The sequence below is a fragment of the Centropristis striata genome, chromosome 14 (assembly GCF_030273125.1).
Source record: "Centropristis striata isolate RG_2023a ecotype Rhode Island chromosome 14, C.striata_1.0, whole genome shotgun sequence".
In the NCBI taxonomy this organism is placed as follows: Eukaryota; Metazoa; Chordata; class Actinopteri; order Perciformes; family Serranidae; genus Centropristis; species Centropristis striata.
In genome coordinates, this window is record NC_081530.1 from 9,666,201 (window position 1) to 9,810,379 (window position 144,179).

Below are 144,179 nucleotides of genomic sequence, written 5' to 3' on the forward strand. Positions count from 1 at the left end.
TTTTAGAGGTTTTTAAAGGCTTTATTGTGTAAATGGAACCATTATTTACTGCTGCTGCATTGAAGAAGAATTGAAACAAATGATGAGACCATAAACTCATTAGGAAAATGTTTATCGAGATAATAGATCAAATGAGAGGAAGTTTTCAAGGTTCTTCTTGCGAATAGTTGAGTCTCCCTCTGCTGGCCATTAGGGAGAATGCAGTTTTAAAACTGACATGTTTAATACAGGCTTGACGCATGATTTCTCTTTGTTGGAAAGATGTCAGAGCCCTTCTGTTGGTCGCTGGCTGACAGAACTGTCAGTATGTCTTGTCCTTGAAAAGTTTACATCGAAAAAGAAATCTGCCAAATTCAAAGAGATTTGGAATCCCTTTCTTGCATTCTTGGAGAACTGTGAAATGAAAGGGAAACTGACCTGAAGGTGATATGTCCCTTATGGTTCATATCTTAACCATGTGATGCTAAGATGCGTATGAATACCCACTTCTTCTTTTTTTAGGGGGGGGTCTGAGCATATTTTCCCTTTATATACCACATAATATTAACTATACCCATGTTTGGTATTTGGTGTTTTCTCAGCACAACTTCTCTGACGATTATTTTTTCAGTTTAACCCACTATTTGACCTGAAAAATGAACATATAAAAGTAAAATTCAAATATTATAAAACTATACATTAAAAAATGACTATAAAAACATGTTTAGTGTAGGAACAGTGTTAGATGATTAGAGCCCTTTTTTCATTTTTACAAAAAATCACGTCTGCCTCGTCCCATCCTACTTTTACACTTGAATAAATATTTTTGTACTATCAAATTAAAACGATCATATCTTTGGTTTTACGTGACCTCGGAACGTCAAACAAAAAACTGGACACAGGACACTTCAAATCTGGTAAATATTCCAACATCTTTCAAACTCCAAGCTTTTTGGCTGTTGCTTGAACTTTTCTGTTCTGTGAAATAACCCTGATGACATCATCAGGGCTATTTTCTCAGTCAAAGATTGTCCAGGGCCAAGGAATTATTCATTATAGTAGTTCTATGTTAAGTTGAATGTGTAAAGTTGGTACAGTTCTCCTTTAAGGCTTTTTTTTTCCTTCTTCAGAATAAAGTTTAACAAAGAGAACACTTAATAATCTAAGAAGTTTTGTATTTTTGGCTTCTGGTGAACAAAATATCTATACACTCTAACTTCTGTCACTCTGTGTTTCTCACACTCTCTCTCTCACACACACACACACACACACACACACACATACTTACACACTCAGCCCCTTCCCTTACAATTTCCCACAGGCACTGGGAACAGAGTGTAAATCAAGGCAAAATTCCTCCAGTTCGACAATTCATTTGTCCACAGGCTTGTTAGGCAGGAAGAAGGAGGAGAGGGAGCGCGTGTCAATAAATCATCTGACGCCTGGCTATATTTATGCCCAAAGCAATGAGTTTAACAAGGAGAGCAGTCCTTGAAGCAATATCCTAAGTGGCACTTCATCCCTGTCTCCTTCTTCTACACCCCCCTCCCTCCATCCTTCCCCCTCATCCCACCCCCTCCTCCTCATCCCTCAGGAGGCTTCTGATTGTGAAGTGGCAGAAGATGCTTCAGCTATAGCGCGCAGACAGAGAGAAGACGGACCCGAGACACCCGCTGCCGTCTCTCGGCTAAAATTATCCCATGAGCCAGAGATTTGGAGGACTTCATTTCCTTGTTCATAATTAAACTCCTCAACCTTAATCTGACCCAGTCATTCTCCTGCTGGAGCCGAGCTGGGGCTTCCTGCAGCGCTTATTGAGCCCTACTTATTACAGGGATCAGAATCCATCCTCCACTTCAGCTGCCAAGTGTGGGTCACCCTATTCAATTATTTTTGCCATTCATAGTGTAAGGGGATGATAGATCCTGGAGATCCTGCCAGTCGCTGTTTTCACATACGAGTGATGCGTGAGAACCGGGGTCAGGAGAGGTGACTGGGAGTTCTGTTTCAACCATGCACAATATCCATTGCATACTCTAACTACAGTCAAGCCATAAAACAAAGCACTTTGCATTTCTTACTCTGCATTATGCTTGTCACACCACTAGGTGGCAATCCTGAACCAGCCCTCTTCCACCCTATGCTTCTTTCCCACACTCATCCACCCACTGCTGGTTTAATTACTGGCATGAAAGAGAGAGCTGTTTGTTCTGTTTGCTCTTCATAGACCATCATCATTCCTCTGATTGAGATAGACACTCTTGTTTTGTTGTCAAAGCCATTTCCAAATCAAGAACCGCTCGTGTAAATCATTTAAAAATTTAGCTTTTTGCAGTAAACCAACACTGAAAATAGCAGCTGCCCCTTTTCTCCCGACCTTCTTTGCCAATTATCTTTTCCTTCAAAGTTATATTATCATGGAGAATGGAAGAAAATGAAGAAATCAAACATATCGCTGCTGGTTTTCCCATTTGAACAGGGGCGGACTCAGGCTGTCAGAGGGGCAGGGATGAAAAAAATAAAAAGGGCACCAGCTGCATGCTGTGGGGCACCACTGTGCAGAAAGTTTTCTTGCATGTAGGGCATGCATTTTCTTAATTTTAAGGCCACTCTAGAGGGCACTTCATATAATTTTCTCTACTGGAAGGGCACCCTAGAGGCCACTTCATCATGTTTTATTCAATTACGAGCACCCTAAAGAGCACCTCATTACATTTTCTTCACTAGGGGGCACTTCATCACATTTTCTACTTTTTATTGGCACCCTAAATGACGTAAAATGCGTCATATTCCCCCACTGGAAAGGCACCATAGAGAGAACCTCATTGCATTTTCTCCACTGGACTGTCGCCCTCTTGCAGCGCATCATGTGTTTTTTCCACTGGAAGGGCAATCTAGATTGCAGTGCATCAAGTTTCCTGTAGTTGGAGGGCACTCTAGAAAGCACTTGATCAAGTTTTCTCTATCAAAGGCCACCCTAGAGTGCACTTTATCATGTTTTCTCTATGTACAGGCAGTGCATCATGCTATCTCCACTGGAAGGGCACCCTAGTTTGCAGTGGATCATGCTTTCTCCATGTAAGGCCATCCCAGAGGGCACTTTATCATGTTTTCTCCATTTTCAAGCATTCTAGATGGCAGTGCATCATGCTTTCACCACTGGAAGGGCACACTAGTTTACAACAAATCATATCTTCGCTAATGGTAGGGTATCCTAGAGGGCAAATCATCAAGTTTTTTTTCCACTAGAAGGGGACCTTTGATTGCAATTCATCAAATTTGCTTTACTGGACCCTAGATGACACTTTTTCATGTCTTTAGGGTATCCAAGAGGGCACTTTTGCAACACTTTTTTCAAACACAGGGGCACCAAGTCCACGAGTCAACCAGTGCATTTGAATACAACAGATCTCCATTTGCTCAGTATCCGCTCGAAGAGTAGGGCACAGCCTTGTTATTAATTTTGCAGGTAAACCAAAGGTGTCATAATCACCAGGCAGCATCGGCTGCTACTACCGCTACACCTTCTGACCTGCACGAGCACTAGACAACATCTGAGACGAAAGGGAGCATGTAGGTTATCAGACACTTTTACCAGCTGTGACAGAGAGATAGCCTGGAAGTGTGTCTGACACTGTGGTAGTATTAGTAGATTTGTCAGTGTCAACCCCGCATCCTCAGCATTGGTTTAATACCATGGGCGGGGAAAAAGCATGATCCATGAAAGTTAACCCTACAACTGTGTGGGAAGGGAAACAACAGGAGCCAGATGATCAGCTCCTTTCCCATTGTGGCTGCCCCCTTTATGAAGCTGATTTAGTGTGAGCCCAGAAGTGTGTCTTCTTGTGCTCGGCTACATGATTTGAGCCGGGGTGGAGAATGGGATACAAGCACGGTTCCATACAAAAGCCCCGTGCTTGGGTCGCAGTGGTGAGCCTCTGACCTCTCCCTGTCAATGGGTATTGTGTGGCCCCGTGGATTGGAGGGTAAAACAATCCATATAGGTTTAACAGGCATGAAGCAGGACGGATAAAGCTGAAGGAGAGGTTGTCGTCCGAGCCAAAGGGCCTTGCCCTCAGTGTGCCGCGGGTCAAGGGCAGCAGGGTAATCTGCTGGGGAAAAGGTCACTGACATGGAGACAGGAGCTGGCTGAAGACCACTCATCTGAATCCTCTTTGAGCTACAATCATATGTGCCTTTTAGCCTTAGCTCTAATTGATCATATTCCTTTAAATGTCCTGTAATCTATCTCACTTTTATAGAGTCTTCTGGTTCTATATGAATAGCGAGGAATGGCCAACATTCAATGGATACAGCCCAGACAAGAGGATTAGTATGCTATGACCTGCTTTACAGCACAAACAATGGCTTCTCCTTTGTTTTTCATTTGTGATCTCAAAGTTTCATGCATCCCTCTTTTGTTTCAGTGTGTCTTTTGTAACATACGAGTCCAGTGAAGATGGGACCAACTCTCAGTGCGCATTCGTATTGCCATCACCACTGTGGTCTTTGATGTAACCTACTTTCTTCTGTCATTCTGGTCCAAAAAAATCAATCTACAGCTGAATTCCAGGATTAGCCCCTGTGTCAAATTAATTCAGTTTTACCGGGCTATGGAACAGATGGCTGTTTCATTCAGGACTCAGGGTAGTTTTGTTGCCTGGCAATCTCCAGCCAAACCAAATCAAAGACCATAAACTGTCACTTAGGGGCAGTGGAATCTGGTTTTGCACGCAATCTGACTGCGAAAGCATCAGTCATCATACAGCCACATCACGCCACTCACAACCTGGTCAGAAATTAATTGATGGTTAAGATGCAGATCCGATAAAGAGCTGCTTCTTTTGGACAGCTCCCAAGAAAAACCACAAAAGTAAGTCACAAAGCAGCAAAACTCGCTATAAACCCCATGTTATGGGAATATTATAGTGACACAGGAGATCAAATATAAGACAAAGGCACTGCAGACCCACATTTGAGTGGCAAGGATGCATTTTTAAAGGCCCTACAGGAGCATGATAGGGATTTTACAGTGTCTTTTCATCTGAGAGCCTTTTTTACATAGCTTTCGTGCTATATAAAGGGTGTAGTTAGCTAAATGTATCAAACTAATCAAAATAAAATTATTTAAACAGAAAACACCTTCAGTTTATGCTTAAATGTCAGTTGAAGGACATGTTGACTTTGTAAAAAATCACTATAAAAATATATTATATTCAATTCTCACTATATTACATTATGTCTTAACATTCTATGGGTATGTAAAAGTTACATTAACATGATAATAAAGAAGCATTTGGTGTATACATGCTTCAATATGCAGTGGGTGCTCCTGTGTTGTCTGATAGCATTTAATGTAGTGGACAATGAGTGCAGAATAATACGTTATGCAGGCTATTTGTTGAGTAAATTGATATTTCTCCACTCTGATATGTGTGAGTCATTATTTTATTATGTTATTACTGTGTTCATTATGCCCAGCAAACTTGATGCGTGCTCTAAAATGGAATATGAACTCCAGTGTGGGTGCTGTGGGCCTGCTTGTTTTATAGGGCTTTTCCACTCTCTCTCTCTCTCCGTGCTGTCTCTGTGTCTCTCTGCCTCTCTCGCTCATTGAGTCAAGGCGGGAGTTTACAGGAACAGCAGGCAGGCAGGGCCTTGTCACACCGCGGAACAACACAGGAATGTATTGTATGCGTTAGAAAGACAGGACAGCTGGGGCAAAATAGTGCACCAAGTTCCCTAAACCTGGCCTGCAGGTGTTGAAACGCGTTATATTAACTAACCCGTGAAAAGACAATCAAAATGAAGTATTACGGGTTGCTTTGCGTGCCGTTACGTGGTGCGTTATGTGTCGTTTTGTGCTGTAAAACAAGAGTCACATACACGCACACACAAGTGAGCCGCGGAGGAATCCTTAAGGTTGCCAGTGAGTGCTGCGGCGCTGAAAGCACACACAGTAAATTGAGGCTCCGGCTTCACGGAAAACCCGGACTGGAGTTTGATTTTAATCTGAAGCAAAAACACATTTTAAAAGTAGAAAACGTGAAGAATAAAGTATTAAAATGTTTTATCTTCCTAACAAGCATGTTATACGAAAGTGTGAGTGTAAAATATGTCATATTGCAACACATTTTGACCGTTTTTAGCCTCTGTGTGCTAATGAACTGCTTGTGTGTTGGAGGGAGCGGTTTCTGTACTATGACCTCTATCTAGACTTGACAATCTCTGGCTCCACTGTGAGAGCCCAGACAGCACAGAGTGGAACTGGTTATACTGGTGGACGGTTAACTGGGACAGCAAGAATAGCCCGAAGGTCAGTTAGATGCCCACAAGACGTCCTACAGAAATAAAATGGGAAAGGTTTGAGAGGTCTGAATGAAGCAGTCCATACAGCTCTGGAGCCTCTGCAGCAGCAGCAGGGCAGACATGTTGTAATGTTGTGGAAAAGTTAGCACGACGTTAGCCTCCTTGCAGTCTTAAGGCTAATTTCTTATAAATGTATTATTATTAGGGCTGCAACTAACTATTATTTCCATTATCGATGATCTGTTGATTATTTAAACGATTAATCGATTAGTTGTTTGGTCAATAAAATGTTGAAAAATATCAATCAGTGTTTCCCAAACCACAAGATGACGTCCTCAAATATCTTGTTTTGTCCACAAACCAAAGAGATATTCAGTTTATTGTCATGAAGGAACAAAGAAACCAGAAATATTCACATTGAAGAAGCTGAATTCCAGAATTTGGAATCATTATATGCTATTTAAACACATATAATGAAGTGAATGCCCCCTACAACAGAACTTGTTAATGAAGAAAGCATTTATGTATTCCTTTATGCTAATGTGGTGCTTCACATTTCAATACCAAACTGCTTTTTTTTTTAAAAAGCCAGAATTTACATTGCACTTAATTGTCTTTGTAATAAATGGGTAAAGCCTTGCAAAAACATTTCTATAGTGTTTGAAGTATAAACCATCATTATTCGTAATGATAAAATACCCTTTATTGTTAATTTAAATAACTTCTTTTCAAGTTGTTTTTTCACTTTACACTAACTTACCACTTGTTACTGTTATTAATGTGTTTCAATATTCACCTTTGCCCTTCATTTGAATTATCGTATTTTTACTCCATTGTGCTGCTGCAGCAGTGTACTTTCATATCAAGGATTTTATGGACAAACAGAATCGTTGGTCATTAATTTTGCATCATGTAAACAAGTTCATATGCACGCTGAGCTGCTGAGGCAGGCACGTAACAAAACCGGAGCCAGTTTGGCTAAAGAGCATGTTGAAGGCCAGGTTCCTGTGACCACAGACATGTTTAGATCTACCGTATCTAGACGGCGGCCCTCATCCTGTACAATCACTCCAGTCTGCCTGCCCTGGAATGCCGCCACTGACTGCGATTCTTCTCTGGAACAACAGGGAATTATTTGGAAAGGGTGGCAAAATCAACACACCGTCTGTCGATTATCCCCCTGCTATTCTGGGTCCTTTGGCTCTGCTGTGTGTTCGGAGCATCAAAGGCCCGTCGGAGATGTCGGCCTAAAGGGAGGCGATGCACAGTTTAATCAAACATTCGGGTGCCTCTGTGTTCAGTGTCATGTGCCACCGTTTCAAAGAAGTGACACATTAAGAAAAACCATAGGGAGAAATCACCCCCTTTGGAGCAAGGAGACTTCAAACCACATGTGCCCAATCCCACTTTTTTCTTGTACAAGACACAGGAATCTGCATTGAGTTGCAATTGGTTGAAATGCAACCAAGAACATTTTTGGGCGCACTTAAAAGCGATAAAATCCTGTTATGTATTCCTGCATCATAAAGAGCTATAATTACAGTTACCCCTGGGATCAATGTGTTTCCCAGCCAAGAAAATACATATTTTTTGTTTACATTCTCTAGTATTACAGGCTACTGATAGCCCACCACTTGCCACACAATTGCAGCATGTTACATGACATTTGATAAAGGATCTAGAGGAAATGTTAGTGTCGTGGCTGCTGTTTTGATTTAGACTCCCATCACTCAGTGCGTCTGTTATTGGGACTGTGGGCCTCTGCCTGGCCTGATAATACCCTTTCTCTACCCAGGCCTTTTCTTGACTGTCACGTCTGGTTGACACAAAGTGCTGCCACACGGATGGGGGTTCACCCATCCCTTGAAAGCCCAGCTGTCAGTGGTTACATAATAGGAGAGCCTTGTTGGGCTCGCCGGACGGCTTTGTGCGCCTGTCACTGAATGTGATTGTGGGTAAGATTAAGCGGCGGGTGAGAAGCCACAGTTAAGGGGTTCCTACCTGGTCTCCAGCAGAGACGACAGAACAAACAGTATCAGAGGTTTTGGAGTGCGCTTTAATGTGGCACTGCAAGAATCATATCCCCTTTTCACATCGCACATTGTGTCGGTGAACAGCGCTTCTTGCTTACATGCTTGATGTTTTATGCATTGCCTATAAAGACCTCCAAGGGAGAAGATCAGCTGCATGGGCAGCAGATGAACTGATCAAACCAGAAGTTCAACATTTGAATAAATGGAAAATACTGTCTTCTATACTTGGATTTGAAGCTGTCATACAATTCCTCTGGAATGGATTCAAAAACTAAAGGAGGGATTTCTGTAGCCAGCAGCTACAATCAATAACTGCTTATGAAATATCATGTAATGTAATGAATTCAACCAAATGGAAAAAAAAGGCACATTTGAAATCAACCCCACAGTTATACAGCAAAGACAAGGACGTCATTCCAGTAAACATGATTTAATAATAACTGTGTTACTGAGCTTGAAACCATAAAAATCATGGATAGTGGGTGGTGATATAGAGGAGGGGGGATGCCAATTTATTGTAGAGAGACCTGATTTCCCCAGGGCTCGTGTTGTTAATTCAGTATATTATAGCACTGTTTATCCAAAGAGGGGGCAGGAGCTGCTTCAATAGGGGTACGCTGTCTTTGAGGAGTCTCTCCCAGAGAGAGGGTCCGGTCGGCCCAGTGCCAGTGATTTCTAGCAGACTGAATCCCATCAGAAGCTCCTCTGAGTGCTCTCTGACAGGCGTCCCTTAGGTCGCTTGATGAGACTCTGCTTCCTCCTCCTTTACTCTCCGTCTCCCTCTTCCTGCCAGTCCAGACCAGCTTTTTCCTCTCTCCACTGCTTATAACAGAGAGCCAAGCCTTACATTAAATCTGTGTTTCTGCATAACCGGCCTTGTATGTTTTTTTTCTCTCAGTCTGCTGGGCCCTCTCCTGTCTCTCTCCTCTTTCTCTTTGCAGTGGAAACAGCGCAAGCCGAGCCTCCCAGTGCCTCGCTATCAGCAGCGCTTTCTGCACAACCTGAATTCTTCCAACACAACAGCAAATAAACAGCGCTACAAAAAGCAGGGGAGGGGAGGGGGTACTGTGTATAGCACGACGGTGCCATTTAAAACTGTGGCTATGGAAACCCCTCTGTCTTCCCCCTTAATATGTGTTTACGTTGCCTGGTTTGACTGACAGATAAAGGCACACTGGGGGAAGAGCCTCTTTTAAAATGCATTGTTTTCAGCACCTCCTCCCTCCCTTTTTTATTTCTCTTAAAATAGGCCTCTCTGGCAGGTTAAAATGAGGCAGAATAAATTACTTTAGCTATATTTTGCCCTTCTTCCCCCCTGTCTTGATTTGTACAGTTACAGGACAGAAATTGCTCTCCTTGGTGCCTGAAATTAAACATTGCTGTTGTCCCTGACTATGTTTCAGGGGGCCTTTTTATTGTAACAGCCTCATTGAGGATTGCGTATGTGGCGCCGGCTGCTATCAAACAAGGGATATCAAAATCTCTTGGAGAGGCATTCAGCCAAATCTCTCAGTGAGAAGGTTCATGGTAAAGACAGTGTCTCACAGGGTTTATAAATGAGGAGATATTTTGTGTTTCATTTTGCTGTTCTAGTCAGTATCAAGGTAAATAGAATATATACCAGGGACACCTATTTTAGTAAATCCATATGATAAATACCGTGTTTCATGAATGGGTTTGTATGATTTCCCACAAAAAGCAATGCAATGTAAAGGGGGATTCATATGGTATCCTACAAAGTATGATATCATCAATTTTGTTGTTTGGTTTAAGAACCAAAACTACTTGGTTCAGGTCCGGAAAGAGAACATGATTAAGGTTATAAAAACTATTTCATTACATAACTGTTAACTAGACAAAAACACAGGTTTCCTGGTTAAAAGTGGTGAGTATCAATGTGAATAAACACCTTACTAGGGACACTTATTTTTTATGATCCATATGATAAAAGCTGTTCCTCCGCATCCAAGTAATGCACAGCAATTTATATGATATACCACAAAAAAAGGACTGATGCTGTAAATGTTATGTAACAGATCTATTTCATTAGGTTAAGGCACCCAAGTTATTTGATTACAGTTAAGAAAAAGAGGACAGAATTAGGGTTTTAAAAAACTACAGTTCTTCAATGATTTTATCCAAAGCGACGTACATTTGAGAGTTCATAAATCACATGCAAAGATAAACACAGTCGCCCATAAAGTTTTTTTTCTCCATGAAATGATTGTGACAATGTGATTTATTCTTCACAGATAAAGTGTATATCTTCTCAAAACGTTATTAATCAATCTCTTACAAACATATCACATTGAAAATTAAACCACAAGTAACAGGAAATTGTGTGTGAAAACAAAATTATGTCATCTTCACTGTAAAAACAAACAAACCTGTTTTTACGGTAAAAAAAAATGGCAGCTGTGGTTGCCAGAACTTTACCTTAATAAATATGGTAGAACTTTTTTTAATATTATGGTAAAAAGATATTGGCACTGTTGATTTCACGTTTAAGATTGCCATTTTATTCAATTTTTTACTGTATAAATAAGTTTTTCCATCAAAAGAAACGCTGTTCTGCCATATAATTGACAAGAAAATACTTTATAAATGCTGCATAAATAAGATTTTCCATTTAAAAAGGTTTTACCATTAAATATTACAGCATATTTTTGTTAGAGATATGGTGTTTAGTACATTTAACAGTGAGAAAAAGTATGTTTTTTTATAAAAGATAAATGCAAAAATTACAGTGGTGGCTTGTATATATATCACATTTAATACATATCACAGTGTATTTTACAGTGGAGAAAAATATTTTTCAAAAATAAAACTGTAAAAAATGCTGTTTTGGCTGATATATACATTTACAGTGTTTCATTGTTACTGAAACTGAATTAACCCATTTATCATGTCATGTCATGGTTTAGCAGTTTTTCCACCGTAAAATCTACAGACATTTTTTACAGTGTTTATGGGTGATTGTGTAGTTCAGGGATGGGCAACTGGAGGCCCGGGGGCCGCAGACGGCCCGCACCCTCACTTGAAGTGGCCCTCAGTACAACTACATGCATTTGAGAATGAAATCTCAAAAGTGCAGTGTAAAAATGCACCAAATTACTTCTTGCAATTAATGTTGGTTTGCTGTTCTTGCACTGAAAAGGAAAGAAATCACAGTAAGTGGTTATTTTTTATTTGCTTCAAACCTTTTGTATTCATATTTATACTGTTAAATATGCATTTGAGTATGAAATATGTTAAGTTACTGCACTGTAAACATATTTAAAATTTCAGTTTCATCATATCTAGTGAAGTGCACGGTCCTATATGTGGCCCTGTGGTGGTGTCCATGAAAAATTGTGGCCCCCTGCGGCATTTAAGTTGCCCGTCCCTGGTGTAGTTAGAAGACAACACATGATTAAGTGCCATGGGTTCAGTTTGAGTCCATGAGGATGTAGGTGCTATCAGGCAGTGCATAAGGACAGTACAAATAGTGCTTTTTTCTCCATAATTGTAGATTATGTGTGATGTTGTTCAGTAAAGCTGGGTCTTCAGTCTCTTCTTAAAGATTGGGAGGGACTCAAGATGATCTAGTGTTCCCAAACAACACATAAGAGAAGCGCTCTGTAGCTCAAGTCCTCTGTGCATAATTTCCAGTGGGATATGATTGCTGGTTGAAAGTAGGGGCTTGTTTGATAACTGGACAAAATTTTGTGGGAAAGCTACAAACTTTCAGTGCATTACTTTTTGTAGGGAATCATACGAACTGATCATGAGAACAGCGTGAACAGACAGCTGAGGATAAAGGAGGCTTCAACCAATATGGAATACGTCCCAAATTTTGTGCACCTTTTCAGTATGTTTTTAACTTTCATTCTTGCGCCTCTCATCTCACGCAGAGACTGAGAGCTTTTTAATGAATCACTTTCAGTTTGTAATGCTTCTGTAACCTAATGCTAAGTTGTGTTTGGGCCAGTTGTCTGGAGGAGACAAGCCATACTACAGAGACACATGCCAAACAAAACCCTTGGTTGGCACTATGATGTGGGCATCATGCCTTTGCCAGCCTTCACTCTGTAGGGCCTGTGCCAACCTTTTATAAATGCCCTATTTGGCAAGAGCTGTGCCCAGCAGTGTCTCTTAAGGTTCTGGTTCAAATACCCTCTTCAAATGTGAACCTGATCCAAATCCTAAATGATCCAAATGATGCGTTCCAAATTGTAAGCTCTCATATCATATTCAGAGGAAACCGTGGATTATGTTTTATCAACTCGACTGGCAACAGATGGAGAAAAACTGGAAAGTCATATGCACAGCCTCGTTTTACTTTATTGTCACACATTATAGTAGATTTTGTTCGTTAATCTCAGCATCCTCCTGCCTCCCCATGCATGGAGGAAAAGGTGGCAGCTGCAGCACATCAGTGTTCATGGTTTGTTTTCTTCATATTCAGCTTGGAGGTGTTTCACCCAGAATTGCAGCAAAAGAGCAATTACAGCTGAATGTCCTCTCTTTCATCAGCATTTCAATGCAAAGATGTGAGATCCGACCCCCAGCCAGTTCCTCCCTTATCTTCACCCTTGTCCCTGCAGCCCTCAGGCCAACAATCAGCCCCAAAGAATAGTTTCTACCCTCAAAAGACTTGTAGTCCCCTATCTACAGCCTCCCCACGGAGTCAAGATAAAGTTTTGTTTTCACAGTTGACTGGTGGGTGGTGCTGGACCCCCTTCACCCCCCCACCTGCTGTCCTAGCAAAGCTGCAAAAGGTCATTCCTAAAGTGTGCCGTCCCACATGGAGGCAATTCCCATCACAACAGAGGGGCCCTTGGGTCGTCATCATGGATATATAGGTGCCTTCGTTTGGAGGCCCAGCCTGCCCATAAAGCAGCCCGCTCTCTTAAAAATTACATTCCCATGCAACTATAATTTTAACGCAAACCAAGATCTTTGACAAAACCTAAAAAAATATTTTTGTTGCCTAAACCTATTTATTTTAACCCAAACCATGATCCATCAATACTGCACTACAAAGTCTAACTGCAGTAACTACGCAAAGAGTAAAACTGAGAAAAACTGCTTTAACTCTATGGAGTGTTGGACTATTTTGTCCATTTGTGAATCCTTTTCATGTCTTTTCATGTCTTTTTTGGTCATTTTGTGTCTCTTGTGTCTTTTTTTTTTGTTTTTTTGGTCATTTTGTGTATGTTGTTGTGTCTTTTCTTTGTCATTTTGTGTATTTTTTGGTAATTTTGTGTTTGTTGTTGTGTCTTTTTTTTGGTAATTTTGTCTCTTTTTTGTCATTTTGTGTCTTCTATGTCTTTTATGGTCAATTTGTGTCTTTTTTTCTAGTCATTTTGTGTCATTTTTGTGTCTTTTTTTGACGTCTCTACGTGTATTGATGATGTAGTTTTTATGCTAAAAAAATCATGATTTATTTGACCTTTGACCCCAAAAATGTAGTTACTGCACTCAGAATTTGCACTGATACAAAAGGTTCTAATAGTAATGATAAACAGAGTGAGTAAATATAATGTTTTCTTCTTTCAGCTTTTATATTTTGTTTTTTCAGTGAATAAATGTTTTCAAATTGATTTTGTTGTGTAGTGTATGTAGTGAAGTATATTTAAAAGTGTTTAACAACTCTATTCAAAGATGTGTGTGTTTTAGACACAATATTATAAAGTAATGTTATATTTTAGTCTTAATTTAATTTAATCTCAGTTTTTCCCCTATACACTAATATTCAAATTAAATAAATTTAAAAAATAACATATAACATTTTAACATATGAATAACATAAATAACATTTTTTTAATTTTTTTAATGTAACATGTTGAAATGAGCATGTTTTTTTATTTATTTAACCATGTTAATTTAACTTGCATACCTTGTCTTTTGGTTTCCAAGGGACACAAACTGGATGTCCACTGTTTGTTTGACCACCTTTCACTTTAATTAAAAACAGATTTGTGAGAAAACAATGTAATCTGGAAGAAAATATGTTTCTCTCTAAACTTAATTGACAATGCTTTATGGGAATGGAATATTAAGGAGAGCAGTCTGTCTCATCCAGCCCATTCTACCCTGATGTAGTCACCTGCCATTTCCTGGCTGAAAGTTCTGCATTCGTTTGACCAATCCATCTACCTCATCCTCCTCAGTTCGGGCAATCTGGAATTTGATTAAAAAGCATATGCATGATACATCAACAACAAGTTTAATATGAAAGAAAATGAGTTTACCCATAAGCAATGCAGTTTTGTATTATAGGAACATTACTTTTTAGGAGACTGGGCTGTTTCATCAAACCCATTCTATCTTGATGTTGTCACCTGCCAAAGATTATGTTTTATATGCCAAAGTTTAGCCTCCTTCAAACAGAATTCTCTTGCAGTTTCAACGACTCCACCACCTATCTCATATCAAACTGCCATGCTAATGTATTCCAATTTCTCTTCATCGTTGCCCTTTGTAAGTTAAGGCACTCATGCTTGAAACAGCACAAACATCAGCCTCCATAAGAGGGAAGAGTTCAGGCACAACAAAAGGCGCATCTGTAAACAATAGGCTAAAAGAGTGGGACAAGAAAATGATTCAGCTGGTAACAGCTGAAATACATCCAATTTCAATATATGAAAAGATTGGTCTCTTGAGCATCTCAGGGGCCCAGGGAGTGAATTACATCTGCCGTTTTTCAATATAATGCCTTGTATCAACATACTGATATTACACATAGAAAATGGTTTCTCCATAAAATGCTCCTTTGGTTTCTACACGGACTCTATTTTCCGTGCTGGATAAGTACAGCTGCTTGCTATTCTTTTTTTTTTTTCACATTCATTCATTCGCGTCCAATTCATCTTCTCAGCCTGCCACAGTTCATATTGATATATGCTCAGGGGCTGTTCTGTAACAGGTAACTTAATCACTCCGTCTTCAACATGTCAATTTCGTCCATCTCTCTGCCAGCCCGCTCTGCTGTTCATCATGTCTGCATTACAGTTAGCTATTTCACCTCAAAACAAGCCCAGGTCCCCTGACTGCCACCATTGATTGCAAACCTATGGCTTCTGAATCACTAATTCAAACACGCGTATTTGGTTCAATTATCGTTTTAAATATTCATAGCCTAGTCTATCTTTCTATCTTGCATGTACTGCATGAGCAGAATCTAAAGGCCCAATCTATCATCCACACATGGAGGGCAGCACCATAAACATCAAACTTATTTGCACCTCATCATTCTGAAAAAATGAATGCATTCTCTAATGACTAGGGATGTGCAGCCACAAAAGTTTAAAAACAACCTTCTGAAGCTACAAAATGCTTCTCATATTTTTACATAAATAGATGCAATATAAATTAACAAATATAGACAAATGCAACCATCACCAAATTTGAAAAGAATCCAATCCAGTTTTTTAAAATAATGTAATGTTTTTGCAGATCATATTTTAAGTCCATTGCACCGATTTTTATTTCAATATGTCCTTTCTCTAATGTTTTTTCCTTCACAAGGCCAATTTCCCCAAATATTTTAGGCTTAATAGTGCTTTCCTACACTGTAACAAGTCTGTGTGCATGAAGCACTAACCCAATAAACAGCCAGCTAGTTAGCTTGCTAATTCAAAGATGGTTCCACAAATTTGGAACTATGTGCACACCATCTGATGATGAAATTTATGCCACACTGAGTCTAATGGACACTAGCATACTTGTGGATGTGGAAAGTATGACTTTGGCTTAAACAGCACAACACAGGGACAAAGTGGCCTGGAGATCTGTGACTGACTAGTGCTAGCATGTTAGCTTGCAGCTAGCATCATTCTTTGCATAGATGTGACCTGCCAAAAACATTAAGTCTTTTTGTGATTGGCCCAAAAGATTTCTACAGGAATACAATGTTGCAGGGCTGTGTCCTTAAACATGGAAATGAGTTGGGATCTTTTCTCCTCCTGGTTGCCTCATCTTAAAATCAGTTGGGGTTTTTAACCCTTTGATGCACAACATATTGACACTCCTTCTAATGCACAACATGGGTCAAAGACCCGCATTCATTTTGCATGTTATTTAATGCTTGCTGTGTGTTTCTGTGCTCTGTCTTTTAATATCAACTTATTTTATGATTGAATATTCCAAGATTTCTTTAAATATCTTGTTTTTGATAACAGCAGATCATTATTTCCATTTTGCCCCTCATACTGTATGAAGAAAAAAAGTTTCTGTATTATTACATAGTTAACTACTTGGCTAAGTAGCTTGCTAAGCTAACTACTTAGCCAAGAAGTTAGCTTAGCAAGCTACTTAGCCAAGAAGTTAGCTTAGTAGTTAGCTTAGAAAGCTACTTAGCTAAATACTTAGCCAAGAAGTTAGCTTAGTAGTTAGCTTAGCAAGCTACTTAGCTAAAAATGGATATGGTTCATTTTTGACCCATGTTGTGCATTGGAGGAGTAGTGACACAAAAAGGGATTTCATTAAAAAATGAATAAAAGAAAACATAAAATTAGGAAAAAAAAACAAAAACAAACTAATTGAGGAAAACCTGGAATACTGAATGATGAAAATAATTTATTGCAAAGATATTGAACATAAAAACTACATATCGGGTCACTTTAGACCCATGTTGTGCATCAAAGGGTTAAATTGGTTTTGAGGTTCGAGTCCTGAATTAATCTCTATGGTTAACACAAGCTTAGGTAATTTTCAGGTTTGGTTCCACAATATAAAACAAGTCAGAAAATACCACACTAGTGAAGATTTTATGCGTCTTAAAAACGGTTGTTGCTAATGAGTGGCTAAATGAGGCTACAGAAGTTGTCATGGACACAAGTATGTTGGCCTAATGTTAGCTTGTTACTTCTGGCAATAGCATGTATGCTTCATAAAGTGCTGTTCATTTGTGAAGCTTATTTTGCTGAACAAAACATGCAAGTATCATAAACTTTTGTTTACCACCAAGATTATTTTCTGCAATTATTTAAACTCAAATGGAAAAATCCCATTGGCTTGTTGCCGGACTGGCCTACAAAAATATGTCATCCCTGCAGTACTTTATGATAAGAATATATGACTTATAGCACTGTAATGTAATAATTCTAGTTGTGAAGATGGAGGGTACATTTATTCATGAGGAGCCCTGGTTCTATTTTCTCCTGTAAGACCACTGAACAGTCTATTTCTCCTCTTTATTTTGGGCCTAGCTCGCAGCTGAAATGCTGACAAGATGCTCTGTGTGATTTTCAGGAATGGGACCGTTTTTCAGCTGAGGAGGAGCTCACATACTGGGCTCTGTGACCCACAACGGAACAGTTCCCAGTATGCTCGTAGTGATGAGTTCCCTTACCACAGATATGATTCCCCACACGGTTTCTTTTCATCCCCACTGAAAAGAGAGTGAGCACTTCTCTGTCCTTGCAGGGTGGACACCATAATTTTGACTGCTCTTAACCTTGCCTGGCTTTGTTGAGATCGGGGGTCCTTCCTTCACTTCACTTCAACACACTGTGAGAAAATAGAGTGTTTAGAATTCAGAGCTGGTGCCTGTGTGACTGTGTGACTGTGTGGACTTCATGAAGTCAGAGACTTTCAGAAAAAATGCCCCCTAGCAAATTATCACCCCACACAAAAAAAGGTAGATAAAAGTGTTCTAGTGTAACCTGAATATGTCCTATCAGCTTTGATTTGAAAGCCTGTCGTGGGGCATGGAGGTCCCCCAGTCTATTTTCACCTGAGGAGCAGAGAGGATTTCTCTGCTTGGGTGAGAATAATACAAGGAGAGAGGAACAGCTGATTGAATGTCTGCTAAGCAGTTCAGGGTGAGCGCTGGCTCTTAAAAAGTTTGATCCCATTTGATCAAATCAGGTAAGAACAATGGCTGAAAGATTAATCTGAAATATGACCTTATAAGTCAGAGGAATAATTCCACAAGTGCTTTTTAATATCCTTTCATCTATCAGAGCTGTATGTTTGGATTAAACGTATACTTCGGCCCTGACTGTGATGAGAGACTGTGGTTTTTTAAAGCCAATATCAAACTGATTGTCCACATTTATTAAGGAGCCGTGGAGGAAACCATGTGGGGCTTTTTATTGCACATTCCTTATCCCTGCACTGTTTACAAAGCAGTGGGTGTGTGTTTGTCAGGTGTAAGTTTAAACGGCCGCTTCCACACACGCACACACAGCGTCTGGGAACGAGCCGGATGCCCATTGCACTTCGCAAAGTGGCACTTCCTTCCTCTACACACTCCAGACTATGCGTTGAACTGCTGCCTGGCAACCATCTGGACAAGACCCAACTGTTGTGATTGTGTGGGCCTTGTGTGTGTGTGTGTGTGTGTGTGTATACACGTGTGTGCCAGGACAACGTCACTGCGGGATTACCACTGATGTTTGGCACAAGAATGCATTCATGACGGCCTCTTGATGGCCATAAATTCTCACTGTGTACAGTATTGTCAGGTATGAGCTGCGCTTTGGCGGTGCACACGTGGGTGTGTAGCCTACCATGAATCTGTGTGTGTGTCTGAATTCAACTCCACTCTTGTTAGGAAATTCCACGCCACATTATTGGGTTGTCTCGGTGATTGTGTGGCTCCATTCCCAGACTGGATCCCAAGGGATTAAAATAAAAGAAAAACTCCTGAATGATCAGTCATCAGTTAACTCGCTCAACAAGAGTGACACTTTTACTGTTCAAAGCTGAGATTAATTGAAGAAAGTTACTACATTAAAAATGCATATTTAAGAATATCAAAGGCTTACATAAATTAACAGAAATAGAATATTTTGGCTTAGTTAAGTTGGTTAAATATTTATAGCTCTGGCCTGTCCAGTGGAATTTGTGTTTTGCATTAATAACTAGATTTGATGACATGAATAATGAACTCTTTGCATCTTTAAATGCAGCTATTCACTATTGTTCCCACTAATCAACCCCCTGATATCAATTTAGTAATGATTACAGCAGAAAAGGTCTTCTGGATGAAGTCCAAGCCGCTACCTTGGTGATGGCCGGGGAAAGCCGCGGTATCGGGCCGAAGGTGATGCATCATGGTCATCCTCGCAGGGAGGCGGCGGTGAGGCACAAGTAAACACTCTTAAATCATCATCCTGGGACAGATGGGGGGGTGTCACATGATCCCTCCTTCTCTCTCTCTCTCTCTCTCTCTCTCTCCCTCAACACACACTATCAACTGTCAGAGCAAGGAGCCAAATGTGACAGAGTCCAGACAAGCATTTGTGCAACAATCTGAAAATAAATTCAGATTTTCTTCTTTGTTTGAATGATTTTTAATTAGACAAAAGACAGACATGGGGCACACTACTACGAGGCCATGTGGGAAGTGTGAATCTTATGCTACATGAGCCAGACAGGATTATGACAGAGAATACAGTGAGAGGTTTTCATGGAAACAGTTTTCTGACAAGTCATTGGGTGACTTGTGGGTAGTAACAGTAATAGTGTAGTCCAGTGACAACAACAGCAATTGTAGTATTGGCTGTAGAATACTGTAGGTGCCCCTTTTCTGATTCAGCTCCTGTATAGGGTGTCACAGGAATTATTTCTTAAACCAGGAGGAAAGTTAGCAATGTAGCAACCCGGAGTCTATCCTCAGACTAAGTGAGGATTTTCAATGGGTTTGTGGTTAGATGCCTGAAATAAGGTCTGTGGTTAACACAAGCTGAAAAAGTGGTTGTGTTTTGTTGTAGGATAGGGCTGGGCGATATGGACCAAAAGTCATATCCCAATATATTTAGGCTGAATATCGATATACGATATATATCCCAATATTTTTATCGCAAAGTGAGAGCAAATGTATAGTCAGAGTCAAAGCCAAATATGACATGTCACAAGTAGTTTCATTGAAACCGTTTATTTAGTGAACATAAATACAGTATAACAACAGGAGTATGTTTTTTCATTTTTTTAAATAAAAAAATATCTTAAATACAAAAAAGCCTATGAATTAAAATAGGCCAATCTTTTTCTGAAATAAATGTACGATAAAATAAAAAGTAGTAAGGGCAGCATTTATATATCAAGAAAGAAAAAAATTGAACTACATCGATATGTGTGATATGGTCTAATTCCATATCACATTTAAAAATATATCGATATATTGCCCAGCCCTATTATAGGACATAAAATACAATTGTAAATATCCCCACTTGTGAACTTTGTATGTGTCCTTAAAAATGCAGTTGCTAACAAGTGGCTAAATGAGACTACAGTGGTTGTCGGGGACATTAAACATCATCACCCTGGACACGGACAGGAACTCTGTCACTAGTCCCAATAAACAATGTATTGCTATAGCATAAAGTTAGCTTTTTACTTCGGTCGGCTTCATTAACACTTTAAACATCATAACAGTGGTGTTCAATTGTGAAGATTATCCTGCTGAACAAAACGTGTAAGCATCAGTAATGAGCAGAGCAATGATCTAAAATCCAATGCAAAAATCCCATAGACAAATTCTCAATAAACCCCATGCTAACTTCCGGGTTGGCCTACAAAAATATGTCACTTTGTTTGCCTATTTCAAAGTAAAAGCTTTCCAAGTCGGATCAATTACACCATCATAGTCTCCCTATTAAGTCCGTGTTCAGGGGGTCCTCAAGCTTGCTGTTGAACTTGTCTGGACATGCAGAATGGCATTTTAGAGAACACCATATTCTTGTAAAACAAGAATCACATAAATAAATGCATGACACTCTTAGCTGCACAGGAGGTCTTTAGCATCATGTTGTTGCTCACCCGCAGAGATTTAACATCCCATATGATCTTGGTGCTTTAAAGTCACTTTGCAGCTGCACAGCCGGCTGAATAACAGATAAATATTTTTCAAGGTGAGTGCTGAGAATACAGCACATTTTGAAGCCATATCTAAAATAAGACCAGGAAAAACAGAGCATAGAAAGCAGATTGTTGTGCTCTTTTTAAAGAATATGAAAGAGGGAAGAAGAGAGACTGCACCCCTTGATAATAAACAGCAAGTTTATGCTAAAAAGAAAAAGAAGCTCCCTACCCCCTCCTCCCTTACAGCCTAGTCTCTGCGCTTTCTGCTAACACACACAAACGTGCACACGCATACACACACACTCCTCCCTTAGCCTATATAAGCAGACAGCAGCTGAGCTGACCCCCTCCACCCTGCATACTCTCCTTTATTAAACATACAAAAGCTGTCTTTGCAGCTTTAAAATACATGTGGATATTTTTGTTGGTTTCTAAGTAAAACTTAAAGTAAAAGAGGATTTGTTTTTTTTCACGGACAGAGTGAGCAATGTGAGCAGAAAGCCCCGCATTGTAGAGAGAAAGGGCTGAGCAGAGCAGAGAGCTGCTGCTTCCCATCCCCCACATTCACATAGCAAAGTTCTGCTGCTTTTGCAAGCGGTGATGGTGCCTTCACGTACCCTACCCGAAGCTCGGGAACGCACACTGTCGCAGCATTCTTAGTGCTTTAACATTGGAAATAAAACACTTCAGTGGGATTTGTTTTCTCAGCTTGTTGCTTATTCTCTTTGTGTATCTCAGAGCTACTTTAAAAATCAAAAGCAGAATATATGTCTTATAATGTATATTTTTCTAAGCTATTACATGAATGTGTTTTAATGTCATGCAGCTGGATAGCTCACTGTCTCAATATTTTTCTATATATATTTCCACGTCCTCTCATTTGTCAAGAACTGGGTGCATATGCTGTTGCTGTATTAACACAGAAGATCATTTTACATATTCTCACATGATCTTGTGTTGATTGTGTCATTTGTGAACATAGCACTATATTGTATTAAATCATGAATATGAACCATATTGTAATCTACATTCCTTCTACAACACAGATAAAAAAAAGTTGGAACACTTTGTAAATAAAAACAGAATTCAGAATGCATGGTGTTGTCTATATTTACAAAATAAATGTTTATCAATTTCAACATATAATATATTGTCTTTGTACAGTTTTTATATAAATATGTCACAAAGGATTAATAAATTATAATATTCTGTTTTATGTATATTGCAGATAACATCCTGACCTTATTAGAATAGGGGTTTATTTATTTATTTATTTATTTATTTTTTACATATGTTTATTACACATTTTGTTAATTTACAAATGGTGAACAACATAGAAAAAGAAGGCACATACAGGAAAACAACAACAATAATGATAGCAATAATGATGATGAAAAAAATTAATTAATAAATAACTTGAAGGAGAAAAAAGGGGGGGGGGGGGGGGCATTTATAACCACAAAACACAATCATGGTGGTAGAAAGATAAATAAATGAAATATACGTAAATAAATAACACACACACACAGATACATATACATGTCTGTAAAGCTCTAAATGTGTATACTAAATCAAGATAAAATGAAAAGATAATAGGGGTTTAGTTATTCCAGTATTGTTTACTGCTGATGTAAATAATGTCCCTATACATCTAGTGGAACCACTAAATGCTACATTACTGTATCAGATGTATTTTTCTGTATGTAGCAGAGCTTTTACATACTGCAAAAAGTCTGAAATATCACATGGACAGCTAAGAAAGGCTATGGTAGACTTTATTTCGACAATCGGTTCTGTAACTTTGCTGTATGAGTCATTCGTTTCTGACTCGGCGAGCGTTTTGGAAAATTCCGACAGCACATGAAGGCAGCACGAAGGCTGCTGCTGCTGCTAGGAGAGCGCAGGCAGAGAGCACGAAGAAAGGGGGTGGGGAGAGAGAGAGAGAGAGGTGGAGAGACATAGGGTGTCTATTCCTATTAATTGTATAGGGCGACTTTATGCTTTCTCCAAATCTCTTCTCGTTCTCGTGTGTTGGCGTGAGATTTGACTATTATAACATATGATGCGTTGAATGTCAGCGGCCTGTACTCTGTCACTTTTCCACCACCACTGTTTCTCTTTTTGTATCTTCACTTCCTGCTCTGTGACTGGTTCAGTCCATCCCCCATCCTCCTTCCTTTTCTATCCTCTCTCTCTCACTCTCACACACACACACACACACACACACACACACACACACTGCACAGACATGCACAGGTTGTGATTTCATGCTTTCCCTCTACTTTCCTCCGCTGTACTCACTCTTCGACACATGGAAGCAGTATGGAAGCAGTCACTTGCACCCATTAGCCCACTCTAACAGAAGATGACATTGTAGCCTATTTTGTTCCACCCTTTTAACAAGCTAATAAGATAAAGTGCACAAATGAATGTAACACAGGAGAACACACAGCTCATGCATGAAGCAAATTTTTGTAATCAGAATGGCTGAGTAGTTATGGCTGACTTCAAGGCAGAGTAGTGTAGTAAAGGACAACACAAAGTCTGTGGCATTAAGCAGTGTAGCAGAAAAATGTTGGCTTTTTAAAATGAATTTAAAGGAAAGTAAATATGTCTGACTCCCTGAAATTCTGTTATTTAGGACAGACGTTTAGCAACGGGGGATTCTTGGCTTATAGCATCAATAGAAAGACATATAATATTCTTTCCTCCAAATTAAAAACGTTTAATAAAAAAACCCAATATATTTGATACTAAATAAAAACAGAATGCATCCAATTCAGAATTCATGGTGTAGTATATATTTACAAAAATGAATGTTTATCAATTTGAACATATAATGTACTGTCTTTGTACAGTTTTTATATAAGTATGTCACAGGGGATTTGTAAATTATAATATTCTGTTTTATTTATGTTGTAGATAACATCCTAACCTTATTAGAATAGGGAAGAAATTATGTTATTTATCAGGACAGATGGGGGATTCTTGGCTTATAGCATCAATAGAAAGACATATAGTATTCTGTCCTCCAAATTAAAAACGTTTAATAAAAACCCCCAATATATTTGATTCTAAATCTCACTTGCTTACTTTGTCAGGCAGCCCATTGCTGTGTATCTTCATTATCATAAACGTTATACTTATATGCAACATTTAATTAGTCTCAAATGACCAGTACTTTATGCTAACAAAGTGTGCTTTTCGAATACGTCGACATTTTTATGTATGAGCTCACTTTAAAGCGCATTAGAGCTACAATAATGGCTCTTCTTAGGTATAAACAATGTTGTTATTAGATAGGGCAGTCCGGGTCCAGTTTTCACTGAAAACTCCGCTCCGGGTTTTTGTTTTCTCGCGACAGGTCGGTAAGATGGCTGTGTCTCGCGGAGCCTCGTGCTGGTTTGGTTGATTTCTAGCTCGCGCTCTCGCTCTGTAACAGAAGCCCCCCCTCCAACACACACACACTCACACTAGTGTCGGTGAAATTCATTTCCCTGCTCTGTATTTATATATTTTTTCTTTCACAAACTTTCCCCTCTCTGTTTTAACTTTAAACGGAGTCGCGGTGGATTACCGGATACCAGTCCGGGCGGAGGGCAAAGGGGGGAATGAACCGGGACAACGGGTACGTTGTTATAAATATAATTGTATTTATATTCAATGGTTATTCGGAGTTTGATTGTGAGTGAGTCGCCGTGCTGAGAGAGAGGTAGAGAAAGAGTGGGGGAGAGAGAGAGAGAGGGATATCATGGCCGCTCAGGTTGCCAGCGTCGCTACTCTCAACACTAGCCCGCCATCCGAACTCAAAAAGCCGGATCGGGACCCACAGGAGGAGTCGGTACCAGGAGAGAAACAGCATGAAAATAAGGAACCGGGACCTGACGGCGGATCTCCTGGCCAGAAGGAGCTGCAGGACGGGACCGATGGTGGAAATGCTGGGGGAGGAGGGGATCCTGACATGAAGAACGGCAACGGGAATCTGCCCAGGGTAAATAATAATAGCAGTAATCAGAATGATTCCGGCGGGCCCGAAGGGAATAACCATCCCGGAATGGGACACCACCACCCGGGCCCCTTTCCTCCACCTCCTTACGGCTACAACCAGCACTACAGCCGGGCCCCTTTTCATCAACATGGCGGACAACAAAGCCCTGGCATGGCAGCTGCATCGGGGCCGGGCATGATGGACCCTTACCCCCCTAATTCACACGAACACGGCTACCCCAACCATTATAACAACTACAGCCCTTTCCAGAACAGGACTTCTTATCAGGGCCAAGGATACGGGGCCATGAATTCCCCGCGTAACAACCAGCCTCCGGCGGCTGGGGGGCAGCCAGGCAAGCAGCAGCCACCAGGAGGAACCACAGCTATGGCTGCCTCTTACAATAATCAGAGATATAACATGGGAAACCAACAACCTACGTCTACGCCAACTTTAAATCAGCTTTTGACATCCCCTAGCTCTGCCAGGAGCTACCCGAATTACCCCCAAGGAGACTATAACAATCAGGAAGGGGCCAGCAAGGGGCCAGGAGACATGGGCAGCAGTCAGTATGGTGGGGTCCATCCGGGTTGGCAACAAAGGACCCACCATCCGCCTCCCATGAGCCCAGGGAACACTGGACAACCTCCAAACAGAAATCAGGTAAACTTCACTCACAGCACTAACACACTTTGACTGAGTTAAAGTCACCCAGTTGCTGAGAAAAGCCACTGTAGAGTTGCATATTGCATTGGACCAGCCATTGTCTATGTAGCAAGAGCTCTAAAATGGCTGCCTCTCTCTTTCTCCCAATACCACCCCCTGCAACAGTGTTTAGACAGAGAAAGAAGCCACATATTCTGTTAAAAACAACTTCCAGAGTCGTGGGTATTAGTGTGTGTCCCTGCTGGGTACAGGGCAAGAGTTTGACTAAGTAGAGCAAAGAGTTTGTCAGGAGAAAGTGTGTGTGTGTGTATGTGTGTGTGCAGTGAGAGATAAAGCGATATATCTTCGCAGTGCTCCTTCAGCCTCATTGTACATTTAAGGTCTGTAACCGGTGTTATTTCTGCAAGATCCGCGGCATAATGGCTTCTTTTAGGTGTTGTGCTCCCACTTGTGCTATCAAAGTTGTGTCAAAGGCTGTCAAGGCAATAAACAAGATGCAAATGACAGCGATAGCCGTTAAATAACATTTGCATAATCATTAAGAAAAGACCCCTGTGTCGGTGAAAAAGCCGCTGCACGGTGAAGTGATGTGTCTCACAGTCCAGTGAATGGCAACAATTGCATCCGCTAAGTGTTTACTCGGATCAAAGTGTGATTGTGGCCGCGATTGATTCATCTTGACGGAGGGTTTCATTCATTGTGGCTCGGTTCGGCTCCGTTCGCCTTTTCCCTGCGTCTCTGCTCCATGTGCCGCCTTGTAAACACGGCCCCGCTGGTTAGAGTTGGCAAAGTGCAGATTGCCTTTGCTTTGGGATTTGAATTATGGAGGTAAAATCCTGCTGTCAGAGCCAGGAGACAGTTGGTCTTAGGTTGACATGCGAGCCGAGATCTGATTGGCTCCCCATCCCTCTGCTCTCGGCCATTTATAATTGCATCTAATGGAAGGCTGCAGAAAAACAGCCCCCTCTGCCCAGTTATGTGTTCTTCCACCGTGTCAAGACAACATAGTCCCCTTGTCTTTTCTCTATTTTTAATCATTTTGGACATTATTCTACGAATTTGTGTAGTCTTAAAAAAATCTTGTATTTTTCCTTGTATAAATACATCTGAATGATCTCTCATCTCAACAAGAAGATACACCACAAAGCAAAATATTAACTCCAGAACATGAAGTTACATATTTGTTGTGTCTATTTAAAGCATTTTGAGCACACATTTTGCTCAGTTCCTCCCACTGCAGTAATTTGCATGCTGACTGTACTCATGTACATCCACCATTGTTTTTATTTGTTTAAGTGAACCTTCCACTCACTCGTGCTGCATCACATCTCTTACTGTCATTTTTAGCCATTGACCTCAGACATGCTCCCTGAAGTTTTTTTCTTCTTTTGCTGTTGGGTACACTGTGTGCACTGCTCGTTCAAGTTGGCTGACTCTGGTACAGCAGATAGAGTAGGTGTGGTCATGTAGCCCCGTTGTACAACTGTGTTTTCCACTGTTTCCAGATCAGGAGTGGAGGACACTTGTGTTCTTTAACGTCTTGCGGCCACGTGAGCAGGTCGGGACTGGCTGCAGTTGTGTTTACAAGCAACCAAGGTGTCAGCAGAGTGTCACAGCTTTTTTTTCAGCAGGTTACAATGGCCTCATTTGCTTCCACATGCAGAGTGTGTAACCATGTCAACAGTGCTCCCTCTCCAGTGATAACAGCCACATGTGTAGTGTTTTTACTCTGCAATTAAGTGTCATACGCATCATGTGAGGAGTGTGAAGCTCTGCTTTTGCAGTTAAGGACTACTTTTATAAAGTAGACACATGGGTATGTGAATGATGATGCTGTTGTATATACAGCATTGTCACAAATAGGGCATGCAATTCCTTTTGGGAAAGAAATGCACTTTCTGTTTCAAAGAAAATATTTTATTTACTTTTTGTAGTGATAACATTTTGAATGCATTCTCTCCAAATATCAAAATAATTTAGGCATTTTATGTTATTTCTTTTTTTTTTCATTAAAATTTCAGAATTTGTACAAAGTCTTGAAAGTTTGGAAAATGTTTAATATTAATTAGGGGTGTAACGATACATCAATCTGGATCGTCACTTCAATGACCAACGATCCAATATCCTCAACGTAAACTGAATACATACAATCATCTTTAAGATATGCTTTTATTTTGAAATTACCACTTTACACGAATGGTTTCTTTTAAAGGAAACAATTCATGTTCATTTAGAAGTCTGGAAGAGCTCAGAAATAAGATTGTCAAATCATATTTTAGTTGCTTATTGAGAGTTGATATAAATGTAACTGATTGTGTGAAATGGCTATATGATAGGGGTGGGCGATATAGCCAAAATCTTCCATCAAGTTGTGTGTCATTTTTTTTATCATGTTAACAAAACTGATCATGTTCAGTAGGCTATGAAAAAAAACAAGGCTACCCATGAGACAACAGTTTCAAAACAAAAAAATAAAATTCTTCCCAAATGGAGGCTTCAAGGCTCCTGAGAACAATATTTTTTAAGTGCTGCAGGTTTTGAGGTAAACAGGATGCGTCCTCCTGCTCTGCATATTCAGCGGCAATGAAGTGATTGACATTGTGTTACTTGCAGACAGCTGAGTTCACAAAATTTGGATTCTCAAAATCACCAAGCAGTAGACATTGTATTGCCAAAGCTCTACTTTTGGACACATTTCTATTACCACACTGTATATAGTGTCATATCGCCCAGCCCTAGAATATGATATCATCTCATATTAATCACAGCCCCTAAATTAAATCAAATCAAATCAAAATCATAGCGGCAGAATTTGAGATTGAAGCAAATATTGTATCGTTCAAAGAATTTAATTTTTTTGTATTGTTATGTTAAAAGTTTTTCATGTTAGTGCATATGGGGCAACGTATATGCAGACTCCAATAAATAACAATATATCTGTGATAGGCTTATATTGGCCCATAAAATTAGCCGTTTGATATATTGGTGGGGCTCTAATAGGGTTGGGTGATATGTCGATTTTAAAGATGTATCAATATTTTTTTAAATGTAATATGAAATTAGACCATAGTGCATATATTGATCTAGTTCAAATTTGCACTCTGATCCTTGCTCCAGGTAAGCTGCAGCTTTTATTTAAGATATTTTTTTATTAAATGTGCACTTTATGGAGCTTGTTTTTTCGGTTTCAATAAAACTTCTTGTGACATGTCATATTTGACTTTGACTGAACATTCGCTTTCACTTAGCGATAAAAATATTGGGATATATGTTGTACATCGATATTCAGCCTAAATATATCGGGATATGACTTTTGGTCCATATCGCCCAGCCCTAGGCTCTAATAATAAGAATTTTGATGTCACGATAAAAGCTTAAATCGTCTGTAATGCTTTGGTTTAGGTACCTCGAAAGATCTTGAAAAGTGGTAGAATTTGACTCTTATAATAGCTGTACGAACCCTGACGCATCTACTTATCAAAGATGTTACAACCATGATGACAAAGGTCATGCTGTTTGTGTGTAAACATACACTACATTACTTAAAGCAATAGAGTGGTCCTCAAGGACAGACTGTTCATCTAAAGAAAGTCACACATGTTGCTTTAAACCTGAAGATATGCAAGCTTTACAACCATGTTGACTGTCACTTTGCTGCCTCAACAAAGTGAAGGCTCAGACTGCTTGAAATGTAGGATATATAGGATGCCAAGGCTGCTTAGAAAAATATGATACTTTTATTTTCAATTTAATCATGGATCTATTTTGGTTGTTCATAGTACAATAGCATCTAATTTAACTTGATGCAGAAGTCAAATAATCAGCACATTATTAATACTGTATATACTGTATAAAAATACTTTACCACAGCCTCAAGGCGCTGGAAAAGCTTTAGAATGCTTGAAAAGTGCTTGAATTTGACTGTAAAATGTGAAGGAACCCTCACCAAATAGGATCAGTAATGTCACACTGACGAGGCTGTCTCTTCTGTAGTGATGCTCGCAGCTGTTTGAGGAAAGTTGGATTTCCCTTTTTCGTTTCAGTTTGCCACTGTGTGCAGATGAATGTCCGTGCCCAAGGCCAACTTTGATTTTGATAAACAAGGTGAATTGACGGCGTCTTATCTTCATCACTTGCGGCTCCTGTTTGGGCACCAAGACAGGCATACTGTTATTTCAACTACAGATATGTATTTTCATGCTCTTGAATTGATTTTATATATTTTTTAATTTTTTAACCTCACTTCAAGTCAGCATCGATCATCATACGCTCCTTTTAAGGCCACAGTTTGTTGTTTACTGACACTGCTTATTACGTTAATAATAATTGATTACAAATTAAGTAAATAGTACTGATACCTGGGCTTATTGGTACAATGGACAGAACTATTACAAGTGTTATTCAATAAGCTTTGTACTTGCAAGGCAACATCAGGCTTCACTTAAATGTTACTTTCTAACTTAGTTAAACAAAATGTTACTACTAAATACAAAGTTATAAATCTACTGAAATGATATTTATTATTAAAATAATAAATCATGCACCAACAACTTGGTAATAAATCTTTACATTTTGCCAGAACAATTTAAGTGCAAACTTTTTAACTTCAGCATCAAATTGATCAAAACTTAACAGGAATTTGAATTCCAGTGTACCATTTATATGGCATATAAACTTGAGATTGATTGAATAATCTATTAATTTGTTAATGATTAAACTTGTTGCCAACTTTTGTGATAATCGATTAATCAGTTTAAGTGTTTTTCAACATTTTGTTTTCTTTCTTTATATATAAATGCTGCCCTTACTAGAGTTTGTCATATTTAGTTCTTTTGTAATGTTCGTTATTCTTTTCTCATATAAATATACTTATTTCGTAAAAAGATTTGCCTAAATATATCGGGATATGACTTTTGGGCCATATCGCCCAGCCCTAATACCACACAACATATAAGCTGATACCGATACATACCACGATGATATTCCTGCATATAATGTCTGGTTTGTGTATTTTGTTTATTGTGAGTTCTGGATCTGGAGTAGACTCTGATTTCTGGTTGCGTTGTGTCCAAAACATTTTTCTTTGAATGTCAGGTGTCAAATTGGAGTTCAGAACTTGGAATAAGTGATCTATCCTGGCTGTAATGTCTAAATATTTCTGAGAGCAGCTTGCAAAGAATTCTGCTGTCTATTTTCTTCAGTTTATGGGTATAATTCTTATATTAATGACATCGCTGTATTTCCATTAAAGCACCCATACAGATTCAGTGTTGTGTTTAGAGTAGTTTATAGTAGAGCCTGAGCTAAATGGGGCTTTTGAGACCGATGCGATACTGATTTCAGAACATTGATAACCGATATGGTGGCTGATAAAGGAATTTTTTTATAGCTGGAATTACCTTTTTTAATGTGGATTGTCCATAGAGTTTTCACCAATCTGAGAGCTAGTTTCTCAAATAAAAAACTTGAATAAAGTTATACATTAGTTGACATGATACAACAAATTAATTACATTGTCAGACAATTTTATAATGAGAAAATACAGAAATAATATGAATAAAATAGTTAGCTAAGTTAACATCATTACTCTTCAGGATAAAAAATGAATAGCTGACACCATTTTTAAATCACACCAAGCAACATTTTATGCATTATATATTATGTAAAAACGTTTTCACAACGGCACATTTCAGACAGCATAATACACCAATAAACATGCCTTTGATAGGCCAATATCGGCCGATAATATCTGTCAACAGATTTATAGTAAACAGTTTATAGTAAACTTTATTTGTGCTCATTACTAGATTGCCACTCTCTCAGCTTTTTGTGCTCTGGACTAGTGTGCTTTCAGAGCAGTTCAATGCTAAAGGAGCACATCTTATTCTTAATTGTGCAAGTGAAAGAAGAGTTCCTGGGAAGGTAATTGAACATTTTGGTTGTTAAGCACACTTAAGGGGAGCAGAAACAGTATTTTTTGCAATAGGCAAAAAGGCTGTGTCAAAATCTCATTAGTGTCACTGAATTGAGCAGAATTAGAATCACTTAAAACTGGAGCTTCTGCAGGAGTTTTTTGTCTTGGTGTCAGTGCTGCAGGTGGAGAGAACACATTACCTTAATGGATATAATCCCAGACATAGTACCCAGAGGACAGGACCTCTCACACAGGGCAAACGGACAGAAAGTGACCAGTTGTTGGCATAGAGATGTCACATGTGGCTGCTGCTATGTGCACATTATGCTCAGAACTTGTGTGTTTAAAGAGTTTTGTTACAGACTGTCCTCTGCAGGAGAACTGTCCACAAGAAGTGCTGTTGGCTGTGTTGTGTTGGAGTTTATTAAATGCTTCAACTCTCCATTCATTAAGTCTTTTAATTGGCGGATATATCGCCAGTAATGATTCGATGGGTGATTTTTATGGAGCCATTCACCTGCCTTGGGCCACCTGCTAAAGATGAATTAATGTGCTAATTGAGTGGTGGAAGAAGGCTAATATTATGGGTTTTCATTATGCCTTGCTGTACACAAACAAACAGCGTGAAGTGGATTGTAGTGGGCTTGTTTGGGATGGTACAACGCCAGGTGTTTCCCCCCGCCTCACACATGGGAGTGATCATCCGTCAGGGATGCCCCCTCAGCTATGCAAGGCTGACTTCCCAAATTGAGTTTGAATTAAATCATAATCGAAGACACTTTGGAAAGTATTTCTTTGAGGAAGTCCCACAGTTGAAAACATAATGAAAAACACCAAACCAAGGGTGTTAAATTGACTGCTGCTAATAGACGCACAGCTCGGCTGCTGATGTACAAGAGAAGCCCCGCTGCAAATTGGAAAGTAGCGAACAAATAAACAGTTTCATGACAGCTTTACTGTGTCAGAAACTCTCACAAGTAATGAAGATGGAATTTATTTAATGTTTAAGAGAGCAAACATCTTGCCTGTCTCTGAATTGTTATTCAAAAGTAAAACTAATTAAAGCGTTAAACAGACCAGTAGGCTTTTATTTAGCACACTAGAGCTGTGCTAAGTGTGTAATGTGTTTGAGGATATTTTGGAAATCTTATTTGAGATCATAGTTGGAATTTAAAAGTATATTGAAAGCTGAACCCTTGGCACTAAAATGGATTTTTTAAAATCATTAAATTAGTTTTCAGTCTTGAAATTTGAAGTGATTACAAAGGAAAAAAGTTCTTCAAAGATCAACAGAAAATTAATTGCAAACCACGGCTGCAACTAATGATTATTGATTATTTTGCTTGTTAAAAATAACACTCTGAAACTGAGGAACAGCGTCTTACTTTATTTTATTGATTAATTGTCTGGCTTATGAATCTTGAAAAAAAGCAAAAATCTGAAATCACAAGCTCCTAAAGCCTGACATGAAGTCTTCAAATGTATTGGTAAATGTTTTGGCCAACCAAAAGATATTTAGTTTCCTATTAGAAAAGTAAAAGAAAAAAATTAAATTAAATTATCACATTTAATGGCTGGAACTACAAAAATTAGATCAGAAATTGGCTATGGGGATGGAAGATTTTGGTTTTTGGTAAATATTTTCTCTATCTTTAGTCTCCTTGAAAATAAACGGAATGTCTTTAGATTTTGGTGCCCGCTTTTCCGATTTGGCTCTGGGAAATTGTGATTGGGGCTGGGCGATATATTGATATAAAAAATATATCGATATATTTTTAAATGTGATATGGAATTAGACCATATCGCAAATATCAATATAGTTCCATTTTTTTCTTTCTTTATATATAAATGCTGCCATTACTAGGGTTTGTCATATTTAGTTATTTTGTAATGTTCGTTATTCTTTTCTCATGTAAATATATTTATTTCGGAAAAAGATTGACCTATTTAATTTCGTAGGCTATTTTTATTTAATATATTTTTTTATTTAATGTGCACTTTATGGAGCTTTGATTTTAGAAAAAGGTACTCCTGTTGTTATTCAGTATTTATGTTAACTTAAATAAACAGTTTCAATAAAACTGCTTGTGACATGTCATATCTGGCTTTGACTGAACATTTGCTCTCACTTTACGGAAAAAAAACAAAACCTTGACATATATCGTATATCGACATTCAACCTAAATATATTGCGATATGAGTTTTGGCCAATATTGCCCAGCCCTAATTGTGATAAACCTTTCTATTACAAAATGGTTTTGTTTTTGGATTGGCTGGTTGGTGGAAGGGTGTAGCATGGGCCAAGAAGAACCCCTTAATGGAAAAAGAATCATTTTTCACTTTTCATTGACATTTTTAGATAGGACATGGCCTTGGCGAAGGTCTGCACTCTCACTTACTTTTTTGCTTCTTACTTTTATTTCCACATTAAAAAGGGGGAGTTATTGTTTAATCATGGAAATAATGTGCAAATGAATCGATAAAGAAAATAATCGTCCAGGTGAAGCCCTATGTGTAATTGGTATTTTTTGCTAATTTGCTGACCAAATGTTTGTGGAAATATTAAGTAGATTAATTTATGATTTATGATGAAAATAATTGATTGGCAGCCCCAGTTTATTTAAGTTAGTCATTAAGACAAGACATTAAGACCGTGAAATGTTAAGATCTGATGCTTTTCTCTATCTGATAGAATTGTAAATGTTATATTGAGATGTACATTTTTTTTTAGACAAATGAGAAATTATAAACCTGCACTCAATAGAGAAAATGATAGTTGACTTTTGAATCAAGTACAGCTGGGCAATATGTCCAAAATGTTCTATCTTGACAGTTAATTACATATATATATATATATATATATATATAGTTATCAAAATATGAAATTAACTGTCAAGATCATTTTGGACATATTGTCCAGCTGTACTTGATTCAAAAAGTAATTTACATTCACAATACAGTATATCTTTTTACTTTTAAGAGTTTTGGGTGAAATATTAGAGAAAATATAAATAAAAACATGCATATACACATCAGATCCTCAGTGACATTTGAGTAGGTTTATTTTCATTAATATCAATAAAGTATGTATGCATCACAATAATTTTGGAGATACACTTAAAATACGATAAATTCTGATAATCAAGAGTCAGCCAATCGTGGAAATAACTTTTGGTTGCAGCTATTTGTTTTAAGCTATAATTAAAGATGTGCCCGTGTTGTGTCTTCGGACAGTACACTGAGCATCAACCTGTACACTAGAAACACACGTTTCCAAGTAAACGTACAGAAAAAGCTCAGCTACTGTTGACACTCTGTTCTGTGGGGGTTGGTGGCGTGGAGAAGAGGAAGCCCGAGCATTAAAAAGGAAGTTCACTCTGGGCTCTTTAGTGTGCACTGCTGAGTAATGATTCTCCACAGGCCACATGGACAGCATGCTGCCTCCCGGCAACTGTGTGTGTGTGTGAGACTGGATGGTGTGTGTATGTGTGTGAGGGAGAAACGGTGTCAGTGATACCCAGGGGAGGGGGGTTGGGTGTTTTGTGAATGATCTTCGTCTGCCCCTGACAGCTGTGTGTATTTGTGTATAAAGTGCGGCAGTTATTTGGTGGTCGTTTGTGTGTGACTGTGTGTGTGTGTGTGTGTGTGTGTGTGTGTGTGTGTTGCTGCCTCAGGAGCCTCTCTGACCTGCTCTTACTCCACGTGTCACCAGCCATCCGTCTTCCTTCGGTAACATCATCCTTTTTACCGTCCCGCTGACAGCCACAGACAGTGTTGCATTTTCCAAATCAGTGTTCTTCTGTTGTTTCTTTCTCAGAAGCATCATCCATAAGACCCCATAATTATGCCTATAAATTTTTGATAGAGCACATCAGAAAGATTGGACTGAACGCCTCCAGGTTTATTGACTCCCAAAAACTATAGCAAGTTACTGTACCCAGCTAATATTTGGTGAAATCTTCCATTAAATGAGGAAAAGAGCAAATTTACGTCCCTGAAAGTTAAAATTCTGCATCTGAATAACTCTATGCCCAGTGTTGCACATTGAAAATACACTAAGGAAAAACAAGTCCCTGCATGGACAAATGTCAAACTTGGGGTATTGCATCAGGGCACGCTGGAATGTAAAGGTAATTCATTTCTTTTGACATTTACCTTCTAAAATGCTCCAGATTAGCATAGTAATATCCTTCTCTGAGCCCGTGTGAGACTACAGACTTCATTTACATGACGTATGGTGTGTGTGTTTTTATGGAATAAAGTGGTTAACCTTTAAATTGCTGCAGTTGTTGATACTAGAAGGTAGAGAATGATGCTTCCTCCCAGCACGCATACATCTCTTACCTTTGCTCTCTGCAGGAGAAAAGCCAATGGTTCATATATAAAGTGGGGGAAAAACACAAGAAACAAGTGCTTTTCTTTCTTTGGGTCTGTTGTGGAGCTAAATCATGTCTGTTGTGGATTTTGCCCTCTAGTCATAGCCTTTATTTTCCATTTTGCCCAATGTAGTAAACACTATTTTAATAGGAATAAAACCAAAGCTGTGGGGTGCATTTAGGGTAAGCAGGAGCTGGTAAACAGCCTGTACAGACTGATGCTATCTGAACCAAGCAATGGTGGATCAATATCCAAATTTTGAATAATCTTTATACCTGCCAAGGTGCAAAATTAGGCTTTTGTCCACAGGCTAAATGGCTACTGAATGTTCTAAATGTACTGGACATGCAGTAGATTAAAATTGTTTTTTGTTGTTGGTTTTCTTTTGTTTGTTTTTTGAGTGGTGAGTGAATCAAATCTACCAGCCACTTGCATTCTTTACCAGCATTCAACTAGTGGATGTTGCTATTTAATTTTGTTCCTTCATACCAGCAGAATAGGCAAGCAGCTATTAGTGTGGAAATTGTTAGTAAATCAGTGAATTAATGTGAAAAAAAAGCATAATTCTCAGATTTGATGATTTGGTCATTTTAAATGGAATCACAACTGAAACAGTTAGTTGATTGATAGAAATGTAATACTAACTATTCGACAGATTAATTGATCAGGAAACATTTAAATAATCATCTACAAAGTATGTGTATGTAAATTGTAGGCAAAATGGCCCAAACAATTATTGTTCAGTTACTTTTAAAACAAAAACATTTAAACATCGAAGATACATGACTAAATGATCAATCAAGAAAATCATTGGCAATTTAACCAGTAAGGAAAATGATAATCAACTGCAGCCCACAATTTGAATGTCATCTTGGCCTCTGGCAGCTTGTTAGGGGCTTTAAAAAAATGTTTTTTACTGTTTTCTGAGACGTAATAGACTTAATCAAGTTTGACAGTGAACATAATAAGTAGTTCCAGCCTCCCAATAACTTCACATTGTGTCCTACAACACAAAACTATAAGACAAGACTTCTGATGTATTTCATAGCTGGAGACTATTTGTATTAGTAAATGAACTTAAATGAACTTCTCAGCTCTTTAAATAAAGCATATATGCCAGCGCTTATTTTTAACTGGCCTAAATAATCAATGTACATTTTTCATAGAATGAGGCCGGTGTTTACACAAGTTTAAATGCCACCTCTCTGTGTATAACAGTGTACCAGGTGGCCAGTTCACAGCCTGTTTGATACGGAGCCATTGTTTTGTTTTGATTTGGTCGGCTCATGGTTAAAAAAAGAGCAGCCAGTGGTCAGCAGGGACAAAGTTACACAGACAGCAGAAAGGCTATATAGTGCCATTGTTGCTGGCTCGTGTGGCAGGTGACTGTGATTTGTGCACCATTTGAACAGTATCTGCTGGCTGGCTGATGCTAACTTTGGACTCTTGTTGTGAAACTTGAAAGTGTGGCGGCATGACAGTAGAAAAAGCAATAACTGTCGTTGGCATGGGCCTCTTTTGACCTGAGAATTTGCATTGACGTGCACGAGGGAGTGCAAATAAACATCCCAACGGTCTCTCCGGTCCAGTTCAGTCTGTCGCTCATTTGTTTTTAGCAGCATGTTGGAAACAGTCCTTGACAAGGCGTTTTCCCTCCAAGCTGTGGTTGAGATAAAACACACTTATTCCATTGAAATTCTAAGTCTGTGATTCACATTATGACCAAGCATGTTTTCCTCTGGCTGCATGTGTGTGTGAGTGACGTCAGTGTCAGAGTTGTGACTCCAACCATGAGGCAGGCAGTGACCCAGCCAGGTCCTTAAGTGGCTTCTCCTCATTCAGTAGCCAGTGTATTTTTGGCATAGTAGTGAGTGACACACTTATCGTAATGGGTCGTCCAGGGTGCCAATGGTCAGCCTGAATAAGCATCCTTCTCGGCAGCGCGAGCTGAGCCTCAGCAACGTGATGTAACCGATCACTGTCTCGCCTCCGACGCTGACTGAGGAGTCGCTGCTGCCCCGCTAACACATCAAGTGGCTTATCTGTGAGCAGGAGTGGAGAGCAGAGACCGCTTTTTCTTCCCTGAGAGGTCCCGCTGAAGTGCTCGTGTAACCTGAGCGCCACTGCCATTATTGCACTGTACTCACATTGTGGCCTTAAATAAGCCACACTGCTGTTTATTATGGGATGTTAGTCGACCGTAACTGTAAACACTCTTACAAAGGTAATGCATTTAAGCAATGACCTGTTAAGTATTACGGTGTAACTGGAGATTCCATTTGAAAATGTTTAATAGGTTATAGTTGAAGAAATGATTTGTATAAGGCTTACAGTGAACTGTAAGTTTGATAATAGTCATTCATAAAGCTGGCTGTCATTTGAAATGTTGTACCTGAGTTTTGGTGGCAATACACAAACGATACATTTTCAATACATTATTTAACCATTTTAGGCCTAAAACGCTTGGAAAAAGTGCCTGCAAAACCTGTGGGCGATTTTAAAATAACCCCCTAAAACCTAAAGTGAAAAAAAATAAAATTACGTATTTTACAAAATGTTGATTTTAATTAGAACCCGACCATTATAGGATTTTTGAGACCAATGTGCTCCTGATTTTAAATGAATCGATAACTGACATGGTGGCTGATATCGTCATTTGTTGAGCTGAAATGAAAACAGACCAGTTTCTATGTGGATTGTGATTCATTTCGAAGATTCAATACCTAGCCCTTGTTTTTTTTTTTTTTTTTTACAAAAGGTTCCTCCCACCTAAAATGTCTGTTGATTTTAAGTTGAAAAACTGCTAAACCATGACCGTAAAAGACTGTAAAATGATAAATGGGTTTATTCAGTTTCAGTAACAATGAAACACCGTAAATGTATATATCAGTCGAAACAATATTTTTTACATTTGTTTTAAAAAAAAAATACATTCCTCTGTAAAATTCACTGGCACTGTTTGTAACAAAAATATACTGTAATATACTGTATATACAAGCCATCACTGAAATTTTTGCATTTATTTTTTGTAAAAATACTTTTTCTCACTGTTAAATGAACTAAACACCATATCTCTAACAAAATATACTGATATTTAATGATAATATCTTTAATATCTGCGGCATTAATAAAGTATTTTCGTGTCAATTATATGGCAGAACAGCATTTCCTTTTGATGGAAAAACTTTTTATTTTTTACAGTAAAATATGGAATAAAATGGCAATCTTAAACGTGAAATCAACAGCGCTAATATAATTTTACCGTAATATCACAAAAAGTTGCACCGTATTTATTATGATAAAGTTCTGGCAACCACAGCTGCCAGTTTTTCACCATTAAGAACAACAGTTTTTTTTTTTTTACAGTGTACATTTTGACCCTCTATCACCTTCTTAACCAGCAGTGTAGGAGATAAAACTGTATCCGCGGGTGGAGTACTATTCCCATGTTTAACCAAGAACATCTGGTTCGCCTCGTTCCATTTCCCACTACAACATGCACCGTACCCACCGACCCGCTCTCAAGCCTATCTGTGCCCCTCGCCTCGTCTCACTCCTGGGAATCAGCCACTGTCACCTGGAAATATAAGTTTGGCCTGACAGGTTGACAGGCGGCAGTCAGGGCGGATGTTCACTCTCTTGTAGCTCCAACCTGAACATCACACTGACAGGCCAGGCAGCAGCAGGCAGCCCTCTTTTTTTATATTTTATCAGGCAATAACTGGACGCTCTCAGCAAGCTGCTCTGATCTACCCGACGGGAGATATTTTTCCCAGAGCGCACTGGGCCTTTCAGTGCAGTGCTGGGAACCAGTTAACATCTTGCAGCTATGTTGTTATATGTCAATAAACATTAACTCTTATGTGCTAATCACCACTGTCAGATTGCTACTAATCAATTGAGTTTCTTCTCAAAGGAATGGATAATTTCATAAAAACGTTTTATGACGTTGAACTAATATACATGAACTGGTCTGAAATACAGTACATCATTTTATATTTCTCTTTTATTTTCATGTTGAATTAATTTGTTTCTGCAACCTGTTGATACTTTTATTTGCTTTTGCAATGTGATTGCTGAATTCTGATTAGGGCTGCAATTAAGATCATTTTCATTGTCGATTAATCTGGCGATTCTTTAAACGATTAATCGATTAGTTGTTTGGTCAATAAAATGTTGAAAAATATCTATCGGTGTTTCCCAAACCACAAGATGACGTCCTCAAATCTCTTATAGAGATATTCAGTTTATTGTCATAAAGGAACAAAGAAACCAGGAATATTCACATCGAAGAAGCTGAAATCAGAGAATTTTGACATAATGTACTTACAAACAATTCAAACCAATTATTCGATTATCAAAATAGTTGACGATTAAGCTAATAATTGATTAGTGTTCGATTAATCAAATTATTGTTGCAGCTGTAACTCTGATTTTGCTAAATAACTTCACCTTTGAATTCTTAATAGATCACGACTAATATGGGATTATTGATGACAATAGTAATTTTAACAGGGAAAAATTCACTGTAACTGATATGGTGGTCAATAAAATATATCTTTAGCTGGAATGAAAAGCTTTTTATTCAGATTGTGCATCAATTTGGCAACAAAATGAATCTGCAAGGGTACATGGAAGGCTGCTCTCTTTTTATTTATAAAAATAAATAACACCATTTCTAGATCACCCAATGCCTTATTTTCTGCATTATATATTGTTTAAAGACATTTTCATATCAGATAACTTTAATGTTAAAGGGGTAGTCTGGGGATTTAGCATTCTAGAAAGAGTGGTCAAAATCAAATCAATAGAGCTCTAGATATTCATTTAGGCAAAGTTTCTACATGGTGTGATCATTAACGTTCATTATTCACCTTGGAAACAGTAGTTTGGCAAAAGTCTTAACTTATGCTCCACTCATTAGCTTCCTGTGGAACCGTTTTTTTCAGACTACATTTCCATTAACTGAGGCAATGTTCTGTGTAGATGTTGGTGTCTGTGCTGGTTTATTTCTGCCTGTATGCTTGCACGAATGTCAGTGGAAAATGAAAGCTATCGAAAGAATTCTGTGCTATCAAACTGCTTTTGGACAGATCGAGGAATATCTCTTATATCTGTGACAACCAGCCTTCCACTGCTTGTCTTAGGATATAAGGTGGTGAGACGGCCTCAGCAACAGTGTTTTCCACATGTAAATCATGCCGTTTTTAACTCATCTTTTAGTTGTTTGTTGCCCTCAGATAGCCTTGTGTTTTCCCCTCATCTCTCAGATGTGAGAGCCCGTTTTGTCATCCAAGTGTGCGAGTTCCCTTCTTCCTCTCCTCCCTGAACATCTTTAGAATTCCTCGGAACAGCTGGGTGAACATCTGGGTGAGTAGGGTGCTGTTGCCTCTGCTCGGTGTGGATGATAGCACCAGCAGGCGCAGGCTGCCGCCCCCTCTACCCAACCCAGGTCCTCCTTGCTTTTATCCAGAGTCATGCAGCGGTCAGCTTAAAGTTGGGACTTCTCAGGTTGATGTAGTGGGAAGGCAGACTAATTGCTTAATTGAGAACACAGTGTTTTTGGTTGTTTTTCCCCCCAGCTTCTTGGCTTCGTGTTTACTCTGGCTGTCTTTGCCCAGCCATACCAGTTGGCTACTTACAGTTGAATACTTAAGCTTTGCTTAAAAGCGCAATTTATCCAGTAGTCTGGTTTGTTTTAATGCTTTGAGGCTGCAGTAAGAGTTCCTCAATGCTGTTGATGCCCGGACTCAGCTGTGGGATTGGCCTGTGTGTGATGTAGTTGTTATTTACGAAGAAGAGAAACAATATCACAATGTGCAACTTCTATGAAATTAATTGTCAGTGTTATAATATAGAGCCCAACTGATATATTGGTTGACTTAAATTATCAAAGTTATATCAGTATTGGTGTATATGTTTTCTGACATATACTGCAAATAACTGTTTGGGTGATTAAAAAATTGTTTTAGCTATTTATTTATTTAATTTTAATTTATTTATTTAAATTGTAAGCAATTGATACTAAACATACAGTACTGATGGTAATTTAGCTATTTATTTATTTATTTAAATTGTCAGAAGTTGATACTAAACATACAGAACTGATGTTAATTCAGCTATTTATTTTGTCATTTGTTTATTCTTTATTTAAATGCTGATGTTCTTTTAGCTATTCATTTGGTTTTTATTCATTTTATTTAAATATTGGTTGCAGCGATATCTGCCGTCTCTCAAATATAATTGAACTAGATGCCACTTCACCTGTGGCACTCAAAGCACCAGAAGAAAACCACTCAAGAGTACTCAACAGCAATGTCTCTTTATAAAAATCATGACCCGGTTACTCCAGATAATCCACAGAGCTTGTTGTGAGCAGTTTGATGTAGAAACTCTTTTCTTTCTATTATCGTTTCTACGTGAAGCAAAGTGGCATCTAGTTCTATTATATTGGAGACAACACTCAACTCACACCAAACAATTAAAGGAAAAGGAAAAATATGTATTTTTGATTTTGACACGAAGAGGCCCTTTATAATATTTATAATATTTCAACAGTATTGCTGATGTGATGATAAAAAAAAGTTTTCCAATGTTAAAAGTTGTCTCTGAACACTTAAATAAGGATCAACTGAATATATATTTAATACAGTAAGCTATGTTGTAGGGCTGGGCAATATATATATATATTTTTTATATATATATATACATATATATTTTATATATATTTTTAAATGTGATATGGAATTAGACCACATCGCATATATCGATATAGTTCAATTTTTTTTCTTTCTTTTATATATATAAATGCTGCCCTTACTAGGGTTTATCATATCTAGTTAGTTTGTAATATTCGTTATTCTTTTCTCATATCAATTTTTTTATTTAAATGTGCACTTTATGGAGCTTGGATTTAAAAAAAAAAAAAGGTACTCCTGTTGTTATACAGTATTTATGTTCACTTAAATAAACGTAAATATTTGACTTTGACTGAACATTTGCTCATGCTTTGAGATAAAAAATATTGGGATATATATCGTATATAGAAATTCTGCCTAAATATATCGGGATATGACTTTTGGTCCATATCACCCAGCCCTAAACTGAATGTTAAGATTTTTTTCTACACAAACTGAACTTACCTGAATAAAACACAGTCAAAAACTAGCCACATTTTGATGGAACCAGGAAATATCTGATCTAAGATCAATTTATGAAGAGTACAAGAGCAGTCGACCAAAATACATTTATATTTATAATCATATAATAATAAGTATTTTTTTCAATCATGTTACACAGTTCCAGCTCCTAAATTCTGATAGTTTAAGTAAGTATCATGAACTTAATATCGAGTGGTTTTTGGACAAACATTTTTTGTGGCTCACTCTAAAGTGTTCAAATCTCCTCTGACATGGAGGGGTAATACCCAGCTCCCAGTGCTTGTTATCTACCTCTGCATTCAGGATAAAGTTAGTCTACTTTTAAGCTTTGAGAAGTGTGTCAGCATGACTCCTCACACAGCTGGGGAAATGTCAGTGGAGAAAGTGGCTGAGGAACACTGTCGCTTGTCCTGAAGCGAAGTGCTCAGCCCTTCACTTGTGCTGAGTGGAAGCGCACAGTGCTTAAACAGCGAAAGACTGGTCAGACTGGGCAGCTCCCACTGTGAACGTGGACACCAAACCGACTTGCTCTTCGACACAAACCTCACCTCTAAAGTTGACATTGGTGGCAGCGGCTAGGATATCCTGTTTGACGTGTGATGTGTGTGACTCCACCACCATATGAGGGCAGCCGTAGCTGGCGTGTGTTCGCGCCGGTGTGTTGCATGTCGAAGGGCTTTAACGCAGAACAATGGTGTGTGTGCGCCGAGGCCATGTGGCCGTGTGGCGGATTAAATTAGCAGCAGTTGTTTATCGTCTGCACCCCCCGCCCCCTCCTCCACCTCCCTGGTCCATCTGCTGTGCTCGGCCCGTAGGCTCCAGCTCTGCTCTCAGGCACTGCTCCAGACCCCCCCACCCCCCCAACCTCATCCTCCAATCCCACCCTCCCCAACCCCTTACAAATCCCTATCCCCATGTCACACACACACAGTTTTGAATAGTTGCAATATCCACCAGCAGCCCAGTCATGACACAATATACTCAGTGCAACCTCTTCTGCCAAGAGTGCTCAGGCTTTCCTCTATGCAGATTAGCCATGTGCTAATTGTGGTTATTTATTTATTTTTTTTATGGAAGAGGGAAAAAAAAGGGAGGGGAAGAGTTTCCTCCAGAAATTGATTAGATGACTGAGCAGAAAAAAAGAGACAGTGTAGTGTTGTGAGTTGCCAGCGTGCACATTTGTTGCTGCATGTGAAAAAGTTTTTTCAGAAATGTGTAAGCTGTGTGCCGTATAAAACAACATGTTAACACTATTATTTCTTTACATAATTTTTTTGTTTTTGTTTTGTTTCCCTAAATTGATTGAAACTGAGAGTGCTTTTACTATTTCTCAGTTGTAAGTTGCTAATTTTTTTAGGCCAAAATAAGAAGGCCAAAAACGCAATATTGGTTATTGTAACATAAATTAACCTTCTATCTCATATTTATACTGTATTAGTATTATACTTATACATATATTGTAATATTATCATTCTTATATAATTATACTTATCATTATAGTAAAGAGCACACTTTATACTTTTATGTGTATAGCATACATCATACCCAAACAAAAAAAAGAAACCCTATGTGCAATATAATAAATGCCAAATATCAGCTATGTAAGTATATATATGAGGTGTATATAATGTATGAATATGTCTTATTTTTTATTCTGTTTCTGTATCTATGTGTCTATATCTTAAGGCTGCTGTGATAACTAATTTTCCCCACCGCGGGGTGAATAAAGTCCAACTCATCTCTTATATCTATATAAATACAGCTTTAACCTTTAAAAATAAGATCAGCTGAGACTGTTTCAGAAACAAATGAGTGGGTTGTTGTGAATGTTCTTTTCATGTCACAATACATATCACAACTAGAGACTTTTTAATCACTTACAGTTTATAATGATACAAAATAAATACTGTTTTTATTCTGGAAATATTTAGATTCTCATGTAGTATTGAATAATCTACAGACAATTAACACTGCGATGTTTGAATTTTTCCAATCTAAACTAAAGCCAATTTCCCAGTGGCTTTTGATTTATGTAGGATTAGTTGAAAGACAAAGAAAATAGCAGGACATGTTTTATTCCATAGAATTGACCTTTTAATGCTGGTTGAAATAGACATCATAGAATGTTTTTCTTTTTAGCATGCTAACATTAGCAGTAGTTCTCAGAATGCAACTACCATTAACCAAAAAGTAATTAAAAAAAATAGGCTGAATTGATTGTTTTAGGGCTCTGGGATATGTCATATATATCTTTAAAACAATAATGTCTATCGTGTAGATTTTTTTGTATGACTGAAAAAAAAACAGCAGCCAAACTGTTAAATTTGGTTTTGGACATTCACTGAATTTTGCCATATATCTGAGCTCTAGCTTGTTGTTTCATCAGACAGATTTGACTTTTTGCTACCTAGTCATTGGAAATCAAACTACACTTACTTTTGTCAACTGCAGAAAATTATAGACTTTAATGTACCATGGTGGGCTATGCTTGGAAATTTAACAGGTACACATTTACACTGTGGAGACATACATTATATACATATATATATATATATATATATATATACATTGCGGAGCTGATGCTGTAATGAGTTATTTTTCTGATATTCTGAAAGAAGTTCATTTGACAGCTACCAGAAGATATTTTTAAAACCTCAAGTGAACCAAGCCAGGTTTTTACCAGCATTTGGCAGCTGGCAGGTCACTAGTCAGACCTTGATTGAGGTTATTTGTGTTTCAAAGCACAAGGACTCAGACCTGCTCTCTACTCAGTAGCGTTACATGCCTTATCGTCTTTCCACTGTGTCTATCTCGCCCTCACCACTGACATTTTCCTCTGATACATCACAAACTAGAATGGCACTCAGACAGCACGGACCTCTGTCAAGGCCAATGGCACATTCACATGTTCCTCAAATGGTCACATTTCCCCAGTTGGGAAAATCGCTCACCCTACTTGGTGTGTTAGTGGAGGCCTCCATGTGAACTTTCACAGGTGGGAACTCATTTTTTAAGAAAGCAGCACAGATGTCATATCTTGCAATGTTATACAAAATGACAAATTATTTGTTATCTGCCCCAGGATTGGGATCCACTCCAAAATGTATTGCTTTTTCTCAGCCATGTCAAATATGCAAAAGAATACTACTATTTATCATAGTTTTATTGGTTATGATTGAGCTCAGACTAGTGGAACAACGTGGGAAAATGTATTCATATGCTCAAGGTCTTTACTCAATAGCACCAGTGTTTCAGCCTTGGAGTCACACTTCTAAAGAGCCACTCATTCTATAACTAATAGAAAAGAGGAACGGAGTCTTCTGTAGCAGTCCCTGACCTCTATACACAAGATGCAGTGGAGGTTGTTTAGTGTGGTTAAAGCACACACACTGTCAAACGCCTCAGCCAAAAGCTCTCTGGGATCTCGGAGGATGTGTAATGGTGTGTCAGATGTGAGCAACTTAAGCAATGGGAGGAAAATGCTGGTAAACAGATCAATGAAGGCCTGAGCAGGAGCCTTGCCATATATCCCAGCCCGCAGCACACAGATGTGTTAACATGATCGAATGAGGTCGAGGAGTAAAAAAACAAGACCTCTAGAGCAGGTTTGACATCCTGGATTCTGAAGATTTATACCCGGCTGCAGACCATATACTTTTGAAGTCATTGTGACATGTTATGAATGTGAATTCATGATGTTGAGAATGGTTAAGACAGCAGTCACCTATTTGTTGGGGATGGGGTGAGCATTTTAAGTAATTTCTATATTTGAGTATTTGCACACACAAAAAATAAGTATTGTCCAAAATTAGTTTTTGATGATGGCTGAAGTATCTGACATGGCTAAGGCAGAAAAAAAGATATATCTATATATTGCCTAGCCCTACAACATAGCTTACTGTATTAAAGAGTTTAACTTTGTTTAATCATGTTATGTCATTTCAGTTTAATGAAATAGCTGCAAGTAACGAAAGCTAACTTTGCCACGCTAACTTGCTAGCTTACCATTGAGCGAGTTGAGTACCCATACAGCTACTGTTGCTAATGTTATCTGGCAAATTGAATTGTAGATTAGCCCAGTATTTGATTCCTTGGTCCAAAGAAATCGCACTTAAATAACTTTTAGTGTGTTGTTGTCATGTTATGTTGGTGCTGAAAGCATTAGCTTGGTGGCTAGAATGATGTCCTTGATTTTGACAGTTATGCTGGATTTTTACAGGCAGCGTCGCTAGCTAGCTAGCACATAGTGGTTCAATTCATCACCCATGAGAAAAGCGATATGAGTGAAGTCTGCGGATGGTTATGTGACAGGTGTTCACCTCTCACCTAACCAAAGCTTGGTTTTTGCTATTTGTTTTTGGGGTATTTGTTAGAACATTTAGCTCCTTAAAGCCAATGTTAGCCAGCTAAGCTAACCGTTATTGATGCCCATCCTGCAAAAAAAGTTACAGGTTAATTCACTGTATGCAAAAAAAACCCAGTAGTTCATGCTGACTTCTGACATGAAAATACTCAATAGATCTTTAACATGTTGCTCTGCATGTCAGAGTATGGCAATTTATGCCTTATTTAAAAGTGTACACTGTTGGCACCATGTTGTATTTCCACTTGAAATCCACTACGCCTGACCGTTTCCACTCTTCACTGGTGTCTATGAAGCTGCATGTGGAAACCCAGCTTTAAAAAACAAAAACCCTAAATTCCAGCACTCTATGCATTGAATGATTACTGACTCCCAAAATGAGTACTCCAGTAATCCTGGGCATCCCTAGATGTGGACATATTGGTATTTTATTTATTTTATTGGCAAATTGTTGCTTTCTCTATATGAGCATAATTTAAAGCTGTAATTATCCTTTAAGGATCTGTTAACCCACATTAAAGAGTTTCCCACCTGATCACCTGTTCATCTATCTCCATCTGTGGAGTGGATGTTAAGTGAGAGACATGAGAGAGCGAGGCTAGTGGTTTGTTTTGGAGACGTCAGCACAGATTCTCCATGTGGCTCGGGGAGCTGGAAACCCTGATTGTAGTCAAGCTGTACTTTCCGCCTCTCTCTCCGCTGGGCTGAGGCCTAAGCTGTCAGACTCCTTAATGGAAAAGCAGGGAACACAGGGCCGGTGTAGAAATATTCTCCCCGCTGGCGAAATATCGACCGAAATTGGCGAGGAAAAAGGTTGATTGTTTTATGGCCTGGTCATCGCTGGGAGATTTTGTCCAAATGAGAAATAGATTTTACCTTTAGTGTTGCTGTTCTGTAGTTTGTTAGCATACTAGTCATTTTTCATGGGGATTGGGAGGACGTTAGCGGGTGATTCGGGCCTCGATGGCACACTTTACAGATGACACAGGAGGCTCTGTCTAACCGCTTAAGCAGCTCATTAGGAAAGAGCTATGGTGTGTTTCTATCCGGTGAAAAAAGAAGTTGCTGCAGCATTGTTTGTGGAAATGTGAAGACAGTTTTGTTGTTTGCCATAATTGGACAAATACACCTGTCTGAAATGGACTGAAAACCAGCAACAAGGTTGTGTCTGCTTCGCCAGTCATGTTTTGGCAGAGCGGTGTGTTGTGCGGACTCCCATCATGGCATGATGTCAGGTGGGGGGAGGGAGGTGTCCTTCCTTGCAGACTGGGGTTAAAAGTGCATTAGAGGTCACAGGAGAGTGCCTACCGGGGCCTGTTACCTCTTCCCCCCACGGTGCGGTTGGTAATGACCCTGGGGAGCGTAGTAACACCACGACCCCACCTCCCTTTCCTCCACACACACACAACATAATACACACATACTCTCCTGAACCTGGAGGAGCTCAGGAGTGTGGCCTGGGGGAGGCTAGAGGGAAAACCTGGAGTGGAATATGTTATCTTGGATAATACTGGTTGACCGCCCTGACAGCCTGTTGATCCCCTCCCTCCAACCCACCCCACCTCCCAACACCTCACACACACAGACACACACATATATTTTCACACACCACTCTCCTGCTGAGCCACCCCCCACCCGACCTCCTCTCTCTCATTGCAGCACTGTCATTCATAGAGTGCCAAAGCCTGCTGCTTTATTAAAGCCCAGGAAGAGCAAGGCCTGGCCCAGGTTCAAACAGCAGTGCAGCTGGGACCTGTTACATTTTCGGCAGACTGCCCTCTCCGTCTCGCTGGCTATAAATAGCCCTGGTGGTTGTCTCCCTTAACCAAGGAAAAGAGGGTTTTTTTGTGGGAGGAAAAAAAAAACGCACACACAGATTAATAACCGTGGGAAGCAATGAAAGCTTTGTGTCTGCTGCCCGAGGTCAGCAGGCCAGGAGGTGTTGCTACTTCAAAGCCCCCATTGTGGCTCATACTTTCAGACGCCGCTGCGGTGGGTTCGATGGGAACACACGGGCTGCCAGCGGTGTGATGAGTTGATGGCATCAGATTGCGCCAACGAATCTGACAGGCCCTGGCTTGGATTTTCTATTTTATTTTTCTAGATTTCTAGGGATGACCAGTGTTATAGTTCAGTGGAGTGTCTATTTTTTGTTCCACTGAAGGGGTGTTTTGTTTGGGGGGATTCCACCCAAGCTCATCTCTTATGTACACGCGCAGCATCAGACACTTTATGACCTTGGCTCCAGCTGTTGACAGGCTGAGTCTACCTCATTACGAACCCCCCCTTCCCTCGCTTCCTCCGCTCTCCGTTTCCCTCCCCGGCACTCCAGCCAGAAAGGCCGTCTGGCCCCAGTAACATCGCCTGCCCGGGCCATGTGGATCTCCCCAATCCAAGCCCGCCAAGGTCAGCCCCCCACCACCACCACCACGGCCTCCCAACCTGACGTGGCTCCAGCTGAGGGGTGGGCCAGCTCCAGCCACCGCAGACACTTCCACTTCCTTAAGCTTGTTTTCATAGAAACCCTCCCCGACGTCTCCGCCGTAACAGTATCCACCCACTGGCACAATGATCTCCTGGGCAGGGAAACGCTCCTGGCGGATATAGTGGGCTCATTCATTCATTCATGGCCAATTTTTTCCCTTTCTAGTAGGAAAGTAAATCCACTACTGTTTTTTCCCTCCCCCTTCTGCTTTTTTGTTCTATATTTGCTTGATTATACTGTGACTGGTTTATGAGATGATGCTTGCACGACACATTGCGATGGTAGGAGTCATTTGTGTTCGTTGCTGAGTAATGCTTTTTCACGAAAACCCACGAAAAAGGTTCCAAAATAACTCCGGCTTTGTCATGTTTTCCTGTCACATCACTGGATTCTAAGCGATCTCCTATCAGTTGCATCATTGTAGAGCTTGTTATAGCTTGCTAGGGTGTGTGACTGCACAGTCTAATAAGGGCAATAGGCTCACCACAACCATCAACCCTAAAAATAATGACAGCCAATTACCTCTAAAGTCAAACCTTTTCCATGCAGCTTTAAAGCCACAATTGCCAGTCCATCCATCCATTGTTTTAGCTCATTGAAACACTGGGAACTCTCTTTGTGTGTCCTCCAGCCTCCAAGCCCAATGGACCAGGTAGGGAAGATGCGTGGCCAGCCGTATGGAGGACCCAATCCCTACTCTCAACAGCAGCAAGGGCCTCCCACAGGGCCAGGACCCCAGCAGGGAGGCTCTTACCCAGGGCAAGGTTATGGACCTCAGAGGTATCCTATGGGGATGAACCGAACGCCTGGCACTATGAGCGGCATGCAGTATGGACAGCAGGTCAGTAATCATCAATTTAGATGACCTTCCATGCATCCTCATTGGAATCGTGCGCAACCTCTCTTTAAAGTTAAATTTTTTACTTGAGATGATCCTATGAAGGCAGTTTTTTCACAGCCTGGCTGATTTGGACATTTGAGACGGATACAATTTTTAAAATGGAACAATGCTAAGGTACCAATACAGCAGCCGATATAGTGAATTTTTGAGGTGGACTAAAAATAGACCAAGGCTTTGGTGGATTGAGCACCGATTTGCACCAGAATTACTATGCAAATGTACTCAGAAGGCTGCTTTCTTAAGCAAATAACTTTATTCAAGAATATAAAACAGTATAATACATTATCATTATGTATTAAAAAATATGATATTGGTGCATGTAAGAATACATATGCTGATACCGATTGATATCAGTTGATATACCTGTGATAGGCCATTGATATATTGGTCTGGCTATATTCAGAAGTTCTAGGTTGAAAAAAAAAAAGTTCTAGGTTCACTTTTGACCAATTGTGAGAATTTGGTGGACCTGTTAAATAAGCAATTTTTCCCCATCTTGAAAATAAACAATATTTCACACAATACATGTATGGGGTACCCTGGTAGCTCAACTGGTAGTGTGTGCCCACATGTACAAACCAGAGATGGATTTTGACTCCGGCCTTCTTCTACATGTTCTTTCCTCTCTCTGTCCTTTCCAAAAAAGGCAAAAAAAAGGAGGCCTGTCGTGAGGATGAGAAATCAAAATTATAGGACTATCGCTGGGTTTGGGATGGCAGGCTATTGGGATTTTTCTACCCACTTGAGTAAAAAATATTGTCCAATATTGACAAGGTGCCACTGTTATTAGAAATTACTTTTGAACCACTATCACTACTTCTGGTACTGTTAGTTAAGCTGGAAAAAATGATGGCTCGCATCACCAAACCAAAGTCACATTTCTGTTGTTAGTAAACAGTCTATAACAGAAAAAAATTGAAAGCCTCGTGCCTCAGGAGAGGACATAAAACAGGACCATTTTGAGTGCATGTGTGTTACTTAGTCATAATGCTGGGCATGGTTACGTCAGGACCGCAAGTTAATAAGTTTTTATACATTCCTGTTAGTCCAAGTAAACACTCTCCTGCCTTAACTGTGACTTATTGTTACAGGAATTGTGGAAATGGTAGCATACAGTAGTAGAGTGACTTTATGTATCAACTTAGACGTCAATTGTGGGGAAGTTTTATCAGCTGTTTAGTACCAGCTTGTTTTCATAGTGAGTAGTCATGATTCAGTCCAGTCTGAAAAATTAGGGTTAATTCTTTAACCCTCTATCCCATTAAAGAGCATTGTATCTTTCATAATATATATCACAGTATAGCAGGTGTGCTCATAATTTAATAGATGACCAGTCTATATGGAATAACTTCATGGTAAATTATATTTTTGTATCCATAGTCTATGTTCGCAAAACGGCGACTCTGTGGTTCGCTCCCGTCCCACTGCCACGTGCAAGCATAAGAGTCGACCAAATGATTTGGCTGCTGGGTCCTTTAGCATTTTGGATTTAATCACTTAATCATTAGCTGCATGACAAAAGTGAATTCATGCAGTAATGTCTCATATTGAATTACATTCCAGTAATAATTCAACCGTTTCTATTTTTCAATCTCAATCAAATGGTGACACTAAAGCCCCTTTCAGACGCGATATTTGTGATGTTTTGCCTTCAGTCTGAATGTGCCAGTGGCGTGATGGGGGGACCAAGTGATCCCAGCTCTGTACCGCCTTCGGAGGTGGTAACAGAGGGTTACATTGGCGAGTCTGTTGAAGGCGGGGTCAATGTGAACCGGTGGAGTCACCAAAAAACGTTATTTGTGCGACCAACATCCGGGTAAGGAAATAGGAAGTGGAGCGTATCATCAGAAACGCCCCTCTCACTTCAGTCAAACAATAATTGAGTCATGTTGAGTCCTAAGGCAAGATGACGGCAGAGCCCATTGTGGCACTTGTGGAAACGCACTATGATCATGGATGATCCAAACAACAAAGTAAATGGAGAGTCCAACAGAACCAAAATGTGGCATATTTTCTACCTAAAACCAAGAATCAACTGAAGAAAAAAAAAAAGCTCTTGGGAGGAACAAACTCAAAGAGAGCAAGCCATCAATTTTTCACTGTCTGGTTTATTTTCATGCTCGAAAGCAAAAGTTGTGGAACATTCAGGTTGCACAGTGGGCAGCATTTTCTAACAGCGTCGTCCAATTGAAAACGGCAAACATCCAGTTTGCCGAAGCTACTTACTCATTGCTAGGAATAAGACCCTTGTTGAACCCTCTCAGCTAGGCAGCCCGTCTTAACAGACAAATGCATGCAGGGAATCCCGTAGAGTGAAGCCTTTTCTTCCACGTCCGCTGTCTGTGGTCCTGTGCCCATTGTGTGCTGTGATTATCTCATACTGGCCTGCCGGGTGTCTGACCGTGGACTCGATAAGTGCCCTGCAGAGAAGAAAACGGCTTCCCTCCCTTTGTCAGACACATACAGCCACTTCATGTTGTTTTAAATGTGTGGCAATTCTTTACTATCTCATATTCTCTTTGTATTCTTGAGCAGCTGAGAGCCTCCCAAAACAACACTTGACTTTTTTTTTTCTCTCCTTTTTTTTCTTCCTGTGTTTCCTCACAAGGTCAGCGCTTTCTCCTTCCATGCTCCTTCAGGGTAATGAAACAAAATCGCTGTATTGAAAGGCTTTCCGCGCAGAATTGGGTAGAATATGAAAAGCCTCATACTGAAGTTCAAGGAGATGAAGTCAAAACTCAATTTTTATTTTCACAGGTGTAATTTGAAGCGATACACGGCTGAATTCCAACACTTAGATGGTTTTTGTTATGCGCTTTGACTGATCAGTTTATAGCGAGGAACACACTCCTCTCTCTTTCAGACACACTGAACAGTTGTCTTTCCCTTTTAATCTGTGAGTAAGATGAAGAGATGCTCTGATTACTCCGCCGAGAATGAATGGTAAAAAAATATCAAAGAGGTGACTTTGGATATTGGGTTATTTTTGTATATTTTTTACAGCTTTAAAAAGGATCTTGTCAGTACACAGACTGTATTCAGGTAGTGATTGATATTCCACAGAGGGGCTCAGGATAGTAAACCTGTAGTACAATCTGAGTTCTAACAGAAAGCTGTTTATGTTCACAGGCAGTTCAGCTCTGCTGCGTTATATTTACTTTCATATCTGTTCTTGCCTTTTTTACCCTGAAAACCTTCTAACTCCTTTTATAGAGAATAGGGGTTGGGGGGCATTTTTTTATTTGAAGGGGGGCCACAGGTCAATAGTACATGCAACATAATAGTGGTGTACACAATCTGAAAGCTGGGAACGTGAAGACTAATTTAAGATGCAGCTAAGCACTGTGTCAAGTTCTTTGAGTTATGAATCTGTAATGAAAAATAATTAATCAATTAATTAAAATGGAGAAAGTGTATAAGGTTTTAGAACATTATGAACTCATTCCCATGCTCAGTTATGTTGCATAAGTTGTTGCAGAAATCTTTGTTACTCAGATTGGGTGCTAAATTTGAACATTTTTGACCACTGTAGTTAATGAAAATAGTGAAATATCCCTTCAACTACCACACTAAGACACCAAGACATTGAGGAAAATAACAGGAAAGGCCATGCTTTGATTTGGTATAAAAACCCATTGATGTTTTAAATTGTGTTTTTGGCTTTTAGGATGGTCAGCACTTCTTTTTTGCATTGGAAAGGTTTATGGTTGTAAAGTTTCATGAGGCTGTGATTGTCCTAGAGGTCACGAGCTCATTTTATACAGTGAGGTCAAGTTTGAAAAGATGGTCTTAAATGAAATGGCTACTGTGCAGACTAACATCGTCAGCTTCGTAGTCATACCCAGTTTATGCAATTCCAACACTGTTTAGAGATATTAGTATGCTGAAATATTCAAATACAATAGGTGAAAGTTTCAAGGATTAGCATGTCTGTAAAGGGGAGAATCTTGGGTACCCATAGGTAAATCTTTTTTTCAGGTTTTTCTCCCCAAGGAGTTTGGAGCATTATACCCCCCTTCACGTCAAGATATCGTGACATGGTGGGTACCACCAAGTTGGCAGGGCCCACTGGCACGTTGTGTAAAGGGTCAAAGCTGAGCTGTTGGCGGCTGTGGCTCAGTTGGTAGAGCGGGTTGCCCACTGATCGGAGGGTTGGTGGTTCAATCCCTGACCATGGCAGCCGACATGTCGAAGTATCCTTGAGCAAGATACTGAACCCCAAATGTCTCCCGATGCTGTGTTCATCGGTGTGAGAATGAATTCCCAATGGTGGCAGGTGGCCATTAGGGTAGCCTCTGCCACCAGTATGAATGTGTGTGTGAACGGGTGAATGAGCGCTGTCTGTAGTGTAAAGCGCTTTGAGTGGTTGCAAAGCAACTAGAAAATCGCTATATAAGTGCAGGTCCATTTACCATTTATTATGGATGCTGACCAATCTTTCTGTTTTCACATTCAGATGTCAGCGTATGGACAACAGGGGCCTGGTGGCTACAGCCAGCAGGGTCAGGGCTACTATGGCCAGCACGGCGCCCCCCCTCACCCAGGCCAGCAGCAGCAGCAGCAGCAGCAGCAGCAGCAACAGCAGCCACCGTACGCTGGTCAACCCCAGGGCAGCTCTGGACCCCCCTACCCCCAGCAGGGCCACCCTACACAGCCCTCTGGCCAACACGGGCAGCCTGGACCCCCCTACCAACAATCCCAAGGTCCCCATGGCCCACCTCCAGGTCAGCCTCCCTACAGCCAGTCCCCACAGTCTCAGCCAGGACAGCCAGCCTACGTCCCTCCCCAGCAGCAGCAGCCTCAACAGCAGCAGGGACCAGGTCCCCAAAGTCAGCAGGGCCCTCAGGGTCAGCCTGGCTACCAACAACCCCCTGGACCAGGGCAGCCACCACAGCAGCAAACCCCACAGCAGCAGCAAGGGCCCCCACAACAACAACAACAACAGCAACAACAGCAACAACAACAACAACAGCAACAGCAGCAACAGCAACAACCAGGAGGTCCACCTCCTCAAGCCCAGCAACCTCCAGGTCATGGCCAGCAGGGCCAACCATCACCTTACTCCCAGACACCCCCCCTGCAGCAGCAGCAACCACCACCACAACAACAACAACAGCAGCAGCAACAACAACAGCAGCAGCAGCAGTCACCATATCAGAGGTTCCCACCTCCACCACAGGTAATAACAACACACAGAGCTCTGTGGCCAGCTTCAGCTTTAATGTCATGCGTCAGGCCCGTTTGTGTTTCCTTTAGAGCCCAAACTATATGGGATTTGAGCTTGAAAATAGACCTGTTCTATTTGTATTGTGCACCAATCCAACTCTTAAAGAATATATTTCATCGATATGCATTAGTATACATTTTACATACAACTTAATACAGTGTCAATCTATGCTGGAAATGAAAATTGGAAAAAATTAACAAAAAGTACCTTTGCTGTACTTTATCGGTGCTGTGTACGACCCCGTTTCCATAAAAGTTGGGACATTGTAAAACATAAATAAAAACAGAATGCATAAAATTCTGTCTATATTTACAAAAAAACCCCAAAACAAATGTGTATCAGTTTGAACATTAATATATATTGTCTTTGTACAGTTAACAATTAAATATATGTAAGAAAAAAAGATGAGTAAATGTTTTAATTATCCCATCTTTCCTTGTCTCTGGGGTGTAAATGCAGTCCATGCCTTTTTGGTCATATTAGACTTTGGTGTTGTGTAATAGACAACTAAAATCATTATGCACCTTGTGCAAGTTTCCATATCATAGCTGGCCCAAAAATAGTGTGAATATCTGGAAGGCTTGTTATGTCAATTATAAGTACATTTTTTGATATTTGTCCAACTCTTTCATTACATCCATCAGAGAGAAATTTGCTGTTTAAATGAGCTTGTTAGTGAAAAAACAAAAAGATAAAATAAATACGAAGCCAAAAGCGACCGACTGATATAGCTGTAAAGTAAGCCATGACTTTTCCAGTGCCACGTCTCTCCTGTGGTGATCCAGACATACCAAACAGGAAGAATTCAAATCACAGTGGCTCATGGCACGCTACATTTCTACAGCCCAGTGGAGATCTGATATTTGTGTTGTATTGCTGTACATTGCAGAGAGCCACTAAGCGGGGGAGAAGTTTGATTTGGGATTATTTTCATGGAATCCATTGTGTTATCTCCTTCTTTCCCCCATAATCAGGAACTCTCCCAGGATTCATTTAGCTCCCAGTCCAGCGCTCCTCCTTCCAACCAGCCCATGGCTTCCAACAAGAGCAGTCAAGAAGACAGCATGCAGGCACGGCCCTCCAGTCTGCCGGTTAGTCTCCAGCTCTTTCTCTAACATCTGAATTGCTCTTTTTGTCACTGGGTTTTATTCACTGGCCTCCACAGGCACCAGCCATCTCTGTAGTTTGTCCTGTTAATATTGCATTTCTTAGCCTTCAGAAAATGGCAAAAATTCCAATAAAATCTGTAATTTCTAGAGCGTTTCTTGAACGTTTTCTTGATCATACCCAGATTAATTTAACTTGAAGACCACTGAAATTCTGGACCAATAGCGATGTTTAAAATATACATTTGCTCAATAGCTGATGCCAATTTGTTTTTGTTGATATTGTTACCTGTGCCAAGGAAGTCACATTTTCAGTTCGGTTGCTCTTTTTTCAGCAGGATTACAGAAGAGCTACTGGTTTTTATGAAACTTGGTGGAAGGGCATATAGCATGGGCCAAGGGAGAACCCATTTATTTTTGGAGAAGATGGGAATCACTGAGCGGATACACTGATTATTTTTCTCTTTCGTTAACAGTGTAAGATAGGACATGGCCTTGGCGGAGTCCACTCTCAGAGAGCCCTTCTAGTTGTTATTTTGTAGTTAGTTATTCTCCCTTTTTGTGGCAGGGAAACAAGTAATTCTTTCTAATTAAAAAATAACCAAACTCTTTCCTGTCCCTTAGACCTTCATTACACTGCCTTTGAATGAGCACAAAATCAATGATTAAAATTTATGAAAAAAAATTAAATTTAGCCTTCTTCTTTCACTTGAATAGGATTATTTCTTTTTCTTTTAATAGGTGCTTCAATAGCCTTTTTAAGTGTGATAGAACTACATCCTAAGTGAGCCGAATTTTCCACTACTTACATAGACAAAAACATGTTTCTAGTAAAAACAAATGAAATGAAAAAGCGATAATAAATGAAATAAAAAATCTAAAATGAAATTTATTTTAAAGAATAAACACAAAAAATAGATGGAACTATCTCACCTTCTGTGGCTTTAATACAGAATAAAATGTTTCCATTAAGCACAAACTTAGTCAGCTGTGTCAGCTTCTCAGACATGCGGCATCCTTTTCTGAAACTGATGATAAGAAGGAAGAAAAAAAATTCCCAGTACCTGATAATGACTTCTTAGTAAGATGCATGTTTTTCTTTACCAAGATACAAATCTCCAGCTTGTTGCAGCTCAGTTTATTTCTCTTCTCATCTAAAATGTGAGAAGCAGAGCTGAACAGTCAATATTAACTGAAAGCAAACTTGAAAACAAACCACATGTGCACACGACACCTGTTGCCTCTTACATCATGCCATAGTCACATCCACCGCTGGCTTCTTCTCTGAATGAGCAGCTTTGTTTGCTAACTACTGTTGTCCGACTGTCCATGAATAACAAACACGACCACAACAAAAACAAAATCCAAAAACCACAACGAATTCCATGTGCTTAATTAAGAATTCAGATGATTTAGAGATAATTTTAGTAAAGAAAGATGGCATTCAAGTTTGACATATTTACACAAAAAACGTAACATGCATGATAAATTCAATTAAATTTAAATTCATTAAAATGTTGATGTTTTTGTAGTTTATTGAAGTATTTACGTTTTATGGTATACTTTTATTTCATTCATTAAATTTCAGAGGGAAATATTTTACTTTTTCAGACCTACAATAATTTCGAAGCTTTAGCTCCTTTAGTTGACAGATTTAAAATATGAAATTACTTAATTATTGTAACATACAATGCAGATTGTGCTGATGACTGTCTTTCATTGTCTGATATTAATAGTTCTAACAATAAATAGTTAATAATTTTACTTTAGAGAGAGAATAAAAAAGAAGCAAGAGGCCCCCAAATCGCTAAATCCACCCCTGAAACACTAGTGTGAACAGAGCATTCTGAGTGAAGAAAATCTATATAAATTTGGGATCAATATTTCATTTTTGGACCCACTGTGTAATCGATTGACTACCAAACACTGCACCACCTTTTCAGAGAAATGTGATGGAGATTTTATGCTTTTCAGAATAATAACTATAGCGGGTATTGCATGGTTTACCAGAGAAGGGTCAATATGCCGTACTTTGGACTGTGGACACTGGTGGTTTCCCAGCTTTGTTTACCATTTCTGTTGACTTGTTAGGAGATACTGAAGTCTGCATGAACTTCTCCTATAATAAATGTTTTCAGTTGTTATATAGCAATGTTTTTGACCCAGTATCTCAATATTAACGGCCCTTATATTTGGTGTTTTAATGAGAGTAAAAAGCTTGATTCCTACTGCTATATATTTAAAAATTTCGACCTCTTCTCTGCTTCTGCTGACTTACAACACACACACACACACACACACACAACAACAAGCTAATGGCAAGAGTGAGTAAAGTGTGTTCAAGCGGGGAAGGTTTCTACTGACTTGTTAGGAAAAAAATTGTGAGAAGGGGAACAAACATTTCTGCCAGGAAAAGGATTGTTGAAAGTGAAGTAAATCTGGCTTCTGATAGCCCTCTGGCTAAGATAACGGTGAGAGAACCCCCTTCTCCCCCCCCCCCCACCTCGCTCCCCCCCCTCAACCTCCCTGTTAAAGAGGTGTCTCGCTGTAACACGTTGCAGTTTCCATGGCAGTGTTTATAGGTCAGACTGCGGAGCTAACCTCATTCTGGGCCTCAGGGAAGGAGAGTGAGAAATGAGATCATTAATGAGAGAGAATGAAAGTGAGAGAGCGAAGTCGGCGGCGAGGGGTGGGGGGGGGGGTGGGGGTGTGTGGGATTGAGGGAGTGCAAGCAAATAACTTCAAATAGTGTGAGTGATTGGTTGGAGTGGGAGATGCTGAGAGGGAGGGAGGGATGAGAGGCAGCGGCGTCTATGCCAGTGGGGGATGCCCTCAGGATGTGTTTCCCTCCTCTTTTATTTATTTCTCTTATTTATTTATACATCTCTCTGTGGGCCCAGCCATTGGCCGAGCAGGCCAAGCCAGGGCTATTTTTATTTATTTCCTTTCCACTTCTCGGGGATTCCCCATCGGTGCTTTGTGATTGGCTGAGAGAAGCGTTAATCTGGCTAAGGTAGAGATGAACTTCCCCTTCTTCCCTCGGCACCCCTGTGGAGTGCACATGACACTGTGCAGATTAAACCCTGCTAGCTGCGAGGATAACCCTGACAGCATGTGTCAAAACAGCTCCTACAGGTGTTATGACTCGATGTGCACCTGTACTATCTGCTCTACCTTGAAATTAAACTATTGTGATAACCACACTTGCACGGTACACAATTCTGATTTCTTTTTTTTTGATGGACTGAGGTGCTGCTAGTTGCTAAAGATAAAAAGGTAATGGTAAAAAGGGGATCCATGTCTTTGAAAGCCTCATTAAGCCTGTTGAACATCTCTTGGTGTACTCTGAATTTCAAGTATTGTCAGCTTTGTGGTGAAAACGGCTGAAAATTGTACCAAAGTAGAATTGTGTCAATTGGAATCTTTATGGCCGATTAAATACCTTAATATTGTTCCTTTGCTGATATGAAGGCAATTTAAACTAACTTACTATCCGAATCTCTAGGATCTGCACCCTACTGTGCATTTGAAGTAGAGTAGGGCTGGGCGATATATCAATTATAAAAAAACAAAACAACTATATGTTTTTAAATGTGATATGGAATTAGACCATAATGCATATATCGATATAGTTAAAAAAAATTCTGTCTTTATATATAAATGCTGCCCTTGCTACGGTTTGTCACATTTAGTTCTTTTGTAATGTTCGTTATTCTTTTCTCATGCAAGTATATTTATTTCAGAAAAAGATTCCGTATTTAATTTCATAGGCTATACTTAAGATATATATTTTTTATTTAAATGTGCACTTTAAAGAGCTTTGATTTTTTTTTAAAGGTACTCCTGTTATACAGTATTTATGGTCACTTAAATAAAAAGTTTCTATATGATATGTGACATTATTTTAACATAAAAAAGGTCAGTCCGGCTCAAAAAAATACTATATCGGCCACCATATCAGTTATTGACATTAGTCTCAAAAATCCCATATCAGTCTGGCTTTAATTTAGAGATGATCACTTTCACCTCGGGAGGTATCTGGATTTATATAGAATAGCTACTGCGGTGGAAATGATATTGCCAAATTTCTACTGGTGGACAGATTACTGCCATCACTGCTATGTACTGTCATTTTGTACCAACTGTACGGTGACGAAAAGCCAATATGAATAAAAGCTACATTTAAGAAAAAAATATCCCTGTGCAAGTGTGGACTAAGCCTTAGTCTTCTTAACATGTTTATAAGTATAGGTCATTCATAATGTTAATAATTTTTTACCTTTTTAACAAGCAATGTTCTTAAATGCACTTGTTCAATTTTTGTTAAGTTTTGTTTTTGAAAAGATAAATAGCTGATTAATTCAAGCTACAACCCCCCGCATCAAAAAAAAGTTGGGATGCTGTGTAAAAGTTGAATAAAGGGTCCATCAAATTGAGCCTTTTTTTTAAAATATATTTACAAAAAACAAATGTGAATCTGTTTGAACATCAAGTTAATTTTCTAGTATAGTATTCAGTTGAATATATGACAAAAACACGATGGGCAAATTATCACGTTTGTTCGTTCCAACTTTTTTGGAATCAGGAATGTAGGGTATTTAATAGTTTCACACATTGCTATTGGCACTGGTTTTTAAAAATACTTTAATAGTACCCAGCCCTGATTAACAGGTTTTTTTTTTAGCTTACCAGCAAGCTCGTTGGCAGGTAAGTGTATCACAAAAAACGGATTGATTCAGAGTAGTTGATCAGTGCATATTTGTGCACCTCTACTTATAAAGTAGTGTTGGGTAGTCTAATCTTAAATTAGCCAACTTAAGCAAAGAAGCATGTTTTCCAAATGAAAACACACCTGACAGGATGTGTGTGACAGATCTACACGTTTAATTTGATGAAAGAAAGGTGTTTATTTTGTAAACACCTGCAGTGATTTGTACAGACGCCTTTGTTTTAATCTGCCTTAGAACATGTTTGAATCCCGATCCAACAGCGGCTGAGAGGTAAGCGGCATTTAGCTACTTTAGTAGCTTTTGCACAGAGCCAGCCAGACATCACCTCATCCAGAGCACAGATGGGTCTGTTTGAGCCAGGTGCCTAAAAACCCAGCGTCTGTTAGGCCGCCGTTGAGGTGGGAATAAAGGAGTACAGGAGGCTCAGCGCCTGCTGGAAGGCGCAGGTAGGAAAGCAACAGTCAGCTTGAGAAAAGGGCTGTGGATAAGAGGTGGAAGAGGAGGAGGGAGGGGGAGAGGCAGCCATAGTGGAACTAGCTGAGCAGGTTGAGCTGGTTCCTGGCTCCAGGACACAAATGCACAGTTTTAACTGTTGAGTATTTACTGCGCTGTTGGTTCCTCGGAGCTGTCTTCATGGAGGCCTCTTTACATAGTAGTCATGTAAACGGTGCTAATCGAAAACAAAAATTACAGTGAGTACAGCACAATAACCAATACAACAAGAAATGAGTACTAATAACAAGAATCTCATTTCTCGGAAGGGAAATTAATTGCTAAGAGGAAGGAAAGAAAGACTGTTTTGTACTTTTCTCGATTAAATGCGTCACATTATTGACTTGGTCTATAATGAATAACCACAGTTACTGATTTAAGGGGCACTATGCCAATTTTATACATGAATGATTTCACCCATTGAGGAGTACTACACTGCTTGTGAAAATAATTGTCTTCTGTGGCTCTGGAGGGAGCTTTCAAACCTGATGATGTCATCAGGGTAATCTCAGTTTGGGATTGAGATTTGAAATTTTTAGTTAAAAGTCTGAAGGCGAGGAGTCTATAAGATGTGTGTATTTAGAGGCAAGGAAGGTGTTATAAAAGATACTATACATTTGGATTATGGGAGGTACAGGTTGCGCTTATCTCTATAAATGGATATTTTCATTTAAACGCAGATACATATTATTGAGTGTGACATATTGGCCTTTTTTAATATGCCACTCTAACAGTTTTGTTCATGATGAATAAAATATTTAGACAAGAAAAGAAAGGTACTTTATAACAAAAGCTTAAGTTTATCTGTGATTACAAGGTGCACCTGAATGCACCATGAAGTCCTTTGTTGACATAACTCCCGGTGGAAAAAGGTTCCACCCCGGTGACTTTGATGAAGCATGACAAATTCCTGTTGTTCCATGGTTGGTTTTTTTCCAACTTCAACATGTGGCCATGTTGGTGTCGCCTTTGGAACCCCAAAAATATTGACTGTTCCCAATTTAGAGGCTAAATTGTCGTCAGACTGATTGTAGCTTGAAGGGATTGTAGCAAAGCTACTAGCTTAGTTCTGGGCGGTAGAATCGTAGAATAGATAGTTCTGGAAAGCTAGCAGGGTCACCAATCTACAAGGTTTTTCTCATCAAAAACTATGTGTACACTAAAAGGTCACTCATTTCACAACCTGCTGTACCGGCTGCAGCTCGTAGTAAAATTACAGTCATTGTATACTTGCTTATTCAAGAAACTGGAATTGGTTACTGATATGACCGAGGACCACTGTTTTGAGGTGGAATGGGTGACCTTTTAGTGTACACATAGTTTGGTGGAGTAAACCTCGTCATTTCTTGACCCTGCCAGCTTGCCCAAACTATCTATTCTACAATCAGAATTGGCCAGAACTGACACCGGAGCTCAGAGAGTAAGCTAATAGCTTTCCATCCACTACACTACTGGCAAGTATTTCATACAACTTAATGTCCAAAATCCTGAATAGCACTTAACTCATGCTAAGCCCCGGCTGCTTGAATTTTCACTATTTTTCTTTTCTAACTTGACATTGGAAGTGTGATATTAATTCGCTTAAGTACTCCTTTATTGACCCAACTAGCCATTAACATTCAGTGCTGCTCAGCTTTTTGGGCCCGACCTTCTCTGTCATGTTTCAAATAAATATTTTTCATGTTAGCAGTGGTATTGCTCAATCTACAAATGGATATAATTAATCCAGTATCTTTATTTAGGTAAGCAAATTATAATATCCTTTGTGGTATGAAAGCTCCTTGCAGCAATCCAACCTACGTACCTCCTACCTGCCCACCTCCTCCATCGTGGCTCCAGCAGAGGCAAAGCAGGCTGTCACTGCCCTGCGTTCATTCTCCCTGGAAGTGACATTTCCTTTTCGTGTCAACCCATGGGAATGTGAATAACTACCAGACCACCACCAACTTCCCTCCCTCCCACCTTTCTCCCCCTTCCCTTTAAAAAAAAAAAAAAACCCTCTTTCCCAGGTCTTTTGTACACCCTTTCTCCACTGTGGGGCTAATCCCACTCAGAACCGCCCACTGGTTGTGATGCTCCTCTTTTCTAATGTGTCTGAATGTGCTCCAGACTTGAGAGGAAGGTCACATGTTGGTCACACAATCACGCTTAAGTTTGTTTTTCCGTCCTCCATCCTTCTGTTTGTCTCGTCTTTCAAAATAAGAGGTTACATCTGGAGGAGTTTGATCTTTAAGGACACATCAAGGGTTTATGTTGTCCACTTTAATTGTATCAGGGATGAATATTTACATTTAAACAATGTTGTAATGGAGTAGATGGACTCAGTCCCTTTTTTTGCCTACTTTAAAGTATAATATAGGATACAAAAGGCCTCTATGTTGAGTATTTTTAATTATGACTTTTGTTGGTTTTGGGCCTAGTTTTCCTACCTTTAACTGTCTATCAGGACCCCACCCTCGCCTGGATAAAGTCTCATCCAGTGCATTTGCAGAGCTCAGGGACCACCCACATCACAACAACAGACCCCCCCTCCCTTAATGACCTTTAATGTTATGTGCCAAGCCTCCTGATCTGGAACCGAGGGATCTTCCAGTCTTGGTGCTGATCAACTGTGAGTCCCCACCACCCACCCCTACCCTCCTGCAATCCCCGTTCCCTGCTCAGCCCAGCCCAGCTCTGCTCTCCTGCTGCAGCTAAGCTTGTTTTTGCGACATAGCTCTGGAGCAATCAGCCTGACAAGGCCGGCCCACTTTTTTTTTCTCTCTCCTCTCCTACCCAGCCCAACCCCCTCTGTGCCTTCCTCAATATTACACTCTTGGTTTTTTTTTTGCTGCATTTCTCTCTGTTTTTATATATTTATATTTCACTCTCTGCCTCTCTCTCGTTCCTCTTTCTGTCTATATTCTCGTTTTCTCTTTCCCTCGCCTGCGCCCTCCTCCTCCTCCTCCACCGCCTCCTCCTCGTTCTCTCTCTTCTCTCAGTAAATCAGCTTTCATAACGCTGTGCAGCGCAGCCTTGTTTTGCGAGGCTCTGACGCTGACGGTATTCAGAGTCCGGGGCCAGTTTCCTGTTGCTATTCTGGGGCCCTTGCTTCCTGTGTGTACATGTCTTATTCAGATTCCAGGGTGCCTCTCGCTCGCTCTCACTCCCCCCTCCCTCCTTCTCTCCCCAGCTCGTCTGTTTCTCTCCCCTCCTCCCTCTCTGTCTCACCCCTTTTCTTTTCCTCTATGTGATTTTTAATTAATGTACTTGAGAAAATTCAATCTGCTGACAAAGTGTGTTGTTTTGCGTTTGCTTCAGTGAATTGTTTCTCAGCCTGCTAAAAACCCGAGCCCTGTTTTGCTCTTGTGAGCTCGTACACACACACACACACACACGCACACACACACACACACACACACACACACACACACACAGAGAACACTCTCCCTCTCCCTTTTTGCGCTCGCTGCTCGCTCACACACACGCGCTCACACTTGCACACACACACACACACACACACACGCTCTCTCCCATGCCCCTCCCCTCTGCCTCCATTTCTGCTGGGCTGAGCTAGTTTTGCAGCACAAAGACTGTGGCTGACTGCAGCACTGTCTGTCCTCTGCTCTCTCCTGCTCTCGCTGGAACAAGCTGCTGAGCCTGGATGGATGAAACTGGCCTCACAATGAAATTAACTCTCACTCTATGAAATAACCTCTATATTATTCCCCCCCACCACCACCACCAGCACTTCCACCACCAATCTCCCCAGTTAATTCTCTGCTGGTGTCGGTTGCTTTGGTAGCGCCCCCTAGACGCTCAATGTGTGACAGTAGGAGGGGAGGGGCGTTGCTGCTGCTGCTGCTCTGGAAAGCAGGCAGACTGGCTGTAGGGGTCTAGAGACTCTCCACCCCACCAAAAAAAAAAAAAAAACCCACCTCAACCCCCGAGCCCCTCCAGCACCTCCCCGTATCCCAGCACCCCTCACCTCGGGCTGGGCAGCTGCCTGCCTCACTTGGGCATCTGTGCGCTGCCCTGGGACTCCCTGCTACTATTGTGATCTCTACAAAAGGGCCCCCCACGCACACACCATCTCTCCATTATTCACAGCAATCAGAGCCCCCCCCCCCCCCCCTCCCTCTCCCTTCATCTACTCTGTGTTAGCTACACACAGCCTGCTGCAGTGTTTGTGTGCCTTGCACACCCCCTTTTTTGTTACCCCCACAGAGAAGCTCAATTAGGCAAATGTGGAGCGTTTAAAAAAAAACTCCCTACGTATTGATTAAGATTCATACTTGGCCTTTATTTTCTTTTTTCCCCACTGCAAGCCTTTATCACGCAGGAATGTTAAAGCAGAACAGTATTGATCACTGTCAAATGATTGTATTTTTTTAGCAGACTCTTTTTCTCAATTATGCCGGTTCACTCTTTCATCTCGTACTTTTTTTTGGTCTCTGTTATTATCCTTCCCACGTGGCTGCTGGTGATGAAGTAGCAGTGTAATGGTGATCTCTGGGGAGCTGGAGGTAGCTCGTGCGAGGAGGAAGTAGACATTGTGTCTGTGGCACTGATACTCCAGACGAGATGTGTAACCCCAGCAGGGTGCTCCTGGGCTCTGGTGTCACCCTACTATCTACATTTGTTGTTTGCTTACATCTTAGAGAAATGATAACAAACATGTTAATTTCAACCACTGACTAGTTTCGGAGCCATCTGCTCAGCGCCTCTTATCTCTACCATTGTGCGGATTGGGTCATAGTTGCTTGGTGCACCTATAGGTGGCTCTAACACTGTATAGAGAGTTTCTCGTCAGCCTGTGCTGTATGTGAAGCCCTGTAATGGCTGCTGCTGCTGCTGCTGTATGAGGCAGGGGCCTGCCTTGCTTCTCCTCCTTTCTCCAGTTCTTCCCTCATAGTGGGATGGGAGTGCCCCCTTATGGTTGAGCTCAGCCCTGCAAACCTCGAGCCGGGGCTGCAGCTGCCTCTCTCCAAGCCACTGGTGGACTTCCTAGAAGCTCCTCACAGCTCCTGGACACAGGTGGGACCCTCGGTACGGGCGGCCGAGGCAATGGCAACACCCACCTGTCCGTCGTCTCGTTCAACACCTGAACGCTTCCTGTCGGAGTCCTTACAGGTGGTTTTGTGGACTAAACGGGCTAGATTTAATTTTCTCTGAGCGCCTACAGTCTTTCTGTCATGTGCGTGTGTGCAGATAGAAGCGCTCTGATCGTGGTGTGGGGATATTATGCTTCTGGGCTCAGTTAAGTCAAGTCAGCATGTTCAGAGGCTGAGCTGGGAGAAAGAAGAGAAAGCCCATTAGAAACTGTGCAGAGAAAATTTCCCTTGATCCTACGCTTTTAAAGGGAAGAGATGACTTTTCCCATGACCCTGTTTGGATATCAAAAGCCCACTTCTGCCCTGGATGAGTGGCCGATGAGCGCCGCTGGGGCGACCTCACCGACGAGGCCGTCAGCACGTAAACACAAACATCAGGAAAGACGGCGAAGAAGAAGTCCGGTTTGTCCACTCTCTGTGTGCGTGTCTCTCAGTCCCCTTCAGTGCATACGGCCTGGAGGCTGAGTGTGTAATTAAAGCGGTGGTGGAGCAGGAGCAGGCGGGGAGAGGGGGGCGAGCGGTGCGGGGGGGACACGGCTTTGGTGCGTCTGCGTTTCCTGTAACAATGACGGGCTGCTTCTTTTGTAGTAGCTGACTGCACCGTGACCCTGCCAGGCACGCAGGGAGGCCGCCGAGAGAGAGAGACAGACAGAGGGATGGCAGCAACAGGGGGGAGGGACTGTGTCGGCTCTAATGTGTCAACCACGTGGATCACAGTAACCATGGCAGCCCATGAGATGCAGCCTTCTCCCCCCACCACCTCCCCCTTCTTACTCTCTGTTCCTCAGCTATCACCTCGCCACAGAGGATGTGTGAGCATGTGTGCAAGCCAGTCTGGAGTGAGTGAGCTCTTTTCTTTTCTTTTTTTTCTCTTCTTTCCCCCCTGTATATTGTGTTTAGCATCTGGAGGCCTGAGAATAAGGAAGCCTGCCAACCACGCGGTTGGTGAAACCCCGAGGTCTGAGAATGACAGAGGAGAGTGGGTCAGGGAGAGTGTGTGACTGAGGGATGAACTCTGCCCCCCCCCCTTTACACTTCCTCCTCCTCCTTACCACCACCAACACCAGCTCTAGTTACACTACTGGCCAGGGTCACACATTCCAGATACGTTTCATTATCTCAGGGCCGCTCTCTTCTCCCACTTTCTGTTTCTCATAACCTACGAAGGAAAAAAAAAAAAGAAAAAGAAATCGGCTGGCTTGGCAGACTAATGGCTCTGGTTGGGCTTGATTGATTCAGTGAAGTAATCTGCAAATGGAATACATTAGGACGGCGGAGAGGAGAGCAGAGCAGATGACTCAGAGACAGCACAGGCACACTCAGAGGAGCAGGGGAGAATATGGGAATAATGGCAATAGTTAAGACTTTCTGCCATTTTCTACCTTCAAGAACAATAACTGCATTAAAAAGAATGTTCTTAGATTTTTTTTATCTATAAAAAAAACCCCGACACTTTGTCTAAACATGTCTTTTTGCCTCTCTTCAACCCTCAAACATTCTGAACACTGTTCTGCAGTTCTCAGCTCTGAAGTTCCATGTTAGGCAGTGCTGGGAAAAACACAAAATGGCTGCCATAGAGAGGAGCTTGAAGCTCCACAGAAAGAACTGCAGCTCTCTCCTTCTCTCCACAACACAGCTCACATATCTCCCTGTTTTCTCGCATGTAGAAAACCGGGGTGATTGTGTGTATTGCCACGTTATCGGCTACTCTAATTGTCACAGATGACGCTGCTGTAGCCGACTCAGAGCTCATAAACCACCACACTCCCAACTCAGCCACCCCGCCGTCCCTCAACTCCTCCTCATGGCCGATCCATGTCCTCTTCATCATTTGCCTTCTAATAATGAGCGTGTTGAATAGCAGAGCCACACAGCATCAGTATCACCAGCCTCCCCCTCCCCCCCCCACCCCTCCTCCCCCTCTTCCTCTCCTCTCCTCTCGCTGTCCGGCTTGTGCAGTCAGCAGAACAGGCTGGTGCTGTGCAGTATTGAGCCGGGAAAAATCAATGACTGCAGAGTGGGAGTAGGTAGGAGCTTGTGTGTTTGAGTGTGTGTGTGCACTGCTTCTGCCTATCCAGGCTGAGGGATCAGAGCTGTCAGTTGTCAGATATTTACAGAATGGTAAAGAGCTCTCCCTCTATGCTGCACGCCATGGCAGGTGTATGTGAGGATGCCTTTTTTGGTTTGTCATTCCAAACTCCACTTAGAATTTTTTTTTTTTGTTTCATGCTGAATGGTACAGTAAAACAGGGTACACTTTGTAGTGCAAATCATGCCAAAATTCATGCTTTAATGACCCGTCTTTGAGGAATATGAACATGATTTCTACAAAATCTCCATTTTCCATTTAATAAAATAAGCCAAATGTCTCAAACATTAAAGGGCAACATAAGACTTTTATTATACGCTTTATTATACTCTCAATTGATTCACAATCTAAATACAGTTCTGAATCTGCTCATCCAATCCAAATCCCTTTGAACCCCTTATCAAATCTTTTTAGGTACACTTATACCAATTTTCCAACACATTTGCTTTGGTTCTTCAACGATTCTGTTCATGATTCTGGGAACCTGTGTGCTATCTATCAAATTTTCCTGCGTTTCAACCAGTTTTGAGCAGCACCATTGTAATCAAGAGGCGTTTTAGAACCGGTGGAACTTTTTTGAGGTTTAAGAACTTAAATCCAGGAATTCCTCTTTTTGTTATTTGAGTCTGTACCGCAAGAACAAGGAAAGATCCTAGTTTTGAGACACTTTTTTTAGTTACTTCATAGTAGGTTCCCTACTAGCACAAGAGGATCTGTGAATGACATAGGTGTTTGTTGATTGGTCAAGTACAGCCACCAATTTAGAAAAAGCTCTTAGCTGTGTAAACAGCAGTCACCACAAATCACAGATTTATTGAGCATACATGCTCAATAAATCCATGACGGGATTTAATCCGAAAACATGTAACGCTGTGTCATCAACAGACGGCGTTGCACAATGGAAGTATACAGTTGTACCAAGACTGCAGATTGTATTGATTATCTGTGGATATTGTTTCTGTTATTACAGGTTTTAGTTTCTATCCAAAAACAAAACAAGCATAGACCAACTATGAGACCACTGCACACTTTTTTTGTTTTTGTTTCAGATGATTGTTGACAGGTGACTTTTCTTGAGTTGTTATATTCCTCACTGTCTTTTTTTTCCTCCAATTTGTAGAATAAGATGTCCCAGTTCACCATGAAAACAATAATTTGGTTCCATCTGGGAACCAATTTTTTGGGTTCAGAACCATGTTTTTGGGGGGTTAAACTGCTCAAAATTAGATGTGCAAACCAGAATGGAATCTATTCCATTTGGGTGGAAAACAAGACACTAACCCACAGTTTTGTTGATAAAGAAACTGAGACAGTCAATGAATAACTGTCCAGCACAGGCGTTTAATGTCCAGCTAAAGTCTGCACTATAAAAAGAAAGATCCTGCCTCGTTAATGCTTTGTTGGTCCCTCTCTGTCTTGTGACTGAAGTGTGTGTTTCTTGTGCAGCCGTCCACAGTGACCTCCTGGCGAGGCGCGAGGAATCGACCCCTGACCTTTCTGCCCTGTGGTCTGTGTCGGGGGGGGGGCTGGTGTAGGAGGGATTTTGTCACACAGACATGACTCTGTGATGTCTGAAGCTTTTTGAGTGGGGCAGCTGCTGAGGTGGTCATCGTGGCGGCTGGCCCGGGGCCTTCAGACTGAGCCCTCTGTCAGATGACCGGTCTTGTGATGTCTGAGTGGAGGTGGGGTGGTGCTAGTTGGGAAGAGGGGGGGATGTAGGTCATCTGACGATGCTGGCTCCTGGAAAAAGGATCCCGCCATGGTTGTTTAAGCAAGGAATGTCATGCTGTTTGATCTCTGCTCTCTACTCCAGAGCATTAAGATCTCACTGCTCCGTGGCGTTCACGCAGCGTGCCTCTGACCTGTTTTTACATTTGTGAACATTAATTGGGTATCAGCCAATGAGACACTTAAGAGTGTGATTCTCATACACAAAGCCCTCATGCTGGGTTTCGCATGGTTTCGCCGCTACCACATCTCCTATGCAGGTCAAAAAGGCCTTGGTTTGTGCAGTCACCGAAGAGAGAGGAAGCGATGGAGGGAGGGCAGAGGGAACAGGGTGGGGGTGGATTCTGAATCAGCGTTCTCCTCCTGTCACTCCCTCTGGGGTTCCTCCATCAGGTCATGTCCCAAAAATAGCAACGGGCGCTGTTTCAAGTGCAAAACCGCCGGCTTCGGGGCTGCAGCCAGCCTGCGAGTGTGAGATTTCTATGGGAATAGTTGGCCACCTTCCAATGAGTGCTTTTTTTCCCTCCCCTCCTCCTCCTCCCTCCCATTTTTTCCCTCCTTCCGATGTGACTGGCAGATGAGCTTGCATTTCTGAGCGAGCACATGGGCTCCACGTGAGTGGCCAGTGTGTAAACATTCACCTTCCCACAAACATAATCATCGCCGGCTGCCTTCCTACCTTCTTTCCTGCCTGGCTGTCTTTGTGTCACAGCCAGCGAGGCTCAATAACAACACCACATGGCACCAGAGCCCATGCCCAGCACCAATTATTTCAACTGCCTCCCGAGATGACTCGCTTCAAATATTTTTTCCCCCTCCACTTTCTCTTTGCAAGCCACACAAACAGAGTTCTCCTTGCCAAGATGGATCATTATCAGCATTATAGAAGTGATGTGGAGTATTTTTAAAAAGGTGGAGAAAGAAGTCATTGTACCTGAATGTGTGTTTACAACATAATAGAGCTGGCAGTGCTGTACGAGAGAATAACAGACACACCCCGGTGCAGCCATATATTGCTGTAACACATCAGTGGCCGTCTGGATTTGAACTCACTTGATTTGACTTCACTTGACTTTCACATGATCTCACACTCCTTATTCAAGTATGTGCAAGAAAAATATGATTCAAGTTCCCAAAAATGCAGCAGTTTTCTTCTCCAGCTGTAAGAGTCGGCTTAATTTACATCTCTGCTTACACACAGGCATCTAATATTGTGTATCGGGTTTTTTCCACTTAATTTCCCTCTTACTCCATCATAATCCCCCGCTTCCTCAAAGCCGCAGAGGACTGATTCGTTTGATTGATAGTTTTTGTCTTGGAAATGTTTATTCTTTCAAACCAATCCCTTCTAAGCCCTTGCCATTACAAACTGTTGAAATGATGCATAAAATAACAGTCGAATTAGTTGCCACGAGTTGATTTGAAGTGAATGAATTGGATGTTAAAAAACACACACCATTAAAATAATGGAAAGTCTTTGGCTCCAGCTAATGTTAGCCATATTTCACGGCTTTACCCAAAGGAAAAAATAAATGTACTTAGCAGGGCTGTAGTACTCTAGTCAAGTCTCAGTCTCAAGTCTGATCACAGGACTACTTTTTTGAAATCTTGCACTTGTCTTGTTCTCTCTGCACTCTGAATTGTCTTACTCTCGGCCTTGGCTATTAGTCAAGTAGTTAATCACTGTTGAATCGGGATCAGTGGATCAGTTGTACAGAATGTTGCCTGGCTGATTCTAATCACATGATGTGGTAGAAGATAAATTAATTTTTTTTTTTTTTAGATTAATTATTTCTTTCAATTCTTGGACTCCTTAGTTCCTATGTGGGCATTGGAAGGACACTATTGCCTATTATGGTATTAAACAGGACTTAATTTGCTTTGGATTGGTCTTGACTGCCTTTGGACCCGATCTTGACTATGGCCCAGGTACTAGTAATTTACAAGGCTACCAGCTCAGTTTTTCTAGTTATCGGGATGTTAGAATGTCCGATCTGTTGCTGTTGACATCGGAACTTCAGCCAAAATAAACGAATTTAGCCTTGCTCAACCTTCTTTTTTTTAATATTTGGAAAACGAGAAGGGCACCAAGACCATGCCCTATCTCACATTGTTAACCAAAGTGAAAACCCCCAAATTTTGGGGTTCTTCTTTGGCCTATAGTGCACCCTTCCGCCAAGTTTCATCAGAGTTTGTTCCGCAAACAAACAAACAAACAAATTGAACCAAACACATTGCCTTCCTGGCGGAGGGTAATTTAACAATGTCACTTTCTGTTGTTTTTTTTAAGTTTTTTTGGATAGAAATTATCCCACAAAAACCATCATTAACCCCCTGTGCTCCCCTTCTTCCAGGATCTGTCGGGCTCCATCGACGACCTGCCCACTGGTACGGAGGGGGCCCTGAGCCCGGGCGTCAGCACCTCAGGAGTATCCAGCAGTCAGGGCGAGCAGAGCAATCCCGCCCAGTCGCCCTTCTCTCCGCACACTTCGCCCCACCTGCCGGGCATACGCGGGCCCTCGCCATCACCTGTGGGTTCCCCCGCCAGCGTCACGCCCTCCCGCAGCGGCCCTCTGTCCCCTGCTGCTGTGCCAGGTAAGGACAGAATACAAACACTTATAAAGTATAATAGTATTGCAAGTATAATATGCAGTAGCATTGAAGTGGTCTTTTGAAAACTCGCTCTGAATGCAACAATATAATATGGAGTAAGGACAGTCTTGTATTCATGCAGAACCATGGCAGCTTTTCAAACACAAACTGAAACTGAAATTATGGAATGTAAGGAGATGAAACTAAACATTATATACTACTTGACCAAGAGCATAGACATAATAGGTCTGAGAGCATTAGTTGGCAAGACCAGAACTTGCTGATCGATCATGCAGCAGTATGAAAGAATGGAATACAATAGGGTGATTCTCATGAAGCCAGTCTAAGCTATGAAGTCTGTGAAGATTATAAGGACATACTCTAAAAACTAAAAAACTAAATTTATTCCACTTTTATATGAGTGAACAGTATAACCATAATGAGGCACAATTCATTGTTTTGTGCTAAAATAATATTTTCTATATTTTTGATTCACAAATTCATTACCGCAATGCATCCAGATAAAAATGTCACGGTTTCCCCACACTTGCATACAATAAATATTTAATAAACTTTATAAAAATAAATATACATTTGTTTAAAAATGTATAATTTAACAGAATATAATCAAATATAATGGTTTTTAACAATGTATAAAGAACAAAATCTGAATGAAAATTTCTGAGAAAAAATGGTTAAATGTTACGCTAATGATAGAATTGTTTGATTGTGTATACGGTATTTTAATAAAATACGTTTTGGGCATATTTAAGTGCTTGCCAAAGAAAAAAAAAAAAGAAAAAAAACTTTTGTTTAAAAATGTGTTACAGTAATGAATTTTGTTGCTCACAGTGTCTAAAAATGTCGGAAATTACATTATAATTTTCAAATAGATTATAAATTAAATCAATAAACAGTGACTTTAGATTGTATATGTTATAATTCACCTGCTGAAGAAAATGATACTTACTAAAACAAAAATGATCAAATTCTATTTTTCATATATTGAGTTGGATGCTGTGTGAAACATCCAGCGAACGAACAGCAGACAGATTTAGAGTTTTAATTCAACACTTGCTCACTCACAAATACAACGGATCCTATTTGTAATTCATGAAGTGACTTGCCAGATGGGAACATTTTCTCCTAACACGATGCTAGTAAACCATCCAGACGGCAGGGAAACAGAAGTTGCAACGCCACCAACAACTCATTTTGGAGAGCAATTTAACAGGCAGCCAACAGGACACTGTCATAGTCCCTCTTTGCTTTTATTTTATTGGATTGGCTTATGGGTCTTTGATAGCCAATATTTCACAGTTTAAGGACAAGCGAAGATTGAAGATAACAATCAGATTTCCCAAGTGGTTTTCTCCAGTTGCTGAGCTCTTGTGTTGTTGCTGACCTGCAGGTAATCAGATGCCTCCCCGGCCGCCCAGCGTCCAGTCAGACTCCATCATGCACTCTTCCATGAACCAGTCAGCCATGGGCCAGGACAGGGGTGAGTGCTGAGACATGGATCATGAATGAGCCCGTTTCCAAAATGACTTGTACTGTGTCTTTAAGCCTTGTACCTTAGACATTTTTGGTCTTCCATTTTTATATCCCGATCATTTGGGTGTTTTAATGCAACTGGCATAGATTTTGAGAAGGGTGAGTTTTTAAAAAAAACTATTATTTTGAAAGTTCAAACTCAGATCCTGTGATGAGTCTTGAATAAACCGTGTTGCCAAAATACAATATGTAAGTGAACCCATTAAAATAATTTTTGATCCCATTACTGTTAAATCATGCAGTCTATTATGTCAGGCCCCAATCTGGAGCCCTGGCTTCAATTGTACTTTTTATTATTTTCCTCCATTTTAGCCATTTTCTTATGTTTGCTCTATGCTGCAAATTCATGCTATTTTGCGGATTCCCAGTAGAGCTATTGCTGCTGAATTATGAAAAAATAAGTCACCAAAGTCAGTGTTGTTGTTAGTCACTGACATATCTCAAACTGTGTTTTTTTTTCTGAATTATTATTTGGAAAATAATTCAAGGGTTAAAACTCAGAAAATGGAATGAATATTTGGTAGTTTTGATCAGGACGGGAATCGAGAATTTAGATAAAAATGTCACTTTTTCACAGACATTTTGTCCTCTAAGGACTCCTTAAAAGGGTTGAAACAACCACGTAACCCTCCACTGCTCAGTGGCCGACAGTGCAAGAAAGTGTGCCACGTCCTCAGCAGCTTGTAGGTGTGATTGTTTGCATTTGTATGCATTCTGTCCTCCTGTAAACACTCCCTCAGGCTAGATCTTTAAATAAGAATGTGCTTGTAGTCTACTTGCCAGGTCAAACGAGGGTAAGAGCAGACAGACACACTGTACCTCTGTGAGGCAGTAAAGAGCTTCTTCACATGATGTTCAACAGAGACTTATTATGTTCTCTTATGATGCTCTCTCTCAAACCCTCTCCAGTGTACATGCGCAACCCTCAGATGGCTCCTTACGGGTCCCCTGGACAACCTGGCTCCGCCTTATCTCCACGCCAGTCTTCGGGAGGCCAGATGCATGCTGGGATAGGACCATATCCCCAGAACAACTCCATGGGAAACTACGGGCCTCAGGGGGCCCAGTACGGCCCACAAGGTGAGATAGTGTGGATAGTGTTGCTTTCAAAGGCCTCTTGGCTAAATAGTAGAAGAGAGTGCAGCTCTGTCATATCAGGTTTTTTTTCCCAAATCCGAAAATATTATGAATGAGTTTACAGTTGTCGTCCTGCGACCATCACAGTTTTGTAGATGGCCCAAAAAAAAGCTTTGAAGTTTCCTCTCACTTCATATATTTATGAAATTATATCACTTCACTTTGAAGTCTCAGATGGTTTCTGTGGGCTTTGAAGAAGTTCTGCTATGAGTCATAGCAGCGAAGAGCGAGGGGCCAGATAAAGCCCGCTTCATCAGGCTGCTTGTCAGAACAGGCAGCACTGAGGTAAATTTAGAGCTGGACTGCTGAAAGTCTTTATCTCGTCAGGGAGAGATGAGTCGGAGTCTTTCCACAGATTCCTCAGTTTCAGACGACACACAGTTTATAAACACAGCAGGAGGTGCTATCAGATGATTGAGGGCGCCGGGTTAAAATCTGCATTCCTCTATCTTTGACCGTTCCAGGTTACCCCAGGCAGCCCGGATACACAGGGATGCCCAATGCCAACTACCCCACCGGTCCCGGCATGAGCGGCTCCATGAACCCCATGCCTGGTCAGGCCAGCGGGGCTCCGTATGGAAACATGCCGCCCGGCAGGATAGGCCCCGGGCAGATGGGCGCTCGGCCCTTCGGTCCTGCGATGGCCACCAACATGGCCGGTATGCCTCCTCAGGTGGCGTCCGGGATGTGTCCCCCTCCAGGCATGAACAGGAAAGATGGCGGCCCGTCCATGCACCATGGACCCACGAACTCCATACACAACAGGTGGGTGCTTACAGCTACTGGCTGCATTAGACTGCACTCACACTGCAGGCAGCAGTGGACCAAATCTTTTTTTTCTTAGCTTTGTCTTGCTTTTCCCTTATAATAGTGTGAACAGCACAAATCACATATAATCTCATCATCTAGTAAGTAAGTAAGTAAGTAAGTAAACTTTATTTATATAGCACCTTTGCAGACAGAAGTCACAAAGTGCTTCACATTAACAGAGGATAAACAAGTCAAAAAGAATAAAACAAAATAAAATAACATAAACATAAAATAAAAATTTACATACAAGTTTTAAAAGACCAAAAAAAAATCCATTCTGATTTGGGTTCACTTTCCATTGTGTATCCTAAATTGGATACAGGTCTGATTTTTGACCTGCGGGATTGTCCACACATACATGGGTATTTTTTTTAACATAGCTTTTTCATTTACACCTTCATGCACACAAATCGCAATAAAACACTGAAAACTGAGCTTTTTAAAAACTCCAGCTAGGGTGAAAATTTTCCAAAATTCCCTTTTGAGGTTTTGGCTTTAAACCTTCTGTTTCTGCCGTTATCTCTCAGGAATGAGGCTAGACTGGTAGCCAAACAGTGCTGTTTTCTAACCTAAGGACCAGAGTCAAAATACATTGTGTTACATTATCAACAATTTCTAGAATTGATAAATAAAATAAATAGCTAAATAGACATCAGAACTATGTGATCAGTATCACTTAATCACTAACCATTTAAGTAACTTCTAAGACATCCCAACTTATAATTTTCTCCATTATATGGTCTGTTCATATCGCTGCATATACACCAATGTCGATAGATGCCAATATGTCTGTTATAGACAGTAGAATACAACAATTTTTCCACTTCAGCAAAGAAAAATATTTATTTATAGATTTTTTTTTTTTTTTTAAATGTTGTGTTTAAATGTATTTTTTCACTCAGGTAACATCAGACATAAAGGAGGAGTTAATTGTCGAGTTTCAGTCAATGCATTGTATTAAGACTCTCAAGCCTTAGTTTTTTTTTATCTGAGTGTGTGTATGTGTGTGTACTTGCCTGTACATGCTGGTTTGTGTGACTATGAAAAATGATTGGTTCTTCCCACGTGCAAGCCGGTCTGTTGTGTGTTTTGGTGCCTGAGTGTGCCGCAGAGTAGATGGCAGTAGACCAAACACTTATCTATGAGAGAAAAGGAGAAATGGAGAGAGAGTGAGAAAGCAGGAGATGGTCTCTGAGATCAGTGAATCACATCTCTCCCCAGCGAGCATGCCAGCTCAGCCTACAGAGAGACACTCGTGGGCTTGGCAAATTGCTGGAGTCATATGACATAAATTGATGTTTCCTACAGAATAAGTTAAATGCAGCAAACACAAGATAAGGAAAAACATAGATTTGTTACAGAATCAAACCGAAAGGCATGAAGGATGGTTATTATGATATTTCTAGCAGTTCCTTTGGGTCAGCTCCTTGTGTCTCTTTTCTCCAGTGTTTCTTCTAAACAAACATTCTCTTCTCCAGGCCACCCGGCTACCCTAACATGTCCCAGGGCATCATGGGAACAGGCTCTCCATACGGCCCTGGCATGAACAGCATGCACGGTATGATGAACCAGGGAGGGCCAGGGCCCTACCCAATGGGAGGAAATATGGCAAACAACACTCCTGGTGAGTAAAAGCTACATTAAAAGCCCTGAATACAGAGCTGGAAAAAAGTGTTGAAAGTTTAAAAAATGTCCAATTTAAAAAAATATATGTTTTCAAGAAAATTCAAAAATATTCCTTGAAATCTGCTTAATTTTTAACATTAGTAGTTTCAGGAACCTTCTTATTTATGTTGCATTAAATAATGTTTTAGACCAGGGATGGGCAACTTGAGGCCCGGGGGCCGCATACGGCCCGCACCCTCACTTGAAGTGGCCCTCAGTACAACTACATGCATTTGAGCATGAAATCTTAAACGTGCAGTGTAAAAATGCACAAAATTACTTCTTCCAATTAATGTTGGTCTGCTGTTCTTGCACTAAAAACAAAAGAAATCACGGTAAGAGGTTATTTTTTATTTGCTTCAAACCTTTTGTATTCCTATTTATACTGTTAAACATGCATTTGAGCATGAAATATGTTAAGTTACTGCACTGTAAACATATTTAAAAATTGCAGTTTCATCATATCTGGTTAAGTGCACAGTCCTATATGTGGCCCTGTGGTAGTTTCAATGAAAAATTGTGGCCCCCTCCAGCATTTAAGGTGCCCATCCCTGCTCTAGACATTGCTAGTGATTTTTGGCATATATGCAATCACATTGATTTATTTCCAATTTTACACATCCCGACTTTTTGAGTCTTGACTGTAAATTAAACAAAATGTCAATATAAATTGATTCCTGTGGGTTTAAAGGCATTCTTTTAACATTATTTTTTGCAACTTCATTCATAGCAACAATTTAGACATAATAATAAAGGCGAGAGCCTGGAAGTATTTGTTTTAGGTAGCTGAAGAGTGCTTAATTTTACTCTTCTAACTCTGTATGAGCCCTGTGATCAGGTGGTAGGACGACTGTGTCCATAGAAGGCTGATATAGACTGGTAATCTTTTTGCTTTTCACCCAGGAATGGCTCCCAGTTCGGAGTTCGGCATGGAGAAAATGGCCCCTACTCAGAAGATAAACAACAAAGTGGAGGGGACTCCCAAGACTGAGTCCAAAAAGGTAGAAGCTCTAAATCCTCACGATGAAATACTCTTTATTAATCAGAGCTTTTTTTTCCTATCTCACGCAATTTCCTCCCATCGTCTGTCCCGTAGAAGTCGAGCTCTTCCACCATCACTAACGAGAAGATCACTCGTCTGTACGAGCTCGGCCCCGAGCCAGAGAGGAAGATGTGGGTGGATCGATACCTGGCCTTCGCCGAGGAGAAGGCCATGGGCATGAACAACCTGCCAGCCGTGGGACGCAAGCCTCTCGATCTCTTCAGACTCTACGTGTCCGTCAAAGAGATCGGCGGCCTTACCCAAGTACGCCCCATACTCCAACCCTTAATATATCACAAATTTAAAAAAGCAGCCGGCCATTGTGATTGCTGTCGGCTGTTGCGCGCAGCTTCTTTTCCTGAGCCTTCCTCTTGTCGCCCACCAGGTGAACAAGAACAAGAAGTGGAGGGAGCTGGCCACCAACCTCAACGTGGGCACGTCGAGCAGCGCCGCCAGTTCACTCAAGAAACAGTACATCCAGTGTTTGTACGCCTTCGAGTGCAAGATCGAGCGCGGCGAGGACCCGCCCCCGGACTTCTTCAACACGGACACCAAAAAGAGTCAGCCCAAGATCCAGCCTCCCAGCCCAGGTGAGCTCCCACATCATCAGCATATTTTACAGATAAATCATACGGAATGAATGAAAGCTTCTTTTCTCCTCTCCTCCCTTGGCTGCAGTGTGGCTTCCATGCAATTCATCACATCCTCTTTGCTCTATTTGCCTCACATCATCTGCCCTATAAACTAGTGTATTTTATTGTATCCTATTAATTGCAGTGTTAAAAGCCGATCTCAGACCGTCGTTTGTCATCTTCTGTTCGGGGCTGCCATCCTCCATAAATCACCGCTATTTTGGCGTGTGTTGGAGGAGTTGTAAAAGACGGCGGTGTAGCTGTAAGTCACAGAAGTGCGTCGCGTCCTCGGACAGTTCCACGAACACTCCTCTGGGGGGAATACTATTTGGCATTTGCACAGGACATGACGAAAGACTTGTCCTTTCAGACTCGCCACGTTTTTTGTTTTTTTTGTGCGAACAGTAATTCCAGCAGCATGCCAAATCTTTCAATGAACTCTGAATGTTGGGTAAAAGTCAGTGTGTAAACTGGCAGTCAGTCAGAGGTTAAGAAGGGGGGGGGGGCAGCGGGGACGATGTGTCGCCTGGAAGCTGTTTGTTTTGGAGGGACTCCGGTTTTAGCTGCCAGGAGCAACCGCACCAGGAGCGACCACGTGCTGCTCCAGTCTGGCCCGAGACCCACTCTGTCAGACACGGGGCACTGAGTCAGCGCCGGGGTGTTGTTACAGGAGACATCAGGGTGCTTGTCAGCTGGCATCAGCCCTCTAGTTAGTACGAAGGAAGAGCTAAGGGAGGGGAGGGGAGTGGCGGCGGCGGTGGTAGCGGCGTGGGGTGGGAGGTGATTTGGCGATAGCGATGCCCCCGTCAGTGGCGTGTCCTCGCTGCCTGGTGCCTGGCCCAGGGCTACAGAGGCAAGGCAACACTCCCTGGAGATTAGTACTGAGCCAGAAATGATGAATGGGGGGGATGTGTGTATGTGTGTGCGTAAAAGTCATGCAATTCTCTCTCTCTCTTTCTCTCCGTGACTCTGTGTTTCTACCATGCTATTTTTTTCCATCCTCACGAGATCCTCCCTCCCCCCTCCCCCCTCCCCCCTTTTCCTCCCTTCATCTTTAGTAGAGGGAAATCCCTGCCCAGAGGGAGGAGGGGGAGGGGGAGCCGCTTAATGTGTGTGTGTGAGAGTGAAAGAGGCGAGAGGGTGATGTGAGAAAATGTGAATAAATGTGACCTGCCAGTGACCCCGGTGTTGTGTGTGTGCCAGTTTAATGAATGGGAACCTGTGAGTCATCAGACTGGCGTGCTAATAGTGAGAAGTCCTGAGCTGAAGTTAAGCATGAGCGCTGCTATGTCACACACACACACACACACATACACACAGCACAAACAAACAATCACTCACTCTGGCGCACACATACACAACGTGCTGTCTTCCGTCTCTACAGGTCAGCCAGTAATCTGTCAGAGTCAGGGTTTAGATCATTGTTTGCTGGTGACTCCAAGAGCCCGCCGGTGTTTGAGAAGGAGGGTGATGGGGGTGGGGGTGGGGGGGGAGAGAGGTTGGCATGCTGTGATGAGCTGGAAGATTCAACATTTTCGCTGGCTGTGCACTCGAAAGCCAGTCAGCTTGACACAAACTGTGTTCCTGTGTGCAGCGCTCAGGAATTTCTTAATGGGATTTTAGGATTGCCAAAAGCAGCATGTGTTCCTGAAAGCCCCCAGCAGTGCTCAGACTATCCCTCCAGTCTCACTATCAACTATCAACTCTCGCCTTTATTCCTGGAGTGAAGGGAGGAGGAGGGGGAGTGGGTGTTCCATTGAATTCTCTGAAATCTTTGAATTTTTCAAAAAATCAGACGACTTTAGTCGCTTTACAAGCACTCAATGTGTGTACATCCTTGTTTTGCAGCTGGTTCTGGATCCCTGCAAGGACCCCAGACTCCTCAGTCCACCAGTAGTTCCATGGCAGAGGGGGGAGACCTGAAGCCCCCCACCCCAGCCTCCACCCCGCACACGCAAATGCCCCCAATGCCCGGCGTCAGGTATGAGAAGCATGTTTCTGTGACGTCAGGAGTCAGCATGATAAAGTGAAAGTGATCCCAGTGGCAGGATTGGATCACTGCAGCAGGAAATATAATACAGTACACAGGGAAAAGTTATGTAATGATACAGGAACATGCAACCAGCTTGTTCATATGTGTCACTGGTAACACGTTTTTGGAAAATGCTTGATTTTTAATCATATCTGGTGTTTTACTCCTACACAGTTACTCGTATAAACCAAAAATATTTTTAATATTTGAATGAAACTTCTGTTGATTGTCATCCAAGCTAAGCCAGCTAATAAGTCCCTTAAGGATCCTTTACTCCGGAAATAAAAAGCTTCAAACAATCATAATGAAACGTACACAAAGGTGCACGTGTCAGTACACATTGATTGCTTTAGATTTCGATGAGATGATAAAGGCTTGCAGAGTCTTAATGATGCATGTGATAATGAAGAGAAGTCTAAAAAAATGTTTTTTGGGGGGTTTGAAAATAGCTGCAGTTAAACTTTATAGAAAATAGAAAGTAGTGTAATATGAATGTCCCCTAAAAAAGCAGCATAGTAAATACTGTTAATGTTGCCCAGACAGTTTTAAATATCTTTATCTATGGTAACATTTAAAATAAAATCAGGAATGTCTGATGTAAACAATGAAACACTTGAAAACTTCATGATACAAAATACCAAAACTGCTCACTCCGGTGATGCAAATTTGCAACAGTAGCGACATTTATTCAATAAAAGGTTTGGATCAACTATAAGGATTCTGTTGACCATAGACTCTGGTCAGCTGTTGCATAGTACAACCCCAATTCCAGAAAATTTTGATGCTGTGTAAAACAAATAAATTATAAAGTTTTAAATTGAAAGAAAGTAAAATACTGCTTTCTTCACTACCTAATATTTCCTTTTCCTTGAAGTACTCATGGCAAAAACAACAATTAAAAAAAATATTGATGTGTGAGTCAATCACCAGAAAAAGATGCCCTTGGTGTATAAAGGCATTCAAATTTCATCTCATTGGGACATTGTCATAAAATAAAATACATTTATTTCATGGCTGTTTTTGTAAATATGTACAATAGACACAAGGCATTCCAAACAAGAATTTAGAATTATTGTATAATAAATAATATATAAGATTTAGAATAATATATCTATACAGAAAGCAAAAAACAATATATTCCACTGATGAGCCTCTTGCTCTCCTGTAGGAGTAGTGTTAATCTGCAGGACCCCTTCGCTGATGGCGGGGACCCGGCATTTTCCAGAAGGAACGCCATGACCCCCAACTCACAGGGCTACCAGCCCGGGATGGGTGGCCCAGAGATGATCGCTCGGATGGGTCCCTACGAGTCCAACAAAGACCCCTTCGGTGGCATGAGGAAAGGTGAGTGACCCCCAAACCAGCAAATCCGATGCTGTAGGAGTTAGGGTTGTTAAAAGTATACTAACACGTTGTATCCGGATACGATACTCATTTTCAAAAGTATCGATGAAAAGTGTTATTTTCTCTCTTTAAGTCCCAGAATGAAGCAGAGAAAAGTCGACTTCTCAAGCTTGCCTAATATTGTGCACAGCATACTAAATTTTGTTCTTATTGTTATTGTTTATTGTATTTATTTATTTTTTGCACTACCTCAGACCTGAAGCTTGTTATCATAGTTGCAGTTTCTTTTTTTCACAACTTTTTTATTATAATAATATAAATATAAATATTTAACCTGTGGTTCTGTTCATTTTTACATGTTGCATTTTTCTTGTTGTTAAAAATATTTCTGTTAAATTTTGGGGTCTTTGTTTTTGTCCTGGTGATATCAAAAATGGTATCGAGTATTGAATATTTATCTGTATCGAGTTGAAAATCTTAGTATCGTGACAACCCTAGTAGGAGTTGTGTCAGAGCTGAAGCTAACAACACTATCTGTTTTTTAAAGCTGGAGAGCAGTTCATGCAACCAGGACCCAACAGCGGGATGGGAGAACAGTATAACCGAGGCCCACCAGGTCCTATGGGCAACATGCAGATGGGCCAGAGGCAACAGTACCCTTACGGATATGACAGAAGGTAAGCATACAGCAGTGTTCTTACATACATCTGTAAAGGTTTACAAGGACTTGACAAGACTGGGATCAGGCCTGCATTATTTCAATGTCATTTCGTGTATCCAGTTAAGTCCAATCATCTGTTGTTTGTTGGGTTTACAGACAGGAGCCAGGCATTGGTCCTGACGGCAGTATGGGACCAGGAGCTCCACAGCCCAACATGATGCCTTCTGGAGCCGACACAGGGATGTACTCGCCCAGCCGCCCTCCACCGCAGCAACGGTCAGTAGCATTCTCTGCTAGTAGTGCTCTGTATGAATGAGTGATTATTTTAAAATACTGGGTAATTATCAGTGTTGGAGTTTCATACTAAAACGTCTGTTGATTTAGAAATGTCAAATGTAATGGTGTGAACTTTTGTTATTGTTTTCAGGCATGAGTCCTATACCAATCAGTACCCTGGCCAAGGAGCTCCCCCTGGTGGCCCATACCCAAATCAACAGCCAGGAATGTATCCACAGCAGCAGCCGGTAAGAACATTTTGTTCGGTATTCGCTGTGCTCTCAACGCAACTTGGTTCCTTAGTTTCTCTTCATATATTTGTCAGGAACCGGACAAGGTTGTGAAAGTTTGGAAGATGCTTAATTTTAACTGGACTGTTTTCAAGATTAAGGATATGCTTGAATTCAAATAAATTCTCTGAAAAATGCTTGATTTTCAACATTATTTTTAAGTTTTATCGACAACCAAGTCTTTTGATATTTCAGATGAAACAATCCTGTTGTCATATATGTGTTTTGTCTCCTGGTGTCTCACATCCAGACCCCTTGAACCCTTATTCTTGAATTTAGGGAGCATTAAAGTCCTGTGTGTCCATGTGTGACCTTGAATATACCAACAGCTGATAATTATTTTATTAATATATAAGGATACTCATTTGTTAAATGTAATCCTGAATGTTTTCTTGTGACAGAACTACAAGCGTCCAGGAGACGGAGGGTACGGTCCTCCAACCAAGCGCCATGAGGGAGAAATGTACAACGTCCCCTACAGTGGTCAGCAGCAGCCAGGTCCCCAGGCCTCGGGGCCCCAGGGCCAACAGGACATGTATAACCAGTATAATGCATACCCTGGAGGAGACCGTAGACCACCAGGCCCACAGAACCAGTTCCCTTTTCCCTTTGGCCGTGACAGAGTACCATCATCTGCAGGCCCCAACTCGCAGTCCCCAATGCCTCCCCAAATGATGGCAAGCCCCATGCCTTCAGGTCCTGACGGCCCTCAGGGTCCAATGTGGCAGGGCCGCAATGAGATGGGCTACCCAAACTACCCCAACCGACAGGGACCACCTGTACCAGGCCAGGGCCCCGGCTACCACGGCATGAACCGCTCCGAGGAGATGATGCCGTCAGACCAGCGCATGAACCACGAGGGTCAGTGGCCCGGCCACGTCAACCAGCGGCAGCCGCCGTTCGGCCCCGGTGGCTCCGGACCTCCCATGACCAGACCCCTGCCATCCACCTACCAGACTTCCCAGAACCACATTCCTCAGGTGTCCAGCCCTGCGCCCATGGCCCGGCCTATGGAGAGCAGGACGTCGCCCAGCAAGTCCCCTTACATGCATCCGGGCATTAAGGTGCAGAAAGCTGGACCCCCGGTGCCCGCGTCCCACATCGGCCAGGCCCCAGTGCAGCAACCCATGATCAGGAGAGACGTGGCCTTCCCTCCTGGCTCTGTGGAGGCCTCCCAACCCCACCTTAAGCCCCGCAGACGGCTCACCATGAAAGACATTGGTACAGAACCTTTATTTCATGCTTCACTCAGTATTTCAACACACATGCAGTAAAATGTGAGCACTTTAACATGGACTAGTTTAACCCTCTGGAGTCCATGAAAGCACCAGCACATTACTTCTTCATGACGTGAAGGCATAAAAATGAAGCAACAATGAGCCTTCAGCCATCAGCTTCCCTCTAAAGTTCTGGCTTGAAACTCCATGCCAGATTTTTTTTGATGATATTCGGCCAAGTAAAACCGGAGATAATGTCAAATGTATTTAGTATAAAATATTGAACTAGATATTATCCTCATTTTACCTGTTATATGTAATATTTGCAACCTGTATTCATATTTGCAACATTTAAAATTATGCGTATTGAAATATAATTTTCAAGATCAGATTTTATGTTTTCCTTTAATTTCTTTTGGGTTCAAAATTGTGTTCAAGTAAGTCAAAGTTAAAAATGAATTATCAGGACATATAGGTGAGGTAACGCTGAAAAAACTGATACCAACATGGCATGGTCAAGATTTTTTAACTGATTTTTAAAGGACATAGTAGCCCAAGATTTCAGAGGATTAACATGAGTCATAAAGTGAAAACTCAAAGCAGCTTCTTTTTGGCTTTCCCCTCAGTTTTCAGTTGCACTTTAGGCACCAAAACTACTTAGATTTTCCCAACCCATCAGAGCAAACTGGACTTTTTTGGGAGGGTGGTTCAGAGAGACAGGTGCTAACAGTGTGTCAGATGGAGAGTGAATACTGGTATATTTAAACAGACAATATGAGCATAATAATGTGTTGTTTTTAACTCAACAGCATGTTAAGATATTTTAGTAGAAATCCAAAATACAGGTATGATTCCGAAAATTAGCATATGTCCCTTTTTAAATAAAGAATCAACTGGAAAAACGAATAAGTGAAAATAAATGTAAACATTTTAAATAAATAATACGAAAACACACATTAAAACCAAATTACATCCAAATAAATAAAATAAACTTCTGAGCACATATTCAATAAATAAACATAATGAATGATAATAAATGAGACCAAAATACATGGAATGCCACAGCTTCCTAAAAAATACTAAAAATATATTCAGTGCGTAAATAAATAAATATAAATTACGTAAAAATAAATTAAATATACTACAGAGCACATGTTCAGTATATAAGAATAATTAATAAAAAATAAGTTGGACTACACTGCTACAGCCTACTGAGAACTACTTCACTGATATATTTTGAATAGTTTGGACTGATAAAAGCTGAGGTTTTTTTTATATATATTTTTTTAATAAGTGATAATTTGGAGTTGGATAAATGGCATCATGACCCAGTGGGCCCATATTCATTGAGTTTGTATCTATTTACAGGCACTCCTGAGGCTTGGAGAGTGATGATGTCACTAAAGTCTGGCTTACTAGCTGAAAGCACCTGGGCCTTGGACACCATTAACATTTTACTATATGATGACAGCAGCATTACTACTTTTAACTTATGCCAGGTAAGTTCAAGCACAAACCCACATCTTTAAATGATCTTCAACAGAACAGCTTATCTTGTCACATGGTGTGTGAGTTGACAGGATTGTTTTGGTGACTTTCGTCTTTTTGTTTCTCAGCTGCCTGGATTCCTTGAGCTGGTGGTGGAGTACTTCAGACGCTGCCTCATCGAGATCTTCGGCATCTTAAAGGAGTACGAAGTAGGCGACCCCGGCCAGCGCACCCTCATAGACCCCAACGCCGCTGAGGATCCTGATGATGACATTCTAATGCCGGAGGGCGAGGACATGGACGTGGACGAGGAGGACGAAGAGGAGGAGGAGGTAGAGGACACCAAGGCCGATCCCGACATGCCCTCACTGGTCCAGGTGAAACAGGAGGAGGACGGCTCACACAAACACGCGTCTTCAGAGGACGAGGACGAGGAGAAGGAAAGGGAGTCTTCTATCAAGGAACCCAGTACCTCTACCTCAGGGTCCTCCCAAGACCCCAACCTCCATTCGGAAAAGCCCAAGCAAGCTAGCAAGTTTGATAAACTCCCCATCAAGGTGGTGCGGAAGAAGAACCCCTTCCTGGCCAACCACTCGTCCAAGCTTGGGCAGCGGCAGAGCTTTGATAGCGGCCTGACACACTGGAGCATCGGCGGCGGCGACACCACCGAACACATCCAGACCCACTTTGAGAGCCGGATGGACCTTCTCAAGCAGCGGAAACGCAAGACGACCACTGAGAGCCGCAAGAAGGTCCAGGCCACTGAGACTGTGACAGAAAACCCGGAGAAATCCAAGTCCAACGGGGAGGACAGGCCTCGGCAGCAGCAGCCCCAGTCCTCTGAACCTCAGAAGTCTCCGGCAGAGAAGACCCCTCCTCCCCTCCCCATCGGCGCACCCGTCACTGCCACCATCGATGATGTACTATCTGCCCGCCCAGGCTCCGTCACAGAGGAAGTGGTCCGTGGAGGCGCAGAAGAGCAGAAAGAGAACGGCAAGTACCTGTTCAGCATCAACCCGGAACTCCAGAGCAGACGCAACATCAAGATCCTGGAGGACGAGCCTCACAGCAAGGACGAGACGCCGCTCAGCACCCTGTCGGACTGGCAGGACTCATTAGCTCGGCGCTGCATCTGCGTCTCCAACATCGTACGCAGCCTGTCCTTCGTTCCAGGAAACGACCTGGAGATGTCCAAACACCCAGGCCTCCTGTTGCTGTTGGGTCGCCTGGTGCTGCTCCACCACAGGCACCCCGAACGCAAACAGGCCCCGGTCACCTACGAGAAGGAGGAAGAGGAAGATGAAGGCGTGAGCTGTGAGAGGGACGAGTGGTGGTGGGACTGCCTCGAGGTGCTGAGGGAGAACTGCCTGGTGACTCTGGCCAACATCTCAGGCCAGCTGGACCTTTCTATCTACCCAGAGAGTATATGCCTGCCGCTGCTTGACGGCCTGCTCCACTGGGCCGTCTGCCCCTCAGCAGAGGCCCTGGACCCCTTCCCCACACTGGGGCCCCACGGCTCACTTTCCCCCCAGAGACTGGTCCTCGAGACCCTCAGCAAGCTCAGCATCCAGGACAACAACGTCGACCTCATTCTGGCAACGCCGCCGTTCAGCCGCTTGGAGAAGCTGTACGGCTCGCTGGTGCGCCTGGTCGGTGAACGCAAGGTGGCCGTTTGCCGAGAAATGGCGGTCGTCCTGTTGGCTAACTTGGCCCAGGGCGACAGCCTAGCGGCACGGGCTATAGCTGTGCAGAAAGGCAGCGTGGGTAACCTGTTGGGCTTCCTGGAGGACAGCCTAGCTGCCACGCAGTACCAGCAGAGCCAGAGCTCCCTGCTACAGTTGCAGGGAGGACCTCAGTTTGAGCCCACCAGCGTGGACATGATGCGGCGGGCGGCCCGGGCCCTGCACGCGCTGGCTAAGGTGGAGGAGAACCACTCGGAGTTCACTTTGTACGAGTCGCGGCTACTGGACATCTCAGTGTCCCCACTTATGAACTCTCTGGTGTCCCAAGTGATCTGTGACGTACTGTTTCTGATCGGCCAGTCATGACAGCCGTGGGGAGGTTTCAGCTCTGCCTCTTTCCGTTCCCCGTCACCCTCCCCCCACTTTTTTTTGTGTGTGCGTGTGTCTGTTGCGTGTGAGTGAAAAGAGCAAAAAACTGACTGTCCTCTTTTTTTTTCTTCTTTTTTTTTTTTAATTTATGCAAAATCACCTCGGATTCCACTGTCTTTCTACCCCTGCTTCTCACTAAAGGAAGGAATATCATGAAGTAGCTGTGGATTTTAAAGCGTCTGAAACGGAAAGATACTGACACAGAAGAGCAGATCGGGACCCAGGCATAGGACAGAGTGCGCTGCGCTGCGGAAAGGACTTGTTTTTTAATGAAAAGAAAAAAAAATCTCCAGAAAAAAAAAAAATAAGAAACTGTAACCAAAGTTGCTGTCTCGTTTACAGTGAGTTTGGGGGATACATGTGCTCGCTTTCTCCCTCGGGGGGGAGGGGGGGTCGGCAGGGGGAAGAGGGCACGGACTAAACAATATTATGGTTCGTGTTTGGAGGCTACATAGACTCACGGACTGTGGTGTGGTATAATTGCTGTAACTTTGGATGCTATATACTCAGCCCCACAGGAACCACATTATTGGCTGTGAACAGACATCTGTCATGGGAGGCCTGTGCAGTAGATTGTAGGACTTTTTTCTGTACTGTACACCTTAAAAACTGTAAACATACTGTAATAATACTGTTTCACACTGAGATACGCTGGCTTGGCAGCAAACTGTAGTTTTTAAAAACAGTTTTAGTTAATGTCGAGAGAGAAAACGGCTTTCCCCCCAAAGTATGGTGAACCTACAACACCCCGACCTCTTCTCTTTGTCCCTTGATTGTATGACTTGACCCTTATATTAAAAAGTCACCTCTTTAGGACTGGTCCTCAACTCTAGATGCAGTCCAAGCTGCAGTGTATATATGATGTTGTACATTACACTTCTCTCTCTCTTTCTCAACTTCTGTTGCTCTTCACCATTTTTAATCTTTGACGAGTCCCCCGACCCCCCCCTCCCCCCCTCCCGCATCAAGTACGCCATGTGATTACTTGACGCCCACCCCCCTCTCCGTTACTTAGGCGCCTCACCCTGCTCGTATCGCGCTCCGGGGGTGTTTTTAGCTGCTGTCCAATGCCACCCCCACCCCCTCCCCCCCTCCCCAACAAACACAACTTCAAGTTTCAGTTTGTCTCCGGTCTGGGTGTAGAGAATATAACAAAAATCATGTCTGCGGTTCCATTTGAGCTCCTTCATAAATGACAAACTAGACCTTGATGAAGAAACCATTTTAATTTTGTTTATTTTGTTTATTTTTTTTTTTTCCAGTGATGCGGATTCTGCATATTTGTATTTCAGATGATGTAGCTAAAAACTTGATGTAAATTCCTCTTTTTTCCTTTTTTTGGCTTAATGAATATCATTTATTCAGTATGAAATCTTTATACTATATGTTCCACGTGTTAAGAATAAATGTACATTAAATCTTCGTAAGACGTTTGCTGTGGTTTTATTTGTTTTTCTTCCGATTCATGGTTGAGGCAGCTGTATATAAAGTCTTGAATTTTACATTTTCAGCCATATTGACGCGTCAGAAGCAACACAGTGTGTTCTGCTGATGGCTTTGATATTTACTCATGGATGCAGAGACCCCACACACACCCAGCTCTGTGGAGGATGCTGCTTATCAAATGCACAGCCATGTTTCTCATCCGTGCATTGATTGACATCTCCACCCGATGTTGCACGGCTGTCCTTGTCCCAGGATCACACATGCTGATATTTACATATATATGTACAGTAGAGGGAGATGTGAACAGGCAGAGTCTGCATAATGCATACAGATAACCCAGAGAGCTCTCCTTTACTCACAGTGGATATTGTCTCTGAATTCCATTTGTGATATTGTGACAGAAGCTGCATTCACTTTTAAGAGGGAGAGATAGTGTTGTGAGTGCCGATGCCAAAGCAGCCAGTTAAACAGACCAAACATCTGACATGCTTATGGTGTTAATTCTGGACGCACAAACATCCACTTGGCCCCAGGAGACAGGGTAATAAAGTTTTGAAATATTTATTTCCGTTGTAGTCCTCGATGGCGAGACAAAATAGCATCCATAAAAACAAAACAGTCAGCATGAGCTAAATGTGGCTCCAACTACATTTTCAAAGACCGCGGCCAGCTCTTGATGTGGTTTCACTTAGTTACGCTTTATTTATTCAGGAAGTCTCTTGCAGATCAAGATGAAACAAAGTAATCCAAAGTAAAGTCCTCACTTCCTTTTCACAACATTGACTGTGACTTGGTTAAATGTGTTTGGGCGCATGTTTCTCCTGAAAGAAACCTGAGTGCATTGATAAGCCTATTTATGAACTACAGCTAGATATATACAATTCTATAGCACCTTTCATATACACATTACATGCATTAAGAGTAAACTGAAAATGAGCATTTAACCATGATTTTTTAATTACATCACATATCCCAGTGCAATGAGACTAACAGTGGGTTTCAATACCCACAATACCATACTAATTAGTAGGCCAGAAACTGATTTAGTATGTGAAACGCAGTGTGTCAAAAAATACCAGGACGTCCTGCATCCAGTCACTTTTTGTATTATGCACTCAAGCATGCCTTTCTGCACTGCAAATTATTTGTTTCTTACCAAGATAAAAAAACAACAACTTACATTTAGAAGTGTTAGAAAATGTATCTTGTTTTAAGAGCTCATTTCTTATTTTAAGTGTTCAACATGCTTATTTCTAGATTTAACAATCTTAATTCAAGACAGCTTGTCAAGTGAAATTATCTGTCCATGCAGCAAGATCATTTCCCTCAGATTTAGTGTTTTTATCTTGTTTTTAGACACACCTTTTTGCAGTGAACAGTAAAACGGATTTGATTCTGGTCCAAAGACTAAAATAGAACGGGCACTGGATATTTCCTGGAATGTAACTGAAAGACGTTTGAGGCTTTTGAGGAACCATTGCATATGAAGTCAACTGTTGCTAAAAAGTTCCACAGTTTACAGCATTATCTGGGACCACAGGAACTTAATGTAACACCCGTGTCAGGTCCTGTACTTTATTTTGTCAGCTATTCTGCCTCTCAGCAGAGGATCAAAGATATCATGTTATGTTTTAAACTGTTTGCATACTACATGCATTAGTATGTCCTATAAGCAAAACAAGAAAGTATGTGAATTGGAATGCAGCATTAGTGTGATGCTTTTGAGCTAAAGTACAATGTTTGAGTTTTAGCCTGTTAGCATGCTAACATGTGCTAATGAGCACTAAACACAAAGCAGAGTTAAGGCTGAAAGGACTATTAAGCTTTTTTTATGGGTGAAAATAAAATGTTGACCTTATGGCAGCACAACTAAGGGTTTTCATCCTGAGGGGAACATAAATGTCTGTTTAAGATTTCATGGCAACCCAAGCTGAGATATTCAAGTCTGGACTAAACGTGGTGGATCGACCAACTGGCCATTTATGTTTCCTCAGTGCACCAACGGCACATTGTGCACGTTATGGAATGCTGGCTCTGGTGCTGAGGAAACCTAAAGCCAATTTTTGTATGGGATAAAAATCCTGAGGGAACATAGGGCCTAGATTGGGAATAGAGAAAAAGTTTATTAGGGAACTCGTGGCTGAGGGAACATTTTGGGATGGAAAAAACAAGTTAGTGAGGGAACACATGGATGAGCTAACAAAAGGTGTATTTTGGGATGGAAAACAGTTCATGCCAGAACACAGGCCTCTGGGAACATAGGGCCTATTTCTGGATCGAAAAAAAGTTCAGAAGGGAACATAGGGCCTATTTTGGAATGGAAAACAGTTGATGAAAGAACATAGAGCTGTGGGAATATAGGGTCTATTTCTAGATGGAAAAAAATTAATAAGGGAACAAGTGGTTGAGGGAACATGGGGCCTTTTTTGGGATGGATACGGATTGAGATATTTCAGTCTGGACCAAATAAATAGGCCGACCCACTGTCTATGTTCCCTCAGCTCTATGTTAGGACTAACCGCACATTATGGAAGGGCCACAAAAAAAAGTTAATAAGGGAACATTGGGCTGAGGGAACACGGGATGAAAGAGAGTAAATGGGAGAACATGTGGAGCATAGGCCTGACCCAGAGCCATGTAGCTGGTGTGGCTAGAATAATGTACATAATAAAATGGACAGATTATATGTACAAAGAAAAGAAAAGTGATTGCTTTTGGCAGGAGCCTGATAAGTAACTTTGTCTCAGAGAAACTTTTGTGGCCTGGTTTTTACATCCTTTATTACATCATAATGTACCAAACACTGGCTTTATACCAAGTTTCTACCTGAGGCCTCCCCGTGGTGCTGTTTTCACTGTCTGTCCCGTTGCGCCCTCTACAGGACATTTGGTGGTAATGGCACAGTAGGAAAGGCCATTGAGGAGGCATCATGACATTGTATTTGAACAATTAATATGAGGGGAATTCTAATATTGCAACAAGACATATGAATTATTTCATGACAAACAATATGGATATCAGGGCGAATTGATGTTATGGAGGAGAATTATTATTGTGATTATAATGATTGGTGTGATACAGTTTCAGTGGTGAAAAATACTTAGTACTAAGTACCTAGTGGAGACCTTTTTAAGGGTGTTTCCATTATCGCCCAATACCCGGAATGAGGCGGGTCTCACTCGCCGAAACGCCCCTAATTTGAATACGAGCCATCCGGAGCGGACTTTTTTAGTCCCTGTAGAAAAGCAGGGTAATTTTTTCTCCCCTGAAAACAGCCTGGTTACTGATTGGATAGAAAGCTATCCATCGTTGGATATTTGGATATGTTTAATCCATCGCGTCGATCGAAAACCATACGTCACCTCCTGAGTCTCTAAATCCCTCTGGGGGCCTTTTTGTAGTGGAGACACGCAGAGTGAGCAGACTTTTGAGAGGGTGTGGCCTGAGACTTTCCCGGTGGCCACTTTTCCCCCTAGTGGAGACACGGCTGAAGTTACAGGTGCCATTAAAACAACATCGGTTCACTAACACAGTCTGTGCATTCACAGCAGCAGCTTGTGCTCTCTGAGGCCTGAAGGCCTCCGTCTCCCATATTTTGAAAGAGAAATGACAAACAGTCATAGCAGTCAGGAGAAAACACGCTGCTAAAGAGTTTTCACATCTCTAAAGAGATTATTGAGACGTTATAACTGCTTCAAGAAAGCACCTAACAAATCTGTCATCCCTCCATCCCTCCGTCTCCACTCCACAGTAGTACTGACAGTATTGACTACAGAGGAGTCACTGGAACTTTGTCAATATCCATATGCTCAGATATTGATTTCAGCACAAGCTACTGTCAGTGATCGCTAAGATTTGCCTTAATAGGCTGCTAAATGCACCACAGGACATTGTATTTATAGCACTTCAGCTCAATTTGCAGCTTATGGAATATATTTCATACAATGAAGATTCACGTTTTTGTATGTGTGCCAAGTGAGCATATGAGCTGCCATAGTTTATGTTTTACACTCTTATTAAATTTTATTTTATAACGATAAACATGTAGTCTTGTATATACAGTATGTGTGTGGCACCCTCTTCTGGTCACAACAGCACATTACAGTGTATCTAGAGCATTGTGGGCTCATTTTGGCTTCATTTTATTTTTCAATCTCATGTCACAACTTTATAACAGATTTAATATGAGTAAATGAGCTCCGTGTGGAAGAGTCGAACTATTCCCATGATGCAACTTTTGAAGCATCTTTTAATCAACCCTTCATGCCATTAGTTCTGTAAAAAAAAAAATCTATATTTTCCAAGCCAAAGCAGACATAACCCTGATGACATCATTATGAATTCAACAGATTTTGTTAGGGTCATATTTATAGGCTCCCATAACTGAAATAATATAAAAAATGTTTAAAAATACGACTGAAAAGTGGAAATAGTGTGTTAGCCAGTTGACTTGTTAGCATTAGCTGGCCTGGTAGTGTCTATTGTTTTTCATACCCACTTTAATATGAACCAAAGCCCACTATAATATGTCATCGCTCTAGCTTGTTTCTAATTGGAGGAATTGTGTTATAGTTGACCCTGTCACCAGCTGATCTGTACAGCAAACACAATTTGTTCTCCATCCTGATGAAGCTGTTCACAGCATGGTTTCAAATAAAATAGCTACAACATTGGTTATGAAATAGAACAGGGGTTGGCAACTTTTACTAACAGGCGGGAGACTGTGGCTCAGTTGGTAGAGTGGTCGCCCACTGATCGAAAGTTTGGTGGTTTGATCCCTGATCATGGCAGCCTACATGTCAAAGTAGCCTCTGCCACCAGTATGAATGGGAATGTGTGTGTGAACGGGTGAATGAGCGCAGTCTGCAGTGTAAAGTGCTTTGGATAAAAGCGCTACATAAGTAAAGTCCATTTACCATTTGGAAGAGCCATTGTTGGCCAAAATAAAGGAAAAAAATTAATGGAGCCACTAATTTTGAGCCCTACATGAAGATAAAACAGCTTTCTAAGTCTGAATTAGCCTACAAACATTACAAATAGGTCATAATGAGCATTTATTAATATGATTTTGTCCGATTGCAAGGACCCACCTGCAAATGAGAGGCTGGACACAAAAGAAATTTCTCAGGAATGAGATTCAACTAGAACTGAAGTTGGCAAAATCTAGAGGTTAAGGCTCCAGACCGTGAGCTGTTGTTAGCTGTGATATACATTTTAGTTTACTTTTTAATGCTATATATAAGTTGCAACTTTTTTTACAATTGAAGAATACAAATTACTCTGCGCTAAAACCAATGATAAAAAAAAGGAATTTACATACATTTTAATTGTTATTTGTCACAGCCACAGGGAGCCACTGATGGCCTGAAGAGCCTCAGGCTGCCTCCCCCTGATATAGTATGTATTAATTAAAACATGTTGATGTTGATTTTGTTATGAATGTATGAAATATGGAGCTAATGAAAGCCTCAGAAAGTACCGGAAAGCCAGATGTCTTCTACCAGCTGTCAGAGGCAAATATTGTCATCAAGGTTTTTTCTAGTTATGAAATATAAGATTAAAATGTTAATTACACATTTTTCTAGCTTTCGTATATGAAGTCTAAAGTAAGCTAAAGTGAGCTGTACGTTTATTTGAAAGGGAAATCATTATCTAGATAGTGATGAAGTAAAAAAAAAGTGAGATAAATGATATTAGGACTAAAATATAAGATTTATTTATAATATTAAGTCTAAAATATGCAACTCTTTGAATAGAGTTGTTAAACACTTTTAAATACACTTTTAACAAAATCAGTTTGAAAATGTTTATTCACTGAAAACAAAATATAAAAGCTGAAAGAAGACAACAACTTTGTAGTTACTGCACTCTGTTTATCATTACTATTAGAATATTTTACAGCAAAACCAGAGTGCAGTACTACGTTTTTGGGGTCAAAGGTTAAAAAAAACCATCATGATTTTTTAGCATAAAAATTACATCATCAATACATGTTGAAATAAGTGTCATATCACTTACCTACAACCAATTTGGCTGGCCAGTTAAAAAACATTAAAAGCTTTAAAGCAGTTTTTCTCAGTTTTACCCTTTGTGTAGTTACTGCAGTTAGTTACTGCCCCCTCCTAAATTAATTATTAATCATTAATCAGTTAGAGCTGATTCAGGGGCTCCGTCTCCCCGTAGTGACAGATTTGGGGTTTATTATAATACTTGTTTAAATTACAGAGAAAAAAAGGATACTAACTACTCATATCCAAAATATTCACCTCATAGACACGACTATTAACTATTCCTGTAACTCAGCGGTTCCCAAACGTTTTTAGCCGCGCACCCCCTTCTTTGTCCCAACCGTGTTGACGCACCCCCAATCCCCCACACCTTCAAAAAAACCAACACGCAATAAGGTTTTTTATAGCCATATTAAAGGCGGCATGTTTAATCATGCTCAAATGGAAACAAACATATAATTAAATAATCACCATCACAATAATGCGGTCTCGCATTTGAATTAATCTGAAACACTGTAACACAGTTTCAATATAATGCAACAAAGTTATGCGCAAGCTTCCACTTTTAAGAGCAAAGAGGATGATGACAGGCTCAGGATCAGAGGCAGAAAGCACATAAGTTGGGGAAAATGTTATAATATTTTGAGCCGCGTTGAACAAAAATTGCAGCAAGTTTAAAAGACCGTGGAGGTTACACAACCCGTCATCATAACACAGGTTGGAAAAATGGAAGAAGAAAACTTCTACGCTTCATTTTAAGATGAAGTGCATTTTGAATAGCCTGCATTTCTTTATAAATGAATATTACAGTTTTTGATTTAACATTTTACAAAGGAAATGTTTATTTACACTTCTTGATTGTGTGGGGGAAAAAATGTAATTGTGTAATTATCAGACCGCCATTACATTTTTCATCTTGCGCAACCCCTAGCGGCAGCTCGCGCACCCCCAGGGGTCCACGCACCACACTTTGGGAATCCCTGCTGTAACACATTGAATCACATTGACCAAACGAAGTCAGCCATATTTTGACCTAGTCTTGCTAAAGGACTTCATGGTCTTGCAGCAGCATATACTGTACGTCTCAAACGCTCACTGTATGAACTAGTACGGCGCCTCAGATCCTCTGGCACCATTCCTATTTCAAAGTGCAGGACTAAAAAGCTTTGGTGAGGCTCCCAGCTGCTGCAGCAGTCTGTCTGAGGGTCTGAGAACTGATGAAGTGATGACATTTATAAACTAAAGCCCTCTTATTCAGCCAAGGGTTTGAATAAGAGGGGTTTATAGACATTATTTAAATATATATTATCTCATTGTATTAGCAATATTTTACCTTATTTAATTTAAAGTCATTTTAAACCTCTTTTTGATTTTGTTTATCTTTGTCTTTTTTATTATCGGTATTTACTCTTGTTTTTTTATTGCATTATTATTTAATTGAAACTGAATTAACTTATTTATCATTTTACTGTCTTTTACTGTTATGGTTTAGCAGTTTTTCACCAATTTTTCATCAATATTTTATTAGAATCAGTAAAATTGAATTTCCATTTAGTCTGAAATTTGCAATGTGCTGACAATATGTAGGCTACATGATTTTCCTTTTTTTGCAGAGATTTTTCTAATTTTGCAGTGTGCATTCAGCATTTTTAATGCAATCTTTTATGTTTACAGTTTTGTGTGTGTGTTTTGTAATTTCTTTGTTTTCATCTGTGTTCTTTTTAATTTCTTTGTGTGTTTTTGTGTTTTTTGTAAAAAAAAAAAAAAAAAAGTTTTATGTTTTTGGTGTGTGTTTTTTGTAATTTTGTGTGGGTTTTTTTGTGTTTTATGTGTGTTTTTTGTAATTTTTTTTGTGTTTTTTGTGTTCAAAATGTTGATCCAGTAAGTCAAAATGAAAAAAATAATCAGGTCATGAGGTTGTACTGAAAACAATGATACCAACACGTCATGTTAAATATTTTTAAGTTGTTTATACCGGCAGAATGAAAAGGAGTCAAAAAACACACAAAAAAGCTACTAACAAATTAATCACCTGTAGCCTACATATCACCAGCACCTTGCAAATTTCAGACTAAATGGAAATGCAATTTTACTGATTCCAATAAAATATTGATGGCTCAACATTCATACACCTCAGATCAGTTATCATCATGGATGAGCACGACAAAAGAAGACTTTAATCCCCCTCTTTCATTTTCAGAGTACCCATAGACTGAATATAAGGTACCTACCGACCATCTTTACAGCAGCTTCAGTCGTGCGCGCTCACACAAGGCAATTTTTCTGCAGGCAGACAGGACTCAGCATTACACCTCTGTTGTTGATAATTCCGACCCTGCGTCAAGCTACCCACAGCGGCGGTTGGTTTACCGGATATTGTACAGTTGATTTACCGGATATTGACAATCCGGAGACATTTGATATTTATGAGGGGAAGTAATAATAAGAACGGTGTGAGACGTATTAGCCATTCCTTTTGTAGGAGTTTCGTTACTATCATCATTGTCATACCTAAAATGCAAGGTTTTAATAGGAGATTTATTTTGAGTAATATCTTTATTGCATTTTCCAACATAGACAAAAACAACAAACAACTTATTATTATTATTATTATTATTATTATTATTATGTAGTACAGATAATACAATAAAAATGCTCTGTCCCATTACAATTGACAGTGATGTAGCAAATACACACCTGAAAAGAAGTGAAGAGTGGTAAAAAATAAAAAATATATATATATATATTTTTTACAATAATCTTAGTTTCCATTTTGAGAGGACAATTGATAATAATAATTATAAGTAAATGAATGTCCTGCCTTATAACCCAAAAACATCAGTTAGCCAATTTCCCTCGTTGTCATCAATCATCCCTTTTATACAATAGTTGTGCGTCTTTTACCAGCATATTTATAGAAGGGTGCCCAGATCTTTAAAAAGTCATCCATCTTACATTTAAATCTCTGTGTTAGATATTCCATTGGTAAAAAGTCAAATATCACTTTGTGCCAGCCCCCAATTGTTGGAGGTGCATTATCAGGAGATTTATTTTGAAATAAGCCGGAAGTACATACTGTCCTTGCGTTAACTTGACAACCGCTAGTTTGTGAGCGGACGACTCGTTTTATGGCAGCGGAGCTAACCAAGACTAGTCACGAATGTGTCGGGAATATTTGTAGTAGAGTAATATTAATCAAATATTACTAAGTTTTAGCGCTCTTCTTAATTCATGCATATGGGGACTCTGGAGATTAGCAGTATGGTTTGCGACATATTTACAAGACGAGCAGGCTAACGAGCTAGCGGTGGTAAAAGGGTGTTTGGTTTACTGATGTTAAACAGTCCGCAGCTGGCTGAGCGGCTAGTCAGCTAACAAGCTAATGATGAGCAGCGGGTCAACGCCTGAAGACTTTCTGCAGCCAGACGTAAAGAGGAATAAGTAAGTAGGCATGGGAAGTACCAGGGATGCACGGACGTAATTTTTGGGGGGGACACAGGGGACATGTCCCCTGCACTTTTTCAAAAGGCCGTTTTTGTCCCCTGCAGTTTTTACCGTCCAAATGAGAAGCGTCAGGCACTAACCAAGGGGTAGGCAACCTTTACTAACTAAAGAGCCACTGTTGGCCAAAAAAAGAGAAACATATCATTACGGAGCTGCATAGCTTATTTTGAGCCTTTCTATGAAGATGAAACAGCCTACTAAGTCTAAGTGAACCTATCCATAATACTAATAGGTCATGATGTACTGAATGTACGTCAGCTGAATAGCAAAAGATCTTTCAAGTTTGTTAAATTGTGCATTTGAGAATGCACTATTTAAATTCGTGAGTAGGGAACGAATGTAATAATGAATGTAATACTTGTGAATTTAATAACTTATTTGAATAATTTCTGATGATTTTTAATAATGTCTACAGTGATTCATTGTTGTTACATTATCATTAAGTGATTTTTTTTTTGGGACCCCAGGAAGACTAGCTCATCCCATTTTGTTGACAGCTAATGGGGATCCTTTTAACAATAAACAATAAAAAAGAATGGGCATTTGTTAGTATGATTTTGTCAGAATGCAGCCAGGAAGTTGAGAGGCTTGACACCGAACATATCTCAGGAGGTTTGGAGTTGAAGGAGAAACTCAAAACTAGGCTTGATGTTGGCAAAATTCAGAGGTTAAGATGCCGAGCCGTAGACTTTACTGCTCTATGGTGCTATTTTAGTTGACTAAAATGTAAAAATAACATCAAATGTAATGCCGTATATAACCACAAAACAAATTACCTTAGGCCTTCACCAACAGTCAATGAAAATCAAATTGTAAAGAGAATAGAAAAGAAATTTCATTTGGTATAACTTTTTGTCCGAGCCACAGGGAGCCACCGCTGACGGCCTGAAGAGCCTCATGTGGCCCCAGAACCGCAGGCTGCCTCCCCCTGCACTAGGACCAAGCGGTAAACGGCCGCTAGCTGAAGCCTGTTCCCCTTAGTTTAGCCCCGCCCACAAGCTCCTGATTGGCTCTGCCGTTCCTTGTGTGATTGGCCGTCCCCACTGTCCCTCCATCAGGTTGTAAACACTTGCCCACCTGTCTGCTGGTTGCCCAGGAGACAGGAGTTCCTGCTAATCTGCCGCTGTAAATTGTTGTTAACATGTTGGCCGTTTGTTCTGCCTGGGTGACGTCAGCCTCCGATTACAAATGTGATTTTATACATCCATACTCATGATAATTGTGAAACTAAGTTTTTTCCTCTATAACCGTATCATAAAAATTGATGATTGTTAGGCCAAACCAAAAAAGGGAACAGTAAACTTAAAAGTAACAATAGAAAACTAGAAGAACTACTAGAAAACACAGTGAACTGAAAGAGTTTGAGTTTTATTAAAGATACTTGTGTCCCCCCCACCTCTGAAATCAAAATTTCATCCATGCATGGATGCGCTTTTTCGGTTATTTTCACCTGGATGCTGATAGTAGAGGATTAGCTTGGTTTCTCCATTTACTCCTTCCAGCTGCCTCCTTTACGGGCGTCGGTGATGCTGTCCACCGCTGGCCAGATGCCCCGGTTCTTCGAATTGGGACAGCGCACCCAAACTTCATAATAAACCATGAAAAACTGCGAGTATCAACAAATCGACCCCCAGGCACTTCCGACGCCAACCCCGACCCCTCCACCTCACCATGGGAACGGCGGTGACAGGACCGAAGAGCCCAAGAGACCCAGGAGAAAGTGGGAAGTTTTCCCTGGGAAGAACCGCTTCTACTGCGATGGACGGATCATAGTGGCCCGGCAGAGCGGGGTCCTGCCCCTCACCCTGGGCCTCATCCTCATCACAAGTGGATTATTCTTTATATTTGAGTGAGTTCATCGTCACCCTGTTAAAATAATCGTTATAATAAGTTTTGCAGGAAACACAGAAAACTTCACCAAAAGTGTAACATATGACATATATTGATCATTTCACTCAAAAAGGATGTAACAAAGGATGGCTATTGGTATAGTATTAACAATGTGTAAATTATGTAACTTAAGAGAACTAAATGACTTAGGCATTTTTTTGAACATGCCTTTGTGACTTAAGCAAGATATGGTAACACTTTATTTTGAAGGTGTCTACATAAGAGTTACATCATAAACATGACATGACAAGTATCATGAGCATTAATGTTACTTCAATGTGTCATTAATGTTTATGACACATCCCATGTCATGTTTATGACACGCTCATGTCACTCTTATGTAGACACCTTCAAAATGAAGTGTTACCATATCTTGCTTAAGTCACAAAGGCATGTTCAAAAAATTGCCCAAGTCACATTTTATTTTGACTTATAATGGGATTTCATGTTTTAAGTGTTTACACCAAGTCACCAGTGCTTGATTTATTATTAAGTCAAGCCTGATGTTGCCTTGCACAAGAATGGACACTTCCAAATAGTGAGGCAACCTGAGCTGAGCTTATTAATTTAACACTGGTATTAAGTCAGTACTGCCACATTTTTACTGGAATGTACCATATGTTGGCCATATGATTGATCTTTTCCATCAATTTTTAAATTATAATTAAAATTGTGACACCCCTAATTATTATACAACACACATACAATGTATTATATTGCCAACCAGTTTTAGAAAAAAAAAATGATTTCGTAAAACAAATAGAATGAATTGCTAAAAAAACATCACAACTGTATGTTCAGTACCAGTCATTTCAGTAAAGAATATGTAAAAGTTATATGGCTATAAGCATTTTTAAATAACTTCAGGCATAGTTTTCTGCATGTTATGTTCTTTTAAAAAGTTGTATTGTTGCAGCATATTGGACAATACTAAGTTGTTTATGATAAGACAATATGGCCAATGAAATTAGCTGATCAATAAATGAGCCGGGCTCTAAAGACATGATATGTAATATAAGAAATAGTGCTTGAATGTCACAGAGGCATTATTTCTGTCTTTGTAGTGGAAAGTGTGTTCCGTCTCTGTGGATTTCAGATGGTGATTAAAGCCACTGAATGTTAATTAAAACTACATCCCCTTGTGGGTGAAAAAGTAGGCTCAGTTATATGAGATAGGGCTTTGTCTCTTTTCTTTCCTAGGCTTTGATTTGGTCCCCATGTCTTAGTAATTAATCCTCTCTGTGTCTGTGGCTGCCCCTTATCACAGCTGTCCCTTCCTGGTCAAACACCTGACCAGCTGCATACCTTTTATCGGAGGAGGCCTCTTTGTGTTTGTGGTCATCACCCTGCTCCAGACCAGCCTCACCGACCCCGGCATCCTGCCCAGAGCCACACCAGACGAGGCTGCAGACATTGAAAAGCAGATAGGTAAGAGTCATGACTATCAATGACTAATCAATCAATGTGCTTTACCATATTAAACTGACAGGAAATGGCAGAAATCAACATTTGTCGATCAAACTGCTACTTTGAAATGTTGACTGAGGTGTTCCTGGATCAGTTTCACTTCCATCCACATTCTGGGAGAATAATAAACCAACTGCACACTCAACACGATGTTAATAGCTCACTTGAATTATTTGAGTACACTTTAGTTAGTCACATTTCAGTATAAACACACTACTTGCTCAGAAATGGGACACAGCTGGGTGATTCTCATGAAGCCAGTCTAAGCTATGTCTGTGAATATTATAAGGATATACTTTATTAAACTAAATATATTTCACTTTTATATGAATGAACAGTATAGCCGTAATGAGGCACAATTCATTGTTTTGTGTTAAAATAATATTTTGTATATTTTTAAACATATTTTTGATTCACAAATTAATTACCGTAATGCGTCCAGATAAAAATGTCACAGTTTCCCCACATTAATATACAATAAATATTTAATAAACTTTATAAAAATAAATATACATTTGTTTAAAAATGTATAAGTTAACAGAATATAATCAAATATAATGGTTTTTAACAATGTATAAAGAACAAAATCTGAATGAAAATTGATGAGAAAAAAACGGTTAAATGTTATGGTATGTTATGATAGAATCGTTTGCATTAAAATATGTGTATATTTTAATAAAATACATGTTGGTGATACCAGCTACCCTTGAGCATATTTAAGTGCTTGCCAAAAAAAAAAAATATATATTTTTTTATTTAAATATGTGTTACTGTAATGAATTTTGCTCACAGTGTCTCTAATGTCAGAAAATACCTTAAAATGTTTTAAATAGATTATAAATTCATATTAAACGGTGACTTTAGATTGTATATGTTATAAAGGGTCAGAAAATATGTATTCAATGCTCTTGGATTTTTGCTATGAGCTGTACCATGTTCATGAGAATCACCCATATGGTTGTGTCAAGTGCTTTTGACTTTGATATCCTATAAGTGTTCAACGTTTTCCTCCAGTTTAAGGCACTAAAAGTCTCCATGTGTCCTTTGTGTTCTAAAGTGAATACAACTGGACTCTAACTGCTTAAGCTCAGCTCATATCTGTATAAGTTACCCTCCTCTTAGTGGCATCATTTATGTCAAACTTCAAGGACATACTATTTTTGTCACTGTCATAAGAGCTTCACACAGTTTATTTTGCTTCAGAGCACAATTCACAGTTGAGACTGAAAGCATTGTTCTGCTAGTGTCGGCTATTTTACTCTGAAACTGAAACTAGAGCTGATCAATGTGGGATTTTTGAGACGGATATTGATTTCAATGCCAGAAAAATTCACTACATGGTGACTGATTATAGTGAGTTTTTGAGCAGGAATTGAAATAAACTTTTTCTATATGGATTGTGCATTGATATGACTCTGAAAAGCTACTCAGAAGGCTGCTTTCTTAAACAATTAACTAGAGCTAAAACAATTATTCAATTCATCGAACATTAAATTAATCGTCAACTATTTTGATAATAGAATAATTGGTACGTCCAAATTCTCTGATTTCAGCTTCTTCAATGTGAATATTTCTGGTTTCTTTGTTCCTTTATGACAATAAACTGAATATCTCTTTGGTTTGTGGAAAAAACAAGAGATTTGAGAACGTCATCTTGTGGTTTGGAAAACACTGATTGATATTTTTCCACATTTTATTGAGCAGACAACTAATCGATTAATCGTTTAAATAATCGACAGATTAATCAATAATGAAAATAATTTGTTAGTTGCAGCCCTACAATTAACTTTATTAAAGAATATTTAGCATTATTCAACATTATAAATTCAGTATAATAACATAACATAGGACATAAGAAACTTTATTGTCATTGTAAGTAATGTGACGGCCCCAGGCCCCACCCGGGTGTGGGTGTGTGTGTGTGTGTTTGTTTGTTTGTCTGTTGTTTCAGGGTGCTGGATTGGATCCGATTGGAGGCAGCTGGCCACTGTCTCCACGCCTTTAAAACCCGCCCTCCTGAGGGGTTTGGTCTCTTATTGTTCCCTTGGCATCATGGAGGAGCTGATCACCTTTGTTTGAGTTCTCTGTGTTTAGTTTTCCATTATATTAAGTTGACCGAGTAGTATGTTTTCTGTCAGCTCCTTTGGTTTAGTTTAGTAAAGATTTGGTTATGTTGTTTCATGTTGGATTCATTTTGTTAAAATAAATTATATTTTTCCATTTAATCCCTATATGCTTCCTTAGTTTTGTGTGGTCTGTGAGCCGGATCATAACAAATTGGGGGCTCGTCTAAAAAGAGAATAGGTTGTAAGTGGTGTTAATTGTTTGGTTATGGGGATATATGTTTTTTGTGGTTGTTGTTTGTTTGTAGTGGCGCTTTGTTGGGAGTTCACGCGTTTCCTTTGTTCCGGCAGGGAAGTGGCGGGACTGATGGGTTTCCCCAGGGAGTGACGTCATCCTTGGGATTCCCTTTCTAGCGTCCAGTTTAGGAAGCTTATGTTGGGATTTGGAATGTGGTTAAGTATTTTTCTTGGTTATGTAGTCCAGGGAATTAAAGGATGTAGTGCAGATTTTGCCTTTGTCGATTTTGTGAGACAGTCGCGGGACAGGGAGAAGTGAGCACTGACCGTTTTTATGCGCATAATGCACCTGTTGAGATGACTCCCCTGTAGGCATAGCGCGGTTCCTCTTTGGGATTCGTGTGCAGTACATGTAATGTGGGGTGAAAGTGGTTGGAGCGGTTGTCTCGGGAGCACGTCCGTAGTGTTGGCGGGGTTGCCAGCGTGCTGGTCGCCTTTGTCCACACTACTGGTTTTTAGTGCGTAAATACCCGCCGTGAGTACCCCCTGAAGACTAGGGTTGAGTTAGGTAGATCGGGTTAGGCAGTTAGAGGGGACGCTCGACTTTATGAGGTTTGTAGCCCTCGGTTGCGCATGAGTGGGGTCAGTGTTGTGCTTTTTTGTTGTTACCGGAGACTGTCTGGTGTGGTTAAATCATGGCATCAGTGGAAGATTTTGTGCGCGCTCCGTCGGAGGCGTTATTGGATCAATGTAACAGAGATCAGCTGTTGAAAATAGCAGAGCATTTTGTAATATCGGTAGGTGACAAAAGATTAAAAGATAATGTTCGGGCTATTATTAAGGCAAATTTGTATGAGTTAAATGTTCTTAAACCATTGCAGGAATCACCGGTTGTAACTAATCTGGCTGGGGCGGATGGGTTGCAGGGCGCACTCACGGAGCCTGGCCCTGAGCTGGCCTTGAGTTTTGAGCAGCAGAAGGAATTGCTGAGATTGCGGATGCAACTAGAGACGGGAAAAGAGTTGGAATTGGAAAAATTGCGACAGAGAGCAGAGTTTGATAAAGCGGTGGCTGTGGAACAAATACGGCAGCAAACAGAAAAAGCTAAACTTGATTTGGAAGCTATGAAGTTGAATCTGCTTAAGGAGGGAAAATTGTCTGATGTGTCAATGAATGAGTCGACTCGGACTGGTGATCACTCGGGGGACATTGTGAGTAGTTTACGGTTGGTACCGAGATTTAATGAGAGGGAGGTTGAAATTTTTTTCACGTTGTTTGAGCGAGTTGCAGATGCACGAGGCTGGGATGATGCGGACCGCACGGTCTTGCTGCAGTGCGTATTAACGGGACGCGCGCAGGAGGCTTTTTCCTCGTTGACAACAGAGGATAGCGGTAATTATGTTAAGGTTAAAACGGCAGTTTTGAAAACTTATGAAATGGTCCCCGAGGCTTATCGACAGCGATTTAGGAGCTGGAAAAGGGGGGACAAATCATGCTTAGAGTTTGCCCGTGATTTGTTAACTCACTTCAACCGCTGGTGTTCAGCAGCTGAGGTAAAAGACTTTGATGGTTTGTGTAACTTGATGGTGCTTGAACAGTTTAAAAATTCGGTTCCGGAACGAGTTGCAATGTACTTAAGTGAACAGAAAGTGAAAACGGCTGCAGAGGCTGCTGCGTTAGCGGATGATTATTTGTTGACCCACAACGTCGGTGGAAATCCGCGTACTGCGTTTGGCGCTGGCAGGGGGAATGACCTTGTTGGTGGGCTGCAGTTCTCTGGGCGTCCTGGTGGAAGTTTTGGTCCGAGGCAGAGGGGTGATCGTAGTGTCCGTGAGTCTGAGGATGTTTGTCATTTCTGTAATAAAAGGGGTCACTGGAAAAGGGACTGCGCTGCGCGTAAATCACGGCACTCGCGTTACGGGGAACACGTTAAACCAGCTGCGTTAGCTGCACCCGTTTCCAGCACAGTGGTGGCTGACCAGCCGGGTGACGAGTTGCCGTCTGTTGTTTTGACGAAACCGGATTTGAGTTCATATCGGCCATTCATTTCAGAGGGACATGTGTCTCTGATTGGGAGCGAGGAGAAGGTGCCGGTGGTGATATTGCGGGACACAGGGGCGTTTGATTCATTTGTGCTTGGTTCCACTCTGCCCTTTTCAGAAGCGTCCGACACAGGAAGCTTCATACCTGTGTTAGGCATGGGCATGTCCATTTTTCCGGTGCCTGTACATAAACTTATGTTACGTTGTAAGTTGTTTGACGGGGAAGTCACAATGGGGGTCCGTCCTGAGTTGCCTGTTGAAGGTATTACTGTGATTCTGGGGAATGATGTGGCTGGAGACCGTGTCTGGGCTGATCAGCCAGCGCGTCCACTGATTGTGCCGGTGCCGCGAGGCAGTCATGGTCCAGATGAAAATGAAAAACAGTTTCCTGAGGTGTTCACGGCGTGCGCTGTGACGCGTGCCGTGGCCAGGCGTGAAGCTTCTTCAGAGCACGTAAAAAATGAAAATGGGGATCCAGAGTTGTGTGCATTGTCCCTGTCTAACATTCCCCTGTCTGTCTCTCACAGTGAATTGGTGAATGAGCAAAGTGTGCCGTTGGATGTTGTGCATCCAGTGTGTGTTCGTAACACACTCCCAACGTGCAGTGAAGCATTGTGTGAGGATGGTTTGCCAAATCATGATTCGGCGTTGTTAACAGGTAGGCTGAAAAATTCTGAGGTCCTGGCTAATTTGGATGGTGTTGTTGGTCATTTATCCGAGTCACGGCGCACTGACTTAGTAGATCTGATTCGTAGGTATCCGAGTTTGTTTGGGGATGTGCCGTCTCGAACTCACTTGCTGGAACATGACATTGATGTGGGTGACGCGAAGCCAATAAAACAGCGTTTTTACCGTGTCAGCCCAGAGAGGCGTACGTTCTTGGACACTGAGGTAGAGTACATGTTGAAAAATGGCATTGCTGAACCATCATCATCTAGCTGGGCATCACCATGCTTGCTTGTGCCAAAATCCGACAACACTCCTCGGTTTTGTTCTGATTTCAGAAAAGTAAACAGCGTTACGAAGCCCGATTCCTATCCGTTGCCGCGCATGGATGATTGTATTGACCAGGTTGGTGCTGCCAAGTTCATCAGTAAATTTGACCTATTGAAAGGTTATTGGCAGGTTCCTTTGTCTCAAAGAGCACGAGAGATAGCAGCGTTTATTACGCCAAGTGGACTGTACTCGTATTCTGTCATGCCTTTTGGTTTGCGCAATGCGCCGGCAACTTTCCAACGTTTGATGAACCGAGTTGTTGGTAATTTGGATGGCTGTGCAGTATATTTAGATGACGTCGTTGTTTATTCCGATACTTGGTCTGACCACCTGAAGCGTGTGAAACTGTTGTTCGACCGTCTGGCTGAGGCATGTTTAACTGTTAACTTGGCGAAGTGTGAGTTCGCTCGGGCGACAGTGACGTACCTGGGTCGGCAGGTTGGGCATGGAGAAGTGCGTCCCCTGCAGGCGAAAGTGCAGGCAATCGAACAGTATCCGCCACCCGCTACAAAAAAAGAACTGATGAGATTTCTGGGTTTGGTTGGATTCTACCGGGGCTTCTGTAGAAATTTTTCCACTGTAGTTGCACCCTTGACAGGTTTGCTGAAAATAAATGTAAAATACATCTGGTCTCCTTCATGTCAAAAGGCTTTTGAAAATGTTAAGACGATCCTCTGTGATGCTCCGGTCCTGGCTGCCCCTTGCATGCAGAAAGCCTTTAAGATCCAGGTTGATGCTAGTAATGTGGGCGCAGGTGGGGTATTGCTGCAGGTGGATGATTTTGGTGTTGATAGACCCGTAAGCTTTTTCTCCAGGAAGTTTAATAAACATCAATTAAACTATTCCGTTGTCGAAAAAGAAGCGTTAGCTTTGATTTGGTCATTACAGCAATTTGAAGTCTATGTGGGTTCAGGGCCGGTGGTGGTTTATACAGATCACAATCCGTTAACATTCTTGAATTCACTTCGCTGTCCAAATCAAAGGCTGATAAGATGGTCTCTGTTTCTGCAGTCGCATTCGTTAGAGATAAAACACATTAAAGGAAAGGATAACATAGTGGCAGATGCCCTGTCGAGAGCCCCATGCCAGTAGTTTCATGTCTTCATTATGAATGTTTCTGTCTTTCTCTTAAATTTGCTTCAAGGTACCAGTAGCTGAGATGGGATAGAAACTACATGATAGTGGACAAGTGAAGAACTGTTAAGGTGAATCTGTATTTTGGAAGAATGTAATTTTTGTGATTGTTATTTCAAATATATGCATTGGTATGGGTAAAGATTATTAGTAAAAAATGATGTAGTTGTGCAAATTGTTTACAGGTTGTAGCAGGCCAGGGTTGGGACCCTGTCTTTATGGGGGGGGGTGTGACGGCCCCAGGCCCCACCCGGGTGTGGGTGTGTGTGTGTGTGTTTGTTTGTTTGTCTGTTGTTTCAGGGTGCTGGATTGGATCCGATTGGAGGCAGCTGGCCACTGTCTCCACGCCTTTAAAACCCGCCCTCCTGAGGGGTTTGGTCTCTTATTGTTCCCTTGGCATCATGGAGGAGCTGATCACCTTTGTTTGAGTTCTCTGTGTTTAGTTTTCCATTATATTAAGTTGACCGAGTAGTATGTTTTCTGTCAGCTCCTTTGGTTTAGTTTAGTAAAGATTTGGTTATGTTGTTTCATGTTGGATTCATTTTGTTAAAATAAATTATATTTTTCCATTTAATCCCTATATGCTTCCTTAGTTTTGTGTGGTCTGTGAGCCGGATCATAACAGTAAACAACAAAATGTTGTCAGGGACATTCAGTCTAGCAGCAACAGAGTAAAATCAAAATAAGAAAAGAAACCAGACCAGAGATTAAAAATAATAAAATAAAAATAAAAAAACAGACAACACACCTTACTTTTTTGAAATAAAACAACCCTGAATATAAATAAAATAAGATGAATAAAAGTTGGGTATTACATGTAGTGTCCATATTGCAGCAGAATTAAAGTGGTTGTCAACCATCAATAAAACACTCAATAAACAATAAGAAAATGAATAATAAGTAGAAATAAAATACATGGCTAAAATAATTTCTGAATTACCCACAAGCATGTTTTTTTTTTTGTCAATATCAGTCGATACTAATTAGGGCTGGGCGATATATTTTTAAATGTGATATGGAATTAGACCGTATCGCATATATCGATAAAGTTAAATTATTTTTTCTCTCTTTCTATATATAAATGCTGCCCTTACTAGGGTTTGTCATATTTAGTTCTTTTGTAATGTTCGTTATTCTTTTCTCATATAAATATATTTATTGTAGAAAAACATTGGCCTATTTTATTTCATAGGCTATTTTTATTTAAATGTGCACTTTATGGAGCTTTGATTTTAAAAAAAAGTACTCCTGTTATACAGTATTTATGTTCACTTTAAACGGTTTCAATAAAACAACTTGTGTCATATTTGGCTTTGACTGAACATTTGCTCTCACTTTGCGATAAAAATTTCAGGATATATGTCGTATATCGATATTCAGCCTAAATATATCGGTATATGACTTTTGGTCCATATCGCCCAGCCCTAATACTAATTGTCCTTTGATTAGGCCAATATGGGCTGATAATATCGGTCGACCTATAAATCTGTCAGGCTCTAACTGAAACATAAGGTGCATTTTAATTAAAAGTCACCAGTTATTCTGTTGCCAGTTCAATTTAACAAGCACGAATCCTTTGACACATTAAAAGACCTAAATATAACTTTAAAAGCGTCATCAGCCATGACTTGCTGTAATGATTGTCACTTTGGCAGCCATTAGGGCAATTACAGTGGAAGAAATGTGTCCTTTTGACTTCTGAAGTTTGCCTGGAAGATTTTCTATCCCTCCGTTTGGTCCTATTTTCACCACAGCTCCGTTCAAAGCACTCCGTCAGTTATATTCACTGTCAGCTTTTAGACTTGCCAGCAGTATCTTTTTTGCTTTTAATATGGCACGCATCAATGTAATAACCTTCGTGTCTAAAGCTGGCTCATGTGCACCTTGTTAACTCCTACTCATGACCAGAGTTTAGGCAGTGATGATGTAAGATGTTCACATTATCCAACTGTACTGCTGCTGTTGCAGCTATTTCTGAAACAGAGACTCTGACATAAGTATTGAATACTTACCTACACATCTTATCTTTACGGAAAAGCTTTGGATAATTTCAATCAGCGTTCTTTTAGTCTTAAGTTGGTTAGAAAGGCAAAGCATGGGGAAATTGTAGAAATTCAAGCGTAAACAGCTGGGTGATTCTCATAAACATGGTACAGCTCATAGCAGAAGTCCAAGAGCATTGAATACATATTTTCTTTGACCGTTTGTAACATATACAACCTAAAGTCACATTTGGTCAAATCTGGTATTTGGTATTTGGTATTTTGGTATAACAACAAAAATCATTACACATTTTTAAATAGAAATAAAAAAACAACGAAAGGTTTTTTGGCAAGCGCTTAAATATGCTCAAGGTTAGCGGGAATCACCAAAATGTATTTTTTCATATATATCTTTATTGGGTTGTCAGGACATAATACATATTCAATCAGAAAAGGTACAATTCACCCATTTTTCCCCCTTTTAGAACAACCCCCCGCCCCCCGAACCAGAGAGTTCAAAATGTATTTTTTATTAAAATATACGCATATTTTTTTAAATGCAAACAATTCTATCATTATCGTAACATTTAACCATTTTTTCTCATCAATTTTCATTCAGATTTTGTTCTTTATACATTGTTAAAAGCATATATTCTGTTAAAATATACATTTTGAAACAAATGTATATTTATTTTTATAAAGTTTATTAAATATAAGTGAAATATATTTAGTTTAATAAAGTATGTCCTTATAATCTTCACAGACATAGCTTAGACTGGCTTCATGAGAATCACCCAGCTGTGTCCCAATTCTGAGCAAGTAGTGTGTTTATACTGAAATGTGACTAACTATAGTGTACTCAAATAATTCAAGTGAGCTATTAACATCGTGTTGAGTGTGCAGTTGGTTTATTATTCTCCCAGAATGTGGATGGAAGTGAAACTGATCCAGGAACACCTCAGTCAACATTTCAAAGTAGCAGTTTGATTGACAAATGTTGATTTCTGCCATTTCCTGTCAGTTTAATACGGTAAAGCACATTGATTTCTCATGATTTCTCGTGAGTGGAAAAGCAGCAGTACATACGGCATACAATTAGTAAGTAATAAAGAATTGAGACACAATATAAAACTTTTAGACAGCAGACATTTTGGCATTTCATAGCAGGAAAAGTTGTTAAAAACAGCTGTGATTAACATTAATAATGAGTGCATTCAGTTCAGGTGATCTAGGTCCAGGGTGCTGGTATTGTGCATGCTTGCACCAATAAGAATGAGTGTAACTTGAGGTAAATGTTTTTGCACTCAGTGTAGCCAAGCAGCTACAGCGTGTATTATTCTACCGTGAAGTAATATATCCAAGGATCAATATTTCCCACCCCCTCTCTCTAACCGTCAGGATGTTGAAGAGCTTTGTGATTTTTCTCTTGTCAAAGTTCAGTCAGCTTGAACTCTATGAGAAGCTTATTATTGGAAATGTGTCCCATAGAAGTGAATGCAGAGTGAAGCCTGGTGAACCGCGCTTTAATGTGTGCAACACAGCTTCCTCTGTACATTTTCATCCAGTCCTGAGAAGAGGTCTGATTGTGTTACCATTAGGGTTCCACATCTCTCTGTGATAACAGATTTGATTCGTATCTAGATACACTGTAAAAAAAATGTCTGTAGATTTTACGGTGAAAAACTGCTAAACCATGACAGTAAAAGACGTAAAATGATAAATGGGTTAATTCAGTTTCAGTAACAATGAAACACCGTAAAATGTATATATCAGCCAAAACAGTATTGTACAGTTTAAAAAAAGATATACATTACTCCACTGTAAAATACACTGGTACCATGTTTGTACCAAAAATTATCTCTTAAACGTGAAATCAACAGTGCTAATATAATTTTACCGTAATATTACAAAAAGTTGCACCGTATACATTACGGTAAAGTTCTGGCAACCACAGCTGCTGGTTTTTTACCGTAAATAACAACAGTTGTTTTTTTTACAGTGTACACAGGTTACGATACAATCAAAAAATGATAGACGTTTATTACAAACCGATTGGAATCGATACAGTGTAAGAACGATTTGATTCGTTTTGATTCTACGGTTAGTATTTGTTGTAGATATTTTATAGTGTGTCACTCACAAGTTTTATATTCTATTCATCTTCTGATTCGCCATGGAGTTAAAGTTAGTATAGTATATGTTAAATGTGTTTAGGTGCCAGTAATAAAAGACCAGACCATTATCACTGAAAGTCAACTTATTAGTGAATCTAATGAATTTAGTCATGTAATTTCTCTTTCCTGCCCTCTTGTCTGCAGACAACACTGGGAACACCAGCTATCGGCCTCCACCACGCACCAAGGAAGTCCTCATCAACCAGCAGGTGGTGAAGCTCAAGTACTGCTTCACCTGCAAGATGTTCCGCCCTCCACGCACTTCCCACTGCAGCCTGTGTGACAACTGTGTGGGTGAGTGTGGACACATGCTGACACTGTGACATTTCCACATGATAAATAATGAACAGAGGCCTCACAGTGATCATCCTCCCAGGACTCTGGTTCAGGCTGGACTGAGCATTGCTTCATGTAATTGAGATATCAGTGGTGAATTTTCCTTTCGGTGCGTATCTCTTTCAGAGCGATTCGACCACCACTGCCCTTGGGTGGGGAACTGTGTGGGAAAACGCAACTACCGCTTTTTCTACACCTTCATCGTGTCGCTCTCCTTCCTGACGGCGTTCATCTTTGGCTGCGTGACCACGCATCTAGCACTGAGTACGTGTTTCTGCTCCGCTTCACAGGTGTTTTATGGTCATGATGTTGCTGATAATAAATGCTTACACACCTGGCTCAGACAGCTCCTGCTAATTACTGGGTTTTATTAGTGCGAGCTGGCTCCACAAAGTCTGAAGCAAGGTTATTATAGTTAACGAAAACTAACAAAATGACGAAAACTAGAATTGAAAAATCTTTTTCGGTAACTGAAATAAAAATAAAAACGTTTTTTACTAAAATCATAGTGAAAATGTCCTTAGTTTTCATCTTTTCTTCCTTCAATCTTTCAGATTTCATCTATCTGGTTTTATGACTTAATAAACTTATTGGGGCTAAGTTGAATAAGACAAAGGAAATAAAGGAAACATTTATTGTGACTTTTTTGAATCTCACACCCAACTCAAACTTATAAAAACTAAACTAAAACTAAGCATTTTCCCAAAAATAAAAAATAATTAAAACTAGCAAACTCACTCTAAAAACTAATTAAAACTAACTGAATTTGAAAACAAAAAATCACAACGAAATAAAAACTAAATCTAATGAAAAATCCAAAACTATTATAACCTTGGTCTGAAGCCCTGGTCAGCTCCAGCTAGCTACAACTAGACAACTTCCTGTGTTCACCAGGCTTTGCTCTTCAGGCTCTGTGCACGCTCTTATACACAGCAAACCAAATGAAGTATTTTTGTCGGCCAACCCAGACGTAGCATCACCATGGGGTCTATTGAGAGTTCTCCGATGGGATTTTTGCGTTGGATTTTGGATCATGCAGAAAATAATCTCTGTGGCAAACACACGTTTCTGATTCTTATTCATTTTGTTCAGCAGGATAATCTTCACAAATGACACATGAGTCATGATTTTGACTTTTTTTTTTTTTCATTTTGACTTTTTTCTTGTGACTTCGATTTCTTTCTTGATATTTTGACTATTTTCTTGTTATTTTAACTTTTTTGTGATTTCAACTTTTTTTTTTCTCATTTTGACTTTTTCTTCATGACTTAAACTTTTTTTTCTCATTTTGACTTTTTTCCCTTGACTTCAACTTTTTTCTTCTCATTTTGACTTTTTTTCTCGTGACTTCGAGCCAACGTTACGCTATAGTAAACTACTCCACGGAAGCATGACTTTAAAATCACAGCCGTTATCCTAAAGACGCTCTCCAACAAGCTAACCAGCGTTTTTGCCAAGCTAGCAAAACTGTAGCCTAATAAATTGTTTGTTTACATAATTTACAATCTACCAGAGTTTGCAAGAGCTCTGAAAAAATCGACTAGAGGCTGTGAGGAGGACTAGTGAGAGAGTTCCTGTCTGTATCTGGCGTGATGACGTTTAATGTCCCTGACAACCACTGTAGTCTCATTTAGCTTTAACTTGTTGGCAACCGCCTTTTAAAGAACACATACAATTTCAAAATACACAAGTGGGGGTATTTACTATTTTTTTTAATGTTGTACAACAAAACACAAACATCTCTTAAGCTTGTGTTAACCACAGACCTAATTTCAGAAATCTAACCGAAAAACCCATTCAAAGTCCTCACTGAGATTGAGTAACTAACTTACTTTCAGGTTTAAGAACTCATTCCTGTGGCGCCCTATAAAAGGGGACATTTGGAGCATCATGTGTCTTCACTACGTCCCGCCCACTTCTATGAAGAATATGAAAAACAGAAGTTGTTAGTTGTTGTTGATAGCCATTAGTCGAAGCCTATGGAGGGCAAGAGGACCCATAATGCACAGGGTCGAGTCTGTCAACGAGTCAGAGGTCACATTTCTCCTTCTTCTTTGCTTTCAGCAGCCTAGAAGCTGCAGAGAGCTATCACAGGACATTATTTTTTGATCAGTTTACAATAAGGTTTTAAATGCCCCTCAGCAACAGATTTAAATTTCAGTTGCTTTTTGGCCTTTTTAATCTGAATGAGGTGTTTATATGCAGCATTTAAATTCTGTTCTGGCTTTTAAACTGATTATCTGAATATTCGGCTCCATGTTAACATGACTTGTTATTTATTCCTTCCAGGGGCTCAGGGTGGAAAAGGCCTGGTGTTTGCTCTGCAAGAAAGTCCAGGCAGATATCCTTTATCACTAACGTCTTTAACATTTCTGTCTGTATGTTTGTTGATTTATTTGTCCCCCCTCCAACATACCGATGCTCTCCTTGACCCAACCTTTCACTGCAGTGGAGCTGGTGATCTGTTTCTTCTCAGTCTGGTCCATCTTGGGCCTCTCAGGCTTCCATACATACCTGGTTGCTTCCAACCTGACCACTAATGAAGACGTGAGTACTGTTACAGAGTGACTGTCTTGTGGTACAGGATTAAGACAATTTGAAGTATTTGTAATATATTAATTTACTAAGGTCTTTAAGATAAGTCTGAAGCTTCATTCATAACAATGACATTGGAGTTCCAAATCGACATTCGAATGTGACACAATTTTTTGCAAGTCTGTTCTTTCTGTTTGAACCTGGTATTTCTGCACTGTTGAAGATAAAGATTAGGCAACACTTACAGTAACTGTATCCCACATCAGACACCGTTCCATTTTATCCCTGATTGGACACATCTGCAATGCCGCACCTTTTTTTTTTTTTGTGTGTGTGTATTTATTTTTATTGTTTTCATAACAGAAAAAACATATACAAATTAGAAATAGTTGTAGGAGCTACACAGAACCATACAGAGTTTTTGACATGAGACAAACAGAACATAGGTATAAAGTAAATAGCACAACAACAGGAGCCACCAGTCACATCAAAGGTCTGGAGAAGGTGGCTATTTGCCGTTTCCATGGTTTCTTTCACCGCTATGTAGAGACTTATAAAGTCCATACAAAATAAAGCATATTAAGATCATAACTCATATACAACAACTCCCTTACTTACTACTAATGAGCAATAATTTTGAGGTTATTGAGGGAAAACTCTTAGTTAATGGCTTACTTGTTGTATAATAAGGCCATGCAGAATAAGGCATTAATAACTACTTAATAATGACTAATTAAGAGCCAATTTGTTACTTATTTGCATGCTAATAAGCAGCTAATTAATGTTGAATATGTGTTCCCTGATCTAAAGTGTTACCAACCTATTGAGGATTTTTGACCACAGATAATTTACGTTTGATTCAAAAACATCAATAAAAGCTTACACTTAAAAAAAACAAACATCCGGTACAGCTAATATTACCTTTTCAATATAATTTCAAAAAATGCAAATGAAAAAATATTACTGGGTAATTGCAGATGAAAGCATCCTTTTGCAATATTTCCAAATCAGAGCAGCTTGCAGACTTGCAGACCAAAAATCTAATTACAAAAGCTGTAACTTGCACGATAAATAATATTTTTTTCTCATCTGTTCCAGATTAAAGGCTCTTGGTCAGGGAAGAGTGGAGAAGGTGTCACCAATCCATACAGTCATAGAAACATCTGTATCAACTGCTGTTCGGTGCTCTGTGGACCCATGCCACCCAGGTTAGTCTGAAGAATTACTGATGGCTCATCCAGGTATTTTCAGTAATCAGGCTATGTTTGGCATTTTGCATGTTTTACAGTTAATGAAAAATGTTTTGTCTGGCTCTAATTCTCATTTAACTTGAACCTCAACCCCAGTATGCGCTCTTATTTTGAATGTGCTTGTCTATGGGATGTGCAAGACAAAGTTTGGTTGTTCTCAGGTCTTAGTGATATGAAATTAGACCATATCGCATATATCGATATAGTTCAATTTGTTTTCTTTCTTTCTATATAAATGCTGCCCTTACTAGGGTTTGTCATATATACTTCTTTTATGATATTTGTTATTCTTTTCTCATATAAATATATTTATTTTCAGAAATGATTGGCCTATTTAATTTCAAAGGCTATTTTGCCATTTTTTTATATTTATTTAAGATATTTTTTATTTAAATGTGCACTTTATGGAGTTTTGATTTTTTAAAAAGGTACTCCTGTTGTTATACAGTATGTATGTTCACTCAAGTAAATGGTTTCAATAAAACTACTTGTGACATGTCATATTTGGCTTTGACTCTAACTGAACATTTGCTCTCACTTTGGGATAAAAAAATCGGAATATATACCGTATATCGATATTCAGTGTAAATATATCAGGATATGACTTTTTGTCCATATCGCCCAGCCCTAGTTGTTCAGCAGTTTGTTTCTCTTCTTTCTTTCCTGATGTTCAGTGTACATCCATCACTAATAATAAGAATGGAGACTAAAAAGGAAAAAAAATATCGCCTCATGCCTCTGGTCTTGTTGTTTCTGTCTCTCTCAGCCTGATCGACAGACGAGGTTTCCTGCCAGCAGATGAATCTGTCCAGACAGCCGGTGTGGACATCGAGCTGCCCACTCTGGCCACTAAAAGCGAGATAAACGTGGTAGGAGGATCTTCCCAGCTGGCTTTTGGCTTGCAGGGATCCCCCTCTCCTGTGCCTGCACCCCCCTTCTCCCACCAAAACTCTTCCTGTGCCTGACAGAAGTCTTGCCTGCTGTAGCCCCGACCCAGCATCTGTCTGCTGCCTGTTACTGTTGTGTCTGGGTTAATGCTAGTTTTTAAGTAGGCTGACAGCTGGGTGTACGCTGGTATGATTTGAATCAGTTTCAATCAAATTGAAAAACAAGTTAAAGGAATATGTCAACTCAGTTAGGTGTTAAAAGGGAAGTTTTGATTTTTTGAAGTGGGGTTGTATGAGGTTTTACCTCCAGTAAAGGATGTTCTGCATTTTCCCAGTGTGAAGAAGCAGACGCACACTCCAGGCAGGACATTTATGAATGTATTGCTGCAGATGGTAGCGATGTGTCGTTCACAAGCAAGCTGGAATCTTCAGTGGGGGTCCGGACTTTATTTTGATGGGCACACCATGCAGCCAGTCACATACGGGGACAGACTAGGATCATACCATTATGTGAAAGAAGGAAGGAGGGCAGTTTAGTGACTATTCAGACACCTCTAGCCACTCTTTCTCAAAAAAGCAAATGGAGACTTTTGGAGACTCGTTACACTGTAAAAAAGATGTCTAAAATCAAGATAAAAACACTAAATCTGAGTAAAATGATCTTGCTGCATGGACAGATGATTTCACTTTTTTTAAATTAAGATTATTAAATCTAGAAATAAGCATGTTGTACGCTTAAAATAAGAAATTAACTCTTATAACAAGATAAATTAAAGCTGCAAGCAGCGATGAACTGGCCCGAGCAGAGTGCACTGACAATTATTTGTTTCTTACCAAGATAAAAAAAACCCTTTAGATTTAGAAGTGTTAGATCAGTTATCTTGTTTTAAGAGTTCGTTTCTTATTTTAAGCGTACAACATGCTTATTTCTAGATTTAACAATCTTAATTTAAGAAATCTTGTCAAGTGAAATTATCAGTCCATGCACCAGGATCATTTCCCTCAGATTTAGTGTTTTTGTCTTGTTTTTAGACACACCTTTTTTGCAGTGTACTCTTCTCAATGAGCAGCGGGTGTTGCTGGCGGCCCCTTCCTCGTCCCAAAGCACTCACAAGCAGCCCAGTCCCTCCCGCAGCAGTCCCTCCCATCTGCAGTCAGACCAGAAGATGTTAACCCCTTAGTGTCCAGTCTGCAAATTAATCGCACATACGTGAAGTCGCCGCTGGCTGATTTACAGTCGGTGTCTCTTTTGGGTCACTTTTGCCGGTCCTGAGGCCGGATTAAGGAGGAGGGTTGGAATTGTGACAGAAGACAGTGCATTTGTAGTTCTAAAATATTGAGGGTGTTTTTTTACTCACTTTTTGTCTTTCCCACAATGTTATTCCTCTCTCCTACAGCGTCCATTAGAAGTACATGCACATTGTACATCATGCAAATTAGGTGATGATGTCATTTAGCGACTTCTAGCGTATTTTAGGACAGCTAATAGCTACTTTACTTACTGAGGAGGAGAGGAGCAACACTGGGGCAGACGCTCCAACAAAAAAGTGAGTGTCGTGGTCGAGGCCAGGTACACACAGCTAGAGAGACAGAGTTAGATTTAATTGGAAGTATGTCGGGAAAAAGTGAAAAAATTAGCGAAAAAAGAAAGTAAGCCTAATCCTGTTAAATAAATGAAAAAAAAAGCATAAAAATAAGGCTTTTATGAAAACATTGAATGAAAAATGTTTACCAACACAGGCTACAAGTGATGTGAAATGAAGAACCATTTGGGAGAGCCAACTCTTCTGATGCCCCTTTTCGACCAAGCCGCGATCGCAAACCGGCTCTCTGGCAGAAACTCTGGTTCCAGAGTGGCACCAACTCTTCGCTGGTCTTGAACCGCGAACCTCTTACGTCAGAGGCAGGGGGCGGGGTCACCGTGACTAACAAGACCAACTAAAATGTGTATCATTCATTTATTTAATTTGTTTAACTGCAATGTGATTGATACGCGCTAGCTAACGTACCAAAAGAAACGGCTGTGGATGGCAACAAAAATTGGTGGACATATTGTAAATATAGTGTTCACATAAAGAGGTGTAACATTTTTTAGGTGGACCTTTGTTCATGTGATTAAAATCAGTTTTGTGACAGGCCTCGTCTGCAGCAATACATTAATTCGTTTCCTGCCTGGAGTGTACCTTATACAACTGCACAAAAAAAAAAATCCAGGCTTCACTTTAAAGCTTGGCCGATTAACAGCATTTGTGGTAACTGATGCTGAACCAGTGTACTGTAACATACAGAGTTTGGAGGTGACAGTGTAGTCATCGCTAAAGTTTACATGCAACACGTGCAATTTATAAAACACAGGCCTGTTTCATAAAAATATTTTAGGGGCTCCATAGTAATGTAATAAGTAAGTTTAGCCACCTTGAGCTGCTGCTCTGTGGTTTGAGTGTGTTGAATTGAGAAGGAGTGCATTTTACTGCTTATGAACTTATTTGTGAGAGAGATATTGTGCCATTTCTTTTTTTCTAAAGTCAGATTGTATTTTCCTGTTTCAAGTCTTTGCGCTAAGCTAAGCTAAGATAGCCAGTTGCTGATAGGAGCTCCTTATTTAGAGCACAGACAGAATGGTGTCAAAAGCAAATAAGCCTGTTTTTACAAACTATGCCTTTAAATAGTGATTTAATAATGTGAGGTTGGCTGTTGGCCGTGTTAGTCTGATGAGTTCAGCTTCAGACAGTTCGTTCTTGTGTTTACCTCAAATCAGGTTTACTTATCTTTTGAAATCTGTAACAGGGATACTGTATATTTTCTATGTGATAATATATTGTTTCATTGTTATTTTGTAATCATAGTATTTTGCCATATGCAGTATGTGAACTCAGGGTGTTTTACGAGGGAGAATGGAGCAGGAGTTGTAAGAAGTGAAGACTCAGATGCTGTTTTCAGCTCGTCCTCCTCTTGTTGTTCTCTCTGACAGCCTGGGATATAAAAGGATGCCTGAAGAGTAGTACAGCAACTTTTGTTTACAAGATTTTAACTGCGGTTCAGATTGAGTTGCAGTCTGAGCCTCATGCTCTCATATCAAGTGGTAGAGGAGCTGCTGTTTGGCATGTTGGAAGACAAACGGCTCTTTTTTTGTTTACACCAAAATAACAGGACAGCTATAAAACCTTTTTTTATTTGTGTGCAGACTGAAAGCCAGTTGAAGCTGCAGTGTTTCTAGCCTGAAATGTGTTTTGTTGTCGAGTTCGGTTCGAGTGTGTAAAAATAGTCTTGAATTGAAAACACACTGATGAAGCTGTGAGGAAAGTTTCTTGTTTTCATTCCGTGTTGGTTCACTTTCCTGTCTTATGTTGACACTCTTATTTGTCTCCATTTAAAGTTAAAAAAAGTGCCAAATTATTTGTGACTCATCAAACCAATCAACATTGTTTCATTTCATTCCTTTTATTTTTTATTTGTCCATCCTGTTTTTATATCTGTATCTTTGAGTATCTGAAATGTAAAATATAATAATAAAACATGCATTTTTGTCCATGCATTCATCACCTGTGTGAGCTCATTCATTTCATTTGTCCACATCGACAATTTGCATATTGGAGCACAATAGTATTTAACAAAGGAGCAGAAGTTCCTCTCTAGCTGTCACAGTATCACTACGCACCCTGTGTGTGTCTTCACCCAGTCCTAATGTGCTGTTCTGTCTGGTCTGTCTCTGTGCCTGTGTCCTGCCACCAACACAAGGAGGTGACATGTCTGGACTTTGCTGCGACCTGCGCTGGCTGATTAGCCCATGTTAGTGCAGGAAGAGTGCTAGTTGAGCTTGGTAAGGCTGTCTAGAGAGGCTGAGAGGGAGTGCAGAGTGTCCGTGCCCACCGATGTGCCTGCATGTCCTCTTGGCCGGCTGCTCTGCTCCTGCTTGGCTTTATTCCTACTGCTGCCATGTGGAATACATTTCAGACTGCATAATTTAACACAGTACAGTCTGTACTGTATGTAAAATGTATTCACTATATAAAGTCGTATAGATATGGAATGGAATTCCAAGTGGCTGTTCCTGTCAACGTACAAATACTAGAAATAACTTTCTTTTTTTTGTACTCATTTTTTATTGGTTTTCACAGGTATATGTATGTATCGATACAAACGACGGAGAATATCTTCTGAAAGCATAACCTTTGAATTTACCCTCCCACCCCCCACCCCTCTACATGGGAATCGAATAACAATTACAACAGTTCACAAACAATTACACAAACGAGACCATTAGTTTTTCTTCAGTAAAAAATCCTTAACTCTATTAATTCCATTGCACCAGGTTTGCATCGTCCTTGGTTTGGCGTCATTTGTCCTTGCAGAGGAAAGTTCAAGAAAAAGAATGTCCTGAAACATGCAGCCAGTGTTCCAGCGATAAATTGTGGGGAGGGAACCAAACCTGTACAACCATTTTCTTGGCCGTGGTCAGACCTGCAAGCCAAATTTTTCTAGATTTTCATTCATACAAATTTGAGAGTCATCATCCAGAAGGTGTAAAGCAGGGTCCTTGGGTAGTTTAAAGTCAATTACATCCAACAGTGTCCGTACAACAATTTTCCAAAAGTTATAAATCTTGGGGCAGTCCCACATTATATGCATAAAGTCTCAGCAAAGCAAAGGGACTGAGAGCAACAAACATAGAGAATGGGTGTGGTGCCTGGCCCGTCTAATTCTGGCCCTAAGGTATGCTCTATGATCTATCTTCATATGAATAAATTGATGATTAGGATTATGTGAGTGCCACATATGTTCTAGAAATAACATTTTCATGATTCCATATTGTCAGAAGTGAGATTTCCATGTAGATCATTATTTTATTATAAAGCATGTCTAGGTTTTATGTGGTTTATTTTATTAAAATGTCATTTTAATTTGATCATACAGTCATGTATATATATATATATATATATATATATATGTATATATAAAATATTAGACCACCCTTGTTTTCTTCAATTTCTTGAAAAGGTAAAAAAAAAAAAAAGGTACATATCTAGACATTTTCCATGGGTTTCTTGATAATGATTTTGGTTATTATCAAGAAAACCATGGAAGATGGCTAGATGTCAGCTCTTAAAATAAACTATTATGAGCTATTTTTGTTGTTATCATTATATTTGTCCAAACAAATGCACCTTTAGTTGTACCAGGCATTGAAATGAACAAGAAATTGAAGAAAACAAGGGTGGTGTAATATTTTTTTCCATGACTGTATATTTTTCATGTTAAATCTTGACCCACAAAGTAACTAAAGCTGGCAGCTAAATGTAGTAGAGTAGAAGTATACAGTTACGGAAATGGAAATACTCAAGTAAACTACAATTACCTCAAAATTGTACTTAAGTACAGTACTTGGGTAGATGTACTTAGTTACATTCCACCACTGTTCCTACCCAACATAGATACAATGATTCAGGTGATGGATGGATGGATGGATGGATGGATGGATGGATGGATGGATGGATGGATGGATGGATGGATGGATGGATGGATAGATAGATAGATAGATAGAGATAGGTTGTCACAGCAGTCTGGTATTTAGGTACAATAAAATACAATAGAATAAAATACTGAGGTAGAATAAATAAAAACAACAATAGAAAAAAACAGAATAGAACAAGGACACTTAAGAAGTTAAAAAGAAGATCAGTTGGTAGGTAAAGTTCAGTGGCAAGATGATGATATGATGGTAATAATGTTATTGTGACTAGACAGTACATAATAATAATAATATGATAAAATAATATATAATAATAGTAATAATAAGGCCAGTATAATAATAATAGTAGTATATCACAGTATATTGTAATAGTAATGGCAGCAACAGTATATGTATATAATAATAGTATTAGTAATAATAATAATAATAATAATAATAACATAGCAATGTGACATATATTTAGCCTGTGCAGGGTGTGCATACATACATAACATAATATGTAATATGTAAACGTATAAATATATATATATACATATATATAAGATATGATATATGATTGTACTGGCATTATATATGCATATAAATACTTGTGATTATACACATGAAAAGATAGCTAAATCTAACACGCTGAAATACTGAAAACAACACGTTCTTTTTCAGACATTTCAGCATGTAAACATATACTAGTTGAAACACAAAATACAAGTTTGAACCTGAAAATGAGTATAGTATTTAAAGTGCTATACAAATAGTTTGTAGTCATTTAAACAGTTTTGTACCATTCTACTTTACACTGAGAAAAAAAGGATAAAAACACTAAATCTGAGGGGAAAAAAGAAATTAACTCTTAAAATAAGATAAATTTAAGCTGCAAGCAGCGATGAACTGGCCCCAGCAGAGTGCACTGACAATTATTTGTTTCTTACCAAGATAAAAAAAACAACTTTAGATTTAGAAGTGTTGGATAATTTATCTTGTTTTAAATTGATTTCTTATTTTAAACATTCAACATGCTTATTTCTAGATTTAACCCTTAATAGGGCACTCATTGAAATATTTGCAAATTTCAACCCTACAAAATATTGGAGGATATTACATACAGCCAGAATGTGGACTGTGGAATGTGTAAAAAAAAAACATACGGACCCGGGGGAGGGGGGTAATATTTTGAGAAAAAGTTTATGAGATTAAAGTGACAAATCTATGAGAAAAAATGTGCAGATTTATGAGATTTAAGTGGTGAATCTACGAGAAAACAGTTGCTTTTTTCCCCACTTTTTTTCCTTTTTCGTCAAGTGAAATTATCTGTCCATGCAGCAAGATAATTTCCCTCAGATTTTGTGTTTTTATCTTGTTTTTAGACACCTCTTTTTGCAGTGTATCAATGCTGTCGGAGCCAAATGTCTATCACATATGACTTCCTGGCTCTAACGTGCATCTGCATGCAGATCTATGGCATGAAACCTTTGCAGCCTGCTGCTCCGGACCACTCGTGTGGCCTGCTTGCATTCCCAGCTTGCGTTTGATTCATCTGGCACAGCTGTTGCAGCGCTCACTGCAGTGATGTAACACCCTGCTGTTCACCCTGTTAACTCCACTGGCTCGTCTCATCACTTCTTCTCTTCTTCCTCCCCCCTCCTCTTCCTCGTGCCCCCCCCCCCCCACCCAGTGCACACAGGGAACTAAAGGTCTGCTGGAGTCGGCCACTCTCCCTCCGCTTCTGTCCACCTCGTGTCCTCAGGGGAAACCTCAGACAGCTCATACCTGCCCAGACCACAGCCCCGCCGTGAACTCTGACCCCTCACCGGAGCTCTCAACAAACTGCGGGGCCCGCCACAACGCTAGCTCCCAACGCCACGCCTCTCCTCCACGTCACGGCAAGACTCGGTCAAAGAAAAGCAAACGAGTTGCTTTGCATATCCCCAACCCTTCCTTCGATGTCCCCGTTTCCCCGACCTCTCCGGACGCCGGCCCCAGCTCCAAAGCCAGGGGCCACAAAGACGCCAGCTTCACCTCTTTGCACTGACTGGAATGACGGCTTTCTCAAGTGAAAACTCACGTTGTTTGAAGCTTGCATGCTGTAACACAGTCAGATACACGTGGTATGAATTTAAAAAAAATAATTTGTTGGTTCTTTGAAAGATCCGGGTCTAGTCATTGTGTTTGAGGATGACAATCACAAAAATATGTATTTGTGTGGTCAATTTGTAGTGGAAATAGGAACATTAGATTGGATGTATTCTGGCTGTAAAGGATGCAGGACAGCCTTTGGTGTAGAATGACAAGCACATGAAAAAAAAAGACATTTGTAATATGAAGTGGTGTGCTGATAGAGCCATATGCCTTCCTGATGATTCTCATGTAAAACATGAATTTTACCAGCATGTCAGATCCATCAAATATTGTGAAGTAGTGGCTTTGATGTATCAGGTGGACAAACTCTGGGAGCTTGAAAAGCTTCAGATGGTCTTAAAGGGAAAGTCCATCCAAATATAGAATCCACATGTGTAATTTCTATAACACGGTGCAGCTCGGTTAATAGTGTGAATATGAGCCAGTTTCTCCTTAAACTAAAAAGCAGAGAGACGGTTTGTTCTGATGATGTCATCTTCAGACATCTAAGCAGTGGATAATGGAACAACTCATGAGACTCAGTCGACAGCAGCCACGAAGACCGTTTTAATGCTACCAGGAATTCAATTTAAACCAATTTTTTAACCCTCTGAAATCTACAAACTTCACCAAAAATCTTACTTCACCAAATATAATCCAAAAGAAATCTGGTATGTAGTTTCAAGCCAGAACTTTAGAGGGAAGCTGATGGAGAGACTCAATGTTGCTTCATTTTTATGTCTTTATGTCATGAAGAAGTAATGTGGTGGTTGTTTCATGGACTCCAGAGGGTTAACAGACATGATTGACATGACTTAGGGTTTGGGATAATTTTGCCCAAATGTTTGACTTTTTTGTCTTGTGGTGGAGACGAGGACAGAACAGAACTATGCCACTGTGACTATTACTTTTGGTCCTATTTCTCCTATTATTACTACTACTGCTACAACTATTATTTGATCCCATTTACTAGCACCACAACTACTATCATTAGTCACAGACTTACTTTATAGGGTTAGTGCTATTACTGTTGTCAATGTTCATCTCGTTTTTCTCAACCCTCCCTCTCCCTTCTCACACTTTATCTACTGTAATTTGTTCTGTACACTGCAAAAACCAATTGACAAAAAAACGAGAAATAAATAACTAGAATTAAGCAAATACATGCTTGAAACAAGTAAAATTATCTGCCAGTGCAGTAAGTACAATTTTCTTTGTAAGAATCCTTTAAGTGAGTAAAAAAAATCTAGAAAGTGGAAAATCAATGATAGCTCAAAATAAGTCCAAAAATACTTATTTCAAGCAATTATGGCTTGAAAAGCTCGACTGTAGTAACATTAAAATAAGTCAGCAATACTTGAAACTAGCATGTTTTTTTTTCGCATTTCAGTATCTGTGGGTAGATACTGGTGGTAGAAAAGGCTTTTGAACTAGCATTTAAACCACATGCAACTAAAACTCTCAATTGCAGCCAATATTTTAGGTAGAAAGTCACCATATTAAACAGCTGAATAGATAGAAACGCATGAAAAAGCTAACAATGTCAATCCTAAAAAGTAGTCTTTACACAAGACTGAAATCCCTGTGAAGAGGTTATTCACTCATTTTTGTTACAAAAAGACACATGTTCTTAAAATAAGCACATGAAGCTATGGTCAGTAGGTAAATTATATTCAAAACAAGATAATTAAGATAATATTGCTAGATATAAGAAGAAAATACTTGGTAAGCTTCATGTTTTTTGCAGTGTACAAACATTTATTGCAAGTCTGTCTGTCCTGCTGCTATCCCCGAGGTTTCTTCTTTTTTCCCTGTTTGTGATTTGGGCAATATAAATAAAATTGATTTGGAAAATTGACAGAACCTCATATGCAATCCCTTCTGCTGGTTTCAGCCATGTTATGAATGTTTTGTTAAATAGTCGATTTTCACTGAATTTCCACCCTGACCAGAAACTAAATATATGAGTGTTGTTGGTCTGCTATCCTGGGACATTAATGTGAGAGGCCTTCGGTAAATATTTTTTTAGATGATGCAACACAAAAAAAGCTTTTAAAAAATCAAATCAGTTCAGATTAATTTAAGACATTTTAATACCAATTAAGGCTTCTTCTTTTTTAGATTAATTGAATGCTTTTTTAAAAGAATAAAAGATTCACAGGATTGAGCACGCCTCTGGTTTCACATCGAAGATGTGTATGAGCGGTACATTTGCTACATTCCACGAAGTCACTTCAGAGATTTATTTTGAAAATCCACAATGCATGTCACCAGCAGAAACTGACACGCTGTTTTTAATAAGTCCATAACTGATGCCAAAGGTTTGCTTCTGCGTCCGTATCTGACAGAGAGGGACCACAGTGACGAGCTGGCTCTGAGAATAGAAACTACACATGTGAATTATATTTTTTGTGTGGGTTTTCCCTTTAACTTTGCACAAACAGCGCAGTGAGTATCAGTAGTATCGGTGTGTACTGTTGTTCAGATGTCTGTGCTGTATAAATGGCAGTGAATGCAACTGCATGATAATGACTAAAGATGTATTTTATTTTTCACTTTATACACCCGAGAGGTCATGTACCACTATTTGTAGAAAAGCTGTGTTTGGACCCCTGAACATAGTTGTGTACCTGAGCTGCAGCAGTGCTATTCTCTGCCTCCTGCTTGTCTTATCATTAATATCACACAATGATTTACAGCTTCACCTACCTGCAAACACTTTGTATCTGCAACAGTACAATACCTGTTCCCTCCTCCTTAAACTAGTTTTACTTTGTGCGCTTTGACAAATCTAAGATCTACATTACGTGAGCGCTGAGTGTGTTGGTTTGTTCTCAGGTGAAAGTCTTTAGGCGTTAGGTATTCAATATGCAAATTCTATGTCACATATATCATGTTGATCCACATTGTAACCTGATGGCAATAGCTGCACAAAAATGCAATGACCCCAACAATTATCTCCATGCACTAAAACCTAGGCATGCACACACACACACATACACACACTGTTTGTCTGTAGCTCACACTGAGTAGAACAGCATTACTTCATGTGCAGTATTCGCTCTGTCAAAAGTCATCCCAACACATTCTGGATGTCAGTGAGAGTGAATGCAGGTAACGCATTTGTGAGGAGAAAAACATTGTACTGTATCTGTACAAATTGTAAGGTTGTTCAATGCTCCTGTCAAAGTAAAGGAAAAGGAAAATAAAGTTCAGTGAAATAAAGAGGCTTAGTTTGGTTTTATGCCACTGTAATGCAACCGTTGACCACTAGATGGCAGTGATGACCTATAAACAGTCAGATAATGCAAACACATTCAACCACTGTCCCAAATATTGTGCACATATTGAGCTGCAGGCATTTTTTTTAGCACTTTCCCCTTCCCACTCAGTCTCTTCTTCAATTATTTTGTTTCACTTTATCTTTCTTTTGTAATTACTTCATGTTAAAAAGATAGTAACTTATTGTGCGTGATGGTTTCTATTGTTAAAGCTGCTGAAAAAATGAGTTTGAAAGCTACCTTTTATGCAGTCATGAATAAATACCCAAGAATTAAAGGGAGATTTCTTAAAGTGGGCTTGTATGAGCTACTTATCCACAGTCAGTGTATAGATGGTGTTTTGCAGACCACCAGCCCCAGTCGGAAGCAGCAAGCAGGAGTACCAGCACAGAAGCTAAGCAATGTACCGCTGTGGACCAAGGTTATTAGTAAACGAAAACTAACAAAATAACAAGAGCTAGATTTGAAAAAACATTTTCGTCAACTGAAATAAAAATAAAAAGTTTTTAAAAAACCCATAACTAACTGAAACTGTATTGTGTGGTTACAAAACTAACTAAAACCAACTAAAGTTATAGTGAAAAGGCCCTTTGTTTTTGTCTAATCTATTTAATCTATCTGGGTTTATGACTTAATAACCTTATTGGGGCTGAGATGGATCAGACAAAGGAAATAAAGGCAAAATTTATTGTGACCTTTTTGAATCTCGCACCCAACAAATACCCCATTACAAAAAAAACAAAAAAACAACTTTGCACATTACATGCAGACCACAACAACGTCTGCAACTCCATAAAACACTTACTTTTCATAAGATACCACACCATCCAGCACATACACATTGAACATTGATATTCACTGGAAACTGTTCGAATATTATTGGAAAATTGAATCTTGTAATGCACTTTAAAACTCTGAAAGATAGGTAGGCTAAATAGACTTACAGATGAGATGAGTCAGGGTGTAAATCCAGAGTGAATTGTGTTACTGACCAGGTGTAGGCCTATCACACAATGGGGCGGAGCTCCCCTAAAAGGGGGCGGAGCTCCCCTAAAAGGCGTCCGATCAGTCCTACATAAATAATGACATTTTGAAAAATGAATTCAAAAATCTTCAAAATCGAGGATGCACACCTTCGTGCCATGTGCAAGCCACATACGAAATCTGAGGTCAGTCTGACTAACGGTCAGAGAGATATGAACTAGACACACACACACACACACACACACACACACACACACACACACACACACACGCTTCTTGCTTATATAGATAGATACTGCATATCAAACTATAAGATCTAATGAATCCATTGGTACCAAGCATGTCCGGGAAGTTGGCGAAATAATGCTGCAAAGTTTTTTTCTACACTATTTATTTGATATTTATTATATTATTTATTTATTAATATGTGCTATTTTCGTTTACTGTATTTGAATATTTGTGCATACTGAGGTCCCTAAACAAGCTTTGAATGACATAAACTGGGTATCACTGGACACAACACAATAAGGGGGTTCCTTAACTGTTTAGAGAACAGAAGTGGTATAGTCATGGAATCGCTGAAAATAATCATGGAATTTTAAATCAGTTGTCTAGGTTCTGGGAATATTTTCCACAAATAAAACCTGCATAGATTAAAATTCCACAATAGACACAAAGACACAAAGAGTAGTGATACATCAAACCATCAGAGCTGTATAGTAATGTGTGGAAGCATTTTGGATACCAATGATGTAAAATTAATGTCATAACTTCAATCTTCAATTCTTGCCCCAAGTTAAGTCAAATTAATGAAAACAAACAACTAGTATGACCCTAACTAGTGTCACTATGCCATGTTGCGCTTGTAGCCTTCACAAAGTAAAAATACTGGTCATGCAGGTTATTATATTATATATATTGTTGCGTGTAAAGAGCATGTCATTCTCATATACTGTGTATCACTGCACGTAATCTTACTGCAGAAAATATCGGGACATCAAGTTTACATCCTTCTGTTTGCCTGGAGGGCTTGCTGTTGAAAATAACATGACTGGTGAACACTGTCATCATTAAAGGTAAAGAGGCATTGACAGCATTAATGTAATGTTACTGCTTGAAACAACACTATTTTCTTTAGCAGCAGGTTGTTCTTAAAGAGACAGTTAAACCCCAAAAAAGAAAAAAACATTTTCCCTCTTACTTGTAGTGCTTTTTTATCATAGTTATTGTAATTCTGGTGTGAGTTGCCAAGTGTTGGATCATTGTCAGCCTTCTTTTGAAGAGCCTTAAGCAAATATATGGCACTTTGCTTACAGGAATGCCATCTATTTGCATTATAGGCTCTTCAAATTTGACATAGTGGTCAAACCTGAAATTACAATTCCAAGTCAACCAAATGATGCCATGAATGTCACAACCAGCACAAGATGTCTTGTTTCACAGAATCTGAATTTTTGGATTGAATTACATTTGTAAAGTTTATTATAACATTACAGCTAAATCATATTTACCCAATTCAAGTCAGTGAAGTTCTATACCAGAGTTAGAAGTCTATAGGGCACTTTTGCTATATGGGCCCCATACTGTGGAAGAGCCACATTTGATCTGGGTATTTTTTATGGACAAAAACTAATATTTTCTGGCTTTATGCACCACTGAGCAACTTTCATTGGAATGAACAGAGCTCCCATTGTATTTTTTTATTTACAGTGATTTACGAGACTCTGGAGGTGATGTATGGTTTTCGATCGTAGCTTAATCGCTTAGCGACAGTTTCGACCTTGATCACATACGCAACGGATTAGACACGGGAGACGCAACTGTGGCCGCCGTCGCTAACTGTGCACAACGTCAGCAGCTGATCATAAACAAAGCAGCATGGCTAATTATGCACAGCTTCTCCACTGATCATACACATCGTGATCGTGAATTAACTGGCATTGCTAACTGTACACAGTGTCCGGTGCTTGTTGTAAACAAACAGAGATCGCTAAGTGAACACCTCCTGCAGCAGCAGGACATACACACTGTATTGCTACAGAGCTAACTGTTAGCCTATTAGCAATTTGCAGACTGGACGCTAAGGTGTTAACATCCCCTCTGTCTCTGCAGCTGGGAAAGACTGCTGTAGGAGGACTGTGCTGCTTCGACCCGTTCTTACTCTTCTTAAGGAGCCGCCGGCCCCCGCAGCTCATTAAGAAGAGTAAGAAGGAGTCTCCAAAAGTCTCCAGTAACCCCAGAAGGAGTCGCTGGATTTGTCTCCAGTCGCTTTCTTGAAAAATAGTCACTAAGGGGGTCTGAAAAGTCGCTAAATATAGCAGCAAAGTCGCTAAGTTGGTAACACTGCTTCGCCGGCTTTTACAAATGACGCATCTTGTTGTGGTGTCGAGTACTACGTCACATCCAGCTTAGCGATCTATCCAATCAGTTTAAGTTCACCTGCTCTGCATCTGAGCCCTGACTTGAGCCTGGCTTTACGATGTTGACCACTGTGATTTGTACCTTAAAATACATTTAAAAAAAGGCCGCTAAAGGACCTCTGGTAATGTCTGCGTCTGAATCTGGCAAGGATCCCAAACGATTTAGTCATTAATATGAAATGCAACATGTGACACTAAAGTGAACATGTGTTCTAATCATTACAAGGGCTCTACTGTAAACCATGCTGCTTATAATCCCTCATTATTAAAACAAACACCATTTAGGTTTACATGATGTATCCCTATGTTTACAGCTTAAAACATTGACCTCATATGACGTCATGAAGACTTTTGCTTGTCTAAATAGCCAGCCTATGATTAAAACATGTAGATTATCTTCCTGAAAAGAGGCCAAGAATCTGTAAAGTCCTGCCCAGCTGTCTACCTGCTAGATCACCGAGTACTGTCTTACATGTGTGCAGCTTACAAGGAATGGGGTCTTCCCTCTTGCTGTTCTTAGGAATGTCAAGACAAATTAGGTTGCTCCGGGCCAAAAGAGTCTGCCATGTTTAATGAGCTCCTCGGAAGAACAAATAAATGTTTATGGAGAGCCGCCACTGAACACCGCTGATCTCCCCTTCCTTGTCTGCTGTGTACGGCTGTGTCATGAAAACACAGTGCTGTTGCCAAGGAGATCCCCTCTCTCTGCTTAATGAGTGGGGTCTTTGTCTGTGCCTTAGGCTTCAGGTTAAAATTTTTCATCGCCCATTACTATGCATTCACTTCTTGGCAGCGATAACATCTCATCAGACGCCGTGAAGAACTCTCATTTAGAAGTATAGTCTCCTGCAACAGACAGGGTTAGGGTTAGGATGAAAGGCAGGAATGGGAACATTTCCAGAACTTTATATCATGTCGTCATTACTGGCTTTAGCTAACATCCACCTGACATGACTCAGTGTTGAAAGCTTATAATCAATTTTTTACTATTCATTCTCACATCGTACGTATATTCAATGCTATTTCAGGCTATAAAAGTAGCTTGCAGCACAAGTTAAGACCATGTAAAAATATTGTTTTTCTGGCCTCGGTTTACCTTCTAACTTCACTGCAGAGAGTGTGAAGTGTTTCCATGATGGGGTCAGTAGCAGAGATGTGGACTGGAGTCACATGACTTAGACTGGAGTGGCTTGACTTGACAAAATCAGAACAGATTTACAACTCAAGTTGAATTTAAACAATGACTCACAAAGTCATCTGACTGGAACCTTTTAAATTCTAACTACATTTTATATAATATCACTCTGATTACATTACGACTTGTTTAGGACTCAAACTCAATGTTTAGGACTTGGGACTTGACTTGAGACTCAAGTGCAAATACTTGAAACTTACAACAATGACTTGGTCCCACCTCTGGTCATATCAAAGGACTCAAAATCGCTGCATTTCTGCAACGACTATTATGACTTGTTTTGGTCCATTTTTTGGACATCCCATAATATGATGTTTTTCTGTCATTTTGTGGACAAACTATGTTCTAATGTGTATTAAGAGACTGTAATAAAGTCATCTTAGCATTTTTATGCAGTTTAAAATTTGACCTTTTGACAAAAACCAACATCTATAGTATGACTTTATTTTTTGTCAATTTTTTTGGATATCCCATAAGGTGTTTTCCTGTCATTTCTGGATGAAATCTAATATATATTAACAGTCTATAATAAAGTAATTTTTAACATGTGTAGGCATTTAAAAAAAAAATTGTCCAATTTTTGGACATTCCATAACATGGTGTTTTTTGTAATTTCTGGGCAAAATATGTTCTAATATGTATCAACAGACTAATTTATAATATTATTTATTTATTTTTTTTTAGCATTTTTAGGCATTTTAAAATTTGACCATTTTTTGACAAAAATCGACAAAACTATATGCTTACTTTGTAGCTTTTATAATATTACTATATTCTTCAAGTAGCTACACTTTGAGCGACCAGTAGCGTGTGGTCCATTAAGAGTACTGGGGCGCCTCCCCTCAAGTTTTTATACTTTGCAGGCCAAGGCTCACCCTCAGGATCAAGGTAAAGAGTCTGGACATCTGAAGGGAACTTGGAGTGCTGCTCCTTTGTGTGGAAAATAGCCAATTCAGGTGGTTCAAGAGTCTGATTAGGATGATTAGGATGACTGGGTGCCTCCTCAGAGTGGTACTTCTTGTACATCCGTCTGGAAGGAGTCCCCAAGGCAGAGCCAGAACACACTGGGGGTCTGGTCTTTGAGCTGGGAGAAGAGGCAGGCTGTCTGAACTACTCTGCTTAGCCTGCTGCCACCATGACACACAACTGCATCAGTAGAGCAAAATGGATGGATGGGCACCAAGGTTATTATAGTTATATTATAGTTAAAACTAACGAAATGACGAAAACTAGAATTGAAAAAACATTTCATTGGGCGGCTGTGGCTCAGCTGGTAGAGTTGGTTGGCCCCCAACCGAAGGGTTGGCGGTTCGATCCCTGACCGTCGTGGCCTACATGTCGAAGTATCCTTGAGCAAGATACTGAACCCCAAATTGCTCCCGATGCTGTGTTCATCTGTGTGTGAACGAATTCCCAATGGTGGCAGGTGGGACCGTTTAGGGTAGCCTCTGCCACCAGTATGAATGTGTGTGTGAAAGGGTGAATGAGCGCAGTCTGTAGTGTAAAGCGCTTCAAGTGGTCGCAAAGTGACTAGAAGAGCCCTATATAAGTGCAGGTCCATTTACCATTACCATTTCCGTTAACTGAAATAAAAAAACAGATTTTTTTTTTTTTTAAACAATAACTAACTGAAACTGTATTGTGTGGTTGCAAAACTAACTAAAACTAACTAAAATTATATTGAAAATGTCCTTAGTTTTCATCTTTGTCAACTCTTTTCATACGTAAACATTTTGGGTTGATATGAAATCTATTCCATCAATCTGGTTTTATGACTTAATAAACTTATTAGGGCTGGCAAAGGATAATAAAGGCAACATTTATTGGGATTTTTTTGAATCTCACACCCAACAAATACCCCATTACAAAAAATCTAAAACTAACACTAAAACTAATGAAAACTAAACTAAAACTAAGCATTTTCCAAAAAATAAAAACAAATTAAAACTAGCAAACTCACTCTAAAAACTAATGAAAACTAACTGCATTTGAAAACAAAAATTCACAACGAAAGTATTCCATGGGCACTGAATATTACACTGCTTTATCTGGTCTACCATGTTGTATGCCAATTTTCACATTTATTGAGCCACCCTTTAAACTACTTGGGGATTTTTGATACTCACAATCAATAGATTTTTCCCCAACCATAAATCTTTAGTGGCCTTTAGTTGGAAAGATGTAACCACAGTGGTAAGAATACATTATTATTATTATTATTATAGTATCCAGTAAAGAGCTGTCAAGGTTATAAATGTAAAGCAATACGATGGATAGGATAGGTAACTGTGAAGTGACACACTGACTGCAAGATTTAATCATTGCTTCCGTTTCAATCAGATTTCTATTAATCATATCTTCCATTTCAATCAGAAGACATTAATTAATAGAGGAGCGTAGAGAGTCTTAATGAAATGAATGTCTTTATTAGAGGGTGCACAATATAGAAAACGAAAATAGAGATAATTGAAATGGGATTGGACACAAGGTTCCAAGGTGCCTTACTGAAATATGCCCGAATAAAATATGTGGTTGTTAAAATCTGAAGGTAACAAGGCTTCAGATTTGGATCCTAGAGCAGGTTTCCTGATCATCGATGGACCCAAATCTGGGCGCACACTGGGGCTGACTAATGGATGGTGAGGGGTGGAGGTGGGTTGCATCTGGTGGCCGCTAAAATGACAGCAGCTGGGCCGGTTTGCCGTTGAAAGTGAATCGGCTGGGATTAGAGTCAGACGCCATCCTTCTAAATGACAGAGAACCACAGGGAATATTTCAATCCCATCCCAATTGGAGCTTTAGTCTTGTTTTATAATGTCAACTATGGTGACACAACACAAAGCAAGTTTCAGTGATCGTAATTCTAAAAATAGCTCTATGGTGAATTAAATCAACATGTATTTGTATGTGTGAATCTGTTCAGAAATGGTTTTGAGGTAGCTAGCATCAGCAGGACCCTTCTAGTCACTCAGTGGCCAGACAATTCATGTCTTTGTTAGACCCAATGTCTTAAAGAAATAGTCTTTGTGATGTCACCTACTGGTTTATGAACTGCTGTTTTGAAGTCTCGGGTTTGGCATTTTTGGCGTCACTATTCTGGAGCCAGAAGTGAGAGGGTGGCAGTGCAAGGTGTCTATATGCTAGCGCAAGCTAGCTAATTTAGTTAGCAAGATGGATCTGCAATTTTTGTCAACTGTGATAATAATTAGGATGCTAATTTTTTTCATAGCAGAAAAACAGGCTTAAAACACAATGTACATAGCATATAAAATGCAGCTACACAGCTAACCCCTTCAAGTGTTTTTTTTGGGCACAACTAAATGCTGAACAAATCATTTTTAGGTGGCCAAAATGTAACTAGCATGTTTCATTAACTGAAAGCACACTTTAAGCAGGGGTGGGCAACTGGAGGCCTGGGGGCCGCATACGACCCGCACCCTCACTTGAAGTGGCCCTCAGTACAACTACATGCATTTGAGTATTAAATCTTAAACGTGCAGTGTAAAAATGCACCAAATTACTTCTTGCAATTAATGTTGGTCTGCTGTTCTTGCATTAAATAAAATAAATCACAGTAAGTGTTATTTTTTATTTGCTTCAAACCTTTTGTATTCCTATTTCTACTGTAAAACATGCATTTGAGCATGAAATATGTTAAGTTACTGCAATGTAAACATATTTAAAATTGCAGTTTCATCATATCTGGTTAAGTGCACGGTCCTATATGTGACCCTTTGGTAGTGGTGATTAAAATTGTGGCCCCCTCCAGCATTTAAGTTGCCCGTCCCTGCTTTAAAGGGTCAAAGTACTAAAACAAAAACATGAAATCCAAAAAAAAGTATACCGCTATTTAAAATGTACATAGTGACACACATTTCTATGCCTCTATCCACATAGATAGGTCACCATGGCAGTGACTTGTCAGTCACAAACCTTTACTTTATCATCTATTTTACTCTAAATCGGACCATTATTTACAACATTAACATCATGCTGCATTGAAGAATACTTGTAAACCAGTGATTGTTACCATAAACTCAGTAGGGTCGTTTTCTCATAGACGTCTTTGCAATCTGACCTCTTTTTGCAACCAGTGGAGGTGCCCCCTGCTGGTCTGCAGAAAGAAGGCACTTTTGCAATAGCTTTGCTTTTAGAATTGGTGCTTAGTTAAACCCCAGCAGCTCCCAGTTGCACCTCCTGTTTGGTCAGGTGTTTAAACTATCATCATTTCATTCAAGCATAAGAGCACTGATTACTGCGTCTGGTAGTCAACACCTCTAGCAGATGCTTCCACAAGTTCTGTTTTTTTAATATCTCTGTATATATTTATTAGAGTGTGTGATTCAGACAGGTACAGTCCAATTCTGAAATTCCTCCAGTCAGCGCTGTGTTCCTCAAAAGGAAATGGTTGATTTGTCACATGTCCAAAGCATCAACACAGATGCTGGAGACATTCAGCTGCTTTGAGAGTTTCCGCGCATATTACAAAGTTCAGTTCACAAATCCACTGCCGACTTTCATTCCACTACACGCTGATTTTTGTCTCTTCAATCTGCGAATCCCTAAACAGATAAGTGTTTGGACTTGCTGTCATATTTTTCTGCACTGGTTGATATTCAGAAGCAGGCTGTCTGACAGCTGGCAGATGGAAATTGTGATGGAGCACCTGGAGGCCACGTGTTGGTTGGATAGGAGCTGGAAAGAGTATTTGTTGAAGAACCTGTTAATACTAAGGAATAGATGAGAGAGAAAAGAGTGCTCTGGATGTCAGATCCAGGTGCTACTGGATAACCTACTTTCCCTTTTCTTCACCCTTCAGATCCCTGCCTCCTCCCATACACTGTGACAGAATCACCATGTCAGGCTTTCTGTGGTACAATTAGTATAAACTGTGGGCAGTTTCACAGCGTGGGCTGGCATTGCCTTACACTCCTCACCAATTGTTCAGCCTCTAACACTGTGTGGGGTCTGTCAGCATGAAGCTCTGCTAAGTGAAGGGAAAGGGGGTGAAAAGGTGCTTTCTTTCCTGCAGCGAGAAATCACATGCAGCCGCTTGACTTGTGCAGCAGATTAATTGATCTTACTTTACAGGCGAGATGCAGGAGATTGCTTGTGTGGTTTCTCAGAACCACAAAAAAAAAGAAGCTTTCAGCGCAAGATCACCAGCTATATTTTGTTACAAGCAGTTTTTCAATCTGGAAATCATTTTGATTTATAGTGAAACATTACTCCTTATATTACAGCCATTTATATTTAAGGGATGTAATTGTAATCCTCAGGGTTTAACACAATGTCTGGTACTGATTTAATGGCAACACTGTCGCTGACATGGGATAAAAAGGGAGCTTTCAATCAAAGGCCACCACCAGAACTGAACAATGTCTTCTTCAAATTATGTTCACATGCTACTTTCATACAAGAGTTATTTACACACCCTTTTACACTTGAGGGTTCACGAACAAGTTCACAAATCTATTCTTACTCCTGGACAAAGCAGCATTCAGCCCTGTATGAGATGCACCAAGCTTTCTATTGAGTCCAATGTAAACTGATCAGAGCAATGAATGTAATATAAAGAACCAAAGGTCCCTTTCAGGTGGAAGGGAGGTAGGGAGAGGTGGCGGCTGGGTCAAACAAACCCTAGACTTTGAGCCCAGAGGCCGGTGTTCATGTCCCATTTAAAACCAGAAGTAAGTGTTGTTATTTCAGTTTTAAATTAACTTCCATGCCTAGATACCAACATAACTGGGTCCAGTAGTTAAGTATGGAATGGTTTCCAACCTTATCACTGTTCCCCAAACCTCCTGGTCTGAGCATGGAGGCAAACCAGCAAGTGCCTTAAGCTGCATTCTACCAAAAATTCCAGCAGGGGGCACTGACGGCGGCTGCAGAAGCATTTCTGTCCATTCATTTCTTTTCAAAATGAGAAAAGTTGTCACTTGATTTATTACCCAAAAATTTTTCTTAGGACAACACAAAGGTCTCAATCGCTAGTAAAAAAATCTTCTTCAAGACAATTTGGTGTAAATAGTGTAAATAATGGCCTCATTTAGACGAAAATAGAAGATAAAGAATTGTAGGATTTGGGGCATGGCTACCTTTGATTGACAAGGTGCTAACAAGGCGAGCCGTCATCAGGATAGAAGAAAAGCAATGCGTATCCACGGCAACGGGTCATTAAAGTTTAAAAAGAAAAAGAAAAAAGTATGTTTACCAGTTTGGTCTCATTACTTTGACCCTTTCACTGTATTTTCACTTAATGACAGTTTATTTGAACGTTTTGTTCAGTAAAAATGTCTTGTTCAGCGTTTGGTTGGACTAACAGACACTCAAAGGAGTCACTGCTCAGTTTTCTGAGGTCAGGAACGAACATTTTGTTATTGATTTTTGCTAGCCAAAATGAACATCCCAGTTAATGCTCCAGCTAATGCTAACATGAATTAGCAGCAGCTTCTCTCAGTCAGGTTGAGGTGTAGAGAAGCTGTAGTTAGTAATCAGATCCCTCTCGCTCCTCCACAGTCCAGATATGGTCTGCTCCCCGTATCAGAAACAAGATGGCGACGCAAGATGGCAACGCAAGATGGCGACGAGTGTAACGATGAATTTGATGCCTCAAACAGGCCACAAACCAATGGGTGACGTCACGGTGACTATGTCTATTATTTATATACAGTCTATGTTTTCCTGTGACCATGAAACTGTATTTTATAAGCCCACACTTAAACAAGTGAAATTATTTCCCTGAAACATAAAAAGCTGCAGGGTACCTAGAGTGTCCACATCCGACTCTAAGGGAAACTGACCAACCACCAGTACCTGACATGTTGGAAGTGAAAATGTGTTTGTTATGGTTTGATGTCATCTTGCTCTACGTTAAACTAGAGTTCATAGGTAAGCTAGTATCCCCAAAGGCTGAAAACTGAAAGTTGCACCTTTATGTGGATGACACAGTAATTTATTCAGCTGCCCCTTCTCTGGGCCAAGCTAGCATTTAAACAGCTTCAAGTCTCACTGTGAGGGCTCAAGTTAAACCTCAATGCAAAGAAAAATCAAATGTGACATTTTTAGGGCCATGGATGGATTACTGGATGAACTGAAATATTAAAATGTAACCAGAGCTTTCTTCTCTATTCTGTTATATATTCCTTTTTTGGACGGTAGTTTCACACATTCACATTAATACATAGGCTATATTATATAAAGATACAACTCATTCATAAAATGTCAAATGCTGAAAACTAAAAGAGTTGCTTTTGACTGTACTAAAAAAAGAGAGGACATTCTGCTGACTTGTTTTTGATCTTGGGAGGTTGTTGCTGGCCATGAAGGCTACAACCAAGAACCAGAAAATAAGAGGCCTAAAATAGAGCAAAAGACTGCAATTCTGTCAATGAGCCGTGTTGTGCGAGTAAAAATAATCCAGTGGGAAAATATAATCAAAGGGCTCTCCACTCTCTATCCGTATTTGATTCCATTCAAGTTAAAATAAAGCAACTGTAAGAGGAAAGCGTTGGATGTCCCATAGCGCTCACAATACTACTAAGAGAGAGTTGACACACAGTTGACATACCACAGGAAAAGGGGGAATTGATTTAAGCCAAGCTGAGAGCAGAAGAAAAGTAGTGGGAAGTGAAAGTGGCCACAATTAAATCAAAACTCTCAAATTCAGCTATTTAACCCTAATAAAACACAACTCCAGAAACTTCCTCTCAAAATATTGTAAAATTCATTCAAATTCTTTCTCCTGATTTAACCACCGTAGAGGGACAATGTGTAGGCGTCAGGTCAAAACACAGGAAGCAGTCCAACACTGAAATAGCAGGACAGAAAGTACAGTAAGCGTGTTGTGGTGGAGGTGGTGGATGGGCAGATACATTGGCCTTTAATTCATGACTTTTACAGGGAGCACACTGTGAGTCAAGTTTTAATTCATACCTAAAGGTTTTGTTGTTTCACCATAACCAAAGCCTCTCCCTAACCTTAGCCAAACTTGTTTTAGTTGCCTAAACATAACCATAGCCTCGCCCGAGCCATAAATATAGTTGTTTTTAGTAGCCCAACCTTAAACCAAACTTTAACCAGAGTTATATTACTTGTTTAACTTTGGATTTGAATTTAGACGGAATCTGACTGTGATTGATTGACTCACTGTTCCGACATCCCATTGATCCAATCCTATTCAGATATATTGGTCCGACGGCCCATTGGATTATGTTTTATTGTATGTTTATCTGTGGTTAAGAAATTGTTAGGTTTAGGCACAAATCCAACTTGGTCAAGGTTGGAAAAGGATAATTTTTTCAGACTATTTGGGATGTCAGACAATGTGATTTTGGAAAACTGGCATGGCATCCATTCTACTGGCATTTGCGAACTTGCATGTTAGCAAATGTTAAAATGAAGTTGTTTCACCTCAGGATTCGGAACCACTTGCCAGTTGAGAACTAGGTTATCTATGATCCAGAGTCTTAAAAAAGAAT

The 144,179-nt window shown here is 40.2% G+C and overlaps 2 protein-coding genes across 3 annotated transcripts; both read left to right on the plus strand.

The window, feature by feature from the left end:
• The first annotated feature begins 24,519 nt into the window (after window positions 1–24,519).
• arid1ab (AT-rich interactive domain 1Ab) lies at window positions 24,520–91,719 on the plus strand. The gene is made up of 20 exons (XM_059349413.1): window positions 24,520–25,767; window positions 50,701–50,910; window positions 55,427–56,149; window positions 57,172–57,288; window positions 73,790–74,030; window positions 75,439–75,528; window positions 76,491–76,661; window positions 77,183–77,483; window positions 79,007–79,152; window positions 80,097–80,194; window positions 80,290–80,499; window positions 80,621–80,825; window positions 82,716–82,848; window positions 84,068–84,243; window positions 84,791–84,920; window positions 85,061–85,180; window positions 85,332–85,428; window positions 85,872–86,691; window positions 88,056–88,186; window positions 88,304–91,719. The coding sequence occupies exons 1-20, from the start codon at window positions 24,868–24,870 to the stop codon at window positions 90,221–90,223; spliced, it is 6,939 nt and encodes a 2,312-aa protein (XP_059205396.1). The 5' UTR covers window positions 24,520–24,867; the 3' UTR covers window positions 90,224–91,719.
• A 9,128-nt stretch (window positions 91,720–100,847) lies between these two features.
• Window positions 100,848–129,261, plus strand: zdhhc18b (zinc finger DHHC-type palmitoyltransferase 18b). 2 transcript variants are annotated; one of them, XM_059349957.1, is made up of 10 exons: window positions 100,848–101,181; window positions 102,747–103,093; window positions 104,402–104,562; window positions 115,374–115,523; window positions 115,692–115,829; window positions 117,855–117,906; window positions 118,010–118,112; window positions 119,199–119,308; window positions 120,117–120,219; window positions 127,377–129,261. In XM_059349957.1, exons 2-10 carry the CDS (start codon window positions 102,843–102,845, stop codon window positions 127,731–127,733), a joined length of 1,425 nt encoding a protein of 474 aa, XP_059205940.1. In that variant the 5' UTR covers window positions 100,848–101,181; window positions 102,747–102,842; the 3' UTR covers window positions 127,734–129,261. The 2 variants fall into 2 exon arrangements, with proteins under 2 accessions (XP_059205940.1, XP_059205941.1); XM_059349958.1 differs by lacking the exon at window positions 100,848–101,181 and adding an exon at window positions 101,189–101,330.
• The last annotated feature ends 14,918 nt before the right edge of the window (window positions 129,262–144,179 follow it).

Coding starts and splice junctions, on each gene's coding strand:
- arid1ab (XM_059349413.1), top strand. CDS start 24,868: ATGGCCGCTCAGGTTGCCAGCGTCGCTACTCTCAACACTAGCCCGCCA. Junction 25,768..50,700: donor AACCTCCAAACAGAAATCAG/GTAAACTTCACT, acceptor TGTGTCCTCCAG/CCTCCAAGCCCAATGGACCA. Junction 82,849..84,067: donor CCCCCAATGCCCGGCGTCAG/GTATGAGAAGCA, acceptor GCTCTCCTGTAG/GAGTAGTGTTAATCTGCAGG.
- zdhhc18b (XM_059349957.1), top strand. CDS start 102,843: ATGAAAAACTGCGAGTATCAACAAATCGACCCCCAGGCACTTCCGACG. Junction 118,113..119,198: donor ACCTGACCACTAATGAAGAC/GTGAGTACTGTT, acceptor CATCTGTTCCAG/ATTAAAGGCTCTTGGTCAGG. Junction 120,220..127,376: donor CTAAAAGCGAGATAAACGTG/GTAGGAGGATCT, acceptor CCCCCCACCCAG/TGCACACAGGGAACTAAAGG.